The sequence below is a fragment of the Tubulanus polymorphus genome, chromosome 11 (genome assembly GCF_964204645.1).
Source record: "Tubulanus polymorphus chromosome 11, tnTubPoly1.2, whole genome shotgun sequence".
Taxonomy (NCBI): Eukaryota; Metazoa; Nemertea; class Palaeonemertea; order Tubulaniformes; family Tubulanidae; genus Tubulanus; species Tubulanus polymorphus.
In genome coordinates, this window is record NC_134035.1 from 2,373 (window position 1) to 142,014 (window position 139,642).

The 139,642-nt window shown below is 39.4% G+C and overlaps 19 protein-coding genes and 2 long non-coding RNA genes across 31 annotated transcripts in view; 9 read left to right on the forward strand and 12 right to left on the reverse strand.

Annotated features, from left to right (window-relative positions):
• LOC141913218 (uncharacterized) overlaps nt 1–542 on the reverse strand; it is a 1,750-nt gene extending 1,208 nt beyond the window's left edge. Inside the window, exons 1-2 of the long non-coding RNA XR_012620247.1 lie at nt 439–542; nt 60–145 (exon numbers count right to left, since the gene is read on the reverse strand). This is a non-coding gene — a long non-coding RNA (uncharacterized LOC141913218). The remainder of the gene's footprint in view (nt 1–59; nt 146–438) is intronic.
• A 1,443-nt stretch (nt 543–1,985) lies between these two features.
• On the forward strand, nt 1,986–3,338 carry LOC141912855 (uncharacterized). Its single transcript, XM_074804271.1, has 3 exons — nt 1,986–2,304; nt 2,449–2,664; nt 3,090–3,338. Exons 1-3 carry the CDS (start codon nt 1,986–1,988, stop codon nt 3,257–3,259), a joined length of 705 nt encoding a protein of 234 aa, XP_074660372.1. The 3' UTR covers nt 3,260–3,338.
• Nucleotides 3,339–3,906: 568 nt separating this feature from the next.
• LOC141913405 (angiotensin-converting enzyme 2-like) lies at nt 3,907–66,247 on the reverse strand. 3 transcript variants are annotated; one of them, XM_074804932.1, is made up of 12 exons: nt 66,016–66,247; nt 8,528–8,672; nt 8,276–8,406; nt 7,664–7,839; nt 7,292–7,527; nt 6,804–6,998; nt 6,310–6,586; nt 5,834–6,060; nt 5,347–5,491; nt 4,942–5,040; nt 4,730–4,852; nt 3,907–4,426 (listed from the first exon to the last, which is right to left on the reverse strand). In XM_074804932.1, exons 2-12 carry the CDS (start codon nt 8,613–8,615, stop codon nt 4,261–4,263), a joined length of 1,863 nt encoding a protein of 620 aa, XP_074661033.1. In that variant the 5' UTR covers nt 8,616–8,672; nt 66,016–66,247; the 3' UTR covers nt 3,907–4,260. The 3 variants fall into 3 exon arrangements, with proteins under 3 accessions (XP_074661033.1, XP_074661031.1, XP_074661032.1); XM_074804930.1 differs by lacking the exon at nt 66,016–66,247 and adding an exon at nt 10,100–10,281; XM_074804931.1 differs by lacking the exon at nt 66,016–66,247 and adding an exon at nt 10,100–10,281 and having other exon boundaries at nt 8,528–8,690.
• Nucleotides 11,419–13,707, reverse strand: LOC141913108 (ATP-dependent RNA helicase DDX19A-like). Its single transcript, XM_074804559.1, has 2 exons — nt 13,648–13,707; nt 11,419–13,123 (listed from the first exon to the last, which is right to left on the reverse strand). Exon 2 carries the CDS (start codon nt 13,091–13,093, stop codon nt 11,615–11,617), a length of 1,479 nt encoding a protein of 492 aa, XP_074660660.1. The 5' UTR covers nt 13,094–13,123; nt 13,648–13,707; the 3' UTR covers nt 11,419–11,614.
• Nucleotides 14,294–16,848, reverse strand: LOC141912606 (vesicle transport protein GOT1B-like). Of its 2 annotated transcripts, XM_074803899.1 has the most exons (7): nt 16,710–16,848; nt 16,529–16,620; nt 16,202–16,380; nt 15,805–15,886; nt 15,510–15,528; nt 15,216–15,260; nt 14,294–14,439 (listed from the first exon to the last, which is right to left on the reverse strand). In XM_074803899.1, the coding sequence occupies exons 1-6, from the start codon at nt 16,732–16,734 to the stop codon at nt 15,226–15,228; spliced, it is 432 nt and encodes a 143-aa protein (XP_074660000.1). In that variant the 5' UTR covers nt 16,735–16,848; the 3' UTR covers nt 14,294–14,439; nt 15,216–15,225. The 2 variants fall into 2 exon arrangements, with proteins under 2 accessions (XP_074660000.1, XP_074659999.1); XM_074803898.1 differs by having other exon boundaries at nt 14,296–15,260.
• LOC141912470 (transcription elongation factor, mitochondrial-like) lies at nt 17,105–19,308 on the forward strand. The gene is made up of 4 exons (XM_074803689.1): nt 17,105–17,229; nt 17,598–18,032; nt 18,197–18,346; nt 18,817–19,308. The coding sequence occupies exons 1-4, from the start codon at nt 17,185–17,187 to the stop codon at nt 19,261–19,263; spliced, it is 1,077 nt and encodes a 358-aa protein (XP_074659790.1). The 5' UTR covers nt 17,105–17,184; the 3' UTR covers nt 19,264–19,308.
• LOC141912469 (lysosomal aspartic protease-like) lies at nt 19,554–24,309 on the forward strand. The gene is made up of 9 exons (XM_074803688.1): nt 19,554–19,957; nt 20,085–20,220; nt 20,299–20,422; nt 20,639–20,757; nt 20,838–21,037; nt 21,417–21,539; nt 22,004–22,151; nt 22,238–22,336; nt 23,147–24,309. The coding sequence occupies exons 1-9, from the start codon at nt 19,878–19,880 to the stop codon at nt 23,306–23,308; spliced, it is 1,191 nt and encodes a 396-aa protein (XP_074659789.1). The 5' UTR covers nt 19,554–19,877; the 3' UTR covers nt 23,309–24,309.
• LOC141913290 (microtubule-associated protein 1 light chain 3 alpha-like) lies at nt 24,707–26,192 on the forward strand. The gene is made up of 4 exons (XM_074804779.1): nt 24,707–24,908; nt 25,062–25,117; nt 25,222–25,328; nt 25,601–26,192. The coding sequence occupies exons 1-4, from the start codon at nt 24,854–24,856 to the stop codon at nt 25,758–25,760; spliced, it is 378 nt and encodes a 125-aa protein (XP_074660880.1). The 5' UTR covers nt 24,707–24,853; the 3' UTR covers nt 25,761–26,192.
• On the reverse strand, nt 26,253–30,146 carry LOC141913289 (di-N-acetylchitobiase-like). Its single transcript, XM_074804777.1, has 6 exons — nt 29,805–30,146; nt 29,279–29,641; nt 28,831–29,002; nt 28,658–28,752; nt 28,137–28,298; nt 26,253–27,496 (listed from the first exon to the last, which is right to left on the reverse strand). Exons 1-6 carry the CDS (start codon nt 30,039–30,041, stop codon nt 27,266–27,268), a joined length of 1,260 nt encoding a protein of 419 aa, XP_074660878.1. The 5' UTR covers nt 30,042–30,146; the 3' UTR covers nt 26,253–27,265.
• LOC141913288 (synaptojanin-1-like) lies at nt 30,799–43,983 on the forward strand. Its single transcript, XM_074804776.1, has 24 exons — nt 30,799–30,978; nt 31,080–31,166; nt 31,363–31,630; nt 32,073–32,298; nt 32,442–32,525; nt 32,695–32,853; nt 32,971–33,137; nt 33,283–33,364; nt 33,446–33,601; nt 33,989–34,145; nt 34,226–34,414; nt 34,497–34,599; nt 35,605–35,745; nt 35,889–36,081; nt 37,179–37,337; nt 37,489–37,639; nt 37,892–37,964; nt 38,146–38,352; nt 38,687–38,934; nt 39,297–39,532; nt 40,439–40,535; nt 40,636–40,742; nt 40,936–41,071; nt 41,351–43,983. The coding sequence occupies exons 1-24, from the start codon at nt 30,858–30,860 to the stop codon at nt 41,899–41,901; spliced, it is 4,098 nt and encodes a 1,365-aa protein (XP_074660877.1). The 5' UTR covers nt 30,799–30,857; the 3' UTR covers nt 41,902–43,983.
• Nucleotides 44,202–48,305, reverse strand: LOC141912942 (uncharacterized). The gene is made up of 8 exons (XM_074804377.1): nt 48,186–48,305; nt 47,857–47,945; nt 47,568–47,661; nt 47,069–47,168; nt 46,770–46,887; nt 46,517–46,630; nt 46,042–46,163; nt 44,202–44,401 (listed from the first exon to the last, which is right to left on the reverse strand). The coding sequence occupies exons 2-8, from the start codon at nt 47,942–47,944 to the stop codon at nt 44,261–44,263; spliced, it is 777 nt and encodes a 258-aa protein (XP_074660478.1). The 5' UTR covers nt 47,945; nt 48,186–48,305; the 3' UTR covers nt 44,202–44,260.
• Nucleotides 48,790–57,230, reverse strand: LOC141913406 (PHD finger protein 21A-like). Of its 4 annotated transcripts, none has more exons than XM_074804936.1 (15): nt 57,214–57,230; nt 52,752–52,869; nt 52,633–52,665; nt 52,475–52,540; nt 52,190–52,297; nt 51,898–52,101; nt 51,405–51,587; nt 51,269–51,320; nt 50,517–50,578; nt 50,374–50,431; nt 50,129–50,232; nt 49,838–49,987; nt 49,495–49,573; nt 49,305–49,408; nt 48,790–49,000 (listed from the first exon to the last, which is right to left on the reverse strand). In XM_074804936.1, the coding sequence occupies exons 2-15, from the start codon at nt 52,812–52,814 to the stop codon at nt 48,899–48,901; spliced, it is 1,368 nt and encodes a 455-aa protein (XP_074661037.1). In that variant the 5' UTR covers nt 52,815–52,869; nt 57,214–57,230; the 3' UTR covers nt 48,790–48,898. The 4 variants fall into 4 exon arrangements, with proteins under 4 accessions (XP_074661037.1, XP_074661038.1, XP_074661036.1 ...); XM_074804937.1 differs by lacking the exon at nt 57,214–57,230 and adding an exon at nt 53,176–53,345 and having other exon boundaries at nt 52,752–52,858; XM_074804935.1 differs by lacking the exon at nt 57,214–57,230 and adding an exon at nt 53,176–53,345.
• LOC141913404 (uncharacterized) lies at nt 53,610–56,419 on the forward strand. The gene is made up of 3 exons (XM_074804929.1): nt 53,610–53,737; nt 53,851–53,971; nt 54,095–56,419. Exons 1-3 carry the CDS (start codon nt 53,611–53,613, stop codon nt 55,767–55,769), a joined length of 1,923 nt encoding a protein of 640 aa, XP_074661030.1. The 5' UTR covers nt 53,610; the 3' UTR covers nt 55,770–56,419.
• LOC141913408 (uncharacterized) lies at nt 56,663–61,057 on the forward strand. Its single transcript, XM_074804939.1, has 5 exons — nt 56,663–56,770; nt 57,623–57,696; nt 57,918–58,022; nt 58,118–58,241; nt 58,339–61,057. Exons 1-5 carry the CDS (start codon nt 56,749–56,751, stop codon nt 58,572–58,574), a joined length of 561 nt encoding a protein of 186 aa, XP_074661040.1. The 5' UTR covers nt 56,663–56,748; the 3' UTR covers nt 58,575–61,057.
• On the reverse strand, nt 61,032–63,232 carry LOC141913407 (tRNA (guanine-N(7)-)-methyltransferase-like). The gene is made up of 6 exons (XM_074804938.1): nt 63,068–63,232; nt 62,587–62,732; nt 62,244–62,428; nt 62,048–62,161; nt 61,670–61,771; nt 61,032–61,591 (listed from the first exon to the last, which is right to left on the reverse strand). Exons 1-6 carry the CDS (start codon nt 63,148–63,150, stop codon nt 61,436–61,438), a joined length of 786 nt encoding a protein of 261 aa, XP_074661039.1. The 5' UTR covers nt 63,151–63,232; the 3' UTR covers nt 61,032–61,435.
• Nucleotides 66,248–67,796: 1,549 nt separating the features above from the next.
• LOC141912856 (putative G-protein coupled receptor 139) lies at nt 67,797–68,789 on the forward strand. The gene has a single exon (XM_074804272.1). It carries the CDS (start codon nt 67,797–67,799, stop codon nt 68,787–68,789), a length of 993 nt encoding a protein of 330 aa, XP_074660373.1.
• Nucleotides 68,790–69,550: 761 nt separating this feature from the next.
• Nucleotides 69,551–70,819, reverse strand: LOC141913131 (uncharacterized). Its single transcript, XR_012620227.1, has 3 exons — nt 70,726–70,819; nt 70,262–70,323; nt 69,551–69,597 (listed from the first exon to the last, which is right to left on the reverse strand). It is a non-coding gene; the product is annotated as an uncharacterized LOC141913131 (long non-coding RNA).
• Nucleotides 70,820–71,029: 210 nt separating this feature from the next.
• Nucleotides 71,030–76,285, reverse strand: LOC141912858 (soluble guanylate cyclase 88E-like). Its single transcript, XM_074804274.1, has 10 exons — nt 75,503–76,285; nt 74,868–74,949; nt 74,630–74,786; nt 73,311–73,440; nt 73,026–73,172; nt 72,511–72,657; nt 71,827–71,973; nt 71,621–71,777; nt 71,229–71,428; nt 71,030–71,053 (listed from the first exon to the last, which is right to left on the reverse strand). The coding sequence occupies exons 1-10, from the start codon at nt 76,283–76,285 to the stop codon at nt 71,030–71,032; spliced, it is 1,974 nt and encodes a 657-aa protein (XP_074660375.1).
• A 10,241-nt stretch (nt 76,286–86,526) lies between these two features.
• Nucleotides 86,527–99,690, reverse strand: LOC141913088 (uncharacterized). 5 transcript variants are annotated; one of them, XM_074804532.1, is made up of 19 exons: nt 99,592–99,690; nt 96,683–98,320; nt 96,251–96,382; nt 96,070–96,151; nt 94,679–94,755; nt 93,040–94,524; nt 92,568–92,702; nt 92,236–92,315; nt 91,881–91,950; nt 91,728–91,805; nt 91,497–91,616; nt 91,223–91,285; nt 89,227–89,333; nt 88,969–89,146; nt 88,770–88,893; nt 88,428–88,543; nt 88,203–88,326; nt 87,876–87,981; nt 86,527–87,533 (listed from the first exon to the last, which is right to left on the reverse strand). In XM_074804532.1, the coding sequence occupies exons 2-19, from the start codon at nt 98,249–98,251 to the stop codon at nt 87,500–87,502; spliced, it is 4,680 nt and encodes a 1,559-aa protein (XP_074660633.1). In that variant the 5' UTR covers nt 98,252–98,320; nt 99,592–99,690; the 3' UTR covers nt 86,527–87,499. The 5 variants fall into 5 exon arrangements, with proteins under 5 accessions (XP_074660633.1, XP_074660634.1, XP_074660632.1 ...); XM_074804533.1 differs by having other exon boundaries at nt 99,468–99,686; XM_074804531.1 differs by having other exon boundaries at nt 99,464–99,686.
• Nucleotides 99,691–102,035: 2,345 nt separating this feature from the next.
• LOC141913179 (uncharacterized) lies at nt 102,036–104,144 on the forward strand. The gene is made up of 5 exons (XM_074804647.1): nt 102,036–102,662; nt 103,041–103,205; nt 103,282–103,371; nt 103,455–103,544; nt 103,736–104,144. The coding sequence occupies exons 1-5, from the start codon at nt 102,261–102,263 to the stop codon at nt 104,003–104,005; spliced, it is 1,017 nt and encodes a 338-aa protein (XP_074660748.1). The 5' UTR covers nt 102,036–102,260; the 3' UTR covers nt 104,006–104,144.
• Nucleotides 104,145–105,674: 1,530 nt separating this feature from the next.
• The window catches only part of LOC141912859 (uncharacterized), a 46,680-nt gene continuing 12,712 nt past the window's right edge, over nt 105,675–139,642 (reverse strand). The window contains exons 6-19 of the mRNA XM_074804275.1: nt 137,610–137,731; nt 136,306–136,353; nt 134,518–134,591; nt 133,309–133,395; nt 132,226–132,252; nt 130,889–130,924; nt 118,067–118,208; nt 115,794–115,878; nt 113,153–113,479; nt 111,438–111,740; nt 111,022–111,201; nt 109,828–110,091; nt 108,470–108,626; nt 105,675–108,348 (exon numbers count right to left, since the gene is read on the reverse strand). Coding sequence (XP_074660376.1) covers nt 108,053–108,348; nt 108,470–108,626; nt 109,828–110,091; nt 111,022–111,201; nt 111,438–111,740; nt 113,153–113,479; nt 115,794–115,878; nt 118,067–118,208; nt 130,889–130,924; nt 132,226–132,252; nt 133,309–133,395; nt 134,518–134,591; nt 136,306–136,353; nt 137,610–137,731 — 2,148 coding nt within the window. The 3' untranslated portion in view covers nt 105,675–108,052. The remainder of the gene's footprint in view (nt 108,349–108,469; nt 108,627–109,827; nt 110,092–111,021; nt 111,202–111,437; nt 111,741–113,152; nt 113,480–115,793; nt 115,879–118,066; nt 118,209–130,888; nt 130,925–132,225; nt 132,253–133,308; nt 133,396–134,517; nt 134,592–136,305; nt 136,354–137,609; nt 137,732–139,642) is intronic.

Here is a 139,642-nt window from a genome sequence, read left to right on the forward strand (position 1 = left end):
TCTATTTCGATTTTGCTGGTTCATAAAAAGGCCTCTAGTTATGCCTAAGATATATCTACCTGCATTGATGGATCACTTCATCGCCAAACAGTTATTCCTGCTGGAACTTCCTGATGACTGCGGTTATTTAGTAGAGCATCACCCTCTAAAATAATAATAATAAATATAGAAACATAGAAACCTGTCAGAGAAAGCACTCTAAAATCCAGGGTATTCGCGGGGTCAAATGCTCCATCTGTATTGATAGTAATGGTTTATATTAGGCCTCGATCCACTCTTTATGTTATGTGTACTTTTTACTAAATGATGGTTTTACACGCATCAGTGAAAAGAGAGATTGCTGCTGCTCGTGGGGTTAAACCGGAGTGTTTTACGTCGCTCTCCATCTCGAATCACCTTCATACATCACGAATATTCGATTCATAAGTATTTACTTACTGTATTTCAATGTTGAAATGGTCTGAAGACATTCTGTCGCTTCTTGGTTGAAAGAGAAGCGTCTAAATATTTCATGTGAAAATCCTCGATCGATTAGTCCGCCATGACAGGACTAGTTCTGCAGTCCCCGCGGCTAGGGGTCATCTCAGACTCAGGCATCATAGCGCCCCGGGCACCAACTAGAGAGTTCACGGTCCTAGCCGCGGAAGGCTTCAGATACCGCTCCAGATTACTAGCGGCGGGAAATTAATACCATGAATTTAGGGATACGTATCACAGTGCACTTCCGCTCACAGAAAGAAATATTATGTGAAAATTATTCCCAATTATACATTAATCAAAAAAGAGTCGAGAAGATTAAACCATATCCGTGTAATATGAATAACGAGAAAAATCCCACAATAGATTCAGTAAAAATGAAAAAGTTGTATAATAAAATGATATAGATTTCGAGCATCGTTTCGGTTAAATACTATACTAGCCATCATCAGGTGTAATGAGTACTGATTTGCTACGGGCCTCATAACTCCTGGTGCTTTTTTAAATCATCTAATAGTCTTGGGATATTCACTGGCGATTAAAACAATTAACCAAAGCTAGTTTTTTCTTGATAAATCTCACCATATGTTATATCAAGATGTAATATAGTTGGTGAGTTTCTGAATAGACGTGGTTTATCTCGGGGAATTTCAATATCGATCAGCGCAGTTTTAACATGACAGTATGTAGATTTATTGGTGCGTATAAAAGCCCGCTTCAAAAAGTTGATCATATCGAAACATAAAACATGATATTTTAGCTTTCTGGGCCTGCGAAAAACTGTCAGTTCAATTTCGTGACCTAAAAGTGGCTTTCAGTCTGTGCTGAAATCAACTCGTTGTTTTCAGAAGTGTTTTTAAACAAACATTGTTCATTAAATCTATTTTCGAATTTTGTAGCTTGTATCAGCAACGGTATCCCCTGGGAGTGAGAGGGGAGAGAAATGGGATAGAACAGACGGGAAACTGGAGGGAAACCAACTGTGTCGATTAATTTGACTTCACGTATCCAGTCTACCCGTGCCGTATCCTATCAACTGGAAACTAACTGCATACTGAATTATAACACATTACAACGTTTAGAAAAAAAATCACCAGCAATAAATTATCACGCGACTGATTACACACTCACATTGACGCCTTGTCGCGCGTCATCATTATAAATTAATTGGAAAAATATGTAATACTTCGAGGTATAAATGAAATGGAATAAACAAATACGTAGGTGATTCAAGTTTGATTACGCAACTGCGCACCGGGGTCATATTAAACCCACACAACTGTGGACTGGATTCAAGTCATATTAAACCCACACAACTGTGGACTGGATTCAAGTCATATTAAACCCACACAACTGTGGAACTGGATTCAAGTCATATTAAACCCACACAACTGTGGACTGGATTCAAGTCATATTAAACCCACACAACTGTGGAACTGGATTCAAGTCATATTAAACCCACCGGTGGAACTCTTATAACAACTAGTTCTGTGATTTTCTGTGATAAAATGGTCACCGTAGCACATATTCTATTGCTGATGTTGTCGGTAACAAATGTCACGTGTTCTTCGTTTGTTCATTATCGTCTTATCATCTTTGAAAATACGATCATCCCAGAATTCGAACCGGAAGACAAAACTACGACAGGTGAGACGTGGATTGGTTGCGCGAAGAGATGCCGGGATGATTGCGAGGGCGTGTCGTATGTAATGGCGGCTACACATTCACTGGGCACTTGTACAGTCCATAAATCGTTCCTGTCATTACCTTATTTTATACCTACTCAACTACAACCAACCGACAAGCGATACTACATAGCCTTAAAAGGTAAGCTGGGCGGATTATTGAGAAAGGTAATTAACAACATTTAAAAACGCCCCACAATTGAATGATTTAGAGTCAAATTGCCGAAAATAAACGCGATATTTCGTCAAACTGGTGAAAACATTAGTTTATACACTTTGATTACAGATACGTCAAGATTGTTCACGATAGGAAATGTTTGGTATGGTGTCCTGGGTAGAACAAAAACATGCGCAGAAGCCTTCGACTTGTGCATCAAAAAACACCATCAAAACGGGTTCCATTTAGATCGATCGATAAACGTCCCCAGACTGGCGGTCGTGTCCAGCTTCGATAATTTATCGAAAACTGGTTTAAAAGATCAACTTGACGTTCATTTCCCACGTATGTATACCCCCATACAGTGTATACCCCTAAACTGTGTATACCCCATACAGTGTATATGTATACCCCGATACAGTGTATACCCATACAGTGTATACCCCATACAGTGTATACCCCGATACTGTGTATACCCCGATACTGTGTATACCCCATACAGTGTATACCCCGATACTGTGTATACCCCGATACTGTGTATACCCCAAAACTGTATATACCTACAATATTGTGGTTGGTGGCTGATTTAGCCCATACTATGTTTCTGCTAAAAGTGCAATAAATAATTATACGGCTGTCAAATGTTTTTTTGCTAATTTTATCAACCCCCCCCCCGAGCCCTGTGCACATTCTAAATGAATGTACTGAATGGTCGTTCATGTACATTAATTTACACTAACGTCACCCACTCATAATTACATATGTTTCAGATCATATGAGTTACATTTGGGTGGCAGCGGCGGAGAATGCGACGACTTGTAACGTGCTTTCATTGTCTCGAGCTAGAAATTACACTTGGAATTTCTGGTACAAACAGAACGTTACTCTGGCACGTGGTGGAACCGCATCGCAACCACATCTGTGTTTAAGGCTACCGTGAAAAAGACCCAGCGAATTTTATGAATATTATTTCGTGAATGTTTTCTAAGAAACTGTTTGAAAACTTAATTATCTGTTATCCACCGCATTAGACCCGTTTACAAACATCATCTTATTACATTTCGATTTTAATTGCTGTTTAAAAGATGTTAGTTTTCACGCCAGACTTAAATTCAACAATATTCGTGCAGCTGCGTATATTAAACGGTAGATTGTTCCATAGAATCGGAACTGCCAGGCAAAAAGCTCGTTTTTACCGTCAACATATTTTATTATGTTCCTCTTTTTCTGGAGCGTGCGGCAAATTCTCATATGAATATAATTTACCTTTTCGCTTTGCTGGAAGCATTAATCAAATGAAGTGAAGGGAATTTTTGTACGATGATGTAAGGAAAGAAGAGTGGAAATGGCCTCCTATCTGATCTCAAAACCATTTGTAAATTCGAGGGTGATACCTACGCGTAAAACAGCGTAAAGATGTATTTTTCAGTGGTGTTGCTTTATATTGCCACAAGCATTTGTCCAAACGGTCAACAAAATACTGTCGTTTTATATTGAATTGAATGAAGATGTTTTAATTGTTCTGGTTTTTGCCTCATCATCAATTAACTAAACAAATATTTCCTAACAATATTTTATTCATCGTCTTCCATTAAACATCATAATATAATTCGTAATACTTAACGTGGAAATAAATCATTTCGAATAAAAACATTGAAGTTAAATCCAGACTAAACGATGTGGTTGTTATGTATAGAACGAAAACTTATTTTGTTACAAGTAATTTTTATTCATAATATTTGCAAGACGTAATGTCGTTTTTCACAAGAACATAATTCAACGGAAAAGAAAATAATGACGCGCTGAAACGCGATGAAACGCCCAACACCAGCGTCACCCATAGCAGCGCGTTAACTAGACCAAACACATTCATACCCGGGACAATATTGGAAATGAAATTAGATTGAAAAGTAGGATTTTTTTCTATGATTACTGCCTAAGTTACCAGCCGATCGCAATTTTATTTTTACGGTTGTAATTTCTTAGAAAATTGTGTAGTGGTTCGTAATATTCCATCAGCGGACGAACGCTGATATTACCGTCACCTCCAGTCAAAATCCTCTTAGTTTCACGCCACGGTTTACTGCGGCCCAGTTTCAACATCGACCTGTACAAAAATAATATGAATAATTGAGTTTTATAATTCATGTTTATGATGCATACTGTATGCCCATAAAATGATTTTATTTTCATGTAAACTGCATTAGTGACTAGAGTTAAATGAGGGCAAACTCGGATCAGTCACAAACTTGCTTGCTATATCTAGCTGAACAGTTCTATTAAATCAGGATTTGTTCCATGACAAGCGAGCAGTACTCTGGTCTTAAACCTCATAGGTGCACATGGTTTATAGAAAGTAAGACTTCAAAAAAGGATTTAGTTTCGGTAGAACAAATATCTCTATACTTACAACCACGCTTCACCGGCCTTCTTAGAATTCGTCAAATCGCATCTATGTAGTTCAATATCGGGCTCGGCTATATCACAAAGAGCTTTCAGAAATTCGAATTTCATGATACTGTCCAAGAAATACCTGTAACAAATTGTGTGAAATATGAAGAAAACTTGTTCGCGTGGATGTTCACGTCCATTCTGCGGGTCACGTGTTATTTTTACAATTACCGGAAGTAGTTAACAAAGTTTGCCACGTGATATTTGGATCCCGCATCAAAATCGTGTTCGTTGCGCGGAATCGGGGGTATCATTCCTTGAAAACGTAATCTGAAATAATATACAGGTGTGACATTTGAAGCGCATTTTTAAACAAGGTCCGGCTTTTATAGAATACAATTAACTTTCAGCCGAGGTCTCGACTCATTCCACTATGACTGTATCATCTTTACTCGGTTAAAATCACTGAATTCTGCTGAAATCTATTTGGAAAAACCTTCAATTTCTACGATTCTAAACTCTGTGAAATGATAGCGAGCCAGGTGAAGTTTGTCGAAGATGAGTTGATCGCCGTAATCTATAAAACCAACCCCTACATTCTATTCGAGAACCAGTCGTTTCCTCATCGATATTTACCGTAGATCCCACCATTTAGCATTGAGGCGATTGACGGGAGTTGACCCGTTAAACAAACCCCATCGGTACGAGTCGATCAGTAAAGTCCACGGTAATAAAGGGATATCCCATAGAGCGTGCCTCATCAAAGCGTTCAAATCAGCCTCTGAAAAACAAGGCAGAATAATACATAGTCTCACACTGGTGCCTGCACTCGAAATGCTTGGTACTATTATCGCAAACTGCAGCAGGGGGTGCCAGTTGCGCAGACATCGCTGAATTCTAAGAATCGGATCGCAGTCGACATAAGCTGGGCTGCGATCGCGGTTGCTCTCAGTTGCGTCGGTAGGAGTCGGTAGGCGTCGCGTTGCTTGTCGACATAAGCCAGCCTTAAGACCATCTATCTCGGTTCTATAACTAATCTAGCGACTAAGGTCCAGATTTAAGCTCATTTTGGTTCTAATCTAACAACTCGAAGTGAAGAAGCTGGAACTATATCAATTTTTACCTTTGTTTGAAATAATGTCGTCGGCCATGAGACCAACTCTGTTCAGCCTTCTAGGAGATGTATTAGCCAGAAGGGATGTATCAGCAATCGCCTCGTGGAAGGCGCTATTTACACCACCGCGCAATAGAGGTGGTTGAATCGCAAACGCCATGTCGTACTGGATGTGACCCATTTCGTGGGCACCGCCATGAAAACTGTCCTGGTTTATTTCGGTGCAAATCTTTATCCTAAAAAGTTTTAAATTCGCGTGATAATTTTAACCTGTTACGTTTCACTCCAACAGGGCAATAAAGACAGTTCGGTTTAATTTAAATCTCCAGTTTAAATTAGTTAGAATGATTTCTAAATCTTTTAAATCTTAACCCAGAATAAAGTAAAAAAACCCACAATAAGATGAAAATAGAACAAGGGGTTTTTCACTCGATTGATATCAGACAGTCACTTGTGCGTGGAGCTGGAGGCAGTTCTACCTTTACCTGAAATCATCTTTTTCCTTAGCAAACATGTCGAACGCAGAACCATGACATTCAACACTACGGCCATCAGTCGGTTTTGTCAGCATACTATACTTCCAAAATTTATCCGTCATTTTGGCCATACCCATTGACACAAAGAGCGACTCATAAACCTTGAAAATCTTATTAGCGGTGTAATTCTGTGAAATCAGTGAACTGGTGATGTCGGGTTTTGGTGCTTCGGGATGAGGCCAAGTTAAATCAGCTATTTCTATCCATTGCTGCGCGTACATGTTGCCTGTAATTGATAACATACATCATTACAGAAAATGATAAAGAAGATATATAAAATGACTAGGGAAATTCAACTAACAAAATACAGCGTCTTGGGTTAGTTTGACTCAAGAATTCATCTGTCTCTCAACAGAGAACGGGTTATGTTAAAACATATGAACTGATTTCAACTCGAACCAAATTGACGACTGTGAAATCGGGTCAAAAACCGTGACACTCACCAAATATGTGTGCAGGGATTGGGCCGTCTGCGCGAAACTTTCCCGGATATTTTTCTAACAGTTTGTGACGTACGAACGCGTGCAATTCTTTATAAAGCGGTTCGACCTCAGACCATAGTTTCATAGCGACTTCATCGAAGTTTCCATCACCGTCGCCTACTTCGTTTTCAATCATACGTTCAGCCGGATTGTAACCTTTTAGAAAAACAACATCGTATTATTCGTATTTGATACAGTTACAGTTATTGCCTGCGTAAGATGGAAAAGTTTGCAAAAACCTTCGACCAAACTTGGAAGTCTATCTATATATTGAACTATAGACGTAGAGGTGTTTAATGCAGAATCAACATAAACTTCAGGGAGATAAAATATTGCATCCAAAACTATTGAAAAAAACCCACGGCCAAGTTTCAGTCATGTGTCCGAAAACTCGAGGTCGTATAATTGTTACATTGAATACAGAACCAATTAACTCTACAACGACTGACCTTTCATTTGTCCTCGTTCTATAGTATTTTGCACCATGCGAATATATTTCGCCCTCATCTTGGGACCGACCTGATTCCGGACGCTTTTCCAAGCCCATTCTAACTGATCGTAGTCCCTAGATTTCTCCATGATGAGATCGATGAAGCCACCTTCGACTGCTGAACATCGATGGTTTCGACAAACACGAGCTTCGTGATAAATATTCTCAATTTCAATCTGCAATTCTTTATATTCTCTGTAAAATATTTCACCATTGTTTTTGTATTCAAATATTTTCATTTCAACCGAAAGGAGATGAAAGTCTTGGTCCCACGTGATTCGAGACAAGCGCAGTCTGGATACATTGATTTTTTTTAATTGAAATTACTTACTTCAGCAATTTGGCAAAAGTTTGTTCTTCCGATTTTGAAAGACTCTTTCCTGTTGCTGGTACTAGATACTTTAACTGTGATCTGAGACTTTCCGGTAGAGCTGAGATATCGTGGTCTTCAAACCGGGGATAGAACGACCCCATAAACTTTGCAAATTTCGCTTCTGCTTTAGTTAACTATATTAAAATCCAGAAAATATCTACGTATCAAGTTTCAATAGTAGCTCGTACCAGTTTTTAGATCTGGCTTATATTATAAAAAAGCCTACTTTTGTCTGCTATCACTATATATACCAGTAATGGCCATGCAAAAGTGTGAAATAAATTAAATAGTGGAATTTATGGATATATCCACGTGCGTATGTTTAGGTAATTTGTCGATCTATGTATGAATTTACACGTATATTGTAAATTATTTCTATGCAAATGAATTTTTGCTAAGCAAAATAAACTAAACTGAACTTAGAAATTAACCTTTGATAATTCTGATTATCTTTTAATAGATTCTTAAGAAACATCTTATTTTGGGCCGAGTCTCTATCTGCGCCTTAGAAGAAAAGTTACAAGATATGTTATTATCTCAGAGGGCTTATTCAGAATGGCATATACTTACTCGGGTCCGTTTCTCATCATTTTCGAGGTCGGTTCTGTAATCGAATGCGGCTAGCTCAAGTTTGTGTTTCAGTTCAGTATACGGACCATCGAACTTTGCGAGCAAAAACCTCGCTATATCTTCGGTTACAACTAGACAAAAACAATGACATTTTTCTAAATCTGAACGAGTTTGACGACGCATTTTAATAACCGATCTCGTTTAAATGTTAGAGTTGCGATTATTCAAAGTTTAAATCAACATGATGAATACCTGTTTTTTGTTTGCGAGCTCCACTGTATCCAGCTGTTAATAAATTCAGAATGGTTATCGCTGCCACATGCCGCAGCCAAAACCACATCGTTCACCGCGTGGGGACTTTTCCTCTCTGTTACTGATATGACGTTACCGTCTGGTACTAAAATAGTAGATGAATCTATAATAGATTTAGATTTTTTAGTCAATTTTTTCACATTTTAAGAACCGAATTTTTTCGCTGTTTATCGATAACATTCAATGTTCCTAGTGCAAGTGCGACGATGAAATTTAAAACTATTGAATTACAAATAGATATCATTTACATAAATCCTGCGATCACCATTGAACAATTGATCAGTGAACGAGAGATATAGAGATATAAACCCGGCTAGTCGCCAGTATTAGTTTGAAATTGATGCGCTTTCAATGAATTGCCTTATCTAGGATCACTAGGCTATAGTCGCCCTTCGCCTGCGGTTTAAATAATTCATATTCGAATATAAATATTAATGCATAACGTGTTTATCTCTATAGCTTTGTCTATACCGAACAACGAGAGGACCTCGGGTAAAATGGCGTGGAAAATGTGAATAGGTTTTCTAACGAATCCCGGTACACACAAACCAACATCCTAAAAAGATGATTGAACTAACTGAATCATTTCCACCCTCCCTAACATAAACGTGATAACCGTCAATTAGTAGGGGTAATTTCAAAGAGAAATGAAAATGGTAAATGTGCATCAGCATTGTGAATGGATGTATAATTTCAGTAAGAAAATACTATTTGGGACAGCTCTGAAATGTCTATAGTTAAATCAGACTACAGAAAGACTGAGCCTATTCTGTACGATTTGAATACTGGATTGGCCTATAAACAAGGTACCGTATATTATACAACCTGTCCTACAAAAAGGTATACAAAACCTATAATAGGTTTATACGAATCTCTCTTTCATTTAAACGAATATTTCAAAAGACCTTCAAATTGAAAGCGTGGATCTTTCAGATGTAATATTGGTTTGTTGAATTCCCTTTCGTCCCAATCCATTGTTTCTGATGAAAGTTTGGATGATCAGTGAACATGTCTAACTGTCAGAACATTGAAATGTATTTCTTGTCTTATTTTTCAATTTTTGTCATTTGATTTGCTATCGAAAAGTAAAAATATTGAATGAATTATAACAATATCACTCATTTTCGATATATCGACAGTTCTCAACCAGGTCATTATGCATGTCTCGGGTATAAAAGTCATCCTAGTGTGACTTACGTGTCGATAAAATGGTCCAAACAATTCTTATCTCCCACTGGTTTATACCTGAAAAGGGGCTAGAGCGGAGCTGCCCGCCATGAAACAAACAATAGCTATAGTGTGGTATATTTTTATAGGACAGACTGTCTCCTCGAGTAAGCTCTCGTAATATTTGACAGTTGACATTTTCGAATATTAAATGTATATATATTCAATTTGACAAACAAGTACCATCCTACATACTGAATACAGGCCTATATAGAATAACAGGGAAAAAACAGATTCAATTTAAATCTAGAAACAGCTGATTGGAAATAATGCATAAATACTGACCGTTTTAGTGTCCGGTTTGATGAAACATACAAAACAAAACCATTTAATATATACAGCTACCTACAATAAGGTAGACACATGTGTGTCGCTACTATAGTTATAGTTCTTCTCAGTTGAATGATTTTGGCGCACGACACGAACCAGTGATTCAGGCCTTACACGACACACACACACACACTAACTAGTTCATATCAAGCCGCATACATGTTATACACCAATATAGTATTTTATAGTGAATCGTCTGTAAAATTTATACGTCAATAATAATAATAATTTATTATGTAAAAGCGCTTAACATTAAAACAATCGCAAAGCTCTTTACAACTAAATATATGTATTTTGTTTTGACTTAACTTCGAATAAAAATGTTTCTAAAAGACTGCACCGATGGTCGGTTACGGATTGGCAAATTATTCCTCGAACGAAACAGAAAAATATCGTAAACCATAGAGAATTCTGTTCGATATTCAAAGTGGTTCCTATTGGCAGAATTAAAGCGATTGTCATCATAAAAAATTCACTGATATTGAATCGAATATGTACCATACTTATTAGAGAAATTATTCAAAGGTTTTATAGGTGACTTGTGCACGACAATGATATGGCATACATTGTAACATATCTCAGCAATTTCATTTTCATATTTCAAGTAAATCAGTTGTTCTTTTATAAGGATATAGTAAAGTTTATTTCCAATTAGAAACGCATGAACCATCAGTTGGCCAATTGAAGTAGACAGAGTTAGAGAATGTTGATTGGTCGGATTAGCTGGATGTGGACTATCAAGTCACACGTGATGTGTGTAAGGGTTATGATTGGCTGCTAGGGTTATAGTCACAGGTGGTCAGGTAACCCAGAGTTAGGGTTGTGTATGACCAGTGACCGGAAGATGCAGATGTTTTATAGTCAGTGAAGTAAAGATGTTGCTCTAGGATTGAACACCATCTACAAGAATCACAACCGTCAACGGGGTCCATTTTCTAAAGCACTATTACCTGTCAAATTGTTCTCCTGTCTGTCAGTTACTGCTACTATCTATAAATCAACTCTGATGATCAATTATGATTAATGGACGTGTTTTCCAATCAACTGGTATTTTCTGTACTGAATGATGACATCATCATCGACCACAGACCAAGCAACTCAGCAATTCCTGAAACCGGTTTTCATTATGTACCAATTGAGATGAAATCATGAGTGAAAACCAGAAATGTTTTCATATCAGACGAGGAAATAGAATACGGAGGGAAGAAGGTGGAACAAGGTGGAAGTGGAAGGAAAGAATATAATTACATTGAACACGAAAAAATATATAGCAGTAAAACATGATTTATATCAGAGAATGAATGAATCATTGGAGACAATGAAATAAAAAGCGAAGCTTCTACTCAGCTTAAAACGATTACCACTGGATTAAGTATTTATCGATAATCAAACCGGTAATAAAACCGGTAATCAAACTGGTAATTGTACAATCTTATACAAATATAATCCTTTCACTTGAAAATAAACAGTTTAATTGTTCTGTAGTTTTTCTAAGTCATCCACATCTTCAGCGTCAATACGTTCTATCTTACGACCGAAGTGTCTCATGATAGCGTCGAGGACACCCTCCGCTCGCTTACCGTCGACCATGTTTATCGCGACTCCGTTTTTACCGAATCGACCCGTTCGACCGATTCGATGCAGATAGGTTTCGCAGTCGGCTTGACCGTTCATATCGACCGGTAAATCAAAGTTAACCACGACGGTTACCTGTTCGATATCGATACCTCGCGCCGAGACATTCGTCGTGATCAGTACTTTCTGTTTTCCCTCGCGAAACCTCGCGATAACCGCAGCGCGTTGTTCCACCGTCAGCTCGCCGCTTAGCAACGCTACCGAATGACCTTGAGCGGTCATTTTCTCGGCGAGCCAGCTAGCGATACGACGCGTGCGACAGAATATCATCGATTGACCGATCGATAAAGTGCCGTAAATACTGTTCAATGCTTCCAGTTTATCTTCTTTATCGCGTACGTTGATATAAATCTGTTTGATATTATCGAGGCTTTCTTCCTCTCTACGCAGACGGATGACGACGGCGCCGGGAACGACCGTCTGAGCGAACGACATCACGTCTGTGTCGTAGGTCGCCGAGAATAACAACATCTGACACGATTTCGAAACGGAGTTGTGCATTCTAATCGATTGATCCTGATGACCTTGTTGAGCGATCATCACATCTGCTTCATCCAACACGAATACGCTTAATTTCTTTAAATCGATATTTTTGAATTTCAGACTCCAATCGAGAGCGGTCCCCGGAGTACCGATGATGATGTGGTACGGAGCGATCTTCCCGCGCTGGATTTTCTCGCCGCGAACTGCGAACCCGATTCTAATATTCGGCATGAATTTTGACATCTGTTTAGTGACCTCGCCGGTCTGAAGGGCGAGTTCGTACGTCGGTGATAGACACAACGCTTGAGGGTAATCCAGAGTCGGGTCGACTCTACTGAGCATTGTCAATACGAACGCGGCTGTTTTACCAGTACCGCTCTGAGACTGAGCGATCATATTCTGAGGAGGATCGGCGAGCAGTGTAGGCAGCGCCGTCTCTTGGATTTTAGACGGTGAATTGAAACCCATTTCGTAAATGCCTTTCAACAGTAACGGATTCAGATGAAGCGCCTCGAATGATTTCACCGAGTATAAAGGCGAATTCGGGTCTTTCTGTAGAATTTCCAGGTCTGACTTTGATGTCACTAATTTCGAGCGGATCAATTTTCTCAGCAAGGAAGATTCGGCGACATTTTCTACTTTTTCATCATCTTCTCCAGCATCTCCTCCAGCATCTCCTCCAGCATCTCCTCCAGCATCACCGGCTGCGGGTGGAGCAGCATTTTGAGAAGCAGGTGTTATAGAAACAGTTGATTTCGGAGCGCCCTCTATGTTCAGGCTTTGTAGATTTTTCTCTTGTTCATTAACAGCGGTTACCCAATCATCAGCCATTCTGTGATCTTTATTCTATCTCACGATCGTCTGGAAAAACAATCGAACAAATTCAATTAATTATTGATAAGAATGAATTACTATCACCCTGCATGTTACTGAGATGGGATGAAATATATAGCTTTTTAAATGCAATGAAATCATATCTAATCATATCAACCTCCTTGAGTTATTCATATTTACAAATTTTGTAGGATTCTTTTGTAGAAAAATAACTTTCTCAGCACATCTCAGAGCAGGTATTGACGTTACTTAGTTTTGATTACAGAAATCTTAGTTTTTTAGCCAGGCAATATCTAGCAATATAAAGCGAAACCCTGGTGCAAGCTTCAGTAAGACTTCTATTCATAGCAAGAACGAAAGTTCCTGATCAAGGGAGGCACCCGGAAAGCGGAATAAAACAACATTGAATTGGATTGATTGATTCACAATCTACGTATGAAGTTTAAACGGATGTTTAACAAACAGTCAATAATTCACAGTGTATAAACAAACACAGTTTACAGATCGTTAAATCATTGCGAGGCCTAAAACTTAAACCGTTATAAACATACCTGACTTTATTCGATGAAATGGAAAGCGCCGATCAATTCAATTCAATCTTTAATTAATGTCTGGTGAATGTTATACGACATCCGTCACAGGTCGGTTCACCTTCAATTCAATTTTAGTTTATTTATCACAATCTCCCAGCGGCCCGCCGACGCCGGATACTTTTCTTATCATAGAAATAGTTTTCTAGCCTCAGCAGCAGAGAATATATTTTTCCCAAATATTCAATTTATGAATAACACGAGTTCGGCCGCCGGATATAGGAGATCTATTAAAACCTGAGACCGCTTACAATCTTCGATTCGCAGCGTAGTTTGGTCAGTGCTGTGCATCCCGTGTGGCTCAAATCCTACGCACAAATGGCTCAATTTGATGTGGTGAATAAATACCGGTACCATAGTAACAAGTCGAACTATCGAACCTTTGAGCTACTGCAGCCTTTGATGAACAATATGTATTTTGTATGTACCATAGTCTGAATTGTTTGCGATGGACAATGCATACAAAGTCCCCGGGGGACAGAGCCATGCATAGTATTCGAATATTGGGAAGGGGGCAGAGAAACCCTGAAAAAGGACGATTCTTTTGAGCACTGTGAAACCCTGCATTAAAGGGTGCATTCATCCATTGTCTAATACTGGTTTCAAAATCGCGTGTCCGTAGATAGTCAAGTCTAAACTGATTCATGTGCAAGGATTACATTTAATTCTTATAAAATTAACAACTAAATACTATAAGTGTACATCGCATGAGAAAGTAAAACCAGAATGTTGAAATATGATATCTTCATCGAACTACAAAAAAAACAAAATCAATCCATATTCGAATTATATTCATTTTCAATCAATTAAAATTAGGGACAAACATCGACAAGAATGGATTCCACACGATGGGATGATACACGGATACGGATTGACAGCACCACCAGCAGTAGAGATATCTCTCATTGCGACCACCTGTGATAACAGAAATACTGGGCTAATTCGTGTACTGTATATGTGTGGTTGAACACAAGCGTTGAAGATATCGACAATTGCTTTTATAGAGTAAATAAATGCCATCAAATCTCCACAAGGGATTTAAACCAGACGGCATTGATGAGAACACCCACACATACTGGGTCTACTCAGGCAGGGTTCACTTGCATTTTCCTCTCTACGGAGGATGAATGCAAACGCTGATTAACACAAAGCAAGACGATATACGATACACATGCAGTAGAAAATCACACAATCCCCAAAATACAAGCATTATGAAAGTCCAAAACCTTGACAATGAAAAGAGCTGCATCAATTACAAAATAGTAATTATCAGTACGTTTATAAAAACAGTTTCATTATTTCACCACAAGATCCATAGGATTATAAACCACACCGTGAAGCTGAACCAAAAACCCAAAAATATATTCATTTTATTAATATTGAACTGACAGGAATATTGTACACTTGACCACAGAATTCTTGGGACTGACCCTGAGGGTTGAGGAGTGTATAGAGGTAACTGAGGTTCAAGTTAACATTATTCCTGTGAGTGACACTGATAATGAATCGACCTCATTCACATATCTTGCCTTTAATAATCTAAACTTCAGCGTCACCAGTTAATGGATCGGGGCCTGAAAATAACATTTCATTCTTACAACAGTTAAAATCATACATCATCACCATCAGGATTCCATGTTTAATGAGCGCTCAAAATTCATCCGAATTTCTCCTAATAATTGAATTACCGCCACTGTCAATATGTTCGCAATAGATGATACTAATAGTCTGGAGACAGTTGCAGTAAGTAATTTACTCTAATTAATGTTAATGCGTCATTGTTTCTGAGTTGCTGCTCTGTCAGACCATCGACGACGACTCACCTCCAAGTTTCGTTACAACCTATTTCAAATAGAAAATAATGCAAAGTGAGCATGAGGAAAATCTAAGCGTCCAAAATCCAGCAAATCATTCGTCCAACGTTAAAATGCAGTTTCAATAAACTGGTTACACAGTAGAGACTATATATCACCAAATTAACAATCAGGGAAATACGTGTAGAATGTTATCACAAATATATTCCAGAAAGAATTTTAGACTCGATCAGTTTAACGAATTGACGAGTTTATCGAGTTAAGGTAGAGCGTATTTCACTAGAGAGATCAGAGGAATACTTACGTAACTAATTCCTGGTAAGTTGAGTAATGAACCGAGGACAGGAACTCTGCGTAGAAAACTAATCACTACTGGGAATAGACCACTAAAAAATCAAAATGATACAGAGTTATTTGACAAATACGAAAAACAAGAGACCAGTGCAGCTTAAAAGTTTATGAAACTAAATAAGCAACTTAGCAAAACTATGATTTGTTGTAGTGGCTGAAAATACAGACCAGAAACAATTTCAACATCTTCAATTTATCACTAAATGTCTTACGTATCAAGCAAGGAGACAGTTCTCTGAAGCTAAGATGCAAAGCTTTCGAATGGTACGAAATCAGTCGATATTTCATGGACTGGTATCTCTGTTAAATGGAACCTCATTTCTAGAACTATAAAATATTCTCTAACTCACCTAAATAAAAGGACGAAACCGTAAAGTTCAATGATCATTCCTATGACTGGGAAACCGAGTAAAACAATCAAGATTCCTCCGAGGAAAAATGCTGTGCCTTTTAATTTATGCTTTTGGAAAAAGAATAGAAATGTTCGTTCCATACCAATTACAAACGATAATCCGGCTACAAATAATATCTATAAAAAATAAAAACAAATAGTTATAAACAGAAATATCACAGTCTTAAATATTATAGGCTTAAAAATAGGCTTAAAAGCAGCGTCAAAGCCACCGCCACAACCAGTCGGTGTCAAAATCATCTAGTGAAATATAATTGACACTTACATTTCCTATCGCCAACAGACCTCGATCGAAAAATAGCAGTACGCCGAGAAATAAAAATGCGATACCAAAACCGGCCAGACCGACACCGATTTCTGAAACAACAAACAACAACAGCCCAATCAATTATTACTGAAATCACGGCTTCAAACGTGGTGATATACAACATACACACATCACTTACTCTGAAAATCTGTTATTTGCATCATTTTGACGACGATTCTTTGCGGCTATAGTAACCGGAAGTATCGGTATTTTGAAACACGTCAACGAGCAATATAAATATTGAATTGAATTACTCGCTTGCCAGGGTTTGCATTTTGCTCCGGAAAGCGAGGATGGTTCCAGATGGGTGACCGACGAATAGCGCGACGATCTAAAATGACATAAGGCACACAGAATAATTAATTGCCAAATTTAATCAGTCATTGTTGTTATGATTTAACAATAAATCATCCTCGCTTGAACTGAAGGCCAAACATTATTAGTAGACTGGTTACCGATTTATATCTTCAAGGCAACCAGTCTAACTTAATTAGTACATCTGCAGTAAACAATTTTTTGATTTTTCAACCAGTATTTCCGGATTTGGCAAAAACCTGAAAAAAAACTTTTTAAAAACCCCGTATCCCTGGGACCGTGGCTCTCGTTTAGACGCGATGAAACGTTCATTGTTAGGGTTACGTAGTATACGTTGGTTGCAGGTATAATCAATAGTTTAAAGTCATTAAAGCGCGATGTGTTAACAGCAACAACGGGCTTGAGTTTTTACTTCCGGGTATCCCCAACAAAATTTCAAACTTCCAGTAGAAAAGTGAAATCAAAATTCATTCATTGATTGATTAAATTCTGCGTATTTCGATTTTTAGATTGAATTTCCGGAGGCATTTGTGAATACTAAACTCTGGAGGCTGTAGATACTCTAAGAAATAATTTTTGCATTTCCGATCCATGACCAAGGCCTGGCTAATAAACCCTAGTTTTAGGCCACAACACAAGACTGAAGTTTGAGGGGTATGGTGTCCTAGGACTCCTCGTTTCTTCTAACAAACATAAACAATCTCTTCCTCAGTTGAAGTCCGCTGCCAGAAGTATATTTTCGACCCCTGAAGATTCAAGTTCAACTGCTAGTGATACGGAACCTACAACGGAAAATTATCACCAGCAATGTTTGGATTTTCGATCGGAATTTAGCGATGCTCAAATCACCGAATTACTGCATAAATTTAATTCAGCGCATCACGAAGAGCTTTCTCAGATCCGCCATTGTTCATCGGTGAAATCAGCGAACATCGTCAGACATCGACAAACAAAGGGTGAATATCGCTCACTGTTAGAGATATTAAACGTGCCCGGTATCGCGACTCTCGGACTCAAGAAAATCTGTCACGCTATTTTAAACGACGAACTGTCATCTAAAGCGCTGAAAACTAGAACCAGTGGATATAAAACAGAGGTGAACCATGGAGGATTGTGCCATCCTAAAATGACAGCGGCTGTAGCTAAGGTAAAATAAATGTAGTCAGAACTGAGTTTGGGTGAGAGTGCTCTATAGTTATGTGGCTTAAATCAATCATTTAACTGGAAAAATCAAATTTCATGCAATATCTGTTTAACTAGGTCCTGTAGATTTTACCAGTGTTACATGTTTACATTATATTTATGTTTTAGGATGTAAACAGTGTTTTATCGATAGATTTACAAATGGATAAAATATCGTGGGCTCACATTGATAAACAGACGTATTTACTCGACTGGCGCGAAGATATCGTATTTGATAAACGTCCGATGAAATATGATCACGTTTATTTTCATGAAAAGGTACGATAATTTCTGTTCATCATTAACCCTAACCCTGACATCGTTTAGCTCAGCGTTTCAACTTGCTCTATGTGCTATCTGTATTCACTTTCATACAATATGATCATCAAGAAATAACTTAGTCTGGTCCCCAGGGTATTTTTAAAAATGAATTTATATAGTTAACCCCCACAGACATCAGACTCAGGGGCCGGTTGTACAGTCGTAAATTAAGTCCAAAAATGGTCTCAAATCTTAAGTTGTTAGATTGGATATAGAACTAAGTTTGTCTAAGACTGGTCTTAAGTCTAAGCCATTACTTTGCTAAACTGGCTGCAGCACATGGTTATTGAGTGAGTGCAGGGTACAAGTCAACAGATTAATGATACCTTTGTAAATGCCATTTTTCCTCAACTCATATTTAATGTCGTGATTAAGGATGATATGAAGACCTTTACGAGTGACCTGTATTAATTTGATTGTAATTTCAGATCAGCGAAGCTGTTGAAAAGTTGCCAGTTGCAGATATTTATTTGTTGGAAGGTAAACTACACCGTTGCAGCAGTTTGAAACTGGTACCGTTTTACATCACGACTCATATTGTCGAAGCCGTACTGATGACTATTTTAAACAAACACCTACCGCAAACCGGACTACATAAAGTGTATATATTAAAACCATTCACTGTTAGTAAACATTTTAGTTTAATCATCGGTGGTGAAAGAGTCAGTGGTCAACATATAATACATAATATAATAGCGGGTAGTGGATCACCGTGTACTGCATCTATCCCTGAACCTCAGATAGACTACTATACCGGGCTCACTCACGTGCAACAGGAGAATCTATCCAGAGCATTTCTACTTGGAATTACATTCAATCAGTTGATTCTACAGAAATTAAGTAACTTGGGACTAGACCGTAGAATATTAGTGTGATCGTTGGTTGAAGTTATTGATTGAATAAAGCACATTAGTTTTTTTCACGATTTGGTATTCTTTTATCAGGCAATAGGATAACTATAGTGAGTATCGTGATAATTATGATTCCGTGAAGCGATTACCGAAACTTATAGAAGTGCGCTAAAGTTTAGTAGTGAGCAGGCTTCGGAACCGACCCCGTATTCCTGGAAATCTGGAGGAGCAGTCAGTCGGGAGCGGTGGATCTGATGTTCTCGGAGGCGCCCTGTGTTTGGTCAGTCACATGACAGTCAGCCGGTCTAGCGAAATGTGACATGTTGACTAATAATATTCTGATCTCGGTCCAATTAAAATTAAGATACTACTAACATCTGAATCGAGTCAGATACCTGTCAAAATTAAGATTCACAAACGAAACTTAAACGCTTCAAAATAAGAGCATCTTTATCAACAGTCAATATATAACGCGTTGAATTACGACAATATAATTCATTGAATTTGACCGTGATTGACAAGGAAGTTCATGTGACATAATACTACCCTGAACTTTGATAGTTCGATCGTCGACCTCTTGGACCTTCGTTCACTCCTTCTTCTACTTTCTCAGCTGGACGACAGAAGATCTCAGTAATATGATGATGATGGTGACGACCAAGGTTTTGTGTCTGATCGTGGTTTTAGTATCAGCCGCGTCGACCGCTGAACTTCCAAGGTAAGAATTCTGGACTCCATCAACATTAATCCAAACAAAGTAGTAAAGACAAGAGAGAGAGAGGCCGATACCTGGGGACGGGGTGAGAAATGCAACTTTTGTTAACAGTGGTTCTCTAATATTTCAGGGTCAAATTACACAAATTTAAATCAGTTCGAAGAGAACTTCATGAAGTGAAGAGTTCAATTGCTGCCATACAGCAAAGATATCAATTTGCGTCGATCAATGGACCCCCAGCGGAACCACTTTCTAACTATCTCGATGTAAGTATAGATGTAAGAGCTGATCAGATTGAGAACTGATTAGAATTATATAGATAATGCTCATATGTATTTCTACAGGCTCAGTACTATGGAGTTATTTCTATTGGAACGCCTCCGCAGAATTTCAAAGTAGTTTTCGATACTGGTTCTTCAAATTTGTGGGTTCCTTCGAAAAAGTGCTCTTGGCTCGACGTTGCCTGCTGTGAGTATCTACCGAAATTTCCTAAGTTTTAAATGTCATGATGTGACTGAGATTGAAGGGCAGTAATGGAACATCTTGGTATTTTAGCCCGTCTTGCAACATTTTGTGCTGGTTTATATTTCATGGCCTAGTAAAACCTGATCCCTTGTTCTAAAACGACTCAATTTTTAAGCATTCAAAATATATCTATTTACACCTGAGTTTATAATTTTGCAGTGTTGCACAATAAATATGACAGCACCAAATCCAGCACATACAAGGCTAACGGTACAAAGTTTGAAATCAAGTATGGATCTGGAAGTTTGAGTGGATTCCTTAGTACCGATACTGTATCTGTAAGTTTACAGTTCGCGGCTTCTCGTGTTGTTTGAACCCAGTGTGAATTCAGTGATAGAAGTCTTTTGTTTTATTATAGGTAGCAGGAATTACAGTGAAAGGTCAGACGTTCGCCGAGGCCGTTAAACAACCCGGAATCACGTTCGTCGCTGCTAAATTCGATGGAATTCTCGGAATGGCGTTCGATACGATATCAGTCGATCGCGTTCCACCTGTGTTTTATAACATGATTGCTCAGAAAGTCGTTCAGAAACCAATCTTCTCTTTCTACTTAAACAGGTCTTTATTATCTGTTACAAATTGTGTCGTCTATCGTCGAACTCTCCATTTTGAATATATCAAACCCGAACCTAAATATGAAATCCAGGTCACATGAGTCTATCTATACAAGTGCCAAGTGATAGTAGCCCTTACGCCACCTATTGGAATATCGGAATATTAAAACATTAAAAATGAAATTCATATTTTCAAGTCCCTCTGTGTAAATCTTTCGGGTAAAATGAATAATGCCGACCTGTCAAAAGCTGCCTATGCCTACCCTTTCTCCTTGTCTTCCTGGTCCCTCATAGCGGGCTTCTAAATTAAAAAAATTCACGGTTACTGTTTGACTAAACCTCAATCAGTTGTGTTAATATCTGATGATTATTTGCTCGTGTAGGGATGCTGCTGGTAAGGAAGGCGGTGAGCTGATTCTGGGAGGTAGTGATCCGAACCATTATGAAGGTAACTTCACTTACTTGAATGTCGATAGGAAAGCTTACTGGCAATTTAAAATGGATGGGTAAGTTCTACTTCTAACAGGTCTACTCTCATTCTTAGTTTCAACAATCTGATCATAAGAGCATGTCACATGTTTAGTCCCATTAGGCTAGGGTCCATTAATGGAATTCAGTTATTGATGGACTGACACATGATGTGTCAGTGTGCAGCCCAAAAACCCAGTCAGAATCAATCGGAATTGTTGTGCTCAAAATCGGCACTTTAAACAGATTTTTGAAGTTTTCAAGGAAAAAGTTGAAGATGCTTTAATCATGAATCAGGGACCAGAAGACCATTGTGTGACGTTTTCTGTGCCTGAATTCCGAATTCTGAATACCTGGATGGTTTGCCATTTTTCATTGGAATTCGTGATCGGTATACTTATAGAAATGTGAAACCAATGAAAAACTAAAGGATGTGTCCTCAATAAGTTACAGCTATTAGGACTGTGAGAGATCTGTGTCATGAAATAGTGTTTATTTTCAGTATAAATATTGGTGGTAAACCGAGTCCATTCTGTAACGGAGGTTGTGAAGCTATCGCTGATACTGGAACTTCACTGATTGCCGGACCAAGTGCTGAAGTACAGAAACTAAACACACTCATTGGAGCAACACCTTTGATAAAAGGAGAGGTCAGTTGATTTCTGTTATATCGGGTTGGAAATTATCACATGTTTTCAAATAAGATATTTAATCTTCTATTTGTTTTTGATAACAGTATCTGATAAACTGTACGAAGATTCCGTCACTGCCGGCGATTACTTTCATGTTAGGAGGAAAACCGTTCACATTGAGAGGAGAGGATTACGTGATGAAAGTAAGTTAAAACTTGATGTGACTTAGATATATTAGATACTCCGCTCATGTCACATATTTATCTGAGTTGGATGATACAGTAGACTCCGCTCAAGTCAGATGTTTTGACTTGAGAGTGATATCTGAGTTGGATGATACAGTAGACTCCGCTCAAGTCGGATCTTTTGACTTGAGAGTGATATCTGAGTTGGATGATACAGTAGACTCCGCTCAAGTCGGATCTTTTGACTTGAGAGTGATATCTGAGTTGGATGATACAGTAGACTCCGCTCAAGTCGGATGTTTTGACTTGAGAGTGATATCTGAGTTGGATGGTACAGTAGACTCCGCTTAAGTCAGATCTTTTGACTTGAGAGCGATATCTGAGTTGGATGATACAGTAGACTCCGCTCACGTTAGATCTTTTGACTTGAGAGTGATATCTGAGTTGGATGGTACAGTAGACTCCGCTCACGTTAGATCTTTTGACTTGAGAGTGATATCTGAGTTGGATGGTACAGTAGACTCCGCTCACGTCAGATCTTTGACTTGAGAGTGATATCTGAGTTGGATGATACAGTAGACTCCGCTCACGTTAGATCTTTTGACTTGAGAGTGATATCTGAGTTGGATGGTACAGTAGACTCCGCTCACGTCAGATCTTTGACTTGAGAGTGATATCTGAGTTGGATGATACAGTAGACTCCGCTCACGTCAGATGTTTTGACTCAAGAGTGATATCTGAGTTTGCAGTTGAACAGAGAGTTGAACTGTTATTGAAATTGAACTGGTTGATAATACGATAGTATTATGAATTTTCATTGTATTGCAGGTAAGCCAGATGGGACAGACTATCTGTCTGAGTGGATTTATTGGATTAGACATTCCCGCTCCACTCGGTCCACTGTGGATTCTCGGTGATGTGTTCATCGGTCCGTATTATACAGAATTCGATATGGTCAATAATCGCGTTGGATTCGCTAAAACAAAATGATCAAAACGAATGACTTTAATCTGACAATAGAAAGAAACTGTTTGGACGATTCTTAAGAAAAGAGATCATCCGCTCTAGAAAAAACTAACTGCCGTAATTTAACGATTAAAAGGAACAGAAATTTTTGTATTTCATGATTAAATTTGCTTTGATTAAAGAATATATTTGGGGACGATGCCGATCAGAGCCTTATTTAAAAGTAATTAAATAAATCGCATAAATGTTATGTTCTTACTTTATTGGCCAAAAAAACAAGAAAGTTTTTATGGCAGTTTGTTTATTCCAAAAGGGGCTCATTATAATGGTTTGTATATTGTGTGTTCAATTAGTTTTATACTTTGAATGTAATAATTAGTGGCTTAAACTGGGAGATCGATACATTGTTAATTCCATTAGAAACATGATGTCTACACAAGTGACTCTCTCATACTTAGCACGTTTATTGGCATCGAGATTAGTGTCTGGTGAATTTAGCGACTGATGCTGTAAGTGTTTATTGTTCACGGAATGGACTGGTTTTTGAGTAACGGGTTTATATATGTTAGTTGTGTATGTTACTTAGATCAGGCAATAGTGGAAACTCGTGAGAACATATTAGATTTTGCAAACTCAGAATTTCATCTAGAATAGGAAGTATTTCAAACTGGATTTAAAGAACGATAACAAACAGATTTCCTTAACGAGGTTCCACCGTACACTTACATATTACATTTTCATTGGGGCTTGAACTCGATTGCGTAATCAATATTAATTTGTATATCTAGTTTTTAGTTCCCCCAGGTAATTATAACAATAGGGTCCTAATGTCAAACATTTTCAACATATATTTCTTTTGATGACTTTAGATAATTAAGTCGGAAGTTTTGAGTTAACTAAACGTTTCAATCCTTTTCAATTAGCGATAATTTTTTGGATAATCGACGTTTTTATAGGTATGTATATACACAAGACTGAGGGACTTAATCATTACTTGTATTTGCAAGATAAAATAAAATCATTTTCTGTCTAAATAAAATCATTACCCGGTTGTTCGTTTACTATATTTTCTTAGATATCGATATGGTCGTGCAAAAGTTGTACTACAAAAGTTGCACATCCATCAGTTAAGGTGTGACGAGCGTGACACCTTTTCTGTCAGTTTCAAAATATTTTCAGTCCGGCCCGCAACCAGTGTCAGATCCATGACCGTCCAGTGCTGCCACCAACAACATATATTCCTACTGTGGCACGCGAATGGCTGTTCTATTTGACGGAAAACACCCGATAGATTTATACCGCTTTGTGAGCAAATCCAAGTTATTTCAGAAACAATTAAATTGATAAAGTGGTAGAAATTAAAGAAATCCGATGAAGATGTTTGTTACTCGAGAGCATTTTCAGGGATGTTTTGCATTTAAGCGTTATATCTGCGGGTGTATGTCCAATTGACAGAACAGCGAAAACAAATGGCTCGAAGTGCGCGCTTGTGACATGTCAAAACAAAACTGATTGACCCCTACATGAAGCAGACTCGTTTTGTTTATTAGTTAAATCGATGACCGAAGAATGATGTCGACACAACTAGAAAAACCAAAGACGTTTAAGGAAAAGCGTAGTTTTTGTAAGTATTTTCCGATTGTAATGTCAATATTGTACACTAAAGTATGGAGGGTTTTTAGATTCAGTTCATCACAGTCAGAGTCAGTCAGCTGTCAGTTCAGAAGTGTAGGTTCGAATCCGGCAATATCAGAGTATATTTTATTCATCTTTTCAGCCTCAAGGGTGCGAGACGTTCAGAATATAAGAGAAACACACCCTAATAAAATACCAGTAAGTATTTCTCTCTGGTTAACATCCTGTGTGAGTTTACTTTTAGGAAAAATTATTCATATTTTTATGAATAACGTCATAATGTTTTTACTGTTGTTGCGCAGGTTGTCATTGAGCGGTATCCTAGTGAGAAAAGTCTACCACTTTTAGACAGAACTAAATTCCTCGTTCCTGATAACGTAAACATGAGTGAATTAGTAAAAATAATTCGGTAAGTATCCTACTGAACTGCAAATTTTTTTATGAGTCATTAACGCTAGCTCACAGGGGTGAACGCTAGCTCGTAGAGATGAACGCTAGCTCACAGGGGTGAATGCTAGCTCATAGAGATGAACGCTAGCTCACAGTGATGAACGCTAGCTCATAGAGATGAACTCTAGCTCACAGTGATGAACGCTAGCTCACAGGGATGAATGCTAGCTCGTAGGGATATCTGTAATTATGAACACTAGCTCACCAGGTGTCTCTCATCTCTTGTTTCAGACGCAGACTACAACTGCATTCGACGCAAGCATTTTTCCTGTTAGTGAATAACCGTAGTATGATCAGTAACAGTACATCATTAGCTGAGATTTACGCTCGGGATAAAGATGAAGATGGATTCCTCTACGTGGTTTATGCCTCACAGGAGACATTCGGATAAATGACACACATTCAGTCTCAAACGTTATATGGCAGTTTGCGCAATAATCCTAAGACTTCAGATGTCATATTCATCACGGTGCCTTGTTCATTCATTCAGACTACTAACTGATATCACCATATATTAGTGCAGTAGACTCTGTCTGCCTTACTCAGTATTTGTTCTCTGAATTGAAATACTTCAGCAATGTCTAAATTCTAAGAAGTAGGTCAGTATTTAGTAAGGAAGAGTAAGTCAAATGTATGGATAGATTTTAACTAAAATGTAGTGCCTTATACGGTTCATTTTTCTAGACCAGTTTCTACCTATAGTCACTCTCTCTCTTGCAACCAGTACGTCAAAGGTTTGCAAAAACAAAACAGAAATCAAGTCTGATTTTGTTTCTTTACAAGCGAGAATTGTATTTATTTATCAAGTGATTTTTACCAATGTTATAACTATATCGAAAAGTAGTGTACATCCTTATCATTGTGAATAATGTTAAATTATTTTAATAAACATGAAAAAAATAAATGAATAATTATAGACATTTTGATTCAACTTCATTTGATGAAGAGTTTTGAGACACGTTCGAGAAGATAAAATCTAATATATGGCACACATACCCCTTGTAAAAGCTTGGTACTTATTTTATTGATCCCCCTTTCCTATGTACATTTTGACATCTACCCCTTATTCAAAGTAAATACCTAATTTTACCCTCGCCCATACCCACAAATTCATACATACTTTGCTTCCCTCTATAAAGCTCAGTCAACCACCAATAGTGAGCCAGCTCGTGTAATGCAAGATATCTATTGAGGACGGATTATTTGTATTTAAATCAATGAGGATCGAAACATCTCGATCTCTATTCAAATTTCTGGTAAATATTCTTGGATGTGATGTCTGCAATAATGTTTAGTTAAATGGTAGCTGATTGCAGTTAGTCGTGGTTTATCGACATTTAACCAAACCACACGCAAAAAGAAACGAACCCAGGTGATATCCTGATGTTTTCAAAGCGAGCACAGTGATTAACAGGTTGGTCCCCACAACATAGAACGTTGATAACTAAACTCGGTCCTGGATCAGCCACCATTGATAGGACATACGACAGCTGAGCATTTAGTCTACAGTCTGCCTGAAGGTTTGAGCATTTTATTATTCATATCAGTTTTACGTCCTTTACTTATGTATCGTAGGGCGGAAAAGCGAAGCAATTAGTATTAAGTCATAGAGATAGACAAAAATAACACCTATGTACTGACCTAATCTCCAAGCAAAAATCTCTAAACCACCCATGTGGTTTAGGGATATTGTGCCCTTTGATCAGGATTTAAGACATTACAAACATGTACCTAGTGAACAGCGTGATGTTGAACTACATGTACCTAGTGAACAGTGTGATGTTGAACTACATGTTCCTAGTGAACAGCGTGATGTTGAACTACATGTACCTAGTGAACAGCGTGATGTTGAACTACATGTACCTAGTGAACAGTGTGATGTTGAACTACATGTACCTAGTGAACAGTGTGATGTTGAACTAGCTGGTAATTGGAATGTGAATACGGAATCGCGCCCCACATCTGTCGTCTCTGAGCGCGTGCAGTTTTAGTGTCGCTGTAATCCAGACAATCAGCATTCCACATCCCAACACCTAATAGTTTATTCATTAAAGCCAGTTCATATTTAATTCTCAAACTCTCAACATCGTCGTATCTCATTTGATGAATTTTACCAGTTTTACCATCCTAAAAATTGTTAAAAAATCGAATTCGTCAACTTCAAACTACAAGAATGGAGCGGTGAGACTAAATAGAGAGAGGAAGGATTGTGTCTCATCTGAAAATGTCTTTCTTTGGTATTATGTCATCCTCTATGTCCCACAGATGTCCGGGGCACTTTCTACCGGAAGGCGATCATCAAGGTCCAATACTGCTATTTTGGTAGATGGGATTTGTGATTCTCTTTGATACTCAAGGGCTCAGTCAACCAGAACTACAGAACTAGCTGATACAGCAGCATCAGTTAGCATAGTAATTAGATATAAGTTAGATGAACTGGTTTTTACTGAACATGAATGAACACAGCTATCACCCTGCTGTCTGTACACACCCCCCTCACTCAGACGTTTGACAGACATTCAGCATTTTCCCAAAACATGTCCAGGCATCACCATCCCCTGCTGCAGTAACCCCACACATATTTCTTGAAAATTAATTTGGATGTCATGTCTGAAGTTTAGACAGACATTCACTATTTCAGAAAGATGTGATCACTTATTTAAAAGGTGAACGTCTAGCCTGATTGTTGTTTACTAGCAGGACAGAATCAGAGATCATCATCACCGTGGAACAGTTAAATATTATGATTGGAGCTGCTTTTAATTACCTTGAAATTGAAGTACGGTGATTTAGATTGATCGTCCCACAATCGGCCGGATATCGATGTGTTTAACAGATTCATTATGTTTGTATACGGCACTTGACGACCGACAGCATCGCTACAGTTCACTCCCCGAAATGGCACTCGTTTCAATTTGCAGACGTTGTCCTATAATTATCATTACAAAATATTAAATATCTAATATCATTTTTTATCAATATCATTATTGATAGTCATAATATTATTTCAATAATAATTCAGAGAATTAACCAACAATTTTGGATGAATTAACACAAGCATTGACACCAATCATGTATAGTCTTGGTTGGTTTGGTATTTGAATATATTTGCTTTTCATAGAAACTACTGTAACTTCGCTTCTTCTTCAGCATTTTTTTAAGCACGAGTTAGTCAGAATACCAGTCGTTGTTACCGGTTCCCTACAACGGTTGTTTGTAGAACGACGGCTACGTACTAGACTAAAGGTAGGCATCCCTTAGAGCCGTATTACGTTATTCAATGATTACCTGCGAGAGATCGATACATTCATAGTTGTAACCATACCACGGAACACCGAGTACCAACTTGGAAGCCGAGATCATTTTCAAATATTCATTCAAACCTGGAATCAATATTAAGAGAACGATCAGAGCGCGAGTTTTAGTCAATACAAATTGCAGATATTATCGAACACTTATACCTCTAGTTGTTAAATCTATCGGTGAATTCGCCTTAGCAATACATCGACCACGAATCTGACTTTGTTCATCGTAAGACATCACAAACATGAAATCAGTGGATTTAGAGAGTTGTAAAATATCGTAGCATCGATCATCAGTGCAGTTCGGCCACCAGGCTACATCTATAGTCACCTGAATATCGATGAGAAAATACATCAAAGTCCTTCATCTGGTTTCAGTTCAATAATCAAATATCAAACCTCACTTTTCACTGAAATTAAATGATTTGCTTTCTGAGTCACATAAGCCGCATTCACCCTAACCACCGTTCCAAATTTAAAACAGAGAGAATCATAGCGTGGGTTCACACACGCGTTGTGTCAAATTGGCTACAGATTACTGGCCCTGCATGATTTTTGATGACTGCGGTTTATCATTACCTTCAAAAACTTATTATTTGAAACAAACCTGATAATAAGGATTGATTTTCTTGAATGTAGTTTGAGCTTCTTGTACCAATGCGTTATAGCCCTGTCTACTGGCGTTATCATTACGTTCAATCACATCTTCAAAATCAAAATTAATTCCATCCAGGAAATTCTCCTCTACATATTTCACACGTTCCGCGACCCATTCGCGTCTCTTTTTCGCGTCTTTGAGATATTTTTTCTCGATGTTGGCAACGGTTACGATCTTTGCTCCGTGTGAATGGGCGTGACAGACCATGAGAGGATTATAAACGCCAGGTCCGAACACGACCGCTGTTGTCACTTTACTCCAGTCATATTTCAACCAATATTTCTCATCTTTTTGAAGCATGAATATAACAACCTAGAAATTAGAAAATACAATACAACACATTACAGTCAGACCTCTGTGAGCAAAATCTCCCTTTTATATGACAGAAATCTGTAGACAAGACGAAAAGGTGTCATTTTGACTTCTATTTTTAGAATCGGCAGTAAAAAATGCGGAGTATTCATTGTAGATTTACCTCATTTTTATGTTTAGTTGATGGTGTTTTACAAAGATATTCTTCCTGACAGGGACATGTATTGTCAGCAGTCCTCTTGCTCTTCCATCTCAATGACAGTGGCAGATGTAATTTAAATATTTCAGCGTTCACGACTTTCTCTCCTCCACTAAACACTGACACCGACAATAACAGCCATAAACCAATAAAACACAATAAAACACTCAATAAAACCTTGCCCCGAACTGAATTAATCATCGTTTAACAGCGAACAAACACAAAAATATTGTTTGTTAGGCCGGGTACACTTTTTTTCATTACGACATTGGGAAATTGGCCATATTAGTCATTCTGCAGATTTTCCAGAACCTGCCTTTAGAGGCCACCTGGCTTCTCAGGGCAGGTACCTGCCCTGAAAGCCCAGTCATTTGAATCAATAAAAAATAAAAACCCATTCAACTGATTGAGCTGAAACGGTGGCATGGTGATCGGGATATTAGGATTCAAATTGGTATTTTTCAGAAACAAATTTACGATTAACATGCTGTTTCTTCGAATTTCTTTGCACTTCACTTTATTTTAATTTCATGATACTCGACAAGGTGAATGTCTAATATCGGTAAGATAGTTCGCCGTTTCATCAGAATTATAGCCGAGTTTTTCATTTATACTGCTTAATTGCAACACTGGCCTCTCATGGCAGGTTTCTGCCCTGAGAAGCCATGTAGCCTCTCAAAGCAGGTCTGCGGATTCTTCTCAAATTGGCCGAGATGTCCGTCCGCTAGCGCCACCTAACTCAGTGTATATTTTTCCATTATTTACTGTACACAAAACGTTCAGTACGATAGCGTGTATATTACCATCATCAACTAATTGAATGTCAACAGATTCATTGGTCTTTCATCTGCTCAATATCTTAATAAAATTATCGTTAGCACAAATTTACTAAATTGGATTGAATTGAATTGGTCCTGGAAATACTGAATCAACATGCTGCATTTTCATACGTCAAAACCCGGAACTGATTGATTTTATCGAAATAAATTTTTCGATCAGTGTAATTAGAATCACAGAATGGCGATGCGTAAAGATTTCCGAGTTTATCACAAATTAGAACCACCCTACAGCGTGCTGGTTGAATGTAGAAGTAAAGAAGAGAGTTTGCTGTTTGAGAATCAGGCAGTTGCCGTTCTTTGTAAGTAGCATCTCCCGATTCTAAAAACAAATCCTTGCTTTTAGATTTTAGAATCATTCAACGATCGATCTGTTAATCAATGTAACATCGTTTTAATTTAGCTAACATTGAAACTGACACAGTTAAACAACAATATACGAAGATAATGGATGGTTACGGATGTTTGGGGGTGCTAAAACTATCTTATGGTGAGTATAAACCCAGCGCTTCATCAGTATCAAACAGAACAGTGGTCCAGTAGTAGTTAGTTACTGGACTGGGCTTGATTAGCAGCTCACTGTATGTTGATACCGGACTGGATGCAATTTGTCCAGATTCTGATGATATTTAGAAAGGTTTTTAAGCTCAATCAAACGTTATGAATATTGATAATATTTATTTCAGTTGATGGTAATCTGTTATACCTGATACTCGTTACTGGTTGTATTTCCGTCGGGAAAATTCTTAACTCAGAGATTTTCCGCGTTACCGCGACCACTTTCATATCGCTTCAAAATCTGCCGCAGGACGAGGATCGTATTGTTGAGGTGCGGAAACTATTGAATTCTGGAACGTTCTATTTCTCGTGGTCATCGTCAGGGCAACCGTTAGATCTCAGTTTATGCGCGCAGAGAACGCATCAAGATCACGTGACTGATAATCGATTTTTCTGGTGAGATATTGTCCATGTTTTTTACTTAGCTTTAGGAATAGGCCTGATTTCACCCATCCAGTCACCAGGACCTACCTCCTACTAATTACAATGTATTGGGTACTGAGCCCTGGCAAGTGAGGATGAGCAAGAGCTGGTTTCACAAAATCAGAACTTCTTGGTAGAGATAAACCACAAATAAAAACCAACAGTAGATTTGTAGAAACAGTTTATTTCCTAACAGTTTTGATTTAAAACTAAACCTCATCTTTAGAGGAACAATTGTTTCTACAAATCTACTGCGGGTTTTTATTTGTTAACTATACTGAGATTTATATCAGTTCACTACAGTCACAAATAGTCTCCTCAATGATATTTACCGGTATACTTTGACTTAAATTCTCACGGTTACTTATCTAACCTGAGCAGTTTAATGATGTAATTGTCACTCTGATATTTCTAGGAATCGAGCTTTATTCGTTCATCTGCAGCGTTTTGGTGTAAACTGTAGTAATTGGTTGATGAAGATAATGTGCGGAGGTATTGAAATACGTACTATCTACGCAGCTGATAAACAGGGTAAAGCCTGTTTAATATCGAGACTGAGTTGTGAACGTGCGGGAACTAGGTTTAATGTTAGAGGCACGAACGATGATGGACATGTCGCTAATTTCGTCGAAACTGAACAGGTTAATATTTCACATATTTCACAAACCCACATCTAAGTTACTGCTCCTACTGACCCTACTGCCCCTACTACCCCTATTGCCCCTACTGCCCCTACTGACCTACTGACCTATAAGCAGTTAAGATTTGAATATTCTATTTGTAGGTGATATTCATTGATGATAAAGTCACCTCTTATTTACAAACTCGTGGTTCAGTTCCGTTATTCTGGGAACAGCCAGGACTTCAGGTTAGTTGAGCGGAAATTGAAATGATAAGGGTCTTGATACCAGTTGAGTATCAGTAAATGTTTCTTCAAAAAGCTTAGTTAAATAGTTACCTCACAGTTATACTGTTACGAACTGTGAGAGTCTGAGTCTACTCTGTAGTTAACTGTAGCTCAATATATGATATTTAAGGTCGGATCTCATAAAGTGAAAATGTCTCGAGGTTATGAAGCATCTGCTCCTGCATTCGAGCGTCATTTAAACATGGTTAAACAGCAATACGGTGAACAGGTTATAGTAAATCTACTTGGCAGCAAAGAAGGAGAATTCATGCTTAGTCAAGCATTCCAGGTAAATGTGAAACCTGCCCAAATCAGGATTCAGATCTAACAAGTGAAACTGGATTCAAAACTATTAGAACTGGAGTCAGAGTTATAAAACATTTTTCTGTTAATTTCTATTTTATAGAATCATCACAAAGCTTCCATACATTCTCAGAGTATCCCACACATAGCGTTTGATTATCACGCCGAGTTCCGCGGCAATAAAAAGAACCTGAATAAACTCAAAACTAAAGTTATGAAACAACTGAATGATTTCGATATGTTTTACTGCAGCGGTTCAGCTATAATGAGGTATAAAATACGATCATCTGAATTTTACTCACTAATTTCTAACATCCAGATGTTTGTTAACCAACTTTTGAATAACTGGCCTCAGATCCACACGCGGTAAGTTCACTGTTGAATTCTGATTCTGATACGTATTTTGTAACTACAGACAACAAACTGGAACAATTCGAACCAACTGTTTGGATTGTTTGGATCGGACAAATGCTGTTCAAACACTATTTGGTTTAGAAGTGAGTAGTTCAGTAAAACCCTTAAACTCCGTTCTCATCCATCTACCATACTCACATTCAACTTGTACTTTCTATTTATAGATTTTACCCAAACAATTAGAATGTTTAGGTTTAGAGAATAAACCTCAAATGGTGTCGCGTTTCTTCGATGTTTATAAACAGATTTGGGCTTTGAATGGAGATCAAGTGAGCCGTATTTATGCGGGGACCGGGGCTCTCGGTGGCGGCAGATCAAAGGTATCTTTACTGGAAAATGTCTCATTTCATGTTTATAAGTTTGATATTTGATACTGATATTCAGATATATCATTGTAGATGTATTGAGATGATTTTATCGATGTTTATAGTTTAGTAATTTGTGGGAGATTTTGTGTTATGTCGATTTCAGACTAAATTAATGAATTATGTAAGTTAAATGATCAGATAATCTACGGTATGCGAGATTATATAGAGTTTAGTTTAAATCAGTATCAATTCTGATAGTCATACTATAATATAGTATATTCTACTAAATCTATCTACCTTGGGTGAGTAGAATTTGGAGAGGTAAAACTGACCCCACTCAACCCCCCCCCTCCTCATTTAGAGCGGTTTTACTGAGGAGTTGATTATGATTGATTTCAGTATAAAGACGCAGCGCGATCAGCGACGAGAACCATTCAGAATAACTTTCTCGACAACAGCAAACAAGAAGCAATAGATATCTTATTGTTAGGTCACACGCTGAAAACAGAGATGTCTGATAAAGCGAGGGCGCTACTGTCTAATAAATGTCTTCAAGGTAAGGTCGACAAATTGGGATTTGGGAGGGAGGGAAGGGAGAATCTTCGTCTTGAAATGTTTTTCTCTTCTGTTTGAAAGCTTCCCCAGCAATACTCAGTGAATTAGTGATGAGACATACTGAATACACATATTCCACATCACTGCGGATATTCAGCGGAACGTGGAATGTCAATGGTGGAAAACATTTCCGCAGCGTGGCGTTCAAACACGAACAGGTCACCGATTGGTTGCTCGATTTACCCGCTATCTCGTACGAGACTCAACCAGGTACATTTTAAAATTCAGTTTACCTCAGAAACTGTGTGGAATACGCAGATATTTGATATAAATGTAATTTGTGTCTGTTCAGATTTATTGGATGAAAGTGCAGATTACACGAAACCTGTTGATATATTCGCGATTGGATTCGAAGAGATCGTTGATTTGAACGCCAGTAACATCATGAATGCTAGGTACATTCTCATTTTATCTGATATCTCACAGATCTGTGTGTGAGATGACTGTGATATCTCACAGATCTGTGCGTGAGATGACTGTGATATCTCACAGATCTGTGCGTGAGATGACTGTGATATCTCACAGATCTGTGCGTGAGATGACTGTGATATCTCACAGATCTGTGCGTGAGATGACTGTGATATCTCACAGATCTGTGCGTGAGATGACTGTGATATCTCACAGATCTGTGCGTGAGATGACTGTGATATCTCACAGATCTGTGCGTGAGATGACTGTGATATCTCACAGATCTGTGCGTGAGATGACTGTGATATCTCACAGATCTGTGCGTGAGATGACTGTGATATCTCACAGATCTGTGCGTGAGATGACTGTGATATCTCACAGATCTGTGCGTGAGATGACTGTGATATCTCACAGATCTGTGCGTGAGATGACTGTGATATCTCACAGATCTGTGCGTGAGATGACTGTGATATCTCACAGATCTGTGCGTGAGATGACAGTGATATCTCACAGATCTGTGCGTGAGATGACTGTGATATCTCACAGATCTGTGCGTGAGATGACTGTGATATCTCACAGATCTGTGCGTGAGATGACTGTGATATCTCACAGATCTGTGTGTGAGATGACTGTGATATCTCACAGATCTGTGTGTGAGATGACTGTGATATCTCACAGATCTGTGTGTGAGATGACTGTGATATCTCACAGATCTGTGCGTGAGATGACTGTGATATATCACAGATCTGTGCGTGAGATGACTGTGATATCTCACAGATCTGTGCGTGAGATGACTGTGATATCTCACAGATCTGTGTGTGAGATGACTGTGATATCTCACAGATCTGTGTGTGAGATGACTGTGATATCTCACAGATCTGTGTGTGAGATGACTGTGATATCTCACAGATCTGTGTGTGAGATGACTGTGATATCTCACAGATCTGTGTGTGAGATGATATACTATGATCTATTTTACCTATCATTGATAGTTCACAGAATGTACGAGAATGGGCGATGTTTCTACAGAAGACAATTTCTCGTGATGTGAAGTATGTTTTATTGACGTCTGCTCAACTCGTCGGAGTTTGTTTATATATATTCATTAGACCTCAACTCGCTCCATTCATCAGGTATAAACTACTTTCATCTCAACTCGTCGTTCATCTACCCGTAATTTAGAAGTAAAACAAATTTGACTGAGAACGACGTCCCTCTTCTCAAACCTTCAAGGAGATGTAACGAATAATTATTATTTCATTATTATTTCACACAGAGATGTAGCAGTTGACTCAGTAAAGACCGGTCTCGGAGGTGCAGCAGGAAATAAAGGGGGCGTTGCTATCAGATTTATGGCGTACAGCACTAGTCTGTGTTTTGTCTGTTCACATTTCGCCGCAGGACAATCTCAAATATCTGAACGTAACAACGATTTCAGTGAGATCTATAAACGTATCTCATTCCCGATGGTAAGTATTCCAGTGTTCGGTCGACAGGGGTATCATTGACTGATAGGTGATGGGCTCGAACATGACTAGTAAAACCGCTAGATACTGCTTTGAATACATCTTAGTGGATTCAGCTTTGTGATATACTGATACCTGACACATTTATATATCTGTTTTATAGGAAGCTTGTTTGGTAAGGTTTAGGGTTAGATTTATTTGTGTGTGTTTATTATTTTGAGGTAGATTTACAGACTGAGTAATTCTGTAATTCTCTGCTGTAGTTTAGTGCATGGTTTCTGTATGGTTTGGTTCACAGTTTAAGCTATACCAGGTCGAAATACCCGGGGGTCTGGCTTGACCGGGTTTAAATACCCGGGGATGTGGCTGGACCGGGTCTTAGTACCGGGGGATGTGGCTGGACCGGGGCTAAGTACCCGGGGATGTGCCTTGACTGGGTTTAAATACCCGGGGATGTGGCTGGACCGGGTCTAAATACCCGGGGATGTGGCTGGACCGGGTCTTAGTACTGGGGGATGTGGCTGGACCGGGTCTAAATACCCGGGGATGTGCCTTGACTGGGTTAAAATACCCGGGGATGTGGCTGGACCGGGTCTAAATACCCGGGGATGTGGCTGGACCGGGTCTAAATACCCGGGGATGTGGCTGGACCGGGTCTAAATACCCGGGGATGTGCCTTGACTGGGTTTAAATACCCGGGGATGTGGCTGGACCGGGTCTTAGTACCGGGGGATGTGGCTGGACCGGGGCTAAGTACCCGGGGATGTGCCTTGACTGGGTTTAAATACCCGGGGATGTGGCTGGACCGGGTCTTAGTACCGGGGGATGTGGCTGGACCGGGGCTAAGTACCCGGGGATGTGACTATAGCAAAGTATTTCACATTTTATATTTATATTACATCATTTTCTTATTCAGTGTCAGCAATATTTATGTTCATGCTTTGCATGGTTTTTTTGTCTGATGCATATAATCGTTTTAAACTCATCCCAAAATATGCCTTACGTAATTCTTCAGAATTTACAAATTTGAGACCCCTTAATTCCAGTCATTCTAGATTTATCTTCAAAATCTGAATTGAAATTCTACGTTTAACCTGCAGGGTCGGTCGCTATCTAGTCATGACTATGTGTTCTGGTGCGGTGATTTTAACTATAGAATCGACCTGACCAATGATGAAGTAAAAGAGATGATCGCTAATAATGATTGGGCTTCGCTTCAACAAGGAGATCAACTTATCAGTCAAAAACAAGCAGGAAACGTAAGTCATCACGTAAAACATTCCTTAATTACGTCCAATCCAGAGTCCAGTTTTACAAAAGAATGTGGAATCCTAAATTGATTTAAGAATTAAATGTGTTTAGTACAAGTGAACCCGAATTCAGAGATGAAAAGCTCTATTTCAATTCCAGACATTTAATGGATTTAACGAAGGTTTGCCGAATTTTGCACCGACCTATAAATACGATCTGTTCTGTGATGATTACGATACCAGTGAAAAGAATCGATGTCCGGCTTGGACCGATCGGGTTTTGTGGAGACGCAAAAAACTACCAACTAAAGGTACAGGCAATCAGTGGCCCCCCTACGCCCACACATGTACGGGCGATCAGTGGCCCCCCTACGCCCACACAGGAACGGGCAATTAGTGATGTCTCATGCCCACACAGGAACGGGCAATCAGTGACGCCCCCAACGCCCACACAGGTACGGGCAATCAGTGATGCCCCCTACGCCCCCCACGCCCCTGTCTGGTGCTAGATCAGCTGTTGAAATACATGTATTTGAATATAAGAATCAAAAACATCATTACAGATGATCAAGATGAAGGGAATCCTGGAAAACTATTATTATACAATCGAGCAGAACTGAAAACATCCGATCACAGGTCAGTCTATTGTTCATTACTGATTTCTAATTATTGTCTTATTGATTCACCTCAGTATTTGAATTGATATATTGATATATCTATCAGACCAGTGATATTGATATATTGATATATCTATCAGACCAGTGATATTGATATATTGATATATCTATCAGACCAGTGATATTGATATTTCTTTCAGACCGGTGATGGCTCTACTCGATATCGATATTCTACACGTCGATGAAAAGTGTCGTAAATCAACAATCGAAGATGTGGTCAGTAGACAAGGTCCAGCCGACGGAACGGTTATGATTAGTCTAATAGATGGCAGCACGTTTGATGATGATGAGCTGATCGATGTTATCTGTACCAAGTTCGCTCTCGCTGGAGAAGTTATATTGATTCGGTAAATCATTCTTAACCTCTAAACTGAGCCACTAAACATCTCTCAAAGTATTACGTATAAGTGACTGAGAGGGAGCCCAGAGAAGAATCATCTAAAAACAACGTGTATCATCCAAAATTCAAAAAAGAATCCTAGTTCAGCAAGACCAGGCCTTCCTCAGACCTAATGTCTCCCAGTGGTAGATATATGAAAAGGAGCCCAGAGAAGAATCATCAAGAAACAAATGATCATCATTCAAAATTTGAAGACAAATCCTAGTTCGGCAAGACCAACGCAGGCCTTCCTCAGATCTAATGTCTCCCAGTCATAGATATATGGAAATATTGTATTGTAGGTTTGTAGGTGATGAAATGGCATTAACATATCGTTGCGGTCAAAGTGCTTTAATAGCTTTAAAATATGATGAAACTGAAGTAAATCATCGATTAATCAGAGTTCGATTGAGAACTGATAACTGGAAGGATGAGATGGAAAAAGAGATGTCAGTTTGTACGGCTAATACTGCTGCTTTATATAATGCGTTTACTAATTCTCTACTCGGAGATGATTTCGATATTCCGACTATGACTTATGATATGGAAGGTAAGCTATACCTTAACCCAGTGATAGATTTACTGTTGCTAAGATCATAATTAGAAGCCTCGGTATAATTTTCAAATGTACCCAGGACCCAGTTTCACTGTTGTGAGTTCCATCTACTCGAGTTGTATTTAAACCAGACTTCATTGAGTCCAGGGCCGGAATGCTCAGTCGTGACTGGTAATTAATCATAAGACTAGTCTTAAGTTGTTTGATTGGTTATATACAAGAAAGATGGTTTAGAGCGGTCTTGCCTAAGCCTGCAACAGAGCAACAGTTCCTAGGTCTATTTAACTGACCCCCCACTTAATTCTATAAAGTATTATTTCACATTGATAGTAATTATGGTAGGTTGTTTTATGCAGGTGATGAGTTGGATGAAGAGTTGATTGGACTCGGTTTAGATGGTAATTTACAGGCTTCACCGGCTGGATCCGGTCGGACTACGCCGGTCTCCGACGACGAGGATTCGTCGAGGAATAATCGACCTCCTCGTCCACCTGCGGCGGTGAAATCAATGAATAAACCTTCTCGCCCAACACCGCCATCTACGATCAGTCAACAACCGATACGAGTATCAACACCTACTATTACTTTAGAGGTATAAACTAGTGTCAGTTAACTCAGCACATGGTTCCCTAATCTTTCAGTTCAGTTTGACTCAATTGAGGTGAAATTAGTTCATTTTCCAAATTAAGTTAAACCTTTATTGCGTACCTCTCTAAAATGAACACTTTTTTCTTGGAACCAATCAAAATTTTCTAATCCATTTTCAATTTAGTGAAACCTTTCTACCACAAGTGTTCACTCTAGACAGGTTTTATTGCATTCAAAACTAGAATCAAATTCATTAATTCAGAACTGTAGAACTAGGCGCAGTATTTCATGGGACTATTTTAACTTCAGATAAAAACAATGAGAAACATCTCTTCACATACAGATATTATTGAGTAGTTGATGTGAATATTTGTAGGGTGAATTGTTAGATCAAGATGAGACAATAGCAGCTCATTCAACTCAGAAGGTTTGTTCTGTTCAATGTTGTTATCGAGCTATAAATGTTTTTAAGATGACGACAACCTGAGAAGAATTCACTGTTACTGGTTATTTGTCTAATTGTCTGCTTCTTGTCTCTTTATTTTTTGCCAACAGCAAAACAGGAAAAAACGCTGTGTACGTTTAGTCTTTTTTATGTAATTTTTTGATTTTTCAGTGTAGTTAGAAATACGTTTTACTCTTATCTATGAACACCATTCACAAAATACCTAATTATATCCAGATTTTATTATAGAATTTTAAAAAGACTTCAATCGAAGTCGAATTAAGAGACAGACCATTCATCACCAGGAGTTTAGACTCTTTGGTTACTTTTCATTCACTGACGGCATGTTGTCCCTGGATCCCCCTAGTATTTATACAAGTCTAACTCATTCTACTGCAGATCTTCTACTCTCTTCATGTATTACTCTAACGGTGAGATTTTAAAGGATTATTTTCTATTTTTCAGTCTAAACCAACGAAACCGCCGCCACCGCAGAGACCTGCTCCGCCTCAGAGACCAGCGCCACCTACACAAAGAACTGGACCTCCTCCACCTAGACCAAGTAAATAATCATTTTATCGGCTTAGATTTCATCTAATAATGTTAACTATCAAATCTAAACTATCAACTATCAAAAAACAATGTTTTTCTTTCGACTAAAGGTTCACCTAAACCAGTCAAACCATCGACGGAGCCAATTAGACCTACCCCTCGACTACCAACTAATGAATCTACTGTTAAAAATCCTGTTTCATCATCTACTGGTTTGGTGAGAACAAAAACATTTCAATGAAATTCGTGACAAACAGATGGCTGCCTACATAATCCCCCCTATGATATCATCGAATTCCCTGAAAACTATGATGTTGCTCTGGAAATCAGTGAAATCATTGGCAGATGAGGCAGCCATCGTTTCAAAAGTTTCATTTATTGTTAAGTTGAATTTGTTTGTAAAACTTCAGATCGGAATAATTGGACGACCGACAAATGTGCAACATACAGGAACAAGAGATGAGGAGCAAGCTAGATTTCTGATCGAGAAATTACTGGCATCTCAGAGTATGGATTCAGACTTACCACCTCCATTGTTACCAGCAGGTGAATATCAGTTACTCTGACAGTTGATCGACAAAATATGATTCAAAGTCTTGTTATTTTCATTAGAAAACCTGATTGTTTTATCAGTGTGGAATAAATTCAAAAAGTGGAATAATCACAATTTTTAGGAGCCCATATTATTCCAAAATCTGATGCAGTTCCCCGAATTAGAGCGTTTAAAGAGGGACATCTCAACTGACTACAGTAACACAAACATAGTGTTGTAGTTAACAATTTAAATCGATCTACTGTTTATTTGTTGCTGTTGTATTTTTACAGATGGAGAATCATCAGTTGCCTCTGATCCATTCTCTCTTCCATCATCAACTGATCCATTCAGAACTACTCCAACTACTACTACAACATTCTCTACAACTACAGATCCATTCTCTACAATTCCTACTACATTCTCAGCAACTTCAACTACAGCGGATCCATTTCAACCACCTGCACCCCCTCCTCGCCGTAACATATCAGAAGTACCGACTGTACCCCCTCGACGAGGCAGTGGACCGGACCAACCATCGGTACCACCTAGAAATAAACCCGTATCTCAGCTACTAGCTACTGAACTAGGTAGTCCGGGGACACCTCCCCCCTCACCCCCTAGTGACGCCCCTCTTATTACACCACCCCCTCTACCATCATCTCAACAGTTCGATGATAATTTCGCCGATTTTGCCTCAAATGGTTTCAGCGATAATTTCACCCCGCTCGTACCTCAACGATCGTCTCAACCTGGGGTGACTCCAGAACCAGGGGTAACTCCAGAACCAGGTGCTCCTCCTGTACCTAAACGCAGAAACCCACCTCCAGTTCCTCCACGATAAAAAAAACATCTCAGCAAAAACAATAAACTGAGCAGGAATGAGATGCATGTGAAAAATATGAATATTTCTGAAAAGTAAATTCTCCTCTGAAAAGAATGTGAAAATTTCAGAATCTTGCATCTAATTCCTGACTGAGGTTCCTCTAATTTCTGAGAATGTTGAAACTGGTTAATCAGTGATTAGTTCACGTAAGCATTTCCTTCGATCACCTAGTCAAAATAAACCACAGTCTGCGTGTAGATATCATCAGAAAATTGACTTAGTGTTTAGAAACATATCTAATGTAGGTTCAACCATAGCTGCATAGTTAACTTTATATAAGTACTTCCTCATTATATCAATTCATCAGGTAGTTTTAAAAAGTCTTCTCACTGTAAAATACTGTAAAATACCGACCGGTAACTGATAGATCTGTTTAAACAAACAATAGCGATAGATCGGTGTTAAAACCGTGCTAAACAAGCTAGTATTAGTTCTAAAGCACAGTTATAGAGTGAACACGTTTTAAGTAGACTGAATCAGGTGAGATAGTAGTTTTATGTGCCTTCATCCCCCGGCTGTGGGTACTGCAGCTATGTACCCCTTGTTCTGGGTACTGCAGCTATGTACCCCTTGTTCTGGGTACTGCAGCTATGTACCCCTTGTTCTGGATACTGCTATGTACCCCTTGTTCTGGGTACTGCAGCTATGTACCCCCAGCTCCTAGTATACTGTAATGTAGCCCCAGCTCCTAGTATACTGTAATGTAGCCCCAGCTGTGGGTACAATAATGTAGCCCCAGCAGTCGGTACAATAATGTAGCCCCAGCTGTGGGTATAGTCCATACTTAAATGTTTTTTCGGAATGTTTTATGGATATTTGTTGGCTGTTAAATGTTATTTGAATCTTCTATGTGTGAATGTTATATCTATTGATAGACTATGCATTGAAAGGTTATGTCCATGTTTGTTAAAGAGCCAGTTGTTTAAAGTCAATGTTAATCCGACCTAAACTCTGTTCTACAGTTGTCAGTTGTCAGTTGAATGAATCACTGGAAATGAAGAAATCTTTAGTCTTAACTGACAATTGTGCAACCAGGGTTCTGTTCACTAAACCCGATCAGCGTTTAACAATGTTTAAGCAACTAGCCTTCACTGAACAACGGGTGTGAAGTTACTTTTCATTTATTGTTGCATTTTAAACTCAGTGATAATGTGTGTATTTCAAACAGTAGGCTTCAATCCTGTAAGATTGAGAAAGTGCAGCTCAAATTGTTTTATGTATTGGGAGGAGTCTACTGCAGGGTTCATAGCAGTCCTTGAAGGTCCCTTAAAGTTCTTAAATTGGAATGGATCAATTCAAGACCTTGAGTATCATGGAATCACTCCTTTAATCACTGTCATGGTCCTTGAATGGCATCTACCTCACCACTCTCGAGTACAATTTGAAGCTTTTGGTCACATATCATTATGGTGTACAGTATATCAGATCATTGTATTGTTAGGACTAGTACACTATAGTCTGATGGATGCTTGGTCTATGGATGGACCCAATGTTAATTGGAAATTTTATGAACTATTGAAAAAAGCCGAGAGATTCCTTAAATCAGAGACAAAAAGGTTCCTGATACCCGTTAGATGGAATTGGGTCGTGGGATTATGAACAGACCTGTTACTGTATTCAGATATAACATTTCAATATGTGGCGGTCGCAAACTATGCACTTATAATCACTACCAACAACAAATCAGTGCTAGGGAATAGTGGATGATGTCATAGGGGGATTTATGGAGGCAGCCATTTTCTGGGTGATTATGGTTAGAACGTAATGAAATACTGTAAACATGAAAATAATGCTAAAAACCTGAGTCCTATTGATGCTTGCTTTGTTATCGGTATTTACGTTTTTTATTGTTTTTTTTACATTTTAATTGAATAGATTTGTTAAACTATATGCATTGTGAGTCGTTTAGGTTGATTCAGCAGGGAGGTGCACCTCCCTGGGATTCAGTTACTTTCAGTCATCCATAAAATAATATATACTTATAGAAACTTATTATTAGCGATAAATAAATGTGATCCTGTATCATCACTAGAAATCGAAGTCTATCGATACATTTTCTATTTGCCACAATTTGCAGGATGCAGAATTTTCAGGGTTAGAGTGGGGGTTGACCAGACTTGCAGCTTGCAGCTTGCAGCTTGCGTAGAGCTCGATAGAGAAACCATGACTCCAATCCACAGCCAGCAGCTGACCACGAACCCAACTGGGCCGATCCCAGACCAGGGCCGATCGGACATATTGTGTAGTGAATATCAGTATTTCAGAATAAGATGATGACTTTATTCAAGTAAAGTACGTGTTGACATTAATCACCGATTCAACCGGCCGTCATTTGTTGAAATGCGATTTGAACTTGTTCCCATAGAAACAGCCCAATTTCCTCCTTGTGTTCATCAAAAAATTTGATGGCTTCTTCGAGTGCCTTTTCAGTGAAATAACCTCCAGCAGCCGAGATGAACTGAAATCAATGCAGGAACATGTGGGTTGTTACGGGGAGAGGAATATGGTTTTATAAATATCCCTGGACTCAGTTCCAGAGTTTTCGATTTTGAGTTGCTATTACGTACTTAAGTTCCCGATGTTTTGAGTCAAATTCACTGATCAAACTAAGGAACTGATCCTGGGGGTCGCGTCTTTAAGCCCTTGTCAAGTCTCACGTGTTAGCTCCATTTGAATTCTAATGCATGAAAGATGACAGTAATTCCTTGTTGCAGTCGATTAAGCCACTGCTGTAGTTGTGACGATTGTTTGATGTTTTATCCAAAATATGACTTACAATTGTAACTACTAATTGCGACCCAAAAATAAAGTCGACATCAGTAAAATGTGACGATGATGAAATCACTGCTGTACAAACGGTTTAAATTCGTCTTTCGCTGGGATCCGCCGAGCAGCGAGGATGATTCAGCATGAAGGCAGCAGCTCGTGATATTTCATAATAATTTCCTAAAGCAGCTATTAGAATAGCATGGACTAAAGCAGCTAACAGAGCAGGGACTAAAAAGCAGCTAAAATAGCAGGGACTAAAAGCAGCTCACATAGCAGGGACTAAAAGCAGCTCACATAGCAGGGACTAAAGCAGCTAACATAGCAGGGACTAAAAGCAGCTCACATAGCAGGGACTAAAAGCAGCTCACAGAGCAGGGACTAAATCAGCTAACATAGAAGAGACTAAATCAGCTAACATAGCAGGGACTAAAGCAGCTAAAATAGCAGGGACTAAAAGCAGCTCACATAGCAGGGACTAAAAGCAGCTCACATAGCAGGGACTAAAGCAGCTAACATAGCAGGGACTAAAAGCAGCTCACATAGCAGGGACTAAAAGCAGCTCACAGAGCAGGGACTAAATCAGCTAACATAGAAGAGACTAAATCAGCTAACATAGCAGGGACTAAATCAGCTAACATAGCAGGGACTAAATCAGCTCACAGAGCAGGGACTAAAAGCAGCTCACAGAGCAGGGACTAAATCAGCTAACATAGCAGGGACTAAAAGCAGCTAGAATAGCAGGAAGTTGAAGCGAAGCAAAATGTACAAAAACAGCGATGAAAAAGCGCGGGATAAAATGAAAAAACACGATCCGAATTCATAATGATTTATTTACAATTGATGACATTATCGACCAATAGCTGCGGTAGAAGTGACTGTGAGGAAAGTTTGAAGGACTTGTTTGTAAATGAAAGGTCCAATTTCGTGTTTATGATCGTTGAAAAAAGTCATAGCTGTTTCTAGAACCGATTTCGCCATAGTAGTCGCAGCCGTCACCACAAACTACAAACAAAACCAACTATACAGCGCCCCCTAGCACACATATAAAGCACTTGAACATGGACCCAGTTTTACCGTCGGGTTTGACTGTATCGAAATTTAACTAATTGACAATGAATTAATTTGACACTATCGAAAAACTATGGAAAGCGTGCTGAACATAAGACAAGTTTTTACACACAAATATACAATTAAAGCAAAGCATGGATGGAGGATTGCGCGAGCGATTAGAAAAGCAATTCCATGATAGCATAGGCAGTATTTCACCCGGTCCTGGAAGTGGTTGTTTCCACAACATATATCTCCTGGTGACAACTGGATTCCACTTACCGTAACAGCCATTTCTTTGATGATTTCCACTACCGGTTGAGACGCCTCCCAGGCAACTGACAACTTAGATTTCATCCAATCTCTGAACGACGAGAATTTCGATCCCAATTTGTTGAATAATCCTGAATGAAATGATACTTCAGTTAACGCAGATTTTTACAATGGACACCAATTATACTTTCCACATCAAGTCCCTGTACAGGACCATGATATATCATGAATATCTATAAATAGTGTAATTCTTGTTGCAAAAACCCGTGAGGACAAGGTGCACAGTGCAGGGCTTCATTATATGGAAAATGAAATATCAGAATATGGCTTCAAAAACGTTGATCCTGGATCCAGCAGTTTCACAATTTAAATAATCAACTCCTAAATCATTCTATTTCTAATATTTCATTAGGCGACCTATTTGGACCCGTCGTTGTTACGGGTTCCCCTGCCTTGGGGAAACATGGCTAGGAGAGGTGGCTACCTTTCATTGTATCAAATAGTCCATACTGTTCTCCATTCACCATTAGATGCGTTAAAGTTTTATCGGTGACCTGATCTTTTAAACCATCGAGGATTTCCTGAATCTGGTTCAGTTCTGAAATTGAAACGAAAACCACAACATTTAATCAAGATTCTTAAACTCGAGTCGTCGGAGCGTCTAATAGCAGATTGACTGAACCCGAGTTAGATTTGAATCTGAGTTAGGAAGACCGCGAGAGGACCGTGATGCTTACTGGTAGCTACTGTTGGGTGAGACTTCAGTTTCTCGATCAACTCCAGAACTTCTAATTTCGCTTTACTGTTCACCTTCCCGACAAGACCCTTTAGTTTATCGACCAATACAGCGGCGTCCTGTGCGATATCCGTACAAGCAAAAATTCATAAAGACTGATCACAAAAATGTACAACTTTGTGGCTGACTTTTGCGGTAACTTCGAAAGCCTGTAGCTCAATAAGTTTTTGGGTTTATGAATGCGATTAAGACACAGTTGTGAAACTGGATCCAGGCAGTGGGTGATTTTACACGATGTACCTGTTTCTTCTCAGCGATTACTTGTTTCACTTTACCGGTTACATTCTTCAACACATCTCCGAGACTGATCTTAAAACTCATTCGTAACGATCTCATTAACCTATAATTAATATATTCATAATCATTATTCCATATCTATATTCAGCAATCGTGGAAAAAAGTTTTTCTCCGCATAAATTCCCTTTTTTAAGTATATGACTTCACGCCTTGCCAACCACTAATTCACTCACTTAGAAATTCATTCAATTAAATTGGTCTCCCAACTATACATGTATAAACCCCTAGTTTCTATAATTCCCTCACACCTGAACTCTATAGTGAGAGTTCGAAACGTGTCATTTTAAGTTTTTCAGTAAATAAATTGTTAGTTTTCAAATCTTTTAAATCTGCATAGTGGGTTTTATTGTATAATCTGCTCCCGTCAGAGAGTGGCCGCATTCTACTATTTGTCATTAATGTTTAAGTAGACTGTTGGACTGGACTGGAGTAATACACGTACTGCTGCTCTTCAGAACTGATTCCCCTTTTGGAGATATGACTTTCAAGCGCATCGTTCGCTCTTCTGACCGCGAGTTCAGCAAATCCATCCAGTGCTGGAAATATAATCAAGTTTGGAATTAAAATTGCCGAAATACTCTTTCAAAAAATCATGACATTGCGATTTTGTTTTATTGAAAATATCTTTTTATTTGTACACTAAGTGCCTTTAGGGCACTAAAGTCAAATCATAAGAAGGTTTAACAGAAGTCTCATACGACCCCCTGGGACCCCGCCTCAAAATACAAAACCTTTTGAAGCGAACTCCTGATTAAAAGCCTCGATGCTGCCAACAACAAAAACAACTGCAAAAACTGCGAGTCCAGTCTTCGAAACCATCCTGAAATTATACAATATAATCAGTCGTTATTCTATACCATACAAGGTATCAAAATATTTATGAATATCTGGTCCGTTTGTTTTTCTAAGTTGTTAACGTCAGATAAAACTATATTAACTATTTCACAGTATCGTTCACCGTTGGTTCACGTGAATCAACATTTGAGTAAAGTTAGGACGCAAAATAACAATAATTCTTGATAGATTTTAAAATTTAGCAACAACAAAATATCTTACTTACGTGTTTGCAGAGAATTGAATAATCCAAGCCTAACCGCAGCGGAGAGAAGTATGGAGATTTTGAGAAGAAAACGTGTGTGTGAAACAGGGCTTTTATCTAATTTTAACTGATAAAACTAATGGGTTTTTATCGCCAGTGATTTAGTTTCCTTATCACTTTATTGTTAAATCATAAAATCAGGTAAAAACTTTTAACTTCACACGCGATGCACATATGAGAATTGAACGTGAAGGGGGGGGGGGTGTGGTACACACCGTGTGGCTACACACTGAACTAGTCTCACGGTACGGGGCTGCTGAACTAGTCTCACGGTACGGCGCTGAACTAGTCTCACGGTACAGGGCTGAACTAGTCTCACGGTACGGGACTGCTGAACTAGTCTCACGGTACGGGACTGCTGAACTAGTCTCACGGTACGGGGCTGCTGAACTAGTCTCACGGTACGGGACTGCTGAACTAGTCTCACTGTAAGGGTCTGTTGAGTCTTTACAGTGTTGTAGGGAACCGTAACAACGACTGGTATTCAGACTAGGGTAAAAGATGAAAATCTCCTTCAACGTAAAATCGAACTCAAGAAACAACGAAACAATTTTAAGACATGATACATAATTATTACATTCTATTACATAATTTCATCGGACACATGATTCATACAAAATATGACAATTAATTTTATAAAAGACACGATTGTTTGTTTGTTTGGTTTAGAGACATCAGGATGTTTGAAATACTCGAATGAAGTTTTTCAGATTGTCCACTGATTGTTGATGTGATGACGACACTGTCATCAGTTCAGTTTTTTCGCGTTCCTGTTGCTGTAAGATAAACAACGAAAATAAACAACATCAGAAATTATAATCTAGTAGAAATAAATGCTACCAATCTTAGAATAAACCTTGTATTACAAAGAAAGTTTGGTTTATGCGAGCTATGTTTAGAGACTGGATCGAGAGGTCAGTGGCTCACTAAGATTTTAAACAAGTCTTATAAGATAAGACCACTTTGACACAACTGTGCAACTGGATCTTAGGTATGCCCAAAGTTAGTCTTAATGACAATGAAGATTCAGAGTTAAGCTTGAAGATTTATTGATGAATTAATAGTTCTGAATTCACTTACTTCTAAAGTGCCGTCAAAATGCTTTAATTTCTGTTCAAGTTGTTGTTTTTCAAGGTTCAATTCAACACTTCGTTTCAGCAGTTTCTTTTTTTCTTCTTCTTTTGCTGACAATAAGAACAGCATGAAAGGATAAACAGCCGTAGCGTGACAGCACCCACACCCCAGACCCCTCTCCTATCATTCTACGTACCAGCCTTCTTAGCGATATAAGCGTGCACAGTAGACAACTGTTCGTTGAAATGACTTGTCGAAAGTTTAACTCCGGCGGTCTGAAAAAAAATATTATAGAATCATCTAAAATCTTACCTGGCGATACCTTTGTATCATGACTAATTGAATTCCATAAACTCAGGGCCCAGTTGCACGGTTTGGACTATCAATTCTTATTCTAATAATATCGTAGTCTTCAAATAATTAATAAGACCAGTCTTTGATTATTGATCCATAATGGTCTTAGGCTGGTCTTAAATCTAAGCCCTTCATGTGCAACTGTTCACCTACAGTTTTATGTGAAATTCATTGTAAACACTTACTTGACATTTAGGGCAGCTCCAGAGTCCTTTAGGCACAGCAGTTAGAGGTGGTTCTAAACATTGTAAGTGATAAACTAAACTACATGAATCACACATCAATAATTCACCACTCGACCCACAAATGCAGCAATAGTTGTCATGGTTTCCATTCTGAAATACAAACACGTTGAAATAAGTTGAAAATGCACAGTGCTCAACTAAGGTTTAATTGTGTTTGGAAATAAACTGATTCTTATAAAACTCAGAAGACAAATTATTCACACGCATTCAAGACGTTTTATTTAAACAGACCTGAACGTCGGTGAGACCGTTTTTGTCGAACGTATGTTTGGAAGGAGAGTGATCAGGAGTTGAAGGGGGACTCGTACACGGTGACAAACATCTCTGATATCGACCTGGAAAATATCAACATCAATCATTATATCACAAATCAAACATAGATCGACTTCGTACTCATCCACGGAGAAGGTGATGTCAGTAATTAAACTGTTGGCCCTTTGTCATTAAACTATGGCAGGATGTAATACAGCACCTACCTCGGGGTCGTTTAGATAGAGGGCTTCCTCCATAACTTCTTCTGTGTAACGGGATGAACTACAAAATACAAACATACACATAATTCAAATCTGACATCTCATCTACAGAGAGGAGAGAATAATATTCAGGATGTCTAAGTTACCTCTGATTCGAGATGACCCGAGTTCGCGTGACGTTTTCTATCCGAGCGCTTTCTTTGTAAATCTATAAAACATGAGTTTAGATTAATACACAGATATCCTTCACTGGATATAGAACTCAGGATCCAAATCAAAGTTCTCAGAATTTGCCACAAGAGACAAATATTTGAGGCCCGTTTATCTCAGTGGTCAGTTTGATTTTTAGAGTTTTGATTTTCAATGTTTTGTACCTAAAGTCAGATTTTCACCAAGAACTACGGAAAGGAGTCCTGTGAACTCGACTCCACTGGATTACTATTGAGTCTGGTTCAAGAGAAAGGAGTCCTGTGAACTCGACTCCACTGGATTACTATTGAGTCTGGTTCAAGAGAAAGGAGTCCTGTGAACTCGACTCCACTGGATTACTATTGAGTCTGGTTCAAGAGAAAGGAGTCCTGTGAACTCGACTCCACTGGATTACTATTGAGTCTGGTTCAAGAGAAAGGAGTCCTGTGAACTCGACTCCACTGGATTACTATTGAGTCTGGTTCAAGAGAAAGGAGTCCTGTGAACTCGACTCCACTGGATTACTATTGAGTCTGGTTCAAGAGAAAGGAGTCCTGTGAACTCGACTCCACTGGATTACTATTGAGTCTGGTTCAAGAGAAAGGAGTCCTGTGAACTCGACTCCACTGGATTACTATTGAGTCTGGTTCAAGAGAAAATTAAACTTCACAAAGTGTGGAAAACTGTTTAATCAGGGCGAATGAATTACCTTTCACAGATTCGTGATTGATCAGTTCTAAAGCGGCCATAAAATCGGATTTCTAAAAATACAACAATCAAACATAAATAAAACTACAATGAATATAAACATTTTGGCAGAAACCCGAGATTATTAAAACACTGACCCCAGATTTTCCTTGATGCTGGTGTTGTTGATTCTGATGAGGTTGTTGTTGATGCAGCTGTTGTTTTCTCTGCGGTGGTGTACGAGATGTTGTATTGTTATCAGTAACTTTATTTGCAGCAGCAGCAGCAGCGGATTTTTGTGCATTTCGACCCGTAGCGTTTACAGAACGTGGAGATTTACCCTAAAAACAGGACAAAATCAAGTAGATTTAAACATATAAAATTGAAAGCAGATTCTTTTCGGAGAATTTTTTATTAATGTCAAAAAATTATTTTCTGAGAATCACAGATTTTAGTTTAAACTCAATAAACTTTGCTCCTAAACTTAGACATGGGCAACACTTGTGACTAATTTGGACAAAATCAAAATTTTGATGATTTTCTCTGATCTAGCTTTTCCGACCTCACATTTACTATTATTTTGCCAATCACTTCACAAGGCGAAGTTTTCTGCAGCCAAAAATGTGCGATTTGCTCGTTGAAATGAAATACCTGTAATATCGAAGGTCGATTCATACGAAAGTTAGGAACCCTGAGAGGCGACGAGGGTCGAGGATTCTGTTTACGCTGGTGTTTTTTGTGCTGCGGTTTCTGTACTGCGACCGTCGTCGGTTTTGAAGGTGATGGTTTCTGTGCAGGAGCAGGAGCAAATGTAGGAGCATGTTTATTCAGAGTGGAAGAACTAGGATCAACATCCTGAAAATACATCAATTCATACAATTTAAAGATATTTCTAAGTAAACACTGTCTAGTGTTTTCTGTAGAAGTGATAATGTGAACTCACTGGTAGGGTAGGGGTATGAGGGGGTTTCGGTTTTTCTTTAGGAGACTGTGGTTTAGTAGCTGGTGTTGTCGTTGCCAAGTCTTTTCTTAATTGTTGAACGATTTTTTTCTGAAAAGATACCCAGAAACAGTTTATCAGAGAAATGATGAATGCATTGTACGTTTAGAATGGATAAACCTGAAACAAATGTTAAAATCTTAAATCAATGTAACATAAACTGAATCAATAGCATCATTTAAATGGATTCAGAGGCAGAATGTTTATGATGAAGAGCTCGACCCACACCTGTTTTTCACTGAGTTGTTGAATTTGTGCTTGAACATCGTTTAACTGTTTCTTCATCTCGGAATTCTGAAAACGTATAAGGTAAGTTTTTTGAAATAAGAAAGTTTTAACAGAAATCATGAGGCCAGTTTTAAAACTGGTTCGTGAATACAGTTTACCTGTGGGTCATTTTTTATGCTTTTGACGAGTGTCTGAAAAAGTGTTTGAAACAATTTAATCAGAAATTTGCGTAAGATGAAACGAGAATTCAAGAATTCGAGAAATATCTATTTTTTACCTGATGAGTTTGAATTGTGTTTTTAAGCTGTTTCTGAATTTGCGCTAGATCGGATTTAGACATGATTCAAAAAATCAGTTCTTCTTCAAACTTCACGATTTAATTTTCTGAAGAGAATCTGAAAAAGTTTATGCATAAAAAATACAACAAAATGATAATCTGAAGATTTTGTTTTATCAAGATTTTGATAATTAATATTATATAAATTATAGAATATAGGTTAAATAGTGAAACTGACAGAATATAGTCACAATAGAATGTGAATTCATGAATGAGATGAAAAAGAATCACAACAAATACTTACTTTTTTAAGCAACAAAAAGAAACGTTTAATACGTGGTTTTGATTAATTGTCAAATCGAGGAGGGAAGAGATGGAAAAATGGATTAAATTGATTCCTCTCAAGTCACTGGATTCAACTCACATCTCTACGCACTGGAGCCAGCCTTTCAAGTTCAATCTTCTCATTCAAAACCACTGCTTTTCAATCAGCCTCTTGAATTATTTACAGCGGCGTTTATTCAGATAAACGAACGTATATTGTGAAAATATGAAAAGTCACAAAAAGAAAACAAACTTCTTCAATAAAGGATGGCTCCGTGAATTGAACCAAGTGATTGCTCCAGTAAGGCTGGCTCCGTGAATTTCACAGGAATCGATAATCAAATTCAAATTAATTTGTTTTAATTTCAAAAATAAATTATTTTGCCTCCTCAATAAGAAAATCAGGCTGGTCCTGGTACTAACATCAACATAACATTTGAAGAGATTGAAGATAAAGGCTGTAACCTCCGAAAAATTAGTCAAGTCAAATATAAATAAAGTTTTATTTCACTATCCCTCAGTTAGAAACTTTTTGATGGAGAAAAGTAATTGGTGCATCACTCCGGAGGAGGGAGGGAAGATGCTGTTACCGCAACTTCATCAAAAATCTGTTTGGGAAGATGAAGAATGCTTCCCTTACTCCTGGATAGACACAGGAGCTGGTAAGATTTTAGACCCCCCTCGAGTCTTCTTTTCCCGTTTATGTTACTTAAAGTTTCTTCTTTTTATTTGTAAATGACACTGTACATGCTGTATTAACTATTCTGTTTTGTAGAGGACTGCAATAAATTGGATCGAAAAGCACTAATTGAACGTATCAGTGAACTTTTGAACGTCGTCAAGAACTTGGAACATGTGATCGATTTGAAGGATGTTCAAATTACAGAATGCAACAGGTAACAAAAAGAGTTGTTGTGGATGTATGAAAGGGAAAGGTGTGGAACTGTGGATAGGTGGAATAGAGATGTGGAAACGGTTGAAGGAGGTGAAGAATGATGAGTATTATTTCTATATTTCAGTATGTTGGATCATTTAATACAATTAAACGCGGAACTCATGAGAAAATTCTCAGATCAACGAGTTAAAGAAGAATCCAGGAACGAAAGAGCTGAAAGCGTCAACTCGGAGCAGGATGGCTCCGAGCGGTACAGAGATGGAGCAATAACTAGTGAATCGCAGAAACTGTGTCGAGAGATAATCAGTGAACTGTTCTCATCGGTCGGAGTAGAACCTGGAGTTGAATATTCCTCCGGTCCGGAGACAGATCGGAGGAATATTGCTATTCAAACAGAGTTAGACATGATGAGTGACTGGGAATCACTGATGTCTTACCGCGATCAGCCTGATAAATCATTCCCCGTTGTCTTGACTCCCGCTGCATCGCCACGGTTACCGCTACTACAAACACGATCAAACGTCGAAATCAATTTGTTCGCGGAAACCATGGCGACCGAAATATTGAACGTCGCGAGTAAATCGGAAAGCGCGATAGATGGCGCTGTCAGAGCTCCCGAACGGGCAGTCGGATTTAAAACTACTTCCTGGCGCCCTCTGACGGGAATATCAGAATATCTGAGCAACACACTCAGCTACGAGACGACGACCTGGAGTAGTAACCATGACGACAACGATGAATCGATTATAGCTGATGAAGTGATGCCGGAATTTTCATTAATAGATTCTCAGGTGGAGGAGAGTGAGCAGGGGTCGGAGGGGTGCGAGCAGAGGTTGGAGGAGAGTGAGCAGGGGTCGGAGGGGCGCGAGCAGAGGTTGGAGGAGAGTGAGCAGGGGTCGGAGGGGCGCGAGCAGAGGTTGGAGGAGAGTGAGCAGGGGGTAGAGAGACCTCACACATCAGTCGGGTCGAATAAACGAGATGTTGATATTCTCATTGTTGGAAGTGAGGTTTATAAATCATCCGAGAGTAGTAGCGACGATGATACTCTAGGAATAATTGATGATGATGACGGCGATGATGATGACAACCTCTTCGAATCGGATACCGACGAAAATAATAATTCCGACGATTTAAACGCCGATGACGTCGCCGTGGTTACAGCCATCGAGGGAGTCGAGAAATTAGACTTGGATTCGATAAAAGATGAAAACATGGAAAATGAGAATCAGTCGGAAACGAGGAGGAAATCCGATCGGAAATGTGTCGAGACGGACGACGAGTCGCCGCGACGACCAATCGATTTACAATGCAGCGGTCGACAGATGGAATTACAAAGTAAACCGGTTTTATTGCGAAAAACATCGGCAAAATTATTAGAAAAACGACCGACAAAATCGAACAATTCGGTTCTGTCTCCGCGTAAAACCATGACGACGACGAGTCAAGGTTCGAGTTCGGGTGCGAGTCCCGGGCGACAGTTACGCGATCACAGTCACTGTTCCCGTAGCGCCTGCCCGAACAGTAAAGATATCGTTCATTTGAGTTTAAGAGACGTTCCACCGGCTAAACTACCGTTCCGCGGTAACGCAGCTGCGGTTCCGTCTGTTCGTAAATCCCTCGACGGTTTCAACAGTTCACCGAGAATGATGGCGACTTTTCCTCCGCCTGCTGCGGCTACTCAACATCCCGCGAAGAATTTACCTTCACTGCCATCTGCTAAATATCCTACTATAGACATGTCAGATCGAGTTGGCTTCACTTTTTCTGCGGATAAAAAGAAAAAACCATCCGGACTTTAAACTTCAATTCTTCAGATTCCAGTTGGATGTTTTTAGACAGGACACAATTTGTTCAACTGGAACCGATAAATCTGATGACAATACTTTGGATAGTACTTAAACTTGAATACTTTCAAGTTGAATTCTCTAAAACTAAAACATGGATATTAAAACCATTTCAATGGAATATCGATGAAATCTTCTCCTGAACTTGAATTATCACTTAAACCTCAAATGAACACAAATCACTTGATTTGATTAAATTCTCGATCAGCGGACCCACGGTCTCCTAATACTGTATCTGAAATCGATATTTCTAATATGACAATCACAAATGTTGTAATGTATTATCAAGTCTCATGTCTGCATTTAATTTTTTCCTGAGAATATTTCATTTTCTTGTTATTAATCTCTATGCAAACGTATTGTTTAAAACTCTTGTCTCCTGCTGTGCTGCGTTAATGCATTTAATGTGGAATGTATTTTTAGGAAGTTTATGATCTATAGGAACTATTAGGATCTATAGGAATTTACTAATGTTTGGTGGTTATAAGATTAGTATTCAAATGCATAATATAAACTGGTGCTCCCCCAACAAGAGTGACATCTTAAGTAAAAGTACAGTGTAAAATGTTAGGGTTGTTCAATTGCATTTTTGTATTTTGCCAGTTTTGGATTGTTTTATTTTGTGAATAAAAGTTGGTTTATTAAATTTAAATTACATATTTCTTGTCTGTAGTTTTTCGTGGCAAGTAGTTATTGGATCCAAAAGACTTATTAGTTTGGAGGATGGACAGAGATTACTCCATTACTCGGGGTTCGAACCCGATCGTATTTGGCGCTGTAGCGGAAGTGACGAGTGAGGTCGCTGTATGTAAATGAGAGGTCATGACCTCCATATAGCGTTCAATACAATCGATATTCGAGCTGGAATTTGACGAGGATTCCGTCTTTGATTCATGATTTTGGAATTATCCGAGCGCGTATTTTCTCACGGAACATGTCGAAAGATGTATTTAAAGGTAAACGAACGGTTAACAGTGAATTGAATGAAGATTAATCGTGAATAAACTCGTGTGCAGTAGATTAATCAGCTCATATCCCGTACACCTGCCTTATTCGCGCTTATTCTCTCCTACTCATTTTAATTTACTGTATACGTCGTTATTGCGAGGTATATTTTCTAATAAACTCCGCTTACTTGTTCACACATGTCTCGTGTTTATCTATGTGAATTTTCGGGTGAATCGATGCGATATTTCTATATGAAAACAGCGTTTGAATTTGACTCTTCGTTTTTCTCAGTTCGGGACAGTAGAGAAGAATGAAATATGGCGCCCGACTCGACTATTCGTGTTAACGAGACGAGTTACCTACAATAATTAGATAGCTCCCGTTAAACAAACGTGTCTGAATAAAATTCAAAGCAAAAATAAACTATTTAGAGCTTTGTGCATCTCTGTACCTTTCAAATATTGCCAATGGGTAATCATTCTTAGGATGGTGGGTTCTCATCGGTTGGATATACTCCACTCACCGCCCCCATATCTGTGTGTCGAGGCCCCCTTACTCCTAAATCGGCCAATCTATCAGCACCAGTTCTCTCACTGATGTGGGTCCCCTCATCAATCATTAGTCCTACAATTATCAACTCTGACCAGGAGAACGACAGGTAGGACGGTGAATATTTTGCCGACACAGCATTATTATATTTTAGTAAATCCCATTTTACTGACATCAACATATTTACTATAAAATAAGAATAACAATGAATTTAGTATATAAGGTTTAGGGATAGGATGCTACGAATAATGCCGCATTGGCAAAATGCCAGCCATTTAGTTTTGTCTTATTGTCATGTGTGTTTTTTTCAGCTCCTAAAGCTCGACACAGTCGAGCAGACAGTCACAGCGGGCCACAGTCTATTGATGAATCACAAAATAATTTGGTTAGTTCGTTATTTCAATTAACTCAGAACTGAGAGACTAAATTCAGACTAGTCAAGTACCCATTGTTCCTGAAACAGAATCCATTTTAAGAGTACTTTGGGATTTCGTGTGGTTTTGTTTCAGCTGACTCTAACCTGAATGATTAGGTCTCTGACTCGGTCTCATATCTCTCAGTTTATTGAATGTAGTTTATTTGATGTATATTTCTCTCGTGCTGTAGTCGAGGTCTCCGAGAGTCAAACGACGTCGAACTAAAGAAGATTTCTACAGTTTTTGTAACATAGTTCTCGCTTATACACAATACGAGCCACAGAAATCAGTGGAAGTAAGTTTAATCCTCGATTCACCGGATTAAACTTAATCCGGATTAACCATATGCTCTATGAGAGAATAATGATTTGATTGATTTGATGTTTTCAGGATCTTAGGAATCATCACAACACAAGTCCGGTAGATAGTGGAGGAAGTACGGCTGATAGTTTCACCTCAGAATCAACATCGAGTTCAGTAGAATCACAGGATACTCTGCCATCTCCGGTGAAAAGTACGTAGCACAAATATTCGGGCAAATTTGAAGAATGTCAGCGTAAAGCGCGAGCAGTAACAGCGTATTTATAATGTATTTATATTGTATATTTTAGATACAGAAGATTATGATTTAATAACGTGTTTCTGTATGAAACCGTTCGCTGGTCGACCGATGATCGAATGTTCGCTGTGTTTAACTTGGATTCATTTATCGTGTGCTAAAATACGTCGTACAAACATCCCCGACGAATACGTCTGCCAACAATGTAAAGACGCAAAACTGAGCACGCGTAAATCCGTGCGTCGCTACGGGCCGTCGCCTGGCAACAACTCTCCGAATACTGTATAGCTACGTTTTCATCGTTCGAATTGTGAAAAACAAACGATTCATCATCGGCGCTATAGAAACCGGTCGCTTAGCAACCTAACTTATAGTGCGCGTTGTCACGGTAACTGGTGACGCCTCGTTTCCGAGGTGGTGTTATTGGCAGCAGAGATTATTATTTTTCTAGTTGCTATTGGCAACAACAGCAGCAGCAGCTTCCAGTGTTGGATATAGAGAGAGAGTGGGGGCAAACAACGTGCTTTTCATCGGTAAAATTGCGATTGTTTCTACAGTTGAAGCACAAAAGTTTTATGAACTAGATTTACTAGGTTGAATGATAGATTCTTACGGTTATCGGGATGATTTAAATTGTTCGATGAAAATATTGATTTATCTGTAATACATTGTTGAATATTGTTTATATCTCTCTAATCGGTTCATTGCTGTTGGTTACAAAATTTGAAATGATTTCATTCTGGAATCTGACGATGAATTAATTAACGACATTCCTTCTTCAATCGCGTTCATCGTCAAGGAAAATATATAACAGAGGCAGCCGGTTATATCTTCTGTGAATAAAATGGTCGTTTATTCCAGAAGTTTGTGCTGTAAATAAAACGCAGGGAAATCTAATTCAAACTCAGTCCCTCAAATGACTCAAGGAAATTACAGTAGACTCAACTCAAGTCTGATTTTTTTGGGCGGGACAAAATTTGTACGAGTGATGCATTACTATGATTTGGATGGTTCATAATCCATACATCATCGGGTCAGAAAACAACATTTCTTAAGTTAAATGATTAACTCGGAGTTGACATGATTTGAGTCTACTATAGGCCTAGTCTGTATCAGATATTTGAACGATGAAGTTAGTTGGTTGTGAGTTTGAAATTGATTGTATTCATTCTCTTAAATGCGCACAGAAATCAGGTAACTGATGAAATAGAAGAATTCTGAGTGAGGAAAGACTCCTTTAAACTCGAATGCGTTCATCACATTGCAACAGAATGTAAATTGAATTCCACATTAATCACTGGTACCAATTGTTATGTTAGAAGGAGTCTACTGTACGTTAACTTACTGGCTAGGATAATGATAATGTATATGACTAAATCATAGATTGCATAATGTATATTGAATTGTCTTATTTCTTGCGTCTGAAATTATACTAATAAATAATTATTTTTTCGAATCGATGATTTCTATAGCAATAATAACGATTATTACTTTTTTAACTATACAAATTTTCCGACTGTAAAAAATCTATGATTGATAATAATTTTGATCGCAAAGACATCGAAAATACAGTGAAAACTCCTTCCGTTTCAATAAAATTGCCCAACTTAACTTAAGCTAACAAATTCCAGGCTAGTCAGGGCAACATCGGGTTGTCATCACATGAATGAAGTAAAATTATTCTAAACATCATCCAAGGCAAGTGCAGTCTTTTAAATTCTGATATACTCTTGTCTATTATGCGACAATTAAATAATTTAGAAATTCTCGATCCATCATTAATTAATTATTGAGTTGATCCGAAAAAGAGTTAACTGTATTTTGTAAATTATTCGTTGCGTTTTCGATGTTCCCATTTTACACCAATCATCAATGTTAAATTATTTTGTCGTCACAGTTTTTCAGTGTTTTGTGTTTAGCGAGTTTTATGGTGCATTGATTGTGTATAAAAGTGAAAGACGTCCTGATTGTAGTGGAGACCTGTAAATTACAACCATTAATGCCAGCCTCGATCCTCAAAGGGGTCATTTACATCTTATACAGTGAAACTAACGTAGAGAGTTGTCCTATGATTTGGGACGATCCACTTTGACAATTGAATTGGAAATACAAATTGGAACAGAAAAAGAGATGGCTTCAGTAACGTGATGACTTTATCAGTTTCACTGACCAGTGTAAGTTGTTTTATTAGTTTCACTGAAGTCGTCTAATTTTTAATCCAAATTTGTATTTGTAATTCAGTTTACTATTAGTACAAATCGTCATTTGATGATAAGGTAAATCTTTGCCGACAGGTGCTTTTTTTGAGCTATTTTTGAGACCCTATCTCTGTTTAAATGTTCCAATTAATCTAAGATCTTATTAGGTTCAGTTTAGCTGAACAGCGGTTTCTGAACTGTCTAATTGAAATAGACAGGATTTTTTAATTGATGATTGAGTTAGCTGAACTGTGTCTACAGAGCTGCAGTTGCTCGAAAGTTGGTTGAGTTAAACCAGTGAATATTTAAGATAGTGAAAATTAGAGGTTCATTGTTACTATGGTATCTATCCAGCGATTATCTTTAACCAACTATTGAATAACTGCAATGCGAGGATTTTAATAACGATGACAAACGTTTCAGTTTTCACTCAGTTCTCTCTAATAATAAATAAATAAACTACTGATGAACGATGGATAATACATGTTATTTGTAAATAGATATATTGATACAAAAATTGTAAATATTCATGGTTAAAAAAAGGTCATTTTGTGCATTGATACAAAACAGAAAATACAGTGAATTCATTAATAATGAATGTGGTATGTTTTATATTTAATCTGGTCACGTTTGATGATTATGACTAAGCTGAAAGCAGATTATTTTTATGCCCCTCCCCACAACCCATTGCGTGGAGTGTACTGTAATCCCTTTGTCATCCCTGCAGTGGTTTCCGTCCCCACCAAAACCGTTGAACAGATTTTCCTGAAATTCAGCAACTAGTTGACGATAGTAACTGATGAGATTTTGGGTCCTGCAGGTCCAAGGTAACAACTTCAATATTAAACTCCCTCTAGTGACGGGAACAAAAAACTGGTTCACCCCAAATCCCCTGTGAGGAGACGAATCCTAAGACAGCGATAACAAATATCAAGACTATAAGTTATATTTTCATCGACTGTATTGATTTGTGTTTCCATCGTTTTTAAGATCGTACGGATCAGAAACGCGTTCGAAAACTGCTAGATATTTATCTCCATTGTTTCTCGTTACTTTCTGTCCCTCCTCGGTGCTGTCGTAGAGTTTCGGTACAATAGGGTCGTCTTTCTGTAGAGACAAAAATTTCATCACAACCTACTGGAATTGCTCAAAAAGTTAAACACGAGATGTATATTTTATACTGACCAGTTGTTCGTCCGATAATCTCGAGAATAATGGATGAGATGATAGGTGTTCCACCATCCAATCATGGACATCCTTTACATCAGTGATTGTATACAATCGACCCTATACACAAAATATACAAATCAATTACAAAATATTGATTGTTTAATTCATAATACGCTATAATAGGAGGACTGTTTGTGGTTAGAGCGTGGAACTCTTGGTTCAAATGTTGAGCAAATGTTGCTGTTGTCTTTTCATTTAGGAGTTACTGAGAATATGAATCATTGACTGCCGATGCTAAACAGTTACCCCGTACACACACACACACACAGATTAGACACTAGATTGAGATCACTCATTTTGTACCGCATTGACAGAATAGAACCTGATATTTACCTGTTCTCTGAGAACGTACGAATATTCCGCTAACAATGTCGAACTTATGATTCTCCATTTATGTTTCGTTTTCTTAAAATGCGGATCGGGAAACAAGAAGAATAATTTCGACAGCTGAAAATAGATAAATATTCGAAAAATAGAAATCAATTCTTTACACGGAAATTAAGATAATTTGAGTGGAAGTTCGCTTTACCTGAGATTTATTGAAGAAGTTCGGGAGGTATTTCATTGCGTTTCCACGGATACAAGCAACATTCTGATATTTACCGGGATTCTGTTCACGCAGCGCGACGATTCGATCTTTTACATAATCGGAAACTTTTACTCTGATTTCCATTCCAAGCATCAGAGTTTCCGGAAACATTCCACTCAATTCAACTACAATTCAATAATAATCATGTCTTACAGTCTTAATGTCGCGCATGTGAGGATTAATGACACTGAGACGGCCAGCAGGGGGCGTGAAATCACAAATTTCAATGAAAAATAGTAAACCATTAGGAAGCTCAGAATTCAGGCACAAAAATAAAACGTACCCAATAATCCACCATAACCACAACCAATATCGGCAAATTCTACTTGATATTTTTCTGTAGTTCCCTCATCAATGCAGCGGTCATCATTAGGTTTCAAGTATTGCGGGTAGTATTCTGACCAGTCCATTTTAGCTGGACATTCCGGGCTGTAAAACAACATGAGAGTTCATAGAAAAGTCTTTATAGGCCCGAGTTAGGCCGCCTTGTGGTCCGAATACCAGGGGCGGGCAGAGAGACCCAGTTAACCTGACCAGTGAAAAGTATACTATAAAGATGATAGCTGCACTACTTACTAACTCGAACTGCCAGGCTGGCAATCGGGGCGCACGTATTCTAGTACCTAGCCGTTGTTCCTAGGGAACCGTAACAACGACTGGTATTCAGACTAGGGCGCACGCAGTACAACAACCAGGCCTAGCCTATGATATTAGTAGTAAAAGTAGGGTCGACTGTCTTTTTTGCTGCATCAGAAATTACTTACTAATCGAAACTATGGTCAGCTATAGGATTAGAATGAGCCCGCTGTCTGTAAAATTTCTTCTGAGGTAAACCTATCGTCGTCATTTCTGTAGAGTAATTAGGCTAATTATTTAATTAAAAAAATCACGCCGTCGGTCGAAAAATGGTTCAGCTCGACGACCTTAAAAATTCTGTCGTTTTAACCGAGCGGTGTGATTACTCGGATGCCACAGTCGGTCTCGATAAATTTCAACCGTCGAGTGCTGCTCCTACGATAACTTGCCACATACTAGTGTGACTGGTTGCTGGTCTCTGACTGTGACCGGTAATCAGTCTAGTCGACTTAGAACTGCGCATAGAATATTCTATGAACTGCGCCCAATGTGTTGCGAAAAGAATAAAGTCCAAGTCCCGCATAGCCGAAAATTTAGATTCTAAAAATCAGAATTTTCGGTTTTTTCTCTAAGAATACATTTAACCGTAGGCCAGTACAGTTCATTGCACACAACTACGTAGTCGGCGTCAACAAATGAGGAAATGTGAACTGGGAGACAAGTTTCCACAGGCTGCGGGATGGCTTTGCAGCATGTTAACTATCTTATTTGACGCACGAGATTTCGCTACTAATGAGTGAATGAGTATAGTCAAAATCTCTAATTCTAGTGTCAGTCTAGTGCCTACTGTTGTTTTCCATTGACTCTGTACTCATCCCCCCCCGATGAAGCCTCTAATAGTAGCGAAAGCTCGTCCCTTGTTGCTCGTCACGGTTCATCCGGCGCGGCGTATAATAACGGTGTGCATGGGTTTATCCTCGGGGATTTTCTCTGCATCCAAGAGAATGGTTCGAGTCCTACTATTCTCTTCACCGTCCAAGAGAATTAAGGGTTTGCGTCCTTAGCCTACAGCGTCCAAGAGAATTATGGGTTTGAATCCTCAGCTGTCTCTCTTTCAGCGTCCAAGAGAATTATGGATTTGAGTCCTCAGCCTACAGCGTCCAAGAGAATTATGGGTTTGAATCCTCTAAGAAGATGCCGGATGGTCCAAATCAGGAATCTAGACATAAAACACAAGAATCAAAAGTGATATGATTTATTTTTACATCCAATAACAGCCACCTATAGCGATTAAAGATGCAGTCATCTGTGATGTATCTGGGATGCTGGAGTGAAGATGCAGTCATCTGTGATGTCTCTAGGATGCTGGAGTGAAGATGCAGTCATCTGTGATGTCTCTAGGATGCTGGAGTGAAGATGCAGTCATCTGTGATGTCTCTAGGATGTTGGAGTGAAGATGCAGTCATCTGTGATGTATCTGGGATGTTGGAGTGAAGATGCAGTCATCTGTGATGTCTCTAGGATGATGGCGTGAAGATGCAGTCATCTGTGATGTATCTGGGATGTTAGAGTGAAGATACAGTCATCTGTGATGTCTCTGGGATGTTGGAGTGAAGATGCAGTCATCTGTGATGTCTCTGGGATGCTGGAGTGAAGATGCAGTCATCTGTGATGTATCTGGGATGCTGGAGAGAAGAGATGAGAATTTAGCAACAATTCTTATGATAAAAAGTTCAGATATTTCCCATATCGTAGTCAATAGTTAAACTGCCAAACAGTCTAAACACTAATTCTGAACTGTAAAACATTAAACTCATTAAACTTACCAATCATTAACTGTAATGCATCCAATTTCTAGGTGAAGTCTCAGTTCTGGTAGCGGTGTTCTAGTGAGTTCTGGTAGCGGTGTTCTAGTGAGTTCTGGTAGCGGTGTTCTAGTGAGTTCTGGTAGCGGTGTTCTAGTGAGTTCTGGTAGCGGTGTTCTAGTGAGTTCCGGTAGCGGTGTTCTGGTGACTAATTACTGCTTGTTTGATCAACCTGAAATTATTAAAAAAAATCGCTCGAATCGAACGAGTTAGAATTCTGAACAATTTCACCGAGATTAGCTCAAAAACACCGCGAGATGACTTCAGAATAAAACGGCGCGAGATGACTTCAGAATAAAACGGCGCGAGATGACTTCAGAATAAAAACGACGCGAGATGACTTCAAAATAAAACGACGCGAGATGACTTCAAAATAAAACGACGCGAGATGACTTCAAAATAAAACGACGCGAGATGACTTCAAAATAAAACGACGCGAGATGACTTCAAAATAAAACGGCGCGAGAAGACTTCAAAATAAAACGGCGCGAGATGACTTCAAAATAAAACGGCGCGAGATGACTTCAAAATAAAACACCGTGAGTTGACCTCAAAATATGAAAGGCTCGATATTAAGAATAATTCGTGATTCGAAGTTTGACGCGTTTAGATTTTTGTGGTGTTGGTTTAATTATAGATTGTGTTATTTTCTGTGATTGACCTGTGAAAACGGAGTGTTTTATATCTGTTTTATTTGTAAAGTATGTTGAGATGTTTTTGCGGCGTCACAGATTGGCCCTATTTGATGTTGGGTCTCAGTCCAAACCTAGCTTTACTCGTCTTAGTCCAAACCTAGCTTTACTACTTGTCATGTTGAGTTTTAAGCAGAGTAAAAGAAACTCGTATTTTGTAAAAAGTCCAAGTCCAAGTCACACCTAACCATAATATGGACTATTCGTTTTATAGTCCATGACCTAACTCACAAACTTTTGAAATAACGTTTCCTAACTTTCCTAACCAAATTGTTAGCGGGTAATGTATTTAAAATCGGTGAAAAATTAACGATTGAAATCACGCGGTTTTTAGAATATAGACGGTCCTAAATATTACTAACATCAATCCAATTCTATCAATCTACGAAAAATGTCAAACAAACATGTGACTCGGTCACAATCATTCAACTTCCGGTGTTCAATTCCATGGAAGTACAAGTACAACCAGGGACCTGATTTACCTAATCTAACCTAACCTAACCGAACCTAACCGTGCGTACCTAAATATAAGCCGATAAAACATTATTTCTGCTGCAATTAAATAAATGTTCCACCTACCTTACAGCAACCTTGTAACGCGTCGAAACTTGAGCGACTTGAAAAGTTTATTCAATTAATCCTTTGATTAGAGTCAATTATTGAAGTCATGTTAAATTCCGTATCCTGAGTTGAAAGTCGAGTTGTATTCATCATCAGTTCAGATGCGCGTTTGTGCCAAATATTTGATAAAAGTTTGTTTTTTTTGAACGTATCCTATCTGTGTAATATCAGGTGACATCCTGTACCTGACTTCATCCTGTAGGATTGTCCGAGTGTAATGACGGCTTATAGGAGCGCCCACCTGTTTTTAAGTGACCTCTTAAATTCTTCTGTAGTCGTTGATTGGCTGCATCACCAATAACAAAATAAGCTCCAATGATTTCTAAAGGTGTACACTGCTCCCTATTCTTGGTGAGTGGTATCGGTTCTCGCGAGGTCAGACCGGGCAGGCAGCGCTTCACGGTTTTGAAGATGTGTAACGCAGTGACTCACAATAGATAATCCACGGGCCTGCACTAAGCCTCTTGAGAAATACTATATGGAATCTTATTCCTGGATCAGCCACGCATTGAAAAATCATTTACAGGTGCTGATGTATCCCCCCCCACCCCCAATCTGTTATTTCTTGGTTTTGAGACTAATTTGACGGTCTGAGCCAACATGCTCAGTCGGATGTGGCGAGGGGTAAGCAGGGACCCGCAGCCAGTTTGGTTGACTAATTTAATGATGCTCTAATGGTTTGACCGAAAATTTTGACTTCTTAGATTTGTAATTTTTCAAATAGATTTTGTGGTTGTAATTTCCGAATCATACGTTCCAAGGGAGGTAATCAAACCCTGGCAAGCGAGGATAACCGCGTCCTTGTCTTCACCATCAAATGCTGTCCCTCTATGAAGCAATGGCGGCGAATGTGTGAACTAATCTATTACTCGCATGCTACAGTATGTTCTGCGAGACTGGTCGCCTGTCAAATTCTGCGCCACCAGCATTCGTAGTCAGTAGAGACCGGCAACCAGTCTACCAGCGAGTTACAGAGCAGTTCACACTTGCACCGCTAACTATCAGGATCTATTCAGGACTCTGAGGACTCAATCTCACTCTGATAAATTCGCTTTTCTGATGTCTTACAATAACAACGATCCCGAAATCTCTACAATTGTGTGCGACATGTGGTTAATGAATTGGTAAAGCTATGAATTCAGTGCCCAGTAATCCCTGATTGAAAAACACTCTTGAACGAAACACTACCTCGGCTGTTCAAATTTAATGGAACAATCTTAAATCTGGTGTGAAAACCTACCTTTTTAAACAACATTTTATTGAAATGTAATACGATGATCATGTGACCATGTGTATATTTTATTGTAAACCGCTCTCAAAAATATCTACCTCCAAAAAGAAAATTTGATGGAAACAAACTATTCAGAAACTACAACCCTAAACCCTTCGAAAAACAAGGCCATCTATACCCCTAACGTGCGAACGTGCTAACATAGAGTGGACTGGTCTGCTAGGTCGCGATACACGCGGCAATTTACATCGAAACATATATATAACAAATTTCAGCTGGATAATTCTCAATCTGAATTTTATATTGAATTTCATTTTCAAATGTGTTGTTGATATCGGGTGAACTCTGACGCTCGCGAAATCCTAGAACTAATCTATAATTAGTGTGAGAAATTGATCTCGAGGGGAAGGTGTCACGTGTGAGAGTGTGTGTTCGGGTTTATAATATATAAACACGGTATTAGTTTTAATTGGTTGTACGTCACAGAGATCGGACTGCGCTGAACACGATGACTGAGAGTCCCGCTACTACAGTACCGGTTGTCAATACGACAACATGCGACACGACAGTCGTCGATACAGCACGAATAGTCGTCATTCAAATACGCATGGGTTTAGCCATCCCGAGTGTTATCGGTAACTGTTTATCGTTTGCGGTGATGACGATGAAGAAGAACCGGTGTCTGACTAGTTGTTTCCTGATGGCGAATCTGGCGATAGTTGATACGATTCCGCTGTTAGCTTTCCTTCACGATTATCTGTCGACGGCTCGACTGCACGATACTAACACCCGCCCGTTTTACTGTCAACTGGGAGTGTTCCTCGGTAATCTCGGTGTCACATCAGCCGCTTGGATCGTGTTTCTGATGACGGCCGAGCGCTGCGTGGCGATCCTGATGCCGTTAAAAGTATCGCAGATTTGTACGATGAGAAACGCTCGAATATCGGTTCTTGTCGTCTACGTGGTAGTATCCATCAGACATATACATTCATTTTTCTTTTTCACAACCACATTTGACGCCGACTCGGGCTGGTATTCGTGCGTGTTCGTCGAAGGCTACGACAACGTTATGGTCGCCGACCGAATTTTCAAATTAGCATTCGACTCGCTTGGACCGTGCGTGCTCATTTTCATAGCCAATATTTTGATTATCATGAGTTTGAGAAAACGTCAGCAGGCGAACCTGGGAGCCACGAGTTCCGGTGCGACGGACAAGAGAACTTATTCACAACAGCAAATTACTCGCACGTTGCTGTTCGTGTCTATAACGTTCTCAGTACTGGTGACACCGCACACAGTGCGTACATTCCTGCAGGCTGTCAACCCTGCTCCTCCTGCCTCGTGTAACTCAACCTCTTACAACAAGGACAGCATCATCGATAAAGTACTTCACGGTCTGCTGTACGTAAACCACGGTATAAACTTCTTTCTGTACTGTATAGGAGGAGGAAAACGATTCCGAAATGACGTGGCCGCCGTTCTCAAGTGTAAAAGAAACTAACAAATGAATTTGTCGTTGTTTTCCTTTCAAACGATGTCTTGATTTCCTCACAAATATGTGTAAACCATTTAGACACATGAAGAAACAGTTGAATCCGATTGATGTAGGCCTGTTCCTATTGGGCTGGACGGATTACCTTCCTCTGGGGAGAGTTCGTGGACTCAGAATGTCAATGAGCAAAAATCAGCTTCCTCTTGAAGAGTATGGCAAAAGATTTCACCGAAAATATCACTCACAACAAAAACATAATTTTTTGAATGAATCTTGTAATTGTAAATTTACGAATACTATAACAACAATAATAAAGCGCACATTATTTTACACCGTACGAACCAATGTAAATTACAATGTAATTTTCTGGCCTTTTTCAATTCTCAACAATGTTCGCATGATTGCAAAAAGTACTAAATATTGAGAAGCGTTTAATAAAACGGCTTAGTAGTAGTAAACCTAACGACGAAATTTACTATATGTACGAAATGAAAGATTTCACAATTAACCTTCTCGCTCGACAAGAAGGTCGAAAAATATACATATTGTTTACACTTGCTTATTATTATTGCGTTACAAATACATGATAAATAACATATTAACAATTCAATAAGTTGAAGACTTAGAGTTCACACTGACCGCTGCGGTGTATGACAGCATATTGTACTAGAGACGGAATGAAACTTATTTTGAAAAAGAAATTGAGATCAAATCAACAGATATTTCAGCTTATTTCATAAATTCTATTGCGCCGAAACAGTTTCGAATACGTCGTTGTTGTGGTTTATATGAAAATGTATAGAGACTCGTATGTTTTCTGAAAGTAAGATTTAACATGTATCAGTATCTACATGGCGAATAGAAACTCGATATCATCGAGATAATTATCTATCAACGTGACGCCGATACAGGATCGGTTTCTTCAAACAGAAATAAGATATGCTACCAATAGTCTAAAGAAAGTCGACACCTGACGATATCGAATGACATTAAACGAGGCAATTATTCGAGATTTTATATCGAATCGATTTGAGTTGAATTCGGTGTAAATTTCGGTAGGTTTTAGAACGCGAGGTCAGTTCTAATGGTCAGTGATGTGATTGGGTAATCAAAGTTCAATTTGGTACACGTTTGAGTTTGTTAGAACCGAGTATCGCGGTATTAGATTCATTATAGATGAGAGATATCTAAATGATCGATATGACACCTGCAGACTGATAGCACACATAATAATCAGGGGTGAATCTAGAGTCTGATTCAGGGAGGAACCATTGGAAAACATGATTACTGTTTTTATGAATTTAAACTTTCTAAGTATCAATTGATAATTCATATTTTTCATTTCCTCTTAAAATTTCAGGGGAATTTGACAGTTTAGGGTGGATGCCCTGCGAATCTAAGAGGGGTGTGCTCCCTTAGATTCGCTCGGTTCAATGTTAGACAGCTAAATCATTGAAATTGAATTGAGGTTTCAAATTTACCTGTGTTATATACAAACAGTTTGTGCTAGAGATGTCTCACTCGATCTTTATGTTGCCGCTATCTGCAAAAACCGATAAGAAAATACATTAAACATATAGAATTTTCCATTTTACTTGATAATCACAATAAAACGAGTTTGTATTTTGATTTCGGTCGGGGCGACGATGGGTGTGCCGGACGCCAGAGCGACGATGGGTGTGCCGGACGCCGGAGCGACGAGGGGTGTGCCGGACGCCGGAGCGACGATGGGTGTGCCGGACGCCGGAGCGACGATGGGTGTGCCGGACGCCGGAGCGACGATGGGTGTGCCGGACGCCGGAGCGACGAGGGGTGTGCCGGACGCCGGAGCGACGATGGGTGTGTCGGACGCCGGAGCGACGATGGGTGTGCCGGACGCCGGAGCGACGATGGGTGTGCCGGCCGCGCAGTTATCAGCTGAGGTAATCAAATCTAATTTACATACCTTCGCCGTGCTTCCGGTTGGCGGTTTGACTTGGAATTTTTTCTTTTCGGATTTCTTGATATCGTTCGTCGACGCCTTAACTGCGTTATCGGCGTTGAATAAACCAACTGCGCCACCATCCAGATCGGCCAGACTACCCAGATTCGACTGACTATCAGATACGTTATCGGCTAGAGTTTGTTTCTCTTCTAACATCGCTTGCACTTTCGGGTCGTCCAGATTCAAGTCGGCTTTTCCTTCCAGCCAAAACGTTTTCATCACACCCTTACCCTAAAATCAGAACAAGTCGAAGTAACTTGAAGTTTTACTGTAACAAATAAGGGAGGATCTTTGTTTGGGAGAAAATAGAAAATTTCTTAAATTAATTTCTTAAATTTATTATCATTTTATCAAGGAATATGAATTGTTTCCTCGTGACCGTCATCAAATAGTGCCCTGGTCCCCAACCTTCAAAAAATCCAGGCTCCACCCTTGCTGTAAAATGCAATAATTCGGATACTTACCTTTACTTGTACGGTTCCACGTTCTTTGACGGAGAACGGAAATCCTTCCAGTAAAACTTTAGTCGTTTCGGAGATGTGAATTTTCTGCGCTTCCGAATTGGTTTCCATTCGAGATGCGGTGTTTACAGCATCCCCGAATAGACAGTATCTGGGCATCTTTAAACCGACAACTCCGGCTACGACTGAGCCTGAGTGAGCGCCTGCGAACAGAGAAATACATGACTGTCATATTCCGAGTTTTATTAAGAGTACATACATGATCCGTGTTAGAGAATTTAAGATTCAAAGTTTCAAGTTTAATTCGGGAACACCGCGGAACACTTGGTCAAGAATCAAGGCTTAACCCAGGACTGTGAAACTGTCGAAATCATTCCTTCAGATATGAAACTCACCAACTCGAATGGTTACTTGTTTCTGACTGTTTGGATCTTTAATCTCGTACATAGTGGCGATCATATCTAACGCCATTTCGCTGATATAACAAGCGTGATATTTGATAACATTCGGGACCCCTGAAGCCACCATGTACGCGTCACCGATTGTCTCAACCTGTAATAAAACGATGAGTGTATGTTTAAGTGTACTCACCGGCGCGTACGTTTATAGGTTTCCCGGAGCTCGGGTCTTTAATGTCGTTTGCCGAAGCCATCATCTCGAGCGCCATTTCGCAGATATATGCGGCGTGATACTGGCAGCGTTTCGGAGCCCCGGACGCGATCATGTACGAATCTGCGATCGTTTCCACCTGTAACAGAGGCAAGCTATTTTTGAACGCAGAAATTTTCGCAATATTTGAAAGCCCGGAAATTTTCACCCCTTAAGTGTATGCGAGAACGAATGTATTCGATCGAATTGATATCAGTGATTTTTTATCTGATGATAATTTGTTTAGAATAAGCGAAAATTTCCAGTTTTCTAATAGCCAGACTCTGCTGAATGGACACGGGATAAACACAGTTGATTGTCCCCTACAGATCAGCACTTTAGTTTCATTGAAACCAAATTGGGGTCTATATCTAGAGTACTGTATAACCCTAGCGAGATATTCACAAACCACTGAAGTCCAGCGGTTAAGTAAAGGTAACCTAGCCCCAGTTGCACAGCTTTGACTTGTCCAAAAATGGTCCTTAATCACATTAAGACACAATGTACAATTATAATAATCAGATCCACTGTGCAACTGGATCCTGGTCACGTGGTGCTAGGCCCATGTCTTATTGTCAAACTGTCACTCTTGATAGTTTACAGATGAACTCGCGTTTTGTACGGTGTGAAGTCTTACCTTGTAAACCCTGTGCTTTTCGCTTAATGTATCGAACTTCGTGTACATCGAGTTGAGCATCGTGACCACTTGTAACGGGGTGATTTTACTACAGATTGTCGTGAATCCAACTACATCACTGAACAACACTGTTACACATTCAAACGTCTGTCAAATATACAACATACACTTACTAGACGTCAGGGGTTGGTTTAATATGTTAACCTTTGAATTGAATCATTATTTAATGATCAGAAATATTGACCACTTTTATCTTTAACCCCAGGGGCCAATTGCACAGTCATGACTTAAGTCGAAAAGTGGTCTTGAATCTTAAGACTGGTCTTAAGTTGTTAGATTAGCAATAAAACTAAGTTGGTCTTAGACTGGTCTTAAGTCTAAGCCATGACTATGCAACAGGCCCCTGGAATGATTTAGAGACTTAGTGATGATTTCAACCCGGAGTTAAAAACCCAATTCGACTATGGCCATAAGTCAATCATGTGGACAATCTTTGTCACTGGAATAAAACATACCTCACAAGTAGCGACTGGATCCTCTCCACGACGAAGCCGTTCAGCCACAGATCGCGGTATCATTTGATATAACAACTGATCGGTTCGTTTCATCTCAACGTGAAGACGCTTCATGAATTCTTCCAATTTCTTAGATTTTTGTTGTTCCTATTGAACGAATGGGTGAAATCATAATTCTTTCGGTTGTTTCGTGTTTGGCGCACAATGATTTTCACACTGACAAAACAATTAATTTTCAAAGTCTGATGATGTGATTTCTGTTGATTTGTTAGTGTTTTACTTTACCTGATCAAGAGCGAGTTTCAGTTCTGCCGACTGCTGGGTACCGGCCAGAATCAAGTCACGTGACGAGTCGTGCATGCTCAAATCGTTAATGAAAAGACCGGCGTTGAACATATCATTGATATCTTTCATTCTGTAAGATGAAGTGAAACATCTCAAATATACACTGTATGTTCTTCACCTCAATCTAATACCATATACTTACACAGGACATCCTAAGAATATAATACTGTCCCAATCGTTCATGTACAACATTTGACCTTTGAGTTTCAAACATTTTGTGGAGCCACCGTCTGCTTCCTCACCACCATCTGATTCTCCTCCCTGCAGGAACAATACATCATCAAACATCATCAAACACCGATATTACCCAGCCCCGCCGGGATTACCCAGCCCCACCGAGATTACCCAGCCCACCGAGATTACCCAGCCCCGCCGAGATTACCCAGCCCCGCCGAGATTACCCAGCCCCACCGAGATTACCCAGCCCCGCCGAGATTACCCAGCCCTACCGATATTACCCAGCCCCACCGAGATTACCCAGCCCTACCGATATTACCCAGCCCTACCGATATTACCCAGCCCCACCGAGATTACCCAGCCCTACCGATATTACCCAGCCCACCGAGATTACCCAGCCCCGCCGAGATTACCCAACCCCGCCGAGATTACCCAGCCCCGCCGAGATTACCCAGCCCCGCCGTGATTACCCAGCCCCGCCGATATTACCCAGCCCCGCCGAGATTACCCAGCCCCACCGAGATTACCCAGCCCCGCCGAGATTACCCAGCCCCGCCGATATTACCCAGCCCCGCCGAGATTACCCAGCCCCACCGATATTACCCAGCCCACCGAGATTACCCAGCCCCACCGAGATTACCCAGCCCCACGAGGACTTAGCTCCACGCAGAGTTCACTTAACTCAATGCAGTATAGAGCTTTCACAAAGCTGAATGAATTGAGAACGAGAAGGTTGATAACTGTTTAACCTAACGCACATAACCCAAATCTATAATGATTCCTTTCAGAAATTAGGAAACCATGAAACCAACCTTTTTATCGCCATCTTCCTTTTCAGCATTTTCTTTATCTGCTTTTTCTTTTTCTGCCGCTTTCGCTTCTTTCTCTTCTTTCTCTTTTCTCTCTTTTGCCTCTTCTTGCTTTTGCTCGAGAAGTTTTCGTTTGCTCTCCCTGAGGACACGTGATAACATATTCAACGATCAAATATCGGTTCACTCGTGCAAACGATTTCAGTTATAAGTTTAAAGTTTTGAATACATTCGACACTCGATATGCGAGCATCGATATCGTATATAATTTACCTTCTTTCCATAACACTGGAATGTTTCTTTGACCTCCCTGTAGGTTTTGAACTGCTACCTCCTTTCATCAACGCGTTTAATTTCGCCTGCGCTTTCTCTACGTCATCTCGCCGTCCTCCTTTTGCTACTTTACCCACACGATTTTTCTCTTCCTCAGCTGCAAATACAACGAAACTGTTTGTTGTTGTGTGGAGTTTTAATTATTTGAACTGCTGGCCGAGGATTATTTATCACTTACCGAATTCCTTCAGATATTCTTGAAGATCTTTAACTTCTAACTTCGTTACGATTTCGAACACGTTGTTTGTGTGCATCATCACCTATTTATCGATTAGTTTATGTATTTAGATTCAGCAGGGACCAGTTGTACAGTAGCAGCAGGGGCCAGTTGTACAGTAGCAGCAGGGGCCAGTTGTACAGTAGCAGCAGGGGCCAGTTGTACAGTAGCAGCAGGGACCAGTTGTACAGTAGCAGCAGGGGCCAGTTGTACAGTAGCAGCAGGGACCAGTTGTACAGTAGCAGCAGGGGCCAGTTGTACAGTAGCAGCAGGGACCAGTTGTACAGTAGCAGCAGGGACCAGTTGTACAGTAGCAGCAGGGGCCAGTTGTACAGTAGCAGCAGGGACCAGTTGTACAGTAGCAGCAGGGGCCAGTTGTACAGTAGCAGCAGGGACCAGTTGTACAGTAGCAGCAGGGGCCAGTTGTACAGTAGCACAGGGACCAGTTGTACAGTAGCAGCAGGGACCAGTTGTACAGTAGCAGCAGGGACCAGTTGTACAGTAGCAGCAGGGACCAGTTGTACAGTAGCAACAGGGGCCAGTTGTACAGTAGCTGCTTATTTTGTTATAGTCGATTTATAATTTTTTATACTTACAGATTCCCAGCTGAAGCCGACAAGTGGTCGCGTCAAGTCGAAAATCTGGTTGATAGCATGACCCAACAGTTCGGGCATGACAGCCTTCAGACCATCGCCTATATACCGGACGGTCATACCACGATTGAATACTAAGTTGAACGGGAACACCTCGAAGAACACGTCTGACGGAACGGGTAAAGCATCTACTAATCGTTCAGCCTGAAGTTGGGCTGCTGTTTTGTACGCGTGATTCGTGAAGTGCAATCGTAGAATGACGTTGATCATCGATTCTTGTACGAACTCAGACACGATCTCGATTTCTACTTCCGTGTCGTAAACAGACTTCGCCACTTGTCGAATCTGACCTTTGACGTAATGGATGAAGTTACGTCTTCGGGATCTGTAGTGAAGTGTGAGCCCGGTTTTCGATTCGTTCACGCAGAAGAAGCTAGGCGGTTTCAGTTTTGGGTAACTGAATCGTAGATATTCGTGTAGATTGTCCAGACCGTTCAGGAAATCTCGTAAATGACGTCCTAACACTTTCAACACGCCGTCGTAACCGTACTGACCGACGAAAGCGACGAATGTGACTCCCAAATCTTCTAAAACCTCCTCAACGGAGAAACCAGTCAGGTCGGACGCCGCCTCGGCCAGTGCCGGGATGTAATTCTCGTTGTAGACTTTGTGAGTGTTGAACGTAGTGAGAGGGATTCCCGCTAACTTCACAACCTGCTCCCAAATATCTTCACCATACTTGATTTTTACGTAATAGAAAATACCCTCTAACAATAAACCATACATTTTGATTTTTTTTCTGAAAATAAGGAACATAGAATTTTGAATTGAAAATCTTTACGATAAAGTTATTAGAGGATCTCACGGGGCTAAGATAGAACGTATGAATCGGTAGACCAGACGACAAACTCCATGGCGATCAGGTCCACAGGTCTCAGTAAGAATTAGTCCATTCCCAATTAGTTAACTCTCGGTTCATCCGAAATTCTTTTAAGTTTGATTGAGTTATAAACGAAGTCATATCAACAAATTTTAACTCAGAGTCAAATTTGAAGAGAGAACTGCGGAAATGGACCGTGTGCAGTCAAGGTTCAACTCGTATGTGAGGTACCGGGGCTATAAACAGTTAAATGTTTGGTCATCCAAAGGTTTAACGTGTTCCAAGCTAAGCGAATTTCTACATAAAAATAAAATTGAGTTAACTGAAAATATCTCGTTAACCTACCTCGAATTCTCCTTCTTGTGATAAAAGTTAAACAATCCTTTTGTAATCTTTACTTCAGCAGTATTTCACTGATCTGTATCGTGTTAAATACTAAACGTTGCGGTGACCGACGTCGCTCTTAAATAACCGACCGTTTCAATGTTTACCCGGGCAACGTTAGAAAAATACATAAATACCTAATACAGATCGGTGTGTATAGCGTCCTTGGAGGAGTGGATGAAGACTTTTGGACAAAAGATTGTCGTTTTCATCCCCCCTGCAATTACCGTTTTCCGATATCGACAGCCTCATTAATTTACTTAATAACCCGCTGATATAGTGCCCCTCATCTACCGGTGGTTATATATCAGCAGTTATGTAATTATACTATATATCTGGTAATGCGTGTTATCAAGGGTTGGTTTCGTCTTTATATAAATATCCGTGAATTCTGATAATTTCGATGCTATTTTGTTGGTTTTTTTAAGTCTATCGTTTTATAAACCAAAATCATATTCGTATTCTTGAGTCAGACTTACAAACACTCTCCCTGCCTGAAACAGAAACCCACAATCACATGAAAAAATCATCTAAATCTTAAATCATAAAATTAATTTGAATTTTACTCTAAAATCTGGACTCACCGCTTGGGATGAGACGTCATAAACAGGACTGGCTTCAGAACCTATTCGAATCACGACCACGCCTTAGAATAGAAGAGAGTATAATTGTTGTTTATAACAGATGACAGAATCATATGTTTGATCATTTACGCCACCGAAAGCAGTCAATCTTGAGAGGATATCAAATTTTCGGTTTTAAATTTTCCTCTGTTTGAAAAGCTGTATTTGTCATTTATGTTAATTTGGGTGGAGTCCTGATGAGAATATGTATATTAAAACCTCTAAAATAAAAGTTTCTAGTTGTATTCAGACGCTGCTGCTGTCAGGGTCTATCACTAGGAACTAAACCAGACATGTGAGTAATTCAGATATCATTTATTTTGAAATGAATTTAAAAAGTTTTGTGAATTGAATGATTTTGAATGATCTAATTTAAAATCGCGTGAAATCCTCTACGAAAATTGCTCTAGAATAATTTTTCAAACGGGAAATTGTTAATTTGATAGTAGATGATAAAGGATGTATTTTTTGTGTCTGGTATTTTTGAAGTTGTCGATGTTGTAAAGTTGAACTGGAATATATCTATTTCAGGGGTTGGTTTAGTCTGTGCTGTCTGATAGTCATCGCTGTACTCATAGGGATAGACTTATTAGTCCAGAAATCTGGTGGGTACAACTTTCATGTCTTCATTTGAGAGATTTCATTTCTGGGGGAAATCAGGATCCGGTTCTACTGATTCGTGTTTTCATCACATATTTCCATAAAAGGCAAAAAGTCACGGTTTTCTTTATTTGTTTTATCATTCGAATCAAATTCATCACAATTATTATTAATTCACTACTTAGTAGAACCGGATCCTGATCAGTAGAACCAGATCCTGATCAGTAGAACCGGATCCTGATCAGTAGAACCGGATCCTGATCAGTAGAACCGGATCCTGACCGACGAACGATTCAATTGATTGTATTCAACAATTTATTTCTAAAACCTTGAAAGCGCTTTCATATGATTTTAAGTTTATTCTGGTTTTTCGCAGACGCCACTGCTACAAGAAACAGCACATTTCCATTTAAAAATCGCTTGCCGGGAAGATTCCCAGGATTTCCGGCACCCGACGATAAACAGGTGACCGTTAAAAATGATGTAAACTCGACGAGCGTACCGCCACCGACCACAGCAACAACTACTGATCAAATTCAATCTGTATCTGAGTCTACTGCTGCTGCAGCTACAACAACTACTGATCAAATTCGATCTGTATCTGAGTCTACTGCTGCTGCAGCTACAACAACTACTGATCAAATTCGATCTGTATCTGAGTCTACTGCTGCTGCAGCTACAACAACTACTGATCAAATTCGATCTGTATCTGAGTCTACTGCTGCTGCAGCTACAACAACTACTGATCAAATTCGATCTGTATCTGAGTCTACTGCTGCTGCAGCTACAACAACAACAGCCATTGTTTCTACTTCTAAACCAGATACAACAAATATTAAGAAAACGAGAAAATATAATTCGAATAACGAAGAGAATTTCACTTGTAAATCGATAGCGGTTCCAGCGCACGATGATCGAACCAATCATAGCCTGGCATTGATATCGTCGATTTGTATCCCAGCCAGTCGCATCGACCCCGAAACATCATCAAACTTCATTAAGAAACAGATTTACAACGATTTGATCGGCTTTTTATCGCACGGCGTTTCCTCGTTGATAGAGGGAGGAGGGACGACTGATTTGACGGATGATTTAGTCTACTACGTTCAAAACTGCGGCTCCAAATTTCCGCTGTATATGAATTCCGGTCCATTAGAGATCTCTACCCCTAACTACCCGGATAACTACCCACCGATGGCGACGTGTAAATGGACGATACGATCGAGTAAGGGCTACCGACTAAAACTGAACATGGAGATAGACGTAGAAGAAGGTATGGACTGCGAGTATGATAGATTCACGGTAATCGATGAACAGGCTGGTGTAACTGATTACTACTGCGAGGAGACAGGTAATCTCTACATATACACGACCGCAGGTCCTGAAATACAGATGGTATTTTTCAGCGACGATGAATTCGAAACTGCTGGCGTCCTGATTCGACTCGAACAAATACCGGATACGGAACTTTTCGATAGTTTTCTGTTGGAGGAAACGTTCGCGAGTGAGTATCTGAAACGCGACAATAGAGTGATTTCCGTTCGAGGAAGGAACCAAAAACGTACAGTTGCGATCGGGATGGATAATGGTCGGTACATCAGCGATACCTGGTCATTCCGCGTGCTGTCCAATCACTCCATTCAAATAGTCGTTCATGATTTGAATATGACAAATTCGGGCGCGAAATGCGTAGATGAATATCTAGAAATTGTCGATGTAATTTTGAATTCGACGTCTCGGCTTTGCGGTAAACGAACGCACGCGGTCTTAAACCTGATGGGCTCGGAGGCGAAGTTTACTGTACGCCTGAGGTCGACTAGTTCGCTAGAAACCCTTCAAAATGCTTTGTTCGCGTCCGTTTACGCGACTCCAAATACAATACAGTACCGACCACTAAAACATATTAATATAGATGTAGCAAATAATACTAAGGAATTCATACTAAGTCACCAGGCTCCTTCTGTACCGATTAAAACAGTCTTTCAATACCAATTTCGAGCACCGTATTTCCTACGAGTTCATCTACAGTTTGAAGGTATCGACAACACGACTATAGACCAAATTGAGTATAAAGAAGGCCCGTGGGATATCGCTACGGAAATGAAACCGTTATCCGAAAAGTATTTAACATCTAATTCGCCAATAGTTTTTGTCCAGTTCACCGTCGATATGAGTAAACTTGGCCACAATTATAAGGTGAAGGTCACGCATACGGCTTTACAGCTTATCATCACTAATCACAAAACCGTTCAAATGCGCCGCGTTGTCGAAAGGAATCAGTTATTCTCAGATGACAGCGGAGGATATTTACCGAATACTTATTCTTATATTCGAGCCGATTTGGGCATTTCGTCTTCGTTGCGAGTTAGATTGGCAATAAACTCGAGTAAAACGGCTCCGGTCGACGATACATGCTCTCATTGGGGATTCGGGTTCATAGATAGAGACCCGAGTGGGGACACGGTGATGTACGGTCCATTCTGCGGTAATTCTAACAGCAGCGGTATCCCAGCGTCCTACGTCGCGCATAGTTCGAAATTAGAACTGATTTGGTATTCTTACGGGATTTACTTGAATAATGAAATATTCGGGGTTTTAAGTATGGATGTATTATATACAGAATGCGTTGGATACGTGTTAGGTGAATCGACCGCGCCGATACAGAGTACCGGTCCTCCTTGTCTACACGTACAGCAGTTACCGGCCAACAAACCACTGACCGGTAATGTCTCAATAACGATAACCAGCGGGAGGGTCGCATACGAAACCAAAAATCCGCACTCGCTAACCTTAGTAAACAGTTCATTTTGTAAAGAAACCCGCACCGTATCGACGACTTGCAGCACTGGAAACGAAGGTTGCCGGGTTGAGGCGGTGATGTCTTCGGAATGTCCGTATTCTCAGTCTGCGTGGGGGATAACGTTCACGTACGTGTGTAGCCTGTCACAGCCCCATAATCAGATTAAATGGCTACAGAAACCATGCGGGGTTTTAAGATCGATGCAAAGTCTTAAACGCAGTCCTGTGGTTAAGATATTCTGGAAACTAACGGCTTGTTCGAGAGACAATGACGGTTATTACGAATTCGAATTTCTATCCGCGTTACCGGAGAAATTTGGACTGGTTACCATCACCGAAACGGTCGCGTATCCTCGATGTAGTAATTCAACTATCGGTAGGAAATCAGTGAACGATGTTATTCTTAGCGATATCGCTCAACACAGTAAATACAGAACTTACTCTAACCAGAGAATTGTAGTCGAAGCGATGCTGATGAGCGAAGACGCAAAACTAGAAATCAGGTTTGTACTGGAGCGGTTTCTGCGGGTTAGGGGTGTCCTGGGATCTGGTAATAAACAACCCGATAATAACTTTACGACTGTCGAACATAATGGTGGTTACTACACGTATGTTCCCGCGTCAAAGATACCCTGGATGTTCCAGACCTGGCACGACCAGAGAGCGGACTGTAAGCGGCTAACCGGCGGTGATCTAGTCAGCATCAACACCGATGACGAATGGAATTTCATTAGATACCATCTACAAACAGGTGTCTGGGCAACGCTGGCTGCTTCTTCGCAAGATCGCAGGATCGCTATTGGACTTTTCATAGATAAAACAGTAAGTTAGAAGATGTGCTTTACAAGCCGCGATCACACGACGAGCATTTTGAACCGTACCAAAATCGGCCTGGAACAACAGTGTTCGCACTGGTGCCAAATCGACCCTTCCTTGCCTGTTTGACCCGTGCCGTTGGACCAGGCCCGAACCAAATTTTAGTGCAGGTAGAATTGTTGCGTTGGAAACTGCAGCGGTGAAAGCGGCGACAATAATTTACTGAATTACGTTTCTTGCTTGCAACTGGTTCCGGAAGTGTCTCACGATTTTTGTATCGAGTGAGTGCTCTCTTATAAGGCATGGGCCAAATCTCGGGCCTGACCCGGGCCAAATCGTCGCCGTGTGATCGTCATTGTCATTGCAATTTTTTACCATCGCGATATCTCCATAAATATCACTACTAACCGTCTGATATCTGTGTGTGATTTATCATTACAGACAGGTATGTTAGAATGGAGCGATGGAAGCCCGTATAATTACAATGAATTCCTATCGGTTCAGATGTCGTCTCTTGTGAAAAATCGTCAAATATCTAACGTGGAATTAGCTATTCATCTATTACTGATACAGAATCCTAGTCGAGCGTTCGCGCAGCTCACTTTACCAAAGTACGTGGCGAATCCTTCAGACTATATCTGTAAATACAGCGTGTCGAACTCAACCTCAGAACCCATTCATATTGAATCAGGTATCTATATGTGTACTAGCGTTGTTTCTATTTCCAAGCAAATTTTCTTTTTATTTTTGTATTTAGTAACACACTTTAACTAGCGATGTGTCGATCTGCAGCATGTGGCTCAATCGAAGGCTGCTGATTGGTCTCTACCGATTCCGGAATTCCTTCTGGCGCATTCATTTCGACCAGAATACACTCTATCCCTATTCTGGAATAGTATAATCCGTAACCCCCGATAGAAGCGACTGGGAGAGAGTTCGTTCCTTCAAAATCGAAAACTCTTGCTCAGTATTAATCTGCAACATGACACCACACCTTTCAAACTAAAAGAAAAAAACATTTCCGAAAGGGTTGGTGCCAGGCTTTAACATAATATCGGAATGTTTTTCTCTTGCGCAGGTTCTTCTTATAAGAAATGTCGCGACGACGGTATGGTGTTCTTCAAAAACGTGTGTATCAGTCTAGAGGAAAGATTCGTCATCGAAAGTGAATGTTTGAGCGTCGATCAGAAAAGGTTTTCGTTCCGTTCAACACAAGTAGATGAAATGAAAAAGTTGTTTTTGATGTTAAAAATTCCTCGTGAAAAAAAGGTCGAAATGAACAACGGCGTGAAAGGTTGCTTTATGGCTACACTCGGCATAAACGACGACATTCGATCATTAAGCTGTTTTCTACCTGTTTCAAAAAGAGCTAAATTTCTGATTTTATGTCAGAGCGATCCTATTGAACAGGAGACAGTGTGTAACAGGGAACAGATTGAATGCGGTGACGGTACGTGTGTCTCGTACGACCGTCAATGTGACGGTCACGCTGATTGTCCCGGTGGTGACGACGAACACTCGTGCGGTACAGCGACACCTGCTCCGATGTCTCGGTGCAACGATGGCAGTTTTGTTCATATCGAACGAATTTGCGATTTTTCGATCGACTGCTCGGACGGATCGGATGAAAGCGCGTGCGTTTATCCATCCTGTAACAGCGAACAGTATCGCTGTAATTCGGGTAAATGTATCAGTTACATGAAACGATGCGATGGTTATAAAGATTGCGATGACGGTGTTGACGAAGATGCGTGCACCTCGGCGGATTGTCGAGGCGTCTGGTGTCCGAGTACATCGATATGTTTACCACTAGTAACAGCACGAAACGGTCGTATCGAATGTCCTCCTCCGGACGAGACAGATGAACTGATGAACGTCTCTTATTCGTGTGATAGTGTGAAACACGCGAGTTGTAACAACGATTTCTCCAAATGTTTCAATCGAAAGAACACGTGTATTCTCGACCGAGCCGGGAACCGTTCGTTCGAGCAGTGCGACAACCAGGCGCATCTTAAACACTGTCAGAACTTCGAATGTCCGGGTAAATTCAAATGCCACAATTCCTACTGCATCAACATGAAACACAGGTGCGACGGTGTGATCGATTGTGGAGGAGGTGAGGACGAATCGGGCTGTTCGAACCGTTCGTGGAAATCGGGTTTGTTTCGATGCTCCGAGGAGGGTTACCTGTTGTCCCAATCGCAGGTGTGCGATGGTACATTAGACTGTCCGATAACCGGTGAAGATGAACGTTATTGTGAACTAACGCCTTGTATCAGTGGCTGTAAGTGTATCGGGCACCAGGTGAACTGCAGCGAACCGACTACCGGCATCGTGCCATTCATTATACGATTAACTGATCATTTAAAGTCGCTTTCAATCCAAAATAACAAAATGACAGTTTTTTCTGGTCTGTTCGTCGGGTTGAAACGATTGATTAGTTTAACTTTGCGTAGAATCATTCTGAACAGAGTGACGTCAACCACTTTCGGTAAAATGCTCAATCTCAGGTATCTGGATGTAAGTAACAACGCGATCGCTGAGCTGACCGCGAATTCATTGACGGGTCTAACCAATCTACGACAGCTGATTATATCTAATAATCCCATCATTAAAATACACCACGATACATTCTCTAAACTGATAAATCTACAACATCTCAACTGTTCCGGCATCAGTAAAATTGTACTCGGCAAATTCGTCATCCCAAGATCTCTTCGGTCATTGGACGCCACAAATTCCTTCATCGAATCTGACGAGGCGATTCGTCCAGCAGGCGACAGTCCAAATCAAAATATGATTCCCAATGGCGCCAGTCTGCTGACCAAGGGATCCAGAATCGCAAAAACTGGTATCGAATTCTTGCAATCGTCGGCACAGACCTCGTCTCGGAACAGCTCGTATCTAGTGTATTCAGATGATTTTGTGACTTGTTGCGCGGCGGCCGGATTGGCTCGTTGTAACGCGTCGATACGGGAACCCCTGTCAACCTGCACCGATTTCATCCACGACGTAAAATTACGCCTGTTTCTTTGGGTTTCGGCGATATTCGGAAATGTCGGCAACGTTTGTATAATCGTAGGTAAAGTCGTTAGATTTACGAGGACCGCCGATCTCACCATCCGAATATCAGCCTTCGTCGTCATCAACGTCGCTATCGTCGGTTTCTTGGCATCGAATTTCTCGTTGATTTTGATGCTGGCAGATGTTTATATGTCGTCTGGAGATTATTTCCATTATCATAACGAATGGCGGAACGGTACATTGTGTAGTTTTACAGGATTTCTAGGATCTGTTTGCCCAATGATGACCACATTTACGGCGCTGTTAGTATCGATGAAACGTCTCTATATGTACCCGAACACTAAGAAGCACCCACGTCTATTGGTTTACTTCGTAGTCGCCTGCATAGTTGCCTGGATGGTCGGGATAGGTTTAAGCGGTTGTAATTTGGTCATCTTGCCCGGTGGTTATAATCATCTGAACAACTTATGCTTGGTGCAGGATTCCACGAGTATTTGGGTGTCTATTGTTTATCTGTACACACCAGTAGTTATCGGCGGTTTAGTTATCGTCGTGTACTCAGTAATGGCTGTCGTCGTTAGAATCAACAGAAATTCTCCCAGTAAACACGGAATCGAAGATACCATTTCGATCGGTTTACTGATTTGTCTTATCCCGTCTTGTTTAGGGGGTTTCTCTACTCTGGGGGTAGGTCGCGATTCTAATCTGTGGTTTAACGCCGCTACGCTGTCGTTCATGGCGTTATGCGCGCCGCTGATGATTCTAACGCAGTGCCCGAGACACGTCAAAATACCTAACAATCAGCATCACGAAGAAAACAAGGAAAACTTATCGAAATACTAAAATCTAGAGGAATCTAGACGTCACTCGTGTCTCTCAAATGGTACGCATTTCTAATAATCGATCGTTATTTCCAAATTCTCCTTTTAGTTTCTTTGATTTGTAGAATCTCCAGTTTTTGTTACAAATAGATTGAACCAGTTCATCTTTCATATACTGGGTCCATACAATAATGTATGGAAAATGTGAACCATTGGTTCATCTTTTGACCCTTTATCATTATACATCATTGTTGAATAATCTTAAGGTGGCGCTACGTAAATAAATAAATGTTGTTAGATCGCACTATGATACGATGTGTTAGGTATTCGTCTATATTGAAATCAGGGGCTGCGAAGTTGCCTTCAATCTGAAGTTGTTTGATTGGCTACAGGCTGACAGGTGATCTGGACAGACAGACAGACAGACTGACAGGTGATCTGGACAGACAGACAGGTGATCTGGACAGACAGACAGGTGATCTGGACAGCTAGACTGGTAGGTGATCTGGACAGACAGACTGACAGGTGATCTGGACAGACAGACAGGTGATCTGGACAGACAGACAGGTGATCTGGACAGCTAGACTGATAGGTGATCTGGACAGACAGACAGGTGATCTGGACAGACAGACAGGTGATCTGGACAGCTAGACTGGTAGGTGATCTGGACAGACAGACAGACAGACTGACAGGTGATCTGGACAGCTAGACTGACAGGTGATCTGGACAGCTAGACTGATAGGTGATCTGGACAGACAGACAGACAGACAGACAGACAGACAGACAGACAGACAGACAGACAGACAGACAGGTGATCTGGACAGACAGACAGACTGACAGGTGATCTGGACAGACTGATATGTGATCTGGACAGCTAGACTGACAGGTGATCTGGACAGACAGACAGGTGATCTGGACAGACAGACAGACAGACAGGTGATCTGGACAGACAGACAGACAGACTAGTGATCTGGACAGACAGGTGATCTGGACAGCTAGACTGACAGGTGATCTCGACTGGATCCCAGCACTCGACGGGGCAAACACAAATAAATAATGTTCTGTTTCATTAAACGCAATTTCATTTCATTCAAATAATCTTTACAAATATAACAAAAATAATTTTTCATTAGAATTTTCATAATGCACAATAGTTGGTAAAATCTATAGAAGCTATTTTTCAATAAACACAATTGAAGCTTTATATTAATATAAGATATAGATATATTACAAAAAAATAATGTTATTGAATTCATTTCGAAATATAAATACAAAATCAGTGAGCTTCGGCGGGAGGCAACTCGAGCAACGGAACAACTCGATTTATATCAAAAATATTAGTTTCACTTAATATAAAATTTCGAAAGAGAATCATATATATTAATACTCGAATCTTGTGAGCAAAAGTGAAATCATCGTAATAAACAGGTTTCGTATTATCGAGGTTCAACTGTAGAACAAATAAATATGGCATAATAGAATGCATTGTATAGAATACAGAACAGCAGACTAGATATATTCATAGAAAGAATGTACATAGTAGAAATGCCCAAAATCAATGCCCCCTCCCAAACTGTCGAACAAGAACTTAGAAACTAGAACCTAGTTCTACAGTGGAACCTACACTGAGGAATGAACCTACTGTAGGTGACCAGAGGAAAAGCAGTTTTTGTAAACAAGCACTTTTTGCACTACAGTATATACTCCACTCACGTCAGATCCGATAACTGTTCAGATGTTTGTTGGAATATTTTTGTGACACTTTATATGAAATACATTACCAACTAACATCTAACAGTTCGATACGGCTCTCAAGTCAAGTTTTCACGGTGCCAATAGGTCTGACTTGAGCGCAGTCTACTGTAGTCATGAGCAGAATCACAGTCAAGACAATTACACAGCAGTTTACTATCACAGATAAATAATTTTAACCAGGGTTTTATCATGAACCCCTGATTATACCAGAAATAGATGATTCTATATCAGTCCATGAAATGACAGTAGCCTCCAGCAGCAAAAACACAAGAATACATGATGATCGTTTCAGATTGAATTAAGTTTCATTCAGTTCATCTCTGCTCTGCCTCCTTCAAATATAAAATACCATCAAAATATCATTACATGTACCACATAAATCACTAATAAATCTAGTCATAACACCAGCACACCCCACCGAGGCACCACTGATACCCCTAAGATTTCACACCTAAAATCAAAGACCGCCCGATCAATGCAATTTCTCCTATGATGATGGCACTAGAGGGATAAATAAACATACCGAACCCTCAAGACAATTGATCAAAGCATCTTCAAAACTCCCCCTGAAAACTTCGAAAATGTGCAAAAGTGCTGATTTTGCGGAGGGTGAGAAACGTTAAAACAAGTGTTAATCTGTTCTTAGGTGAATATCAGGGATAAAAACATCTTACCTTTTAAATGCTCTTTTCACTTTTTTGCCCAAATCTTTAAGACTCCAGGCTCCGGTGTCTTGTTGAACGCTTTCCTTAAATTCGGCGACCTGTTTCTGGAAAATTCCTACAAAGATCCCAATAACGCATTATCAATTCGACACGGCAAATAGAGGCAGTAGACCTTTGGTATTCATAAACAATAATAGACTGTATATAATTAAATTGAAGAAGAAACCCACAATAACTATCAAAACAATAAGAATTTTGAAATTGGCTCATGGGAATTTCTTAATGTCACTTCTCTCTTGGTTTTTCTTGATAATATCTGGCGCTGGTTAAATTTACCTGATTGAGGCGCTTCAGCCTCTAATTGATCTATGATGAACAGATCAAACATTTGAGTTTCCACGAACCAACGTAGAAACATGCGAATTCCTCTCGACGACGGACTCTTAACAAACAACTCTTTCTGTTATAAAACAAATCATACAGGAACAAATTGTACACAAAACATCGGCATCGTTTATGGGTTTAACTAATTTCTACTGTCATGAACAATTATATTTGTACCTGGAATATTTTCTGTCCGTCATGTTGCACATTGATATAATCTTCGTAATGTCGGATTGTCATTAAGAAATAATGCATGAATGCCTCCGATATCATCAGGTTCCTAGTGGCATCATCTTTAGTAGAAATACATCATATTTATTATCAAGTACACAACAAATTTGTTAAATGATTAACGTTTGAGGAAGAAAAAGGGAGGAGATACTCAGTGAGAGGGAGGAGATATTCAGTGAGAGGGAGGAGGTACTCAGTGAGAGGGAGGTACTCAGTGAGAGGGAGGAGGTACTCAGTGAGGAGGAGATACTCAGTGATGAAATAAAGAAGAGTAACAGATCAACTAACCCGGTTCAGAGAATGACATCTGTAAAGCTTGAAAGAGAGCTCTACGCAGTTTATTTGGTAGAATGGTCAATTCATCTTTCTGTTCTCTATATAAACAGATCTCATCGATATTCACAATCAAAACCTGAAAATATCAAATATCACTCAGATACTGATTGAACTAGAGAATTGCCAGTTCGAATGAAATTAGGTATTGTACCTCTTCCATCGGCAGATCGTAAACATCATCCATAAACTCCGTCAATATTCCAACAATATACGGCGTAGGTGAACAAACGATATCGATCATCTCAGGTGGCAGCACCGGTATGAATGTGTGTTGCCAGGACAACGGATACAACAAGGCAACCATCGCGTGAATACAAGAAGACAATGTTCTGAAAAATATTCGTCCTATACAGCAAACTAAGTTCCTTCATTGGTTTCAAACTATATCATAGAAGAGAACTACGTGTACCCAAGATTTGTTGCAGAAAATATAATTCTTCTTTCAGACAACATCGACGCAAATATCTTCAATACGTTATCAATTCCTAAAACTTGAACCATGTTATCATAGGACACCTAAAAATATAAAACACACAATTCTAAATACCGGGACTGGGGTAAATGATATTTACTGTCTTGAGGAACTGGTTCTGAAGTTCTTAGTTGAAAATTAACATGATCAAAACATTAGAAATGAACTAATTCTAACAATATATGCTGCAGTGAAAATGAACTCAGAGCTGTGTGGTGAACCAGCTGCTGATGGTTCAGCACTGAACTCAGAGCTGTGTGGTGAACCAGCTGCTGATGGTTCAGTGCTGAACTCAGAGCTGTGTGGTGAGCCGGACACTGATGGTTCAGCGCTGAACTCAGAGCTCTGTGGTGAGCCGGACACTGATGGTTCAGCACTGAACTCAGAGCTGTGTGGTGAGCCGGACACTGATGGTTCAGTGCTGAACTCAGAGCTGTGTGGTGAGCCGGACACTGATGGTTCAGCACTGAACTCAGAGCTCTGTGGTGAGCCGGACACTGATGGTTCAGCACTGAACTCAGAGCTGTGTGGTGAGCCGGACACTGATGGTTCAGCACTGAACTCAGAGCTCTGTGGTGAGCCGGACACTGATGGTTCAGTACTGAACTCAGAGCTGTGTGGTGAGCCGGACACTGATGGTTCAGTGCTGAACTCAGAGCTCTGTGGTGAGCCGGACACTGATGGTTCAGCACTGAACTCAGAGCTGTGTGGTGAGCCGGACACTGATGGTTCAGCACTGAACTCAGAGCTGTGTGGTGAGCCGGACACTGATGGTTCAGCACTGAACTCAGAGCTGTGTGGTGAGCCGGACACTGATGGTTCAGCACTGAACTCAGAGCTGTGTGGTGAGCCGGACACTGATGGTTCAGCGCTGAACTCAGAGCTGTGTGGTGAGCCGGACACTGATGGTTCAGCGCTGAACTCAGAGCTCTGTGGTGAGCCGGACACTGATGGTTCAGTGCTGAACTCAGAGCTGTGTGGTGAGCCGGACACTGATGGTTCAGCACTGAACTCAGAGCTGTGTGGTGAGCCGGACACTGATGGTTCAGCGCTGAACTCAGAGCTGTGTGGTGAGCCGGACACTGATGGTTCAGCACTGAACTCAGAGCTGTGTGGTGAGCCGGACACTGATGGTTCAGCACTGAACTCAGAGCTGTGTGGTGAGCCGGACACTGATGGTTCAGCACTGAACTCAGAGCTGTGTGGTGAGCCGGACACTGATGGTTCAGTGCTGAACTCAGAGCTGTGTGGTGAGCCGGACACTGATGGTTCAGCACTGAACTCAGAGCTGTGTGGTGAGCCGGACACTGATGGTTCAGCACTGAACTCAGAGCTGTGTGGTGAGCCGGACACTGATGGTTCAGTGCTGAACTCAGAGCTGTGTGGTGAGCCGGACACTGATGGTTCAGCACTGAACTCAGAGCTGTGTGGTGAGCCGGACACTGATGGTTCAGTGCTGAACTCAGAGCTGTGTGGTGAGCCGGACACTGATGGTTCAGCACTGAACTCAGAGCTGTGTGGTGAGCCAGACACTGATGGTTCAGTGCTGAACTCAGAGCTGTGTGGTGAGCCGGACACTGATGGTTCAGTGCTGAACTCAGAGCTGTGTGGTGAGCCGGACACTGATGGTTCAGTGCTGAACTCAGAGCTGTGTGGTGAGCCGGACACTGATGGTTCAGTACTGAACTCAGAGCTGTGTGGTGAACCAGCTGCTGATGGTTCAGTACTGAACTCAGAGCTGTGTGGTGAGCCGGACACTGATGGTTCAGTACTGAACTCAGAGCTGTGTGGTGAGCCGGACACTGATGGTTCAGTGCTGAACTCAGAGCTGTGTGGTGAGCCGGACACTGATGGTTCAGCACTGAACTCAGAGCTGTGTGGTGAGCCGGACACTGATGGTTCAGATCTATTCATGTACTGATACAAAACGTACGTTTTCAAATCGTGCATCTTCTTGTCTCTGAAATCTATTATCAGCAACGAGCCCATCAGTATTCTAAAAATACAACCAGTAACTTTACAATGAATGAATACAGGGAATGTATAGGAGAAGATTCAGAGTGTTTATAGTGTTCTACAAAATTAGGACTGAATCTTGTTACATCCGTGATATTGGAGCATTCCTTATGTTATAGATCATTAAGGTTATATTGAAAAATACAGTAATCATTAATTGACAGGTTTTTTCAATATGGAGACCAACTTACAATGACGCAAATAGAAATAGTGTTTCCTGGTTTTGGTAGCGGCCGTGAATAAGCAATCTCGATGAACGTAGTCGCTAAATCTTCCTGTTCCAGATACCGCTTCTCAATCTCTGATAGAATCTACAGTATAATTACAATATAATACAGCGTTATTACAATACAGAATATTCATTCTGTGCAGGGGTAAATGAAAAATCTGTAAGAAGTTGCGGCATTAATTCGATGTCTGACCTGATGGTATAGCGATTGCGCTCCACATGGTGACACTATACATACAACTATCGGATAGACCTCTAGTTTACCAGACGGCTAATAAAACAAGACATATTATCATTATTAGGAATTTTCTTAAAATTTCCACGACAGAAAAGCTGAGAATCGTACCAGGAACCGTTGGCAATATCCGTAATTACGACTTCCATCACAATTCGTCAAAACAAATGAATAAGTTTCACTGTAAAATAAACAAACGCATCCGATCTTAGCATAAAACCCAATTCACAGTTAACTGAGTAAACACCGGGTTAAAGTCAATACGGTTTTATCACCAGCTCCCCCGGGGATTTATCTAGTTTCATGATTACTTAATCAAGATAATGCTGCAATAACAGGGTTTATAGTTATATAAAGGCCAAGACTATGTTTAAGTTAAAACTGGCAGCTGATCCCAATGAATCATCACAGCAGTTTCGTGTTAAAGTTTTTACATCCGGTTGCAAGTTGTTTGAAAGAAACTCACCTTTTAAATTCACTGTAAGGTTTGATTATAGAGACATCCGGGAAACAGAATTGTGGAATACAAAACTCTTCAGGTTTCACCTATAAAAGTCGTTTATATTTATATCAACACATTTGAGACCGACTGTATTTTCTTCTGAACCAAACACTGGTAACTGGGGTATCTTTATTATTTTGGGAATATTATCAAACAAGCAATAAACTATTTATACATAATTGAAAGGTGTTTTTGTTCGATGTTGAACACGTTCAGTTTCATTTCCTACTTATTGCATCTTACGTCATACCGGTTGTTAACGGTTGTTTCTTCGAATGAAAAAAGAATAAACTTACGTTATGCGGAAACTTGTATTTGATGTACGGAATGAGATTGCCTTCCACTTTTTTTACGCCGACAATGATAGCGTAGTCGAATAGTGAAGGGTAGATGAGTTTACGGAATGCTCGTATTCTCGTGTATACAGACGCCTAAAATTACAATTGAAACTCAGGTGAATTACGGGTTTAAAGACAACATACATCATAACAGTCGCATCTTTCTGGACTCGATAAAATCTGTACGACTTGAGAGCGATATCTCTGTTATCTCCGAGTTCATCGGATCTTACTCGAAAGGACAACTGTAATAAAGGTCAAGGTTAGGACCAGCAGACCGGGAGTCGAAAAGTTCTCACGATTTTTCAAGTGTAAGAGAGAGGTATAAGAGAGAGGTATAAGAGAGAGGTATAAGAGAGAGGTATAAGAGAGAGGTATAAGAGAGAGGTATAAGAGAGAGGTGGCTGACCTCTAGTCGAGGTATGCGTACCGTAGAATTTGGAGATAAACAGTTAGTCAGAAACGACCAGCCTAAATCTGTATTGATTTCGTACCCAAACGATACAACTGTTTCCATAGCAACGAGAGATCCACGTTCATCGAACCGCGCTGTCGAGCGAATCGAATCATCAGTCGCTGTCAGACTATCGTTACCTAGCAACGGCGAAGTAGCCACGTCATCCGGTGGTTTTTTATCGAGATATTTCTGGAAGAGACTTTGTTTTAACGATGATCGGTTTGTTTTTAATGAGTTACATTTACCGAGAGCGCACGATCCACACGGAGTTTTCAAAACAATCGATCGCGGAGTTGAGATTATTATCTGTTTTTGTAACGTTATTGATTGTCTGCGGTTGCTATGGTAATGCGGAGTTAGTTTACTGCCGCTACTGATAAATGGTTTTATTCTTCCAAGTTTACTTGGATGTCTATTTATACTGTTGTTCTCTGGTGCGCCCCGCGCGATGGAACCCCGTGCGATGGAACCCCGCGCGACGGAACCATGCGCGACGCAGATAGAATCAGTTTGAACGTTATTCCCCGTAGGATCGGTAATTTGGATCAATGGAACGATTGGACTGATAGGCGCTCGCTGATCAGTGATTGGTCGAACGATCGGACTGATGGACGGTTGCTGATTGCTGATTGGTCGAACGATCGGACTGACGGACAGTTGCTGATTGCTGATTGGTCGAAGTAATCCCGGTATGAAGGGCGTACTGTATGAATTCAGCCATCGTTTCCCATCAGATTCACCAGGTGGCGCCTCTATCACTATATCAGGAATTATAAATCTTTTGTCGACCGAGTCAAATCTATTCAGTTGCCAAGGTTTATTATTGTTCTCAACTGATTCCATTGTTGGTGTCTCAGTTTCCATGGTTTCATGGATAAAATCCTCTTCGAATGAAACGGCTTTTTGTAATTTTTTTGACCTGCAAATTTTTAGATTATCGCGATGCATTGATATGTCATCCACATAGACATCATCCACATTGACATCATCCACATTGACATCATCCACATTGACATCATCCACATTGACATCATTCACAGTGATGAGTGGCTGATATCTCTCCTCACTGATGAGTGGCTGATGTCTCTCCTCACTGATGAGTGGCTGATGTCTCTCCTCACTGATGAGTGGCTGATGTCTCTCCTCACTGATGAGTGGCTGATGTCTCTCCTCACTGATGAGTGGCTGATGTCTCTCCTCACTGATGAGTGGCTGATGTCTCTCCTCACTGATGAGTGGCTGATGTCTCTCCTCACTGATGAGTGGCTGATGTCTCTCCTCACTGATGAGTGGCTGATGTCTCTCCTCACTGATGAGTGGCTGATGCTGCTGTGTTAGATACGCCTCATTCAGTTTGTTATTGTTGAGATCAAGCATCGGTGGTAAAATGAAATAATTTCCGCCATCAGATGGCGCCGTAAATAATTCTGTGAACTTCGCGAGCAAATTTTTGAAACCCTAAAAAGAAATACCAGTAGACTATTTCAGTATAATCCTCAAACAATTTGGTTTCGCGGAAAAAAACATTTTTTGAATTTTGTTTCGAAAAATTGAAAAAGAAATAGTCTACTGGGTAGGGCGTGGCGACTCGTATAGACTGCGGTGTACATACCCATTTCTCTCTGTTTGAACGCGTGCGTTTGATTTGTCTCTCAATATCTCTCTCATCAAATTGACTTCCACTTCCATCTGAAATATAGCAAAATTTTACATTAGAAATGTAAACCAATAGAATTAAATAAAAGTGGCTGTTTATATCTAAACACGAGAAAAACACTTAATTCTATGTTTTGAAACATCGAAACAACTTTCATAGTTTATCTTTTGATTGTCAGTTATTCTCTCTCAAACAAATGTCGATATATCCCTCAAGTTTCACCCACCATCAGTAGATACCCAACGACGAGGACTACGTAAAGAACCTAAACTCCTAACAGCAGGGCTGTAGAGACTGCGACATTTCCTCAGAATCGGTCGTTTACGTCGACTCTTAGACTGCAGCGGTTCATTATCACCGAGTAAATCCTTTTCAGGTGTATTCACTAGTAATAAATTCAGTTTGTTCGGCGTAGTAAACGAAAGCCTATTCCTCGGACTAGTCGTAGAACTTGGACTAGCAGTCGTAGAACTTGGACTAGCAGTCGTAGAACTTGGACTAGCAGTCGTAGAACTTGGACTAGCAGTCGTAGAATTGTAACTACCGATTATAGAACTAGGAGTCACAGTATTTTTACTTGTATTTCTATACTCTTCATCCATGATAGAATTATCTATATCCAGCTGTTATCAATGTCTCTCAACAGACAGAATTGTTTGTCTTGTTTCTATCATTCAAAATATTTCTGATTCGAAAGCTTTAAAACTGAAAGTTTTCCATCTTGTCTGTTGAACTGTACCGTTACATATAGTAGTGTTACCCCTGCTATAGAAACCAGTCTGAATGATGTAAAACTATTTATTAATTGCTGGCAATTTTTAACAATTACGCCATCTAAAAAGTCGGATATTTTTGTCAATTTGATGATTATCACTCTAATTCACTATAGAGGCCGCTACGTCGAGGGGGGGGGGAGTCATGAGAACTTTCATCCACCCGTGTTAAATACGATATGTTTCATTTAGTAAAAGAGTTCTAATCTTTCTCAGGAAATGATGATATGCGGGGAAAATTGTGAATTAATGCAGAGATAATATCAGGGTCAACTGTGTTAAACAAAACCGAGCAATTTCTGTGACTGCCGCACAAAAAGCTGATAAAATTGACCTGCATCCATTCTAGACCTAATTACATCGATGAAAACTGGGACATATCAAAATCATTGCTGTATCTATGGTGAATTAGGAAGAGTGATACAGAATTCAATGAATCTGACCTTCACATAAACAGCATTGATACCTAGTTCAGAAATCTCACAATGATTTCATTCAAACAATCTACTGCACATGTATTTATAGAGATACACATTGGGACACACACTATACGTCAATATCTCAAAAACTCACTGGATTTTGAATCTTGTTCGTCTGCTGATTCAGCTGCCGTCCGATGAGTTCCGGAAAATATTTGCCAAATCTTCGACCGAGCCTAAAAACAATGAATGATAAATATTGAAATAATTAACGACAGAAAGGACAGACAGGTGTTGGTTCCTGTCGGTTCCTGTCAGTTCCATTTTTCACGAACCTTCTTTTTATTTGCCTTTTGCTCGTGAGACGTCATCATGTTTTTAAGAAGATTTTCCTGCGAGAAAAGTTTCTTGATTTTATGCAGTTTTGGTTTCTGTTCGGCGTGCCATTTCTTCAGTTCATCGATACTCTACAAATATAGAACAATGCAGAACAAATCAGTTCGAACCTGAACCAACTGAAATCACATGTCGGCTCCAGGAGTTAATAGAACTGGACACAGTCCCGCAGTTGTCCGTTTAAGATCAAGTTAAAATCAGCTCATTTCAATGTTTAATCCCTCAACACAGCAGTCTCCTGGGTCCAGTTCCACAGTTGTGAGTTAAGATTTGACTCCGAATAACTAGAACTCAACTGTGGAACTGGGTCCTGTTTCTGTGCATTCCTAGTCAAATCTAAACCAAGAACTGTGAACTGCAATCAAACTGACCTCTCTGGTAGATGTAGTCACGGGATTCCTCAACATCCGATTTCTGATAGGAATATTAATGGCGGAGTAAACGTCCTCTTGTTTGGACTGACGAGGAACCGGTCGACTGAACACCTCAACCGGGTCTGTATACGTAGAACTATCAGAGTTTATACTCATAGTACGCGCGTATAAACACTCATCACTGGTGCTACGCTGTGACTGTAGATTACTACGCTGTGACTGTAGATTACTACGCTGTGACTGTAGATCACTACCCAGTGCATGTTGTCGTACGCGATCCTGTGAAACGCCGAACGTATCGACGATAGTCCGAACGTATTGATATTCATTTTGATCGGTTTCGCTGAGCGTTCGTTTTAGAATCGAATGATTCGATGAATCGGGAGCCGCGTAAATTACTTCCGTAGCCGCGACGGTCGCTGATTTCAACGGTCGATTCAAACTTTCGTACAGATTTTCACCAGACTCTGAATTGTCTGAAAATCCTGCAGTATTTTTTGGTTTTCTTAAACATGAAAAATCGGCGTCATATTGAAAGTAATCATCGTTTTTATTATTCCGCGTAGATTTGACGGCTACCGATGAATATTCGTAGTTATCACGATTTTGTCTGTTTGTTACAGTTTGTTGATTAGGGTCCAATACAAAGACAGGCCCCGCGTGATTCTTGTTTAATTTAGAGTCGAGATAGACGTCATGTCTGAACGTGCGCGGTGGTTTACCTGGAGGGGTAGGTTTACTAGGAAGGGTAGGTTTACTAGGTGGTGTAGGTTTACTAGGAGAAGATAGAGGGCCGTCTGTTGCGCGTTGTTCTAAATGCGTGAATTCACTAAGTACATCATCGAACGACGGTGGACGCGGGGAGGGTTTGAATTTCGACGTCGCGAGATCAGTCGAGTCGTCTATATCGCTACCTACACTCGATGATTTCGACGAACTCCTTTTATTCTCCTTGGATTTCCTACGTTTACTGGATCGACCAAATTTCACGCAACTAACGACCTTGCGTTCTTCATCATCGGAATCACTCGCACCTACAATAAATCTATCACTTCTCACCGGTGAATCAGTTTCATTCTCAAGTCCTGCAGATTGTTGTTCTGTAGTTTGTTGCTCGACTGTAAAGTCTAAACTCGGCGCTATTAAAACGTTTTTATTCTCGAATAATTGCGTTAAAGCATTCACTGATCGCGCCACATTCGATTTGTCGATAGATTTCTGACGGATTTGAATCGGTTCGTCGTCCGGTGATCGTAGTTCTGATTTTACGACGCGCTGAGGTTTCAGCGGTAAATTACCGGGTTTTAGTTTTGGTTTAACCGAAGTCGCTGGATCAGAAATCGGTAATTTTTTCAACGCAGTTTCAGCACTAGTCGATCGTTCATGCTTGTTATCGACGGCAGATTTCACTAAATCACGGTCGTCGGTCTTTGACCGATTGTGGCGTAATTGATGCCCGAAGGTGCTCTGTTTCAGTTTGATCTCATCTACCCATGGAGCTGCAGAGTGCTGCTGCTGCTGCTGCTGCTGCGATGATGAACTCCATTTATCACCATTTGTTGACATATTTTACAAGAAATAAAACATCAATGAATTCTATAATTCCAATTTCATTCAGTTCAATTTATTCCACTTCTGAAATACAAACAAATAAGCATGAGACGACGGTAAGAGACGTGCCCCTGCACTGTGTTTGGTATTCTGTCCCTGGGTACCCTGTTACTACTCCAAGCTCGGTACATGCCCCGGCTCTTCTGTTTCAGACAAGGACGAGCTTCTTCTTTAAAATAGGGCAAATAGAAAGAATAATATGTTAGAGGGGAACCTTATAGGCATAAGAAGAGCAGGTCTACAGAACATAGGCAGGCTGGATCCTGATTTATAGGCCAATTGACTAATAGCACAGTAGTTAGGAAACCGTAGTTAGTTACCTAATCGTTGGTGGTAAGCCTTTTATAATCGGATGGCAACTGAAAATATCCGATCGTGAAACTAAACCACAGACAGGTTACTGACTACACAGGGGCTTGTCACAATTTGATGGAGGATGGATGAAACCAGTAGATACCAGCTGCTTGTGTAATGACGGTTAGGTACAAATGTCTATTTATTAATTGATGAGACCTATTTTTCTGGGATATTTTGCTTACTCTTTGGGGTACATACCTCATTTATGTCTTAACAGAATGCCAAAAATCGCGGACAACAACTGAATATCCGATATATTTCCAGTTCTGTACCAATTAGATGGATTGGCAAAAAGACTCCTTAAGTCCAGTTGAATGAGAGAGAAAATCCTCCATTTTGTCAAATTTCTTGGATTTGAACATTGTTACCATGCCTACGCCACCCTGATTTAGTTGTTGAGACCCCACAAGAAAAATAACTTCATTTCGTAGGCATGTAAAAATTCAAGAAATTTCACAAAATGGAGGATTTTCTCTCTCATTCAATTGGACTTAAGGAGTCTTTTTGCCAATCCATCTAATTGGTACAGAACTGAAAATATATCGGATATTCAGTTGTTGTCTGCGATTTTTGGCATTCTGTTAACACATAAATGAGGTATGTACCCCAAAAAGTAAGCAAAATATCCAAGAAAAACAGGTCTCATCAATTAATAAATAGACATTAGACTATCTCTGACTGTTGTGTAGGCTATGTTTATAGATTGTGTAATTAGTAGTTGGATTACCCTGCCTGCCTGCCTGCTGTATACACAGGGTTATTTAATACATACTATAACATTGGTTTAACAGATTATCGTTTTTACATTACTTACATACAACTCTGGCCCCTGACCTGTGGCTGTATAGGGCCTATGCTATGACTATGACTGTGTTCGTCAAAAATATGTCAATACTACATTCACTCAAGATAGGAATGACAAAGAAAGTGAAACTAACGTGTCCTTCCATTCCATCGTTTCCACAAATGTCACTTTCAAAAGTTGGAAAAAGTTTCCCTTCATCGCAAAACTTTTTACGCCCGTTAGTATTAGTTTATTATGGAAGACCTCAGACGACATACAAGATATGAGATATAACATACGAGATATGAGATGCAACATACGAGATACGACATATGACATACGAGATACGACTTATTTACAGTACGGGTGTCCGTCCGCTGGCGCCACCGCAGTGTATGTTTTTTCAATATTTACTGCATATAAATCGTTTAACATGGTGACGCGTACAGTCATCGTCAATTATATGAAAACCAACATAGTCAACATTTTATTCAAACCAGAAATAGATTTCTTTTGGATAATGGACACCTGGACCGGACACAACGATATTAGGCCATACTGTGAACACCCTGGACTAGGCGCGCCGCCGGCCGTTCCTCTCCCGCGGGCGACGAAAAGTTTTTCAAATCACAAAACTAAAAAGATATCAAACTGTTCAAGTTCATAATATTATGCTATTTCTTGTCTTCCTTTGGTCTTAAAACGGCCTGGTGTTCAGGAGCCGGGGTTCCGGTTACTCAATGCCTGCAGAAAAAATAACTACTGTTCACCGCCCGCCGTAACCGCCTGCTTTTCTGCATCAGAAATCAAAATTCTAAAAAAAACTCCGCAGCCGGAAATCCCGGCCCCCTTGTACCCCTCCTCCGCTGTTTGACACCCCTGCCTGAGTTCTTGAATCCCAAACAACCTGGGAACCCGTACATCGCCCTGGTATCCAGATTAAGAACTCCCGTGCTCTCTCTCAAGGTTTGAAATCCCCAGCTAAATTCCATCCCTATCGAGCTACTGGGGCAGACTGGTGAGTCCACTAGACCAGCCATGCATTGAGAGTCGAGACTGGCCAGTTTTCGCTAACCGTTAGGGCAGTATGCGGTACTGTCTTTCTGAAGCCATAGTCTGGGGTCCTCCCCTGAAAATTTGTTCAATTTAGGTACTTGTGTATTCTGAGTGCTTTTTGGCTATCTTTCTTTTCTGACATCTTTCATGAAAAGGGCCAATGGCTGAATCTGAATAACTTTCATAATCGGAGAATCCAATTTAAGATCATTCTTATCAATTGTCATGGCCAGTTTTAAAACTGTTTATTGACAAAAGTACAGGAACCACATAAATAAGTCTTCAGCAAAACACAACAGCTCTTACATTTGTAAAGATAAGAGATCCATGGAAATATCAAGTAACATTTCTTTAGACCGGGGAATTAGCGGAACACCGGAACGTTGCTCGTATGGTGCGTTTGCACCCGTCGCAAAAAACGTCGTGATAAATGAAATCAGCTGGACTAGGGCCAGGAGCTGAGAGTGATACAATGGAACTCCATTCTGATATTTAATGAATAATTCATTCAATAGATCTATGTTATCTTTAGTATTTTTAATTCATGTCCATGTTTCAATTCATTCGTTGAAATCATAGTACACTAAACACAGATTCCGCGTGTGTCGGACTTTTTTTTAAACTCTTTGGTCATCGGCATTCGTAATATACATACATCTTTCATTCTTCATCGAAAACCCTCGATCGAACGCGAAGTTTAAACCCTTGACTAGGCGCAATTCTTACTGACCACCAATTTGAAGGGGCCATGGCTAACTCTTTTTGAGGGATTTTTGTACACTCAAAAATGGAATTTGAGGCGTTTTTGGTGGATTTAGGGGCTGTAGCCCCGTATTTGGAGCCAACTCGAATCACCGGACCATCGGTGTCTCACACTACTAAGAGTGGCCGCCCACTGATGTCACAGCGAGAAGCCGGTCCCCGGGAGTGGTTGATCGAATATTTTTAAATGTTTTTCGTTTCAAATGAAACGTTTTTCGCATATTGATATTCATAGTTAATGTATACGCCACTGCCTGCGCACGTGTTGTAGTATACGCCACAACGCCGAGTAGATGTTGAAAAATATACACTGCGGTGGCGCTAGCGGACGGACACCCGTACTGTAAATAAGTCGTATCTCGTATGTCATAAGTCGTATCTCGTATGTTGCATCTCATATCTCGTATGTTATATCTCATATCTCGTATGTCGTCTGAGGTCTTCCATAGTTTATAGACACTGAACGATCGTTCACTTCCAGTTCTTTACCATTTAGCGCATGCGCAATTTTCAAAAACGAACTATACCGTTTACTAAACAGTCACTAGTTAACCCGGAAGTATTTGTGTCGGGTTATTTTGGTAAATAGTTGTAAGGTGCGCCACCTCTAAACTTGTTCGGTTGTAGTTTTAGAATTTTAGCCTTATGATTTCGCGATCTCAAGGCTCTGTGGTAATAAAATTCGGTAGTAACGAGTAAAATCTGAGTCAACTCTACTGCCATAGGTAGAATATACAATTCAAATAAATTTTATTGCTTCATTACAATCATTGTTTTAAAATCTCTATTTGAAACCATATTGAATTGAAAACGTTATCCACACGACACTACAATACAAAAACCGCGTAGAAAGCCGGTTAGACCTATAGACGACTGGAGGGTGTGTAATCCGGAATAGTATTTCTTAACTAGACGGTTAGATTACAGAATCAACTAATCTATATTAATTAGCGCTTCTTGACTGTGATCTATTATTCTCGTGAAGTTTGTGAATGTGAGTGAACAATGCCTTATTGTGTAGCTGGAAACTGTAATGAAAATGCACATGCTGGTGGTATAAACTTTCATACTTTCCCGTCGAAAAATGCTAAATTACGACGACTGTGGATAAAAGCGTGTGGAAGAGAAGAGTCGTGGAAGCCCGGTAAAGACGCGAGGATCTGCGGTCTTCATTTCACCGATGATTGTTTTGTAATCCCACCCGCTGTCGCCAAATCATTGGCGTATAAACCCGATAGAGTGAGGCTTAAGCCGGATATGATTCCGACGATATTCAAGAGAAGAAGTGACTCGGTCGCTGCTAACAGTATTAGCAGTACATCGTCGCCGGTTGAGCTAACAACGCGTTTAAACGACTCACAGCGATCACAGAGATCAAAATCTTACGAAAGACGTTGTCAAAAAAAGGTGGATTTATTTATTTTTACCCTCGTCGCGAATCAGTTCCTTATCGCAAATAAATGACAATGATAGAGGGTTAAGGGATCCCGCTTCACGTAGCCTAAACCCTTCTCCCTGTACTTAGTTTCCTTTCCTCTTGAATAAACAGCTGAAGATAAGAAACTGTACCATTTATAAATAATACAGGAATGATTTTTTGGGATTGTATTAGGAATCATGGTTCATTGAGTTGTAGGCGTAGTCTGAATACCAGACGTTTTTATGTTCCCCTGGGGAACAACGGCTAGATACTGGACTATTGTAGGCGCTACTGCCCAGTTCAATACAAAACTTACAAATTGTTTAGGCCATTGTTTATTTTGTCATTTTGTTGTTTATTTCCAGATCGTAAATGATTTATTAAGAACTCACCGGAAATCACCATCGCTCGAAAATCAGTCCAAATGTGAAGATGAGTCCGTAGGAATAAAAACAGAGAGTCCTGAATTGGAGTCGTCAGAAATGGAAGTGTCACTTTCTACGGAATTTTCATATACACAAGAAACTCAAGTATGTAAGAGTATTGGACAAGCAATCAATAAAATATTCCTATTTCTTATTGTATCATTTTTTCTTTTTATGACAGGCCTTAAATGATACAGGGGTAAAGTTGGAGTTAAAAAGTGAAGTAGATCCATCATATTCAACAGAATCTTCATTTACTCAAGGAACTCAAGTATGTAAGATTATTGGACATTCACAAGCAATTAAAAAAAAGATCCTTATTTCGTATTGTATCATTTCCCCTTTTTATGACAGGGCATAAACGATACAGAAGTAAAATTGGAGTTGAAAAGTGAAGTGGATCCATCATATTCAATGGAATCTTCATTTACTCAAGGAACTCAAGTATGGAAAATTATTGAAAAGAATCGCGAACTAATAATAGAGAACATTACAATAATTATCACAATGAAAATATAACAGGGGAGACATGTAACGTGGATTCACCACATTCTAGTTATTACATTACTATATGAATACATTCTATTAACACTGTATTGAAAACGCAGAAACTTTCAATCATACTTTTCTTTTAGATTACCAAAATGTTTTATGCATCCAGAAGTGAAAGAGACCATCTAGAAACTACATGTATATCTGAAGAACCGGTGATGGATATTGAAACACAATTTCAAGAATTTGACTGTCAAACTTTACAAAAACTTCAAAAACATTTGGATTATTATAAAGAAGTAACAACAATTCTGGAGACTATGATAACGAATAAAAAATTATCCATCCAAAAGTTACCGAAAGAACCAACTCCAGATTTAGTAACTTTGTTAGGACTCAAAGACACTATATAACTAGGGGTAAGATAAGCGGTTATGAACTTCGCGATTATTTAAAATCAAACTTATTAAATGAAGTAGTTTCAGGATATAAAACATAATTTAAGTAAACAGGTGAATCACCCATTGACTGAATGCTTTATACAAGGTTTAATGTGAATATGTAATGATGTAATATCTAGTCTAACATTGAATTAAATGTAATTTGAATAGAAACAAATAAAAATTACACAAATAGCACTAGTGGTCATCTGATAGTAGTTTCTAGCACTAGTGGTCATCTGATAGTAGTTTCCAGCACTAGTGGTCATCTGATAGTAGTTTCTACTGTGATTATAGGAATCATTTTTCCATCCATTTCAACAGAAGACACCAATAAATACATTGAATTTATTAAAGGCTTGGTTGTGGTTGGTCACTCCACTGTTAGTTGACCTGGTTGACCCATGCTAGTACTGAGTGTCTGTGATGTCACTGGTCACCTGACCTAGGGTTAGGGTTAGCTGCTGGCACTCAGTGGCTGTGATGTCACAGGTCACCTGACCTAGGGTTAGGGTTAGCTGCTGGCACTCAGTGGCTGTGATGTCACTGGTCACCTGACCTAGGGTTAGGGTTAGCTGCTGGCACTCAGTGGCTGTGATGTCACAGGTCACCTGACCTAGGGTTAGGGTTAGCTGCTGGTACTGAGTGGCTGTGATGTCACTGGTCACCTGACCTAGGGTTAGGGTTAGCTGCTGGCACTGAGTGCCTGGGAGGTCACCTGACCTAGGGTTAGGGTTAGCTGCTGGCACTGAGTGCCTGTGAGGTCACTGGTCACCTGACCTAGGGTTAGGGTTAGCTGCTAGTACTGAGCGACTGTGATGTCACTGGTCACCTGACCTAGGGTTAGGGTTAGCTGCTAGTGCTGAGTGACTGTGATGTCACTGGTCATCTATGGCTGATTATGGGTACATGGGATGTCACTGACCTGGAGTTAGTCGCTGTTAGCACTCACCTAGGGCTACAAAATAAATCTTTAAGTCACTTTTTAGACTTACTTTTTTAGGCCATAGATAACAGATTCAGCTCGCTACATCTTTGAATACATGTCCTGAAAACTATTAGGGGATAGTGTGGAGTATTTTCTTATTCTAATCAGTTACACCCTCATTTCATCAGTGTCAATCTTCATCTGTTTTACTGATGTGGTCTCACAATGCAGAGACAGCAGGTTCCTCATATCAACAAATCAAAACGATGACATATATTCAAATATGTATGAAAGAAAAGTAATTTTGAAATTCGCTTGTTTACTGTGTTGATATAATAAGTGAATTGTGTATGATTTAATACTATAACACTATTATACCGGTATTTCACACCGACAATATATTAAACACATCACTGATCTAGATTATGTTTAACCAGGTTAAAATCCGGTCTATTTATTGGCTATTCTGAGTTGTCTAGCTGTTACAAAGATGGAGGATTGACATGGGTGTCTCAGATCTGAACCCTATCTAGTGACTGATCCTCAGTGGCCGGTCCTAAAGAATGGCTGAAAATGGATATCCATTTCTGGTAATAAGACGATGATCCGATGAAGTCTGTGCGAGAAACGTGTTTTTGTAGAATTCACTGAGAATAAAGATACCGCAAATGACGATCCTCGAAAGAACTGAAAATTTAATCAAGAAATTGTTGTATCCATTGACAATTTTTATTCCTAATAAAGGATATCTTACAGATATGGCGTAATAGCCCATACAAATTACCCTTAAAACATCATCCCTTAATGTTTAATAAGAATCAAGTAAAAAAAAAGCTTGTTTACAATGATTAAGTTTTTATACAGTTACAAATTATAACTGGTCAAAGTGAATCGAACGAAACCGAATCCAAATCTACGACGTAACAATACAAATTAGATCTATAAAAAAAAAGCCGGACATTCCGCGGCAACTAATCTTTTATCGACAGCTCGGATATTTATAGAAAACTTAGATACGAATGTATTTCAGCTTTAATTTACATATTCTTGATTACTGGAGAAATTCATCGAAAGTCGATTAAGATTTTTGCACAAACTGATATGATTCTGCAGCTTTCATCGAGAAAAGGTGAAATTCTAAAAAGCAATAATTCGCAATAGATTCATTAATTGAAGATGTGATAAATATTACTAGAAACATCTATTAAGGCACAAGCACGCAGTATATATATCTATACATGTATACCATTACTATTACTGAAGCATTCTATAGAACATCAGTAGCGCAGTTCTGAGTTAGAGAATTGGACTCTTGTAGTTAAAACGCTTGGAAATGAACTGATTTTAACCGTGAAAAGTCAAACCGAAAACTCAGATCTGCAAAACCAGAGTCCAGACTGACAACATTCATACTCGCAGATAAACAGATATTCACAGTTTCTCATAAAAAGCTATTGCCTACGTTACAGTAAATGATAGCCTCGCGCAACATCGGATTATTCACGAATTAACCAAAATTACAGTTTAATTAGGGATGTCATTTTGAATAGTCTATGAGGACTGGATTTTTTGCGTTACTTTGGCACAAAAAAGCAGCAAGTCGTATCACTTTTAAATAGATCCCTTCTAATACAAGACGATTGACCAAATCTAAAATGCATAGTAATCTAATAGTAATCTAATAACCGGTTTAATCAATTATCAATATCCTAATTGGAAGAATGACTCGCAGTCTAATAAATGTAAGTAATAACTAAACCTAATATATCTGTTTAATCTAAATTATATATTCAATAACCTATTGACTATCAGCATCTAACACATGAATTAAGAAAAGTGTGTCAAAATTTTGAGCAAATTTACGCAGCTGAAATAATGACTGAAAATAACGTATTTAACAATTCATCGTAATTTTCAGTACTTTTAGAGAGATATTCCGTCAATCATTTCCTTTTAGACCCACCTGGATAAAAGACCACCCACGTAAATCCCCGACACATCCATTTAACTCTCTGAAAATGGGTAACTGGAAATGTGTGAAGATTCTTTGTAGGTGGTCTCTTTCACAGAGGTCATATTATTACAGGTCGGACGAGCGATATAGATATGATAGCGATGTCGAAAGAGCCGTTTCCTTTTCATAATTCTTGCCGTTATTCGAATGGGAAAAAAGGCAGCGAAACGTGACGCACTGACGACTGACTAGATCCTGCGCTCCTCCTCCGACACCAGCAGACGTGAATAGATTCAGAAACAGATGGCATTCAGTTTAGCGTAATACATGATACAAGTTTATTCACATGAACGAACGAATCATATTCACTAAATTTTTCGAATAAAAAAAATCATCATGATATTTTTGCGTCGTTTATTTTTTTTTGTAAATACGTAGAACAAGAGAGTTTCGATACGTTAAATTGTGTTTAACTTACATCGCGAAAACTAATCGGATTAATTTAGTCGTAGAAATTGCACAATATTGAAGTTATACTTATTGACACTAATACAGAGGAGGCTTCCTCTCGATACATTTCTTGTGCTCGACTCGATAATAAAAGATATAAGTATAAAACGAAAGCCCCACCTGTTTATAGACATAATAATACGGCATGACAAATTACATAATCCAGAGCCACATATTTGTTCACAGAGAATTCATTCTGTAGCTGAACTTAAATACGCGATATGCTATTATTTTATATTTCGTTACAAGAATGAAGAAGGCTATACTGTTTTATATTCGTAACTACAGAATTGAGCGCCCAGCACTGTTCAGCATATAATTCATTAGAACGACGACGTCGATGTAAGAGAGACTGCAGATAAATAGTTAAACAGCACCTTTCACTGAAGTTTAATAATACATCGACGAATTAGAGAAATATTGATCCTCGCAGATTTCCTCATCTCTCTTCTCTTCACCGTGCGTCATTGTTAACACGGAACGCTTACGAATAAATGACGACGACGACAGTATTTTAAACTCCGTGTTGATATATCGTTTTATCACAAAATTCAGATGCGATATTTCTTATATTAAAGTCTTGAATGAATGTTAGAATCACCGCTCCTCAGCGCCGCGCCGCGCGTGACTAAGCCTGAAATTTCGCTAACAAGCTTCTTGTCGTTCCGGACTGCGGCATGACGTCGACGTCGTTCGTATCGGCTTCGCGGATGACATCTGATCGAACTTCGGGATTGTTTTCATATTCTCCTCCTTCGGGACTCATATCGAGCTGATCGGTGCCGTTCACCGGCGCTTGCGGTTCGCCTTTCTTGTAAGTGACGGTCGTGCCCCATTCTCCTCGCGGACGACGCACGGTAACCGGCGATTTCTCGCGTTCGTCTTTATGTTTCTGTTCCATCTCACGGAATTTAGCCAACATTCCTACGTAGAATTAAGATTAAACATCTTCATTAACACGTTTCTACCGGACCTAACCCTCTGTTAAATCAGCGTAAAAAATAAAAGCTGAAATTGATTGAAACTTTGAAATAAAGATACAAACCTCGCGTAAGATCAGGTGGTGGTAACTCTTCGGAATCGTCCCATAATTCATCACAGCGTATGACTTCCGGTTTATGTTGTTCCGGCTCGTTTTCTAAAACTTCCTTTGATGTGATATTACGAGCTGGTGATTCACGCGGCGGCGTAAACTCCTTATACTGAAATATAATTAATAATAACAGTTAGCGATTTGCGAACACTTTTCAGGATATTTTCAGATATCAAACTTTAATCATACCGTCACGTCAGGGGTGGAACCAGCTGAGCTAAAGGACAAGACCGTTGAATACATGATACAATTACATCGCGTTTATCAGGGGCAACATTTTAAGGGGCTGCATCAAAATTAATGATCTTGAAAGATGGTCAGATGAAGAAATGAGTATTTTTCTGTAGCTTTGTCATGACCTTTCTCATCATGAATGCGTGTGTGTTTTGTAAGGCTCTACTGGATCCACCCCATGTTTATATCGCTCTACGTAAGCTACATGTTTGGACTGACATCACCACATACTGTCACAGTCTAACACTCATGCTCCAGTAATAGAAGTTTACCACCAGAATGAAGAGAGTACCGACACGCTATACATCTGTATAGAATTCACAGAATTATAAAAAGATTCAACTGTGCTCAAAATTGATTCACAAAAACCCTACACAACCATTACCAGTATTGTTATCATGTGATGAAGGTTCTGGAGTTCGATTTTAGAATGAATGAAAAGGTTTCGTGGAACTAAAAGCAGTTATATATTTGAAAACGCTTTGTGTGATTCTATGCGGGTTTTTTTGTGAAAAGGAAAAATGTTTTGTTGTAAAAATCGGTTTCGCTGATTTCGGTTTTTGCAGTTTTTCATCTAAGCTGAATCAGCAGTGTCTGGAATCTAAGCTGAATCAGCAGAGTCTGGAATCTGGGAAATGAAATGTTGGCTACAGGATTCATTAAAGCGTTTGAATATTGGGGTCAGACTCTTGGAAATATAAAGATATTGTTGTAAAACTGGGACCAGTTTCACAGTTCTTTGTTTTGAATCATTTCAGTCTCAATTAGAGTCTAGAGTAGAATCTGAAAGAGCAACTGTGGAACTGTGGAACTGTGGAACTGGGTCCTGATTATTGAGTCGTATCATTAAGATATTGTTAGATGAACACTAGACTTGTTACCAATGAGAACAAACACCTCGTCGTGCTGTGTGACCTGATCATCCTCACCCTCAATATTTCACCTCAGTTGAAAATGAAAACCCTCTTTCATAAAGCAGATCGTAGTTAGTAGTGATGGTGGGTTAGAGGAGTTACTAAGCGGGTTACTGAGCAACAAAAAACGTCAACAGAACGTTACGTTATTTCAAATATTACCTGCGACCTGCTCTCGTACACAAACGGTTTTGGCGACTCCGGTTTCTTAAGTACCGGTTGCCGGATGGTCGTTGCCGGGGATTTCGGCGGTGTCGACCCGACGGCCCCGGAACGGTACGACGACGGCGATTTAGGTATTAGGTTCGGTGAACCGGGCGGTTGAGCGTAACGTTGGGAAGCGGACTGCGCGACGACAGGGGAATTAACGGAACCACCGTACCGTTTCGGAACCGTAGGTGAACCGTATTGTTTATTAGTAGTTTGCTGTAAATGAAGAGATTCAGTCGTTGAAGCAGCAGTTTCGTTTTTACATGCAGTTTTATAAATGGTAACAATGTTTTAGCAGATGCAGTTGTTCAATAGTTGATTACAGTTAACCAATTTTTTTTCCTTTAACACCCTTAACACAATGAGCGCCATGCGGGGCATTATTAGTGCGTTCGTTGTTGCTTTTTCCCAATGGGGGGAGACCAGGGCAGAACCTAAATGGTTAACTGGACATAGTGACAACTAAAACTGGTTAAAGTTAACCAGTGGATAACTTGTCATAGTGACAATTAAAACTGGTTAAAGTTAACCAGTGGATAACTTGTCATAGTGACAATTAAAACTGGTTAAAGTTAACCAGTGGATAACTGGACATAGTGACAATTAAAATGTATTGATATAATTTCAACTTGAACAACTATTGAACAACTGGCCTCGAGTAATAGACGTAATGCTTGTTTTTCTGCTTAGCAACAAATGAGATGCACATAGCCGACATTCCTTTTGTATTAGGAAGCAATAACAATTAATAACAGCCATTCAGAATTTAGAAAATTTCGACGGAAATACCACAAAATACCGCAGCACACGGAGTCCGAAACGAGAGAAATGTACCGGTATTCAAATTGTAGAGAGAGCTATGTTAAGAGAAAAGATTCCTGTCTACATAACTCACCCCTCTGACATCATATACCCATATTACAAACATCATACGGATGTATAATCTAGAATCTACATCCGTACGAAGATGTAAATGATGTCATCGGGGTCGGATAGCGGTCGGAAGCGTGGAGACACTGCTTCGCATTAGTAAAAACTAAAATTAATAATATCTATAAATAAATAGCAATAGGAGTATAATGGATTGTTTTATAACGGGAAGCCGCCTACAGCTTTCCGTTCCACGCGGTGTCGTTCGTCTCTTACCCTTTTCTCTTCTTTCTTCTGCTCTTGACTTCCCATATTCTGGAACATATCTCGGATATTTCTAGCCATCTGAGGCGGTGGTAGTCCGTCGTCGAATTGGTCGGATTCCCTGACGACGTCTGTACGTACGACTGGTTGTGATTCTAGTTCACCGTTATGATCAGCCGATGCAGGAATCTCCTGAAATAATCAATTACGCTTTTGTAAATGTTCGTTTTAAAGACTTATCGAAGTTAAGCCTGAGGCAGATTCTAATTACGAGCAAAGCACAGTTGCACAATCTTAGCTTAAGTCCATTAAAGGTCTTTAATCATTAGACTGGTCTCAAATTTAAGTCTTCACTGTGAAACTAACCCCGAGTAACAGTGAACATATGGAACAGTGCATGTGAAGAACTAGGGAGAGAATAAAATTACCTTCATGGGTGGAGGTGATCTCTTCTTGTAAGAATCACCAACCTGTGGACTAGGAACGCCACCTGTCTGCTCGATTTCTTTAAATATCGCCAGACGACTTTTGGTCGTTCCGATTTCTGGAAGAACTTCGGTTTGATTAGGATCCGATTCTCGGATGACATCCGGGCGCTGTTCGGGGTTATTCTCGAATTCTCCGCCCTCTGGTGCGTTTTCCATAGCCCATTCCGTGCGCACGTCACTAGCGCGTCGAGCCTGGTCTATCAAATCCATTCTCGGTTCTGGAGGTCCGGTCGGCTTCGCAGGCTGAAAATGTTTTAATAGAAATCCTATTTTTACCCGAAGGTATCTATACCAGTATAGCGACATAGGTCTACCACCAAACCAGGATCCAGTTCCTCAGTTCTCGCATAATATTCGACTCTCAGTAAATCAGTGTCAAACTTAACACAAAACTGTGGAACTGGATCCAGAATATTAAATGCACTATTACCAAAATTAACCCAGGCAGAAACCGTCACCAAAATATACACATTCTTAACTCACTCTATACATAGATCTAAATTATGAAGTTTACAATCGATAAAAATAATTAAATAATGTAAATTTACTGTTTTCAAATTCTTGACGTCATAGAACAAACCGCAACATAAAATCAGAACGCTCAATAATGAAACATAGGTTTCGATAACGTAGCTACAACAACCAGCCCCGAGGGCTATATGATTCCCAGTCACACTAAAACTAGTTCAGCCCCGAGGGCTCTATGATTCCCAGTCACACTAAAACTAGTTCTTATTCAATGATCATTTGAGAAATAACAGCGGGAAACAAAACTAGACTGTGAATTGACTTACAACAGCTGTTATATCTTATAGAGTTTGATTCTGTAGTTTATAGTTGTCAAACGGAGATAAGTTAGAGTTAATGTTTGTATGATCTGACATGCTCACTATATCCACTACGTCATGCATTCAATGAGTTAACAACCTGTGAATAACCTTTCAATAAAAGATCACAATTTTTAGATCTGAAGGATAATTTTCAAGAAAGGTGGCAGGTTGGCAACTCTTTAAGGTATCAAAACTACCCGGGTTCAAATGCCAGGCTAGGGGTAAACCGCTATTATAACTGATTTGCTACACATGCAAAAAATCATGTTTTGTTTCTCGTTAAAAATCACTCCACGCAATTAACAGTATATATATATGTTTATAAATCATTCATCAAATTCATCCAATATTAATAAATGTTGATTATACAATGATTTCACTAATTATCACCTATTTATATTTCAATTCAATCAATTACGATGCGATTAATTTCAAAATACACAGAATTAGTAAAATATTTGAGGAAGCAAGATTCACACTATGGAACTAAATTTCGTTCAAAGTATACCAGGGTGGCGCCACTTCCCATTTACAAATTCCCCTGATTTTTCCATGTTACAACACAAAATTCCCTGAAAGAATGCCGAGACATTTCTAGGTTTAAGATCTAACAATTCATTCATCTTTCATTGAATCACATAGTGATAAAGAAATACATGGTCAATAGCGAATTCCAGGAGTTTTCCAGGTTTTTTTGGGAGAAACATTTGTCAAATTCCCCGAGTTTTCCTGGACAGTGGCGCCACCCCGTATAAGTCTTTATATCCCGCTTTCTCATTGGTCAATCTCTCATCCAGTCTGTTAGTGACACACCGTTGTTAGTACCTGTTGCTGTTGTTGGTTGCGAGCATGCAGTTTAGGCGACCTCGTCGGCATAGGTGGCGCTGTATGTACCTGTTCGCTTTCCATCTGTCGGAATCGAGCGACTAAACCTTTAGCGAGATCTTTCGGCGGCATGTTCTCCTCGACGATGCTGTCGCTACGGACGACGTTCGGATCTCGCGGGATGTCCGGCGATGGCGACCGTTCTGTAGCATCCTCGTACTCGATCTTCTGTAGCGGAACATAAGATGAAACCGGTTTTTCAGCCGCTTGTTTCACGCTTTCCTCCCACTGCGATTTCACTTGCGATAACAGACCGTCGAATTTGACCTGTAAATTCACAAACACCAGGTGGCGCTATACGCACCGTCGTCAATAATATTGACTGGTGTTAGTGTTCGTTTTGTTTAGTAGATTTCGCGACAATCGATTTTATTTTTGAAACTCGAATCATGCGCGGAATTATTATGAAAAATTTAGCGGCTGCAAAAATCATGCGAACTTGAACTAATACGAAATATTTCAACTCGGTTCAAATAGTTCAGTTAGTTCAACGAACAAACTCGGTCAAACACGGGTCGCATTCTGTTATCGTAAATTGAATCACGAGTGAGATAGAGTTATGAGGTACGGGGAGAAACATTGACATGCAAAAAAAATGATAAAAACAAAAATTCATAAATTTACGCCATTACAACATTATATAAGGAGCCAGTTCCACAGTTCTGAGTTAAAACTTGACTTAAGGGTTAAAAATCAAAACTCATTTCAACCCTAGGGCCCGGTTTTATAGACTGGTATTACCTTTAACCCGGGGGTTAACTCAATTGATAATGAATTGAGTTAACCCCCGGGTTAAAGGTAATACTAGTTTGTAAAACCAGACCCTGATCTACAGTTAAAACTAACCCACAACTGTGAAACTGTGATTTCTTAAATGACAAAAATATTCAGAAATCATTTGTATACATTACATAATACAATTAGTAAATGCTAATTAATACTAATTTACATTAAAACAAATTTGCCGCAAATAAAGCATTTGAATCTCGATAAGGTACACAGTAGACTCAGGTCAAGTCGAACCTTTTGGGACTGTGGAAATGAGTCCAACTTGAGTGATTTCCTAGTTGGATGTTATGTATTTCATTGTTAGTGACCAAAAGTTTTCAACAAACATCAGAATTGAACGGTTATCAGAGTTGAACGGTTATCCAACTTGGGGTGGAGTCAACTATATAAACTCTAAGTGTCTCATTAGTTGTAAGCTATTGAGAAGATTCTCAATTCACACAGAAATCATTTTTCTAAGTAATTATCATCTTTAAGTCTCGCGGTAGTTTCGACTGTAAGATACTTTTTCATGATTTCTGTCGCGAGATTTGAATTTCTCAATAAAATTCTGATTTACAAGCACAATTAACTATCTCTGAATCATTATGCAGCGGTGTATACACACATATATAAAATTAAAACACAAAAAAACTGATGCGTAGTTAAGGAGTATATATCACACGAGAAAAAGAGAAATAATCATGAATGTAAGCACAAATAGAAGGGAAAAAAGAATTCACAAGCACCAAATATCAAAAAAGAAAGTTTAAAACAAAAATAATGCTGTTTTACAGTGACATGACATCATGAGGAAATGTAGAAGACATTATGAGGAAGTTCAGCAGCCAGAATAACTACTGGGCCTCACTTGCCACAGTAGCCTAGGATGTTTCCATTTGTTTAGAAACTCAGTCTCTGGTAAAACAACATTGTTTTTGATGCAAAAGCAAACGTTAATTAAACATGCAGATGAACAATTATTGAAGCATTCACAATAACACACATAAATACAGGTGAATTTATTAAATCTTTATCTATTGATTTATTCAGAATAAATATCAAATAACTAGAAATTGATGATTTTTCCACAGCAGGAAATACCAAATATTGCGATAAATTATATCTGCATATTTATTGGTATGTACAGTGGTTATAAAATTGCCAGATACATGCCAGATATATATGAACTGTTATCAGCAATTTGATTAGAAACTACTGTATATCACAGATCCAGTTATTCGGTTGTCGATCGAGACATTTGTAATAATATTCCTCATAGGATTCATTTCAGATTTCACGGGCTGCAGTTGCCCAAAAGTTGGTTAGAATTAACCAGGAGATAGCTGACATGGGGACAATTAAAATTCCATTGTAACAGCGGTATTTATCTGCCGGTTATCTTTAACCAACTTTTGAGCAACCGGACCCTGAGGCTGCAGTTACTCTAAAGTTGGTTAAAGATAACAGGCAGATAAATACCATAGTAACTTGTCAACAATCCGCTGAGTAACAGGACACAGGACCCAGTTCCACAGTAGTTTGACTCGAGCTATGGAGGTGTGAGTGAACTCCCATCTCATTGGCTTAAGGTAGTTTGACTCAACGAGTTAAAATTCATTCATTTCCAATGTTATAATTATTGAGCTAAATTTCAACAGAGAACTGTGGAACTGATCATCCAGCATTCTGGTTAAAAACCAACTAAATTACGACTCAATCAACAACTGCAGAACTGTGAAACTGCAGATACAAAGCTTTATTCTATTCTTAATTTTGAATATTCAAATTGCCTAAGTATCGTTACACTTACGTTTTTGTGTTCGGGATCTTGTTTCTCGTTGCGAATAATCGAAGGATCTCGTTCCGGTGACGGGGAACGTTCAACAGTATTGTCACTACAATATACAACACATTCATCCATTCTTTAACACTGATTCACAGAAATCGCAACAAAATAATAATTCCTTAATACTGAATAGAAGATAATGCTTTCACAGCTTCAGTTCTCAAGAGTGAGAGTTCTTAGAAACGTATGATGATAATACTAGTGCTCATCCCCGACCTGTCGAGGATATAATATTGGCTATTTCTGACTAACAGTTATTCAACAACTAAACAACTAACTATATACACGAGGAGGGAGCTACATCTCGGCACATTAGAATACTGAATTCCTCGTAGAGCAGTAACACATGTATTTATAGATAGTCTGCTGAACAACACTATTTCCGCATTAATCTAACGAGCTGCATCCTCCTAAAATCTCACTCGAATATCTATCATTTCAATCATCCTCCTAAAATCTCACTCGAATATCTATCATTTCAATCATCCTCCTAAAATCTCACTCGAATATCTATCATTTCAATCATCCTCCTAAAATCTCACTCGAATATCTATCATTTCAATCATTCTCCTAAAATCTCACTCGAATATCTATCATTTCAATCATCCTCCTAAAATCTCACTCGAATATCTATCATTTCAATCATCCTCCTAAAATCTCACTCGAATATCTATCATTTCAATCATCCTCCTAAAATCTCACTCGAATATCTATCATTTCAATCATCCTCCTAAAATCTCACTCGAATATCTATCATTTCAATCATCCTCCTAAAATCTCACTCGAATATCTATCATTTCAATTCTCTCTGAGGAATTATTAATTTACGAACGTTTTAATGCGTGTTTTACAATTGAATAGAACTATATTGTATATTTCTTTTTCCGATACTTATTGCGCGCGCTGAAAACGCCATTTTTCGAGAATGGACCCGGCAACAAATATCACCTTATCTCTAGCCAGAAGGCCCTATCATTAGATTTCACCCTTCCACTTCCTGCTATAACGCGTGAAATATTAGGTTTATTTTTGATGCCACTTTATGAGGTTATCTATATCATATATAGATAGAGGTTTAGGTTGACTCTCGATCATATTGATAAACACTACTAAATAATATAACAATACATTATATATATATATAAAAGTCTGTTGATTCGTTCGGTCAAATTTCCAACTATAGAAAATGTTGGAAACATGAAAATACATTGATATCTAATAAACGATGATGAAATAATTTATTTGGTTGATTTTTGTTATACTTAATAAAATTGACATCCTACAGAATCTATATGTATATAATCAATCACGTTATTAATTAGATTGATGTTTAAATTGCACAAATTATTCATGAACCCATGAAATAGGGTAAAATACATAAAACATCTAAATTTCTATTAAGAATAAGAAATATTGATATTGTTGAAGGCAATTTTGATTTACAGTTAAACTAGCTCATATAAGTAGTTATGACGATCATTAAGCTGATGACTTATCATCCATATGACAATTTACACGCATTAAATTGAATTGGAAATACACAAATTGTGACTCAAAAATAGAGATGATTTCAGTAAAGTGATGAGGTGGGCATCATATAATATTGCATTTAACTTCCTCGATCACATATAATGTTACAACAAACTGAATTTCACAATATCTACCTATCTTCTGTTGTCGACATGATGCTATATCCCTGATTTTGAGCGTATAAATGACTAGCGCTAGACTTCTGAATGTCTCGCAGTTTTATCTTATGTCCTATATACATGTTTACAACAATATATACAGCTTGCTTAATCTGTATCAGTTTTAGGTTAAAGCTTTAAAGTCCAAAACGACCGAACACAAAACACAAAACAGTATCCGCATAGTTCCAGCTATTTCAACGTATTTACATTTCATGTATTGTTTGACATAAAAACGAGAACATTAATATCACAGTCACGCTGAAAATAATCTATCGGAGCCAGTTCATACAAACACTTCTTTCGCTCTAAACCCGGTAGTTGAATTAGAAAACTTTGTACCCGAGAATGGCGTCCAAAATCAGCCAATTCTGTCTATGTACATAATGCTTAAAATTGCATAAATTGCCGAGTTGAGAATCGGTTAAATTTTGCGAACAAACTTTGAGAATGGCCTCTTATCTAAGTCTAGATTCAAATCCGAACTGACAAATTTTGAACTGACCCAAGCCCTCTTAATTTAGGGTGATGTTTGTTAGGAATATTTACCTCGGGGTCCAACCTGTACGCATCTTAGCCGACGGGGCTCGAACTTTCTCATTCGTATTCTGGTCCTGACCACTTTCGAACATTGAGCGAATGTTTTTAAGATTTGGTACGGTGTCGATTCCATCGTCCTGTTTGTCGTCTTCTAAAAATTAGAGAAAATTCAAAACTCGTTGAAATAAAAGATCATTCATTATTTATATTCAACTTAACAACCATATACGACACGTATTGACAGTGAGAAAAAAATCATAAGTCAAGTGTGAGAGGTTGATTAGGGGAACAGGATGGAGCTACGAGATCTGAAAAATAGAAACAATGTTTATATATATACTAGATAGTGCTGCCATCTGTAGGTAACTATTGAAAGCACTGACTCACGCTAAGTAACCGTTGACTTTACCAACAGGTTATGTTAACATTTCAACTCAATTGTCACGAGCCATTTCTAAAACTGATTTATTGTCAAAAAACAGTTGAAACAATAAGAGAAGAGACCCTTTATTAGCAGCTAGGATGTAATGATTATGAGGAGAGTAGAATTTACACTAGAATCACAGTTGAAAACAGCTGATATCGATTGAGTTGAAATAGTTTTTCCACTGATAGGTTTATCTCTTGAACTGACTCTTACCAGTCGAGGTGTTGTCAGATTCTTTCACCGCTTTCTCAATCTCACAGCGCTGAATACGATAGAGATCTCGATACCAATTCTTAAATCCGTCCGAATTCATCTTCGCGACGGCCTCTTCAATAAATTGAAGATCTTCGGCGTCTTGAGCGGCTTCTTGTTTCTGATTACCGCTCGCTGGTCGATCGTCTACGTTCAAACTGACTTTACGCTTTAAAAGTTGCTCTTTTTTATTAGTATGAGACTGGGGTAGGGAATCATCGTCGAGACTGTATTTACGAGCCCATTCTTGACGTTTCTTTTCTAAATTCGGGTCGTCTTCCTGTTCAACAAATTCATCGTACGTCTCTTCATTCTCATCATGAGAATTTTCTTCTGTCACCAAATCTGTCACTGGTTCTTTCACCGGTTCATCTGGTTCTGTCGCCAGTTCTTTCACCGGTTCTTCCAATTCAATGGTTACCGGTTCTTCTGGTTCTGTCTCCGGTTCTGTAACTGATTCTTCTGGTTCAACTGTTACTGGCTCTTCTGGCTCTGTCACGAGTTCTTTCATCGGTTCTGTCTCAAGTTCTGTGACTGGTTCTTCTCGTTGAACTGTTACTGATTCTTCAGGTTCTGTCTCTAGTTCTGTGACTGGTTCTTCTGGTTCTGTCTCGAGTTCTGTGATTGGTTCTTCTGATTCTGTCTCTAGTTCTGTAACTGGTTCTTCTGGTTCAACTGTTACAATGTTTTCATCATCGTGTTTAGGAATGCGTTTTTTGGAATGAGGGACCGGGGCTAGAACTAGCGAACCACCACTACTGGTACTATCAGTAGGTGACAATACATCCGTATCATCAATCGGTAAATCATAGCAACTATTCAAATACTGTTCGTTTATAATACTTTGAATGCGTTTGTCTTCTTCGTTATCGTTTTCCGCATGAATCTCATCGACTTGCTCAGAATTTTCAGGGTTGTTCGCGGCGACGTGGAAACCGTCGTTATAAAATGCAACGGAGGAAGCGTGTTTGGTCTGAACGACTTCGGTCGGACGATATCCATCATCGACATCGAGGATCATTTCGCATGAATTCGTACGCGGTATCTTCTTCTCTACGGTTTCATTCGGTGATGCATCATCTGTGTCTTCTGATGTTTCCGAGTGTTTGTCTTCATTCACATCGTCATCTCGCATTTCGACTGGTTTGCAACAATCGTCGGAATCAGATTTTTGTTCATGGTGGATGTCTACGACGACAGTAGTCTCGGACAGATCGTCCGCTCTCGGCGTTGATGGCGTATCATCATCCGTTTGACAGAGAGGAACAACAACGGCGCCGTCTACCGATTCGAGAGGCACGTTCCCGGTGGGAGATGTCAGAAATGCGTAGTCGGCAGATTCAGGTGTAGCGAGTGGTGGTAATATCGGAATGTCGAGGTGAGGATCGTCGTAACCTTCAGAGCCGAGATCGTCTGAGATGATCGATGATTCGAGCACGCACGATGAGACTGATTCCGGTTCGAAATCCGCGTATTTCACGTCGTCGACTTCACTTTGCGTGGCTTGCATTAAAGTCGCGGCGTTTATAACGGTATTGTTCAGGTCGTCGAGGGCGGCTTCGATTAAACCGTTCTCATTCTCTTCGGTTATTGATGCGGGTGAAAGTTCCATAGGTTCAGGACTCGCCGGTTCGTCAGGAGGTGGAGGTGGTGGAGGCATATCTTCGATATTCGATAAATTATCGATTTCATTCGCCATATTTGCCATGTGCTCGTGAGTCGAATCGCGAAAATTTGATTCTCTATTTTCATTCGATTCCGTGTCACGATGAAGACTAGATTCATTAATATTTCCATTGGAGCATGAAGCCTGCTGTTCATCATCGACTGAAACCTCAAGCGATGATCGCTTTTCGTCGCTTATCATATTTGTATCAACGATTACAGTTTCAGATTCAGCGTCTTGAACACCGTCTGGTTCAACTGGTTCCGTATCACCAGTTTCTGTGATTTCATCGAGTCCTGACATTTCTACTTTATCGTCGTGTTCATTGACATTTTCAGACGTACTTTCTGCCTCATTTCGTTCTGACGTGTCATCGGATATTTCTACTTTATCTTCTGTGTGATGATTTTCAGGATTAAATTCAGTCAGATCGACAGGATCTGGAGGCTCATCTTCTGTCAACTGTGATGTCAGCACTTCAGTTTGACCTTCATCAGGTATAAGTACAGATTCTGTATTGATTTCATGTTCCAATGGCGTCTGTTCCTGCGATTTTAAAGGTTCTAAATCCACCTGACCACATTTTTCGTTTATTCCATTTTCCTCGAGACAATTTTCCGTATCGTGATTTATACTTTTATGGTTTCTATGACTAGCATCATTAATTACATCACCGTTGTGTTCAATTCCATTTTCCTTCGACTTTTCTACTTCCGCCGACGTATCACCGTTATGATTCTCGAAACCATTCACATCATTCACCTCCTCGTTTGTTATTTTTACCGAGGAGGACTGGCTCGATTCGAAAGTTTCAATCAAATCTGCGTTCTCCATTTCATCCATGATTCTCTCTTTCCCTACCAATTATTTGACGTCTTATTCTGTAAAGAGAAATGAAAAAACAAAATGACTAGGTTTCCACATACCGGGTTTACACTGGGTTTAGTACCGTACGATTCTGAAAAAATAACAATAACTTTTAACTTTCTAAGAAAAGAAAAATGGACCCGAATTCGCGGAGGTCTTTCATATAAACAAGGCAAGCAGTCAGAGATTGTTTTACAACGTTTGTTCGCAGATGAAAGTTGAGAATAACCTTTAGAGAAAATAAAACACCTGCTGCTGGTAGTTAGAGATACACGTATATATACGAGAACAACAAAGACAAAGATGAACCCTCTTCATCTTCATCTTCATTTTCATCTTCATCTTCATCCATATGGAATTTAGGATGCTTTCTTATCTGACGAAATTTCTTCACATTCCGGAAACGAAAGCGAGTGTATCTCATCCTCTGAAGATAATCCATCCTTAATCTCTATTGGGATTAACAAATGGCTGCTGCCGGTATTGAACTGTTCTTACTCAATAATCCACATTCTATACCAGACTCCGCTAAACCTATTTATTACTCACACAACCAAATATTCTCAGCAAATTCTGAGAAAGCATTCCAAAAAATATCCACCTGATATTCAAAAACTGCATCTCTGGCAGCATTTATATCCTAAAATCTAATGTCCCTCATGACAAGCGACGACTTAACTAATCCATCTCTATGAGGAGTAAATGTAATTTTGTTGTTGATAAAATAATTCCTGAATGAATTAAACAGTATCTAATCTTACAACACCCGGGCCCAGTCGGGCCAGGCCCGGTTTCAAAGTTGTCCAGTCGCAGAAGTTTACGGCTATAGGAAATTTACAGAAGGATGAAATAATGTCCTAACGAGGAATTTCAGACCTAGTAAATGACTATGAGATATAGAATGATTTCTTAAAGAAATTGATAATGATCCCAATAAATACCTTAGAAAAACAGCCTGTTATAATCCAACAGAAGAGAAAAGCCGCCCCAACTGTCCAGCAGTAGGTGATAGAAATGATTGAAACTGAGAGCTACAGTCAGCGCCACGAGTGAGGGAGGACTGTGAGTCAGAGAGAGAGAGAGGGGGAAGGGATTCTCTGCAGTATTACCTAGTCTCTATTTTTATACACACAACAGATACTGATTCTACAGACTGCGCCGTAATGAGGCCACAAATATGCACGTAAAACTCATAACAATAAATCTGCCAACAAATACGTTACAATTCACCAGTTTCTGTGAATCTCTTCACAATTACAACGATTTATGCTCTAAACTTCTTAGAATCGCTGAGATGATCTTATCAAAAACTACAAACATGGAAATCTGGTTCACCAGTTCGAATAAATGATGGAATTTTACTTACGATTCCCGATACAATCCGATACAATCCGATACAGTTAGAATAGCAGCTGGTATAACCATCAATACTAACACGTATTGTCAGTTCTAATAACAATATTGTTTTTTTTTATACTATCTATGTCGGGTATTAATCGCTAACAATAATTGTGTTCGATATAAAATAATCGGATAACTGCGTGTCTGGTCGCTACGGGTGATAATAGTGCGTCGTCTGTCCGGTCGGTCGCGGCCACTAGGAGCGGGTAATCACGTCTTCTGCCGCTGATAATCCGAAGTAACTGCGCAAATGGAACAGCACCACCCTTGATACCACTGCAGCAACGACAATATATATATTTATCTAATTATATATTCAATAGATCTTAAAGCAATATATACACAATATATATATATATATGCATCTAAATATATGATACTTCACACTTCATACGTTCATCAGTTTTATATTAGATGATTTTTGTATAGTTGAAAAAGTGATGCTAGCTTTTTCGTACAGCGTTCTATGACGTTTCTATGATGTATATTTGATATAGTTTTCACTAAAGGCACAACGTGTAGCCATATATATATATATATATATTATACACATATAACGTGCGCGGTGCGGTGTTCATAGCTATATTTATATATACACGAATATGTGATTGAATCCGATTCAAGTTTTCAGAAAGTTCAGGCTTCTTTTAAAAGATGTAGACGACCATCTTCGGGAAGACACAAAATGATGTTGTTACCGCGGTTTCACCGCGTAAGGTTGCCGGATGATTTTCCACCGGTGTAAAATGTCGAGCGCAACTTAAACGCACATAATTGAAATCAGTGTAATTAATTCATGAAGTTCCTCCTGTTAGTGATTTGGTATTAATTCATTCATCCATGAATTCAACTGCTACAGATAAACACCATCTAACACTAAACATCGACGATATATTAATGAGTTCCTTATAGCGGATTCAGCAGTATATCACATAGCAATCACTCGCAGGCATCCGATCTGGGAACCTTTCATCAATGACAGAGTTTCTGACAGCTAGACGACTAACTCTCCCACACTCAATGTTTATCTTGATGAACTCGATGAAGACGCTTCAATCTATTAAATCCTCTATTATCATAAAATTTTTGAAAACGTTCCCGCAATCGTTACAATGTCGGCAAACAGCGGTAAAAAACAGTGAAAGTAAAGATATGTAAGTATAAAACACAGAGGTGGCAAAACTAAACTAATCACTCACTCGCATAGACTGCATTCACTCTCACTCTCTCACTCTCTCTTTCTCTCACACTCTCACTCTCACTCTCACTCTCTCTCTCACTCTCACTCTCACTCTCATTCAAACAGACACTGCAACAATATACGACTACGACTTGCAGACATCTTACTGTCTACGTTGACAGTTTGTGTCAGAGTTTCGTGATAAAATATGAATCACAATGACTGAGATCACCGACTGTAAAGGACTAAGACTCCTCATCTATCCATGAGTCATCATCAGCATCATCATCAACAGTTGGCCCGAGACAACGCTCACTCGCCGCAGCAGTCAGCTCTCAATGACAAGAGGCCGCACGCCGATATCATTCCGAGACAGTTGCCTAGCAACATCTCAGTAATTCGTATATCAAATTTGTTAACAACGCGCGGGGCCTATACAAATAGAGGACTCGATCTCTGTGAGTATCTCAGCAGTTTTAGAGAGACACAGAGTAAACAAATGTCTCCCACATCACTTCAATATAACACTTAAAACAGCAGCTTCAATGTATCGTAACAATTACACATTTTATCCGATGGATGACTCACTGCTGCTGCTGCTGCTGGCAGTAGATTAAATCAGAAATATTTGACAATGAAATATTACTTGACTCAATCAGTGCAACAACTGACAATAGAAATGACTAAACATTCATGACACACACATGTATTCATCTCGGTCGAGGCTTACATTTAACACCAATTTCAAGCTCATTTTCAGACCAGTTAAAACCAGTCGTCCTTTGATATAAGACGATTTTGGAGTCACGACCAGTTTTCAAGTTGAAGTGATTAAGTAAGCTACAACAATACAAGCTTTCCTTACATTTACAATGGAGCCGCGATCTCAGTGAACTAATAGACGTCTGTCAACAAACCGGCGTCACGAATTTGGGTGAATTACCAAGTTCTCCATGAAACCATGACAACGCATGTATTTTACGAGGAGCGTCTGAAATCGAAGCCGATGTACCCTAACTACACGTAGCGCGTAGAATCCTGCACAGACATACACATCAATACTCCCCCAACACATAGTCGATCAGACTCATTCCCACTATCAACATACACTTGCACAGAACTAAAATCTCCACCACATTTATCATCAACGCAGTCCATGATATTCGGAGAGTTTGTTTGAGGGCTGATAGAAGGGTCCATATATAGACTAGTAATAGCTTTATAACGTAGGGCACTTTTACAAGGCACCAGAAATGTGTTATTGGTTTATGATATAGGGTACTGTAACAATGTCGCTGTTTAAATGCTACGTCATTATGATATCGTGTATTTATGATATCGTGTATTCTTTTACACGGTGAAGGAGGTTAAATTGCAAGTCACGCAAACAAAAGAAACTACAAAATGATATTGAGTGAGTAATCTTTGAACGAACGCCAGCAATTAAAACCACTTATTTTCACTACAGATCTTGAATAAACACTTATCATTACAATGAGTACTCCTTGCACTCACTCCCTGCCTCTCATCACCCCCTATCACTCCTCCCTCTCTCCCCTCTCTCCTTGGCTGACTCATAATTACTTGATTAATTACAACTTACAAATATAACTCTCTACTCCTCATTTCTCTAACTATGATTCATTCACTACGTAACTTCAGTATTTCTGACTTCGAACTCAGCAAATTGATTCTGGTTCTTCAAAATTTTTTTCATGTTAATAGCACATTCAGTGTACAGTTAACTGTAATAGAGTCAAAGGTAGAACTAGAAAATCAAGGCCAAATTTGTAAGACAATGTAAACGCTAGGTCTTCCAATTCATAAGGAACAATTTGAACTAACATGAAAAGGAAATCAGTGATGTGTTTGATATATTGTCAGTGTGAAATACCGGTCTAATAGTGTTATAGTATTGAATCATATACAATTCACTTATTATAGCAACACGCGAAACAAATTAAAGCGAATGTGTCTAATTTCAAAACAACTTTTCTTTCATACATATTTGAATATATGTCATCGTTTTGATTTGTTGATATGGGGAACCTGTGTTCCCTCTGCATTGTGAGACCACATCAGTAAAACAGATGAAGATTGACACTGAATGGACACTGATGAAATGAGGGTGTAACTGATTAGAATAAGAAAATGCTTCACACTATCCCCTAATAGTTTTCAGGGCATGTATTCAAAGATGTAGCGAGCTGAATCTGTTATCTATGGCCTAAAAAGTAAGTCTAAAAAGTGACTTGAAGTTTTATTTTGTAGCCCTAGGTGAGTGCTAACAGCGACTAACTCCAGGTCAGTGACATCCCATGTACCCATAATCAGCCATAGCTGACCAGTGACATCACAGTCACTCAGTACTAGCAGCTAACCCTAACCCTAGGTCAGGTGACCAGTGACATCACAGCCACTGAGTGCCAGCAGCTAACCCTAACCCTAGGTCAGGTGACCAGTGACCTCACAGGCACTCAGTGCCAGCAGCTAACCCTAACCCTAGGTCAGGTGACCAGTGACATCACAGGCACTCACAGCCAGCAGCTAACCCTAACCCTAGGTCAGGTGACCAGTGACATCACAGCCACTGAGTGCCAGCAGCTAACCCTAACCCTAGGTCAGGTGACCAGTGACCTCACAGGCACTCATTGCCAGCAGCTAACCCTAACCCTAGGTCAGGTGACCAGTGACATCACAGGCACTCACAGCCAGCAGCTAACCCTAACCCTAGGTCAGGTGACCAGTGACATCACAGCCACTCAGGGCCAGCAGCTAACCCTAACCCTAGGTCAGGTGACCAGTGACATCACAGACACTCAGTACTAGCATCTTACCATGTCAACTAACAGTGGAGTGACCAACCACAACCAAGCCTTTAGTCAATTCAATGTATTTATTGGTGTCTTCTGCATAGAAGGGTGAAATAATGATTTCTATAATCACAGTAGAAACTACTATCAGATGACCACTAGTGCTAGAAACTATTATCAGATGACCGCTAGTGCTAGAAACTATTATCAGATGACCACTAGTGCACTAAAATATTCAATTGCATTAGAGCATTGTTTTTCCTCTTTCACAATACCTTTTTATCAGTCAATATAATCCAAATACATCGTGAATAGTTAATTCTAAAATTCACTGAAGAAATAAACTCTAGCTATCAGTAGACATACATCAGGCATGATTCCAGTGGCTTGACTTTTCTAGTTCAGTGAAAATAATACACTACAAAGGCTCATTTTCTGAATAAATATTTTGTCACACATAAAAATTCCTGTTTTCTAAGTATAAACAAAAAGTCCACGTTTCCTACTAATAATAAAGACATTAAGTTAAAATATCACAACCGCTGTCCTAAAAATATAGAACAGGGTATATTCTGTGCACAATACATGTACTCATTGTAAACCTGTCAACCTGTTATTAACACTGTGAGTATGAACCAGTGCCTTCACAGAGAGTGCTTTTAATTCTGCTCATAATAAACTGCAGCATTATTAAAGGTAAACCTTAGATTTCACCTGGAGGCATTCGACAATTCCATGAAAATATTGGGGGCACATTTTACATTCTAAGGGATTAAGATTGAGAAATATTTGTTAAAATATTGGGAGGGGCTTGAAGATTGGCGCAGAGATAGCGGTACCAGGGTCGGCAGGGGTTGAAGATCAGCGCGGGGATAGCGGTACCAGGGTTAGAGGGGGCTTGAAGATTGGCGCAGGGATAGCGGTACCAGGGTCAGAGGGGGCTTGAAGATTGGCGCAGGGATAGCGGTACCAGGGTCAGGTATCCGTATCAATATTCATAATGCAAGGAAATGTCAAACGAATGAATGAATAGAAGATGTTGTTGGCCGTTGATAGAATGTGAGTCAAACTCAATGACACGTATGACTCATTGTAGTTAACAGATCATCAACTGATTAAATGGTGTTAATTATCTTACTACACAGTGACCAACCCACTGGATACCGCAGTGACCAACCCACTGGATACCGCAGTGACCAACCCACTGGATACCGCAGTGACCAACCCACTGGATACCGCAGTGACCAACCCACTGGATACCGCAGTGACCAACCCACTGGATACCCCAGTGACCAACCCACTGGATACCCCAGTGACCAACCCACTGGATACCGCAGTGACCAACCCACTGAATACCGCAGTGACCAACCCACTGGATACCGCAGTGACCAACCCACTGGATACCGCAGTGACCAACCCACTGGATACCGCAGTTTCACCTAACAAACCAACTGAAAAAAGTGTACTGAATACCTATCTGAATTCTCACAACAATCCTTATGTTTTACTTGAAACTGGTTCCAAAATCCTAGATATCTACTCTCGAAATCTGTATATTCAATCTTCTATATTCTTAACGGCACCAAATCGCAATTTCTGACCGAAGGTCTCTGCTTCATTCCCTGGCTTATGAGGAGGGTTTACAAGAGACACATCAAATAAATCAGAGACCGAGGTATAACGAGACTACACAATAAATTAAACGCTATATATCGATTAGTCTCTGACACAGAGTACTTTATCTAGATACAGTCAACGCATTCAGAATTCAGATCTTTCGCCCTAAAATAAGTTATGAATCAAGGGCAATTAAACAGTCGATATCTTTATTAATGGTCCGAATTTGTGCCTAATATGTGGATCTATAACCGGAGAGGGACGAAATGCCGATATCGGCGACTGTACGGTCTGGACAGTGGATAAACGTGACAGCAATAGATCGGAGATAATCCAATAAACCATCCTCCGCGTGCAACTAAATCACTAGAGATATCAAACATTCACAGCACGACCGACTAAAACTAGTAAACATATGAATGTAAAACATCTTCTTACGAATTCATATTCCTCATTGGTCCATCTTAACTCATCCCGAGACGATCCCGAAATGGAGAAATTATGATAAGGTTGATATTCTTTTGTCTGAATGAAAATTGTCTTCATCAGCAAAACTTTTTTGAATACAGAACAGACACAGCTGCAGGTACTGGATGCAGGTGCTGGATGCAGGTGCTGGATACAGGTAACATCAGGATATTTCCTTTAATTTGCTTGATAAAACGCGTTCAGATTATGAACCTGCGTCTGTATTACTATTTTCTAAAAGAGGTGTCCATTATTCCAGTGTATCAGACAGAAAATTCATCTCGGATCAGACCCGTGTCCAGATCCTTTCAAGATTCGCAAAACGCCACAAATCTAACACTCACAGAATACATTGAGATAATGTTGCTATGCTTACCCCTCGTAAATTCCTAAATCTGAATGTTTATTTGATATAAATCCGTTGATTGAACGTAGAGAGAGTGATCAGTACTACAGTGTATGTTACAGTGTCACCGCGACGCAGTAGCTAGTGACACGCGCGCGCGCCGTGCGTTCTGTAGCGATCAGCATCATACAATAACAATAGACACATTGTCATCGTGTTGCTCCCAGACACTCCATATACGTACCTAGCTACCTAACCCGACCATCTGTCAATCATTTCATCTTTATATACCTCCTTGTCCGATACCACAACCTAATAAATAGGGATACGCGGAAACCAGTCTCGCAGACGGATTAGGCAGTAACCAGTCTAAGCGGCAACGCCCGCCCGACGACAACACGCTATCATTTCATTCAATCATTCCTTTGTTGTCTGACAAAAAATTTTTAATCATCGTTAAACTTTTGAAACGAGTCGTCAATAGCGACGACGACGACGACGGCTCACGGAGACTCGATGCAATAGAGACAATAAATAAATCTACGTTCTGTAAAATACAGACAATAATCGGTTACGTTGAGTCGCGAAAAATACCAGAATTTCTTACGTAAATATTCGACAGATTTTTGCTGTAGATATTGACTCTATGACTAATAGAAATACTGTGATTATTTCAGAGCGTATGAAAAAATGTCCTCATTCACCTCATAATTAGTATAAATATTATACGGCTGCGAGTGGAGAACAGATTTCTGAGCAAATAAAAACTCGTGCGTTTTTAAGCGCGGAAAATGAGCAGAATTTTTGAGGATCTTGATAAAATATCGATGATTTTCTCTCGCGTAAAACGATGAGTCATCGACGAACTCCGCGCATCGTGAATCATCGAGTTCTTTCTCTGTTCAACAGTTTTGTTCGGATCGAAGAAAAAACTCAAAAACCGCCGAAGAGCAATCGATACGAGCAAGAGCTGACAAACCAAATCATCAGCCGCTTGAAAACAAACCAAATCATCAGCCGCTTGAAAACCGGGCTTTTTTTCTAAAAATTTCTTCCGAGGCTATTTAGAAAAAAAAATCGCTGTAACTTAAATCGTTGCAGACTTTAGTTAATTTAACGCGTGAAGGAATATATCTGAGTTGAGGGATATATCTGAGTTGAAGGATATATCTGAGTTGAGGGATATATCTGAGTTGAGGGATATATCTGAGTTGAGGGGAATATCTGAGTTGAGGGATATATCTGAGTTGAGGGATATATCTGAGTTGAGGGGAATATCTGAGTTGAGGGATATATCTGAGTTGAGGGGAATATCTGAGTTGACTTGAAGTGCAGGAATTACTGAGAAAAATAAACCAGTACTCACCATCCAGGTGTGATTCACTACTAGACTCGATAATTCACCAGTATCCACGCATCAACATGTTGTTTCTTTTTTCTTAATCGTCACCAATTTACACCGATTCCTACTTGTGTCTGATCTCGTGTTGGTCCCGGGGCCACAGAGAGTGGCGAGGTATTTATGGGATATTTCTCACACTTGACTTACAAATATATACATTGAAACTCATGCTGAAGTTTTCCTAATTGGACGGTCATTACGTTGATGGCTTTTCCAAATGACCACTCAAACACTTAGCAAATTGAATTTCAACTACAAAATTGGACTCAAAAATAGAGATGACTTCAGTAATCTGATGACTTATCCAATAATGACTTCAGCGAGTTTGACTTTTTTACAGACAAATTGACCTGAATTGATCTCAGTTCGTTGTGAAAAATTCATGAACTTACCTTTAGTAATTTCTTCATTTTCATCAGGTTCACCATCTACAATACAACACAAATTCAGAAATATTAACAACATGGCTTCAGTCTTACAATAAGCGTTTAAATAATATTCTTATACACATTTTAAAAGAGCCACACAACAAATAAGGGAAAATACATAAAGGTTTTTTCACATGCAGCGAGGGAAATATTGGCAGAAGCAGCACATTGATAAAAACAACACCAGGAATGATATCAAAATATCGACCCGGCCTACAACAGTTGAACCCTCCCTTCGATCGATGCACTTTGAAAAGCGTCTACGATCGTTTTGATAATTTGCTGTGATTTTTATGTTATGTGGAATGGAAACTGAAAAAAGAAATGACATTTCAAAATCTTATCGACTCCTCCTTCGAAAAGAGAAAAAGCATCATGGCCGCCTCCATCAGCTCGACCAATTACACAGCTATTACCGCGGTAGATAATTTGAATGAAATCGCACGTTAATTTGATGATGTCATAGTCAACGGAGGCAGCCATTTTGTTCGAGGAGGGTCTATATTTTCACGCGTCCAACTGGGATTTATCATCCAGTATGTGCTGCCGCCTAGTGGGATATATCTAATCTACGTAACATGCTCGCCGAGGTCGTTATAAAACGAAGGTCAAATATCAAGATAGTTTTGATATCATTCCTCGATATTTTGGAACGGAAAAAAGGAATGAGAAATTTCACAGCAAACAGCGGATCAGTGCAACACACACAACAGAAATATTTATCAATTCTTTTGGAAAATTTTGAATTTTGAATCTAGCCATTCGTCTGTGGCCACAAAACAACCATTGATTCGAAGGTTTAATTTCGAGGTCGGGACAAAAAGTGCTGGTGTTAAATCACGAAAAAATGGTGCAAGTATTCTTTCTATCGAAATATAATTTGACACGGCCGCCCTCTAGCGGCGGGAATCAAAATCGAAATTGGCTGTTGGTGGCATTTTCAGAAACGGAAGCACAACGGGAGAAAATAAATCCCAGTCTAACGAACGTAATATGACAATATCATAAAACCTGACAACAGCGCCCTCTTACGAGTGAAACGAACACTAACGCATTACGCGTTAATAATATTTCTGAATTTTATACGAAACTAAAAACTAAACGACTTTCATCACGAGAGTTCAACGAGAGTTCAACGAGAGTTCAATCGATATGAGTGCAAACACAGGTTTATTAATGATACGATCATTTTCACTCTTTTACCGGCGTCCGAATATTTATTGAAATATTATCGCTATTTTTCAATAGAAAAAAAGAAAGAATTGAAGTCGTAAAAGAGTGAAGATCTGCGAAGACTTTACCTCGGCCTTTCATAAAGAAATATCCACCTAAAAACGATACAGGACGATTTGATGTAAGAATCATTCATTAAATTTCTTTTGATTAACATAGAGTGATATTTGTATCATTATTTACACACATATATACATATAGTGATCTGATCGGGGTGAAGTGATTTGGTCTGTACTGTCTGTAACACCCTTCATTATAGATCTATGTTAGTATTTCACAGGTAACTATCTCAACTCTTGTTTAAAGATATATTTTTCAGATGGCCAAATCTGAACGACATGAAAACAGACAAATGATTATGCGACACATAATAATATCACTACCCGATAGTGCAGCCAGTGAATGAGAGTTACTCGTGATTTTTGGCGTAAGACTCTATGAGAGCACACTTCCTGACGTTGTAGCTGGCCCACCTAATGAATAGGGTGTACGATAACAAGGGACAGAAAATGTCCCCATACGATAGGAATCAGGAAAGGATACAGCAGCCTAAAAGCCTTGATTGAAAATATATCGGTTTTGAATTTGATTTGTTACCTAGTAATCTATCACAATTCTATCTGATATATCAGTGTTGAGACTATGCAGGTGTATGACAGAGCAGTCGTGATTTAGGATTAGTATTTAGGTTAGGATTGATGTTAATTAATCAAAGGTTATTGAAAGTTATTGAAACTATGCCGTTAATTCCAGTCATAAAGAGTTTTAACAATTCATGGAAGGAATTTCAGGGGCTGCAGTTGCTCACAATAGTTTAGTAGAACTGACAGAGTGATAGTAAAACCGGACCGGTTCCACAGTAAATGGTTTAATGTGACTCTCAGAATTAAAATTAGTTCATTTAGAAAGTTCTAACTGTAGAGTCTTTACTGAAAACCATAGAATTGGATTGTACTTTGTTAAACAGGCTCGAGTAGAAATCTTAAAGATAGTTTATTTCTGATGATTTAACTCTAGTCATATCCTAACTAACTGTGGAACTGGTTTCCTGCATTTTCAATACGATATTTGAGCAACTGGCTCCAGATGGTTACGAAAGGCCACTAAAAGGACTCTTCTCTCTCTATTTCTCTTCTTTCTCTCTCTCTCACCTTTGAGACGTTGATTATTAACAACAATCGTTGAATTTTGTTGCTGAGGAATATTTTCTTTGCCTTTATACCGATCCTCATAGTGTCCTGTAAACAAACCACACGCAAACAAATATGCAGCCAGGGATTGCTTTGAATGAATCATTACGTGACGTGACGTAAGCAAATTAATAAAACATGCACAGTCAAAATGAAAATTAGGCGCATCAATCAGTATTTATTCAAGAAAGAATCAGAGAATATCGTCTAAAGAATTACTGGGTATTTCTAACAGCGCTCGCTGAATTTCTGGCATTTGAGGGCCTGTTTTAAAATATCAACCTTATTGTTTTATCATATCAGTTACAAGAAATCGGGGGTTTTAGGGGCCAGTTTTAAGACTAGTCTAGTTAGACTTATAGCTGACTTAGAAATTATGTTATTTTCAGGGTTCCTGTAATGTCCCCGACTATCAGGGAATTATCAAAAGACAAGTAACTGTAGAAGTTTATAACTGAGTGATGCGCGACAACAAAAAGCTAACAATCAAATGAAAAAAACAAACAAAAATTTACTGAAATTTCATAATTGTTTTTTGTCAGTAACTTTTATGCAATATTGATGACGATTTAGTAGATATAGTTAGCAAGTTACATTAATTAATTCAAATCACTTTACATTGTTGTCATAATTATTTAAATTTATGCGAATATTCATGCTGAATTATTGAAATTACCATATTGTGTCATTCGAAATTACTCAACGATCACGAAAAAAAAAATTCTTCGAAACTTTCAATGATTGGGAACTGGCTCCATCTGTGGGATGAATTGGGAACTACTGATATGTGATACTTTATGTAAGCCAAAGTGATAATTCATGGGAGGTAGACTTATTCATGGGAGGTCGACTAATTCCGCAATTCACGGTTTCAAATGAACTAATTATCCGAACGATTTTGGTAAAGAATTAAAATCTTTAAAGCCTTTTGCTAGCTCTGGTGCCGAAGATCATAACCACAGAACTACCCTAGGACTGATCAACTTTCTGCCCGGTTTGTCAAACCTTGGCTACTTGTAGACTTAGGGGGTAATTCTTTAGAACGCCCACAAATTCAGAGTGTTCCCAGGGGTTTTTAAGGTGTTGGACTCTAGAATTTAGATATTTTCTCAGTGACAAAATGCATATAAATCATGCTGAGACACATCGATAGTGGTAATGAATACATACCTCGTAATCTGAACAACTCCATGAAATGAGGCTTACAGAACAGTTTACCCTCATTTACCGAAAAATCACCAGCCCTGAAAAAAACAACAGGAAAAATCTTTAGAATACAATTACTGAATCAGGATTGTGGAAGGGAGCATGTGTTTGAGGAGTGCATCCCCTAGCTTATAACCCGGCTAATAAATAAATGAGAAACTTTTATAAAACCACTTTTTGAAATAACTTACCTATGCAGGAAATTACAATTAAAAACGACCGATGATTTTTCGCGTTTTGAAACGGACTTTAAAGCCGGTAATCCAAACAACACTAAACACAGAACCGTTCACTAGCTATATATCTATAGACACATGTTACAATTGAATGCAGAACAACTTGCAGATCCACGGTTCCACAATGTGACTTGATAAGAGCGGAATAATTGAAAATCATGTAACTTAAACTCTTTTATTTTGACTATACGGTTCATTTCCGATATTTTGAACCCTTGAGTCAAATTTTAACCAACGACTGAGTGAACTGGATCCAGATCTCCAGAATAGTAAACATGTGTGCATAGATATAAACTAGGTTAGAATCCTGAGTCGTACTTATTGCTGCTGCTGCTGCTGCTGCTGCTGCTGCTGCTGCTGCTGCTGCTGCTGCGAGGAGGTTAGATCCCTCTCTGACCCGTCTCCGTGTTTACGTACGAAGAGAGAGTGTCGTTCTCTTGATGAAGGACGTTCAATGAATAATAGATATTTTTACAACTTTGACCGCGGTTTGATATAATTTCATTAGCTTAATTCGCAATCTCGAGATCGATGATATATTATTCAGCGAGATTGATATAATACGAGAAATTAATCAAGTTTTCATCGTCGCGCAGCAACTTTTATTAGACCTGCATCGATCAACAATTATACACGACACTTAAGAGCAATGTCTTATAGAAAATAAAATTACCAGACTTAAACCAAATCGAATTAAGATATCCTAATATTGAAGAAACGATTGAGTTAAATCAACAAATAAATCGCGTTGATTCAATAGTAAAACATGCGGTTTAAAAGTACATGTAAACTTTATCGAATGCAGTCAAATGCAGAGACGACACGTTTGGATGAAGCGAAGCTGCAAAATTCTGCAGACTAAATAAAATACACCTGAATGTTCTTCAAATCTGGACTGAATGAATCGGGAGAGTGAGCGGAGAGCTAGCTCCACCTATGATGAAAACAGAGAACTAAATAACCGCTAACCCAAAACGAAAGAATTCTAAGAATATATTTTATCGACGAAGGAACTCGAGATCTCAGAGATTTCTAATTACAGATACTATTCAGGTAGAACATGCAGCGAAATAAAACGAGTTTTTGAAAGAAAATGAACAAAAATCAAAACCCAAAAACCATGCAAAACGTAAAAAGAATAACAGGGCGAACGTTAATAATAAAATTGGCTAGAATTTTGTTTTCGATGAAAAGCAAAAATAGAATTATGAACAGCGAATAAAATCTGTAAAATTTGGATTGATAAATGGGAGTCGAGCGTACGATACCTCGGGGCATCATCGTTCTAATAAAACGACCTTCACCTTCCTATTGTCTAATCGAATACTGAATGCAGGTATTTTTAGTCGTTTTGTTAGAAAAATAAAAACGATTTTTAGTTATCGCCAGACGCAACGTTGGTGGCGGGCGGGTGGGCGGGTGGCGATGGTAATAGTGTAGGAACAGTTGCCAAGCGTAATTCCCTCAGCCACGAGTAAAGTATGTAAGATATATATATGATTTATAGTCATCTTACTCAGGATTAGGTTCCTGTCCGGTCGGGGCGACATAATACTCATTAGGACTGAAAATTAATAACATGTATCAATTCAAAACACTGCAACTTTGAATAAATGCGAGGTTTTTATGAAAATTCCCTGATTTACGCGAGACCTGGCCTGGGTTTTCATCCTTCACTTCCACGCGACTAGTTTATCATAGGATGTGCATACACGCATGATTTATTTTATCATTACCAACAGATATTCATATACAGCCATACTGCGCTCAATTCAGATCTGATCAACTCAGAGATCAACCATTTTAAACAGTTTTCTGACTGTGTTTGTGAATTATGTACAATCCAACTCAGATATCGCTTTAGACTCAAAACATCAGACTTGAGCGGAGTCTACTCAATCGTCAAACTCGGATATTTTTGAAAAGAGTACCATCCAACTCAGATATCACTCTCAAGTCATGGACGAATTTTGTCTGCTGAAAAGATCCAACTTGAAGCAGAATGTGCTGTATTTGTTACTATAGTATTTAAAGGATGGTGAACTGCCGTTTTTATTCTGGACTAACGACGAACTCGAACAAGTGTTTTATGTTTCCACGTTACAGAATTGGAAAAGAAAGAAATCACTTGTAGCTAATTGATGAGTGGTTTTATATTCACTCTCACGAAACGACGATAAATTAATAAATCACTTTCCATCATTGAACGCGATACAAATTAATTTGCAATAAGTGTTGTTTAGTTTGTCGACCGACCGGAGACATGTGGTCGAGTTCCGTGTCGACCATTAATTTACATCCCGTGAATTTGTAATAACCGCACAGTATGATTTCATCGCATTGAACTACAGGTGGCAGCACTGTCTGCCTCCAGTGACGTGACCGAACAGCATCTTCATCACATTTCTACTGATAGGGATTCGTAGACCAGAAACTGGCTCCACAGTTGACAGACTCTTACAGTTAAAATTAGTTCATTTGTTTCCAGTTGTTTTAACTGTAGTTAAAACTGTAAACGAGGAGAACTGTGCAACAGGGGAAGAGAGTGGTTCGAATAAACCCAGTTCCTCGATCACAGTCCGGTTAGACACAGTTACACCTGACTCTAAGGTTAAAACATTGGAAATAAACTAATCTTAACTCATAGAGTCAGATTTACCCTAGAACTACGGAACAGGCTCCGGTTGATTCCATTCAGAGTCTCCGGTAAAAATACAACTAAATACATTCTCGGTTTGAACCCGAGATTGAGAAACAGTTACCACGTTGTAAGGGGTTGATAAGGGTGGGGATTGTTGTCATGGTTATGGTGATACTTACAGAAGTTTGCGACGACATTTTGTACACTTGAAACAATCTTTATGATAGGTGTTTTTATTAGCGGTCAGTCTCTCCAGGGCGTACACACGTTTATTACAAACACAACACATATTTTCAGAATTCTGAAATTATAAATAAACATTTTCGTACATGAATATTTCAGCAATTAATAGATCTAGGATTCCGGGCGCCAGTTTCACTTCAGAGTCGGTGACTATTAGAAATATAAGCCTTCAAATTTTGCTCAGTGAAACTGACCCCAGTTTATAAATGCACAAATGCTTGGATCCGTCAGTATAGGGACCGAACAGTGAGCGGTGGATCAATACAAATACAAGTTTTCAAGTACAGCAGTAATTATTAACGAGTTACTCTAATTAGCACCGATTCTGCTGAGAGTCTGAAAATGTTCCATGCATCACGCTTCACCTACGACAAGAATAAAGGAACTAATAGTTAATATGGTGAGGCGTGAAACACATTTTTATGAAGATGAAATCCAGGTTGATGCTCGGATGACAGGAAGATCGTGAAGATGAGATACAGTGAACTTTCTCGTTCCACTGCGAACAGTTGAATTTCAGAACGACACAAATCAATACACAAAAACTCACCGGTATAAAAACATAAGTAAACTTCATATCGACTGTTGTTCCGATGCCAAAAAACATTGACATTGAACGGAACGTTCTATCAGGACGGAACAGTAAGAGAATAGTAAACACTCAGTACGTCCACAGATATCATACAGTCATATTGAAGTCCTGAACAGAGGAACTACGCCTGCTTTCAGAGCCTGCTACGCATCAAACATCGACCATACGTACAATCAAACAGCGTTTACAATTCCACCATCACAAACGTTGCTAGTGGCAACTAGTAACCAAAATTTCCCAATAAATCCCAGCACATAATGATGATAGTAAACTGACTGTGACACTGTAACACAGCGCTGGTGATAACACTGAGAATACTAACACAGTGTTACACAGTGTTGAGACTGTACCGCTGGATACTAACACTGTGTTCTCAGTGTCTCCTGCCTGAAGCTGAGTAATACATGCTGACTATTGTCTGAGTGATGAATGATGTCACCCCTGACAGTTTTGACTCGACTGAAACCCGGAGTCGTTATTGTCTACGTACGTACGACCCTCACACGTCTAAAACTAGAACTTCTTGATGAAAAACTATCCTCCATGAAATAAAGAGATTCTCAAGTCCATATATATTCACTCAGTGCATGCGGTTTTTAATCTAAAGCATCAAAACCGTTTGTTTTTTTTTCGGTGGACTTAATTTTGCTACATTAGATAAAAAGCATTAGTCGTCAGTAATTACCTAGAATCAGTAGCAGAACTAAAACACAAACCATTCAATAGTGCAGAGTACGCACACATCTCTAGTAGAATTTACCAGGCACCCAGTTCCACAGTCTCTTGAGACTTTACAGTAACAGTAAAATAAGTATCTGGCAGATTTGGAGATCTTATTCATTAATAAATTAAGACTTTTTGTATTAAAAGATTTGTAGAGGAGCCTGGTGTAAACTGGACAAAGAGACCAATAGTACTTTATAAGGTTAACAATTAATTTGACGCACGAGCTTTCACAACTAATATATAGAAGCTTCAGAAGGTGAATGAGAAATGAAGATATTATATATTAGTGAAAGTTTGTGCCTCAACTAAACTAGTTACACCTATAAAGTACTACTCTTCTCACACATTAGCTCAGATGAGAGATCTAATAAAGTTTAGTTCTTTAAGCACTCAAAGTCTATATCAAGTTTAATTTTTAATTCTATAACATCTGTTCATTCTTCTGGTTTCAGTGGTTTATGATTCGGTCGGTGAAGAAGTCTCTACTGGCGACCGTGGAACTCGGTAGAAAGTGGTGAAAGTGACGCTATATGGTTTAAAACTATAGAGGATATATATATATATATATATAGAGGATATGACAGTGATTTCGAATATACGCGTGTGAATATAGATAAAACACCCAAAACCAAATCATTACTACCATCGCAG

Coding starts and splice junctions, on each gene's coding strand:
- LOC141913108 (XM_074804559.1), bottom strand. CDS start 13,093: ATGGCTGATGATTGGGTAACCGCTGTTAATGAACAAGAGAAAAATCTA.
- LOC141912858 (XM_074804274.1), bottom strand. CDS start 76,285: ATGTATGGTTTATTGTTAGAGGGTATTTTCTATTACGTAAAAATCAAG. Junction 73,173..73,310: donor TGAAACTCGCTCTTGATCAG/GTAAAGTAAAAC, acceptor TTCGTTCAATAG/GAACAACAAAAATCTAAGAA. Junction 71,054..71,228: donor GTGGAACCGTACAAGTAAAG/GTAAGTATCCGA, acceptor TCCCAAACAAAG/ATCCTCCCTTATTTGTTACA.
- LOC141912606 (XM_074803899.1), bottom strand. CDS start 16,734: ATGATGCAAATAACAGATTTTCAGA. Junction 16,621..16,709: donor GCAAATAACAGATTTTCAGA/GTAAGTGATGTG, acceptor TTGTTGTTTCAG/AAATCGGTGTCGGTCTGGCC. Junction 15,887..16,201: donor GGTTTCGTCCTTTTATTTAG/GTGAGTTAGAGA, acceptor TTGATTTTTTAG/TGGTCTATTCCCAGTAGTGA.
- LOC141913288 (XM_074804776.1), top strand. CDS start 30,858: ATGGCGATGCGTAAAGATTTCCGAGTTTATCACAAATTAGAACCACCC. Junction 36,082..37,178: donor AACGTATCTCATTCCCGATG/GTAAGTATTCCA, acceptor TTTAACCTGCAG/GGTCGGTCGCTATCTAGTCA. Junction 37,338..37,488: donor GTCAAAAACAAGCAGGAAAC/GTAAGTCATCAC, acceptor TTTCAATTCCAG/ACATTTAATGGATTTAACGA.
- LOC141913404 (XM_074804929.1), top strand. CDS start 53,611: ATGGAGAAAAGTAATTGGTGCATCACTCCGGAGGAGGGAGGGAAGATG. Junction 53,738..53,850: donor CTGGATAGACACAGGAGCTG/GTAAGATTTTAG, acceptor TCTGTTTTGTAG/AGGACTGCAATAAATTGGAT. Junction 53,972..54,094: donor CAAATTACAGAATGCAACAG/GTAACAAAAAGA, acceptor TCTATATTTCAG/TATGTTGGATCATTTAATAC.
- LOC141912855 (XM_074804271.1), top strand. CDS start 1,986: ATGGTCACCGTAGCACATATTCTATTGCTGATGTTGTCGGTAACAAAT. Junction 2,305..2,448: donor ATACTACATAGCCTTAAAAG/GTAAGCTGGGCG, acceptor CTTTGATTACAG/ATACGTCAAGATTGTTCACG. Junction 2,665..3,089: donor ACTTGACGTTCATTTCCCAC/GTATGTATACCC, acceptor CATATGTTTCAG/ATCATATGAGTTACATTTGG.
- LOC141912470 (XM_074803689.1), top strand. CDS start 17,185: ATGAAACGTTCATTGTTAGGGTTACGTAGTATACGTTGGTTGCAG. Junction 17,230..17,597: donor GTAGTATACGTTGGTTGCAG/GTATAATCAATA, acceptor TCTCTTCCTCAG/TTGAAGTCCGCTGCCAGAAG. Junction 18,347..18,816: donor ACGTTTATTTTCATGAAAAG/GTACGATAATTT, acceptor TTGTAATTTCAG/ATCAGCGAAGCTGTTGAAAA.
- LOC141913407 (XM_074804938.1), bottom strand. CDS start 63,150: ATGACGACGATAGGTTTACCTCAGAAGAAATTTTACAGACAGCGGGCT. Junction 62,733..63,067: donor GCTGACCATAGTTTCGATTA/GTAAGTAATTTC, acceptor GTTGTTTTACAG/CCCGGAATGTCCAGCTAAAA. Junction 61,772..62,047: donor CGTACGTTCTCAGAGAACAG/GTAAATATCAGG, acceptor TTTTGTGTATAG/GGTCGATTGTATACAATCAC.
- LOC141913406 (XM_074804936.1), bottom strand. CDS start 52,814: ATGTCTAAATCCGATCTAGCGCAAATTCAGAAACAGCTTAAAAACACA. Junction 52,666..52,751: donor ACACAATTCAAACTCATCAG/GTAAAAAATAGA, acceptor ACACTTTTTCAG/ACACTCGTCAAAAGCATAAA. Junction 49,574..49,837: donor GGAGCTGCCCTAAATGTCAA/GTAAGTGTTTAC, acceptor ATTTTTTTTCAG/ACCGCCGGAGTTAAACTTTC.
- LOC141913405 (XM_074804932.1), bottom strand. CDS start 8,615: ATGTGGTTTTGGCTGCGGCATGTGGCAGCGATAACCATTCTGAATTTA. Junction 8,407..8,527: donor AGCTCGCAAACAAAAAACAG/GTATTCATCATG, acceptor GTTTTTGTCTAG/TTGTAACCGAAGATATAGCG. Junction 7,840..8,275: donor ATGATGAGAAACGGACCCGA/GTAAGTATATGC, acceptor ATTTTAATATAG/TTAACTAAAGCAGAAGCGAA.
- LOC141913408 (XM_074804939.1), top strand. CDS start 56,749: ATGTCGAAAGATGTATTTAAAG. Junction 58,023..58,117: donor AGCCACAGAAATCAGTGGAA/GTAAGTTTAATC, acceptor TGATGTTTTCAG/GATCTTAGGAATCATCACAA. Junction 58,242..58,338: donor TCTGCCATCTCCGGTGAAAA/GTACGTAGCACA, acceptor TGTATATTTTAG/ATACAGAAGATTATGATTTA.
- LOC141913088 (XM_074804532.1), bottom strand. CDS start 98,251: ATGTCAACAAATGGTGATAAATGGAGTTCATCATCGCAGCAGCAGCAG. Junction 92,316..92,567: donor AATACAAGTTTCCGCATAAC/GTAAGTTTATTC, acceptor CGACTTTTATAG/GTGAAACCTGAAGAGTTTTG. Junction 91,617..91,727: donor CGCAATCGCTATACCATCAG/GTCAGACATCGA, acceptor ATTATACTGTAG/ATTCTATCAGAGATTGAGAA.
- LOC141913290 (XM_074804779.1), top strand. CDS start 24,854: ATGATGTCGACACAACTAGAAAAACCAAAGACGTTTAAGGAAAAGCGT. Junction 25,118..25,221: donor CACACCCTAATAAAATACCA/GTAAGTATTTCT, acceptor GTTGTTGCGCAG/GTTGTCATTGAGCGGTATCC. Junction 25,329..25,600: donor GAATTAGTAAAAATAATTCG/GTAAGTATCCTA, acceptor CTCTTGTTTCAG/ACGCAGACTACAACTGCATT.
- LOC141912469 (XM_074803688.1), top strand. CDS start 19,878: ATGATGATGATGGTGACGACCAAGGTTTTGTGTCTGATCGTGGTTTTA. Junction 20,423..20,638: donor TTGGCTCGACGTTGCCTGCT/GTGAGTATCTAC, acceptor ATAATTTTGCAG/TGTTGCACAATAAATATGAC. Junction 20,758..20,837: donor TTAGTACCGATACTGTATCT/GTAAGTTTACAG, acceptor GTTTTATTATAG/GTAGCAGGAATTACAGTGAA.
- LOC141913179 (XM_074804647.1), top strand. CDS start 102,261: ATGCCTTATTGTGTAGCTGGAAACTGTAATGAAAATGCACATGCTGGT. Junction 103,206..103,281: donor CATATACACAAGAAACTCAA/GTATGTAAGAGT, acceptor TTTTTATGACAG/GCCTTAAATGATACAGGGGT. Junction 103,372..103,454: donor CATTTACTCAAGGAACTCAA/GTATGTAAGATT, acceptor TTTTTATGACAG/GGCATAAACGATACAGAAGT.
- LOC141912856 (XM_074804272.1), top strand. CDS start 67,797: ATGACTGAGAGTCCCGCTACTACAGTACCGGTTGTCAATACGACAACA.
- LOC141912942 (XM_074804377.1), bottom strand. CDS start 47,944: ATGGTTTCGAAGACTGGACTCGCAGTTTTTGCAGTTGTTTTTGTTGTT. Junction 47,662..47,856: donor TCAGGAGTTCGCTTCAAAAG/GTTTTGTATTTT, acceptor TTATATTTCCAG/CACTGGATGGATTTGCTGAA. Junction 46,888..47,068: donor TAATCGCTGAGAAGAAACAG/GTACATCGTGTA, acceptor GATATCGCACAG/GACGCCGCTGTATTGGTCGA.
- LOC141913289 (XM_074804777.1), bottom strand. CDS start 30,041: ATGATTAATTCAGTTCGGGGCAAGGTTTTATTGAGTGTTTTATTGTGT. Junction 29,003..29,278: donor AAATCAATCCTTATTATCAG/GTTTGTTTCAAA, acceptor ATCGATATTCAG/GTGACTATAGATGTAGCCTG. Junction 28,299..28,657: donor AATGTATCGATCTCTCGCAG/GTAATCATTGAA, acceptor TGATAATTATAG/GACAACGTCTGCAAATTGAA.